At 38.1% G+C, this 144,179-nt stretch overlaps 1 protein-coding gene across 1 annotated transcript; it reads right to left on the bottom strand.

The window, feature by feature from the left end:
* Positions 1-41,685: 41,685 nt before the first annotated feature.
* LOC139722857 (uncharacterized) lies at positions 41,686-111,433 on the bottom strand. Its single transcript, XM_071634141.1, has 5 exons — positions 111,040-111,433; positions 48,150-48,237; positions 45,193-45,279; positions 42,395-42,618; positions 41,686-41,916 (listed from the first exon to the last, which is right to left on the bottom strand). Exons 2-4 carry the CDS (start codon positions 48,224-48,226, stop codon positions 42,438-42,440), a joined length of 345 nt encoding a protein of 114 aa, XP_071490242.1. The 5' UTR covers positions 48,227-48,237; positions 111,040-111,433; the 3' UTR covers positions 41,686-41,916; positions 42,395-42,437.
* Between the last annotated feature and the right edge of the window lie 32,746 nt (positions 111,434-144,179).

Raw genomic sequence — 144,179 nt, 5'->3', positions numbered from 1 at the left:
AAAAAGGTGCATCATAGTGAAATCAAGGTGCCTATTGTTTTTGGTGGTGATGCCCTCGCTTGTTCCGTCTTTATACATGAAAAGGTAAATTCAACAGGGTCTGCTTGTGTGTGTGATGCTGGCCTTGTTTCTCGACCGATTTTTTTTCAAATTTGGTATGTAAAGGTATCATAGTCAAATCTATACACCTATACCTACAGTGTATTGATAATGCTGCCCTCACTGTTCTAGCTTTTACAGGTTCAAAGGTCACCCTGACCATGTCAAAATTTGCAAAAATGCTTAAATATTTATGCAATGACTTGATCGTTACTCACTGGATTTTACTCAGACTTGCTATTTTAAAGGAGGTGCGGGTGGTCAATCTACATTGTACATGAAGGACACATAACAGTTTGTGGTGACAGCGCCTTCAGTGTTCCGACTTGGAGGCCATGTCACATATCTTGTATATGCTCTATTCATAAGCTATTTAGAAGCGACATTTCTTGTCAGATTTTATTCAGGCTTGCTATGGAGGTTTTGTGGGGGGTTATTCTAGGTACCGGTAACAAAAGTTTTCATTGACAGCGTCCTCATTGTTCCAACTTTTAAGGATATGTCATATTTCTTGTATGTGCTGTATGGTACTACATGTAACCTCAATTCTTATGGGATTTAATTATTCAGACTTGCTAAGGATCGGTAAACGAATGATCATTGTACATGTACATGTAGGACACAACAGCTTGTGGTGGTGGTGCCCTCAGTGCTCCAACTTAGATGCCAGTCACATTTCTTGTGCATGCTCTATCAGCCACATTTCTTGTTGAATTTTGTTCAAACTTGCTATTGAGGTTTATGGGGAGTTATTCTAGGTAACAAAAATGTTCATTGCCAGTGCTCTCATTGTTCAAACTTTTATAGGATGACATGTTACATTCCTTGTATGTGCTATATACCAGCCTCATTTCTCGTCAGATTTTATTGTATCCTGCGACAGTTGCCATATTATACAGCATTCTGGCCTAAAGTAATCCAGATGGGGAATGGGAGATTGGTTCAGGGGATACAATGTATGTGAAGAGTTGTTCGCAAAAACCGATAAGTCCATATTTACCAAATGGAGATATTTGCGATTAAAGGTCAAGAAAAATAAAGAGAATAATAAGGAAATTTTTGCTTCTTTTGACCGTAACTTCAAAAATGTACCTTTATATGTAAGGACCAATATATCATTTTAAGGGTATAATTTGTACTTTATAACAGAAACCGTACTTTAAAATCTTCAAAAATGGACTTGTCGGTTTTTGCGAACAAACTCTTCAAGTGCTCGAACGGGTCTCCTGTGCGAGCGCTCTATAGTAATCAAATTTCTTAATTTCTTTAAAAAACTAAGCTTGCAAAGGCTTGCGACAAGCTTAGCAGCAAGCATTCCGTGAACTGGTGGCATAGCACACAAGGTTGCAAACTCCCTGCAAGCTTGCAGGTCAGCTAGCCCTGCAAGGTTGCCAGAAGTCAATACACAAGGCTGCAAATTTGCAGGTCAGCTACCAGTAGCCCTGCAAGGTTGCGGCAAGCTAATATGCAAGGTTTCAAACTTTGTGCCAGCTTGCAGGTCAGCTAGCCCTGGAAGGTTGCAGCAAGCTAGCATGTTAGGTTGCGGCTGCTCATTTGAATATTTGGAACCCTGCAAGCTTGCCGCAAGCTTGCCACAGACTGGCCCGCAAGCTTGCAGCGAGCTAGCTAGCAAGCTTGCGGCGAGCTAGCTAGCAAGCTTGCGGCAAGCTAAAAACTTTGTGCAAGCTTGCAGGTATGTGAGCTAGCCCTGCAAGGTTGCAGCAAGCTAGTATGCAAATTTGCAGCAGCTCATTTAAATATTTGGAACCCTGCAAGCTTGCTGCAAGCTTGCTGCAAGCTTGCTGCAAGCTTGCCACAGGCTGGCCCGCAAGCTTGCAGTGAGCTGGCCGGCAAGCTTGCGGCAAGCTAAAAACTTTGTGCAAGCTTGCAGGTATGTGAGCTAGCCCTGCAAGGTTGCAGCAAGCTAGTATGCAAATTTTCGGCAGCTCATTTAAATATTTGGAACCCTGCAAGCTTGCTGCAAGCTTGCTGCAAGCTTGCCGCAAGCTTGCCAAGATCTGGCCCGCAAGCTTGTGGCAAGCTAATCCGCAAGCTTGCGGCAAGCTTGCGAGGCATGCTTTACAGATTTGTATAAGGGTAGCACAATGCTGCACGTCAATATTTGGCAATTCACAAAAATTTCATGCCATTAAAAAGTCTGTCCGCTCCAATTCACAAAGGTTTCATGCTGCGATTGTTTCTGGTTCTACAGTAATCAGTATTTCAAAGCATCTGTCACACTCATACCATTAATCTGGGGGAGATGAATTAATAATGAAAACAATACACGAAGGGCACTTTGTACCCCTGAAACACATCAAGACATCATCAGCTTGGTACTTTTTGAGACCACCAGCATTAATGGAGTGTACAGGTGAAGGATTTACGTTGAGGCACTAATGCCAAGTTTTCATGGTAATTCAGGCATGGCCTTTACCTCACCTACCATTAGCCCTTCAGTGACATCTATGTGGATTCCAACTGAGAGCAGTAACAATCCCACACTTGCTGTACTCTGGAGCTTCAGTATGTGACTATAATGTACATTTGCAAATAGTTAGGCTCTATTAACTTTCTAAGATGTTAAATCTCCTGAAAACTTTCTGCAAAACAGCTATTTCTCCATTACAGTACATGGGGAGCATAGATTTTAAACCATGGCTCTGTGCTATTCTCTCTCTCTCTTTTTTTTTTTTAACTAAGTAACACTATTCCATTAACTGTAAAGCAAGAAGTATTCTTAGCATGAAATTTTGCAAACTGGAGCCAATGTCAGCCTTTTTCACAGTGCCAATGAAATTTTCACGAATTGCCACTGGCATCCAATGCATTATAGTGTAAAGAACTTTTGTGTGCATTTTAATTTCAATACGCGGATCTTGGCTTTTGCAAAAGTTTTCCAAACCTAAAATGTATGCACACATTTCAGGGTTAACAGTACTTTTGCATTACATATTTGCTTTGAATTTAAAACCTACCCTTTAATGTGGCTCTTTTTTTTACTAGGTAATATCATTCCCTCTATGTTCACGTTCTTTAGATGACAACAACAACAACAATAAAAAAACTGTCATTAAAAAGAAAAAAAAAAACATGCCATAAAAAAATCTTCCTCTCAGCTTTATCTAAATTTCTATGATGTCTCCTGTGTTTTTGTGAATGTATCCATCTCTCTTTCTGTCTCTGTCTGTGTGTCTATTTGCTCGTCAGTCTGTCTGTCTGTCTCTCTCTCTCTCTCTCCATCTCTCTCTCTCTCTCTCTCTCTTGCTTCTCTTATCCTGTCGCTCATAAATATCTCTGTTGAAAATCACACCAGTAAAGTTAAAGTATTAGTCTAGTAGTAACACAGCACACAGGTTACAAAGTCAATCGGAACAGCAAACTGGTGAAGGAATCAATGAAAAAAGCTGATGCATTTTTAAGTGTTAGTCTATACCCAGACTAAACATAGCAAGTAATAAAGATGGAATGCATTATTAGTACTTGCTGTTTCTTTCTTATGATTCTATCATGTATTTTAGTGAGTGCACACAGTTCATGGTTCCACGATGAATTGATAGTGGCAAGGAAGCAAGAAGACTTTTCAGTTCATACATAACATGTGTACAAATGTACAGAACGTCAGCTTTTTCAACTCAACTTTAGATCAACTACACTGTACAAGTGTTTGTACATTGACCTCTCTTTCTACCAGAGATTTCTAAAATTAAACCCAAAGTAAATTGCAATGATCTATGTCAAAATTGAAGCATCATACTAGTCTTGCATTCTTTTTTTTTCTTTTCTTTTCCACACATTCAGATGAGATCAGTATTCAAAGGCAGGTAATACTGCAAATGAACACTACAGGTTTGAAACAGCTCGGCAAAATGCTTGATACACTGACAGAGTAAATTTTGCAGTGTGCACCACAAGAGGGCAGCATTCATTAACATGTTTCTGAGACAATTGAGAGATTGCAACTACATCTTTGTGTTATAGTCATCTCTCTCCACGCGCATCTTTTACAGGTCCAAAGTGTTTGGAGTTAACAACATTTCATGTCTGCAACTTGAGAGGGCAGCATACAATGTTTTCATTTTCCCTCTTAATTCTATGAAAATGAACCAGCCCCGAGCCCCATCATTTTGTCATGTACCAAAGATACACTGTGCAAAATAAATCAAGGAATACCTTATCAAAACGAAAGAGAAAGCCATACCAGCCTACAAAGAACTAATTAGTTGTGGATGCATCAATTTACAAAATACACCTCGTTTGGAGGCTTGAAACATTATGTTTACTTTTTATATGTTTCTGTTGTTGTTTTTTTTTTTTTAGGGGGGGGGGGTGGGGAGGGGGACTAGACTTTGAAATCCTAGGAGTAGAATTTGAGCAGAACAAAAACGACAAATATCAAGACTGAAGTTAAACATTATTGGTTTTAACCCGTTTAGGACCAGCTGATTTTGCTGATTTTGCGTCTACATTTTCCATAGACACCTGCCCGAGTATACCCGGGCTAGTCTCCAATGGGTTAATTCATAGATATGAAAAACAGAAAACTGGGAATCTTTTGTGTATGTTGTAAAATATTTTGATTCATGATTTTTAACTTATGCATCTAGAAATTTACAGGTATGAGAATCCCCTTCCAAGACCCCCTCCCCCACTTCACCCCCAACCTCTCCCTTTATCTGTTCCAGGGATAAATGAACCAATTGTCCCACATATTACTTTTTACCTGGGGAAAGAAAGTCTGTGATCTCTGGCTTGCTTCTCGAGCGAAACCTGTACAGTCCACTCTGTGGCATGAACAGTGCATATCCAAAGGATTTACAGGTGTAGGAAGTTTTACAAATGTGTCATTGTTGATTGAAAAGGTTTTAAATTGTCAAGATTTTTTGGGGAAATATTCCGGTTGTTGTTGGTTTTTTTTTTTTTTTTTAGTAATTGTTGATTTGCAGAAGTTGTTAGAAATCACATCAAAATTGAAGGAAATCAAAGTGATTTCATGTCAGTGTAATCAATCAAACAATACACAGGAAGACAACAGGAAAAGAAAATGCAAATCAGGCCCCAAGTGCGCACGTACGTAGGGGAAAAGACAATAATCCACACGATTGTACAGTGTGAATGAAAATTCCAACATTGCAGGTAAAAGAAAGAAGAAAAAAAAAAGGCAATAAATCCCCATCAAATTTTAGCCACAAAAGAGAAGCAACAATGCAGAGTGGCAATTTACACCATACGCATAATGGCACATCAAGGTCGGGAAGTAGAAGAGTCAATCAGGGTGATTATGTAAATTGTTGGCATCACATCAAAAATTCAGATGTGATCGTAGAGACAAAAGCACACATGTCGGAGATAAAACAGAAGCATAGGAATGAGAAAAAGTTTTCAATCACGGAAAATAGCACACAGTTAGTATCACACAGTTAATTGGGAGGGTTATTTTTGTTGTTGTTGTGTCGGAAGGGAAGAATGGAAGTATGCAGGCGTTATTTTCGAGGAAAGCGAGACAGTTCGCCGGGGCAAGCAACAGCGAGTTTTTAGTGGGTCCAGAGAGTGAGAATGCACGAGAGTTGATGTCAAGAACACGGCACACAATTAGGATAATTATATCAAATGTCCCCATACCAATTCACATCGTTATTTGGACGGAGGAAATTTAGAATTAGAGAGTTTACACAACAACGTCACACACAATGTCATTGTGAGAAAGTACAGGATGGGGTTGGTTTTATTTGGTTGGTTGGTTTAGAGACGTCAAAGAGTGACAGAACATTTCAAATTCACAGTGTATCATATACGCACCCAAAAAAATTTGTCATGCAAATTTTTTTTTAACATGAGGTGACGCATTCCGAATTTCAATCGAGGTGGAGTCGGGAACAACAGCAACGTACATGGGGTAAAGGTGGGTGGGAAAAATAAGAATTAAAGGATTATCATTTGGTACAATCGGGTGTTATGTACAAGTGTACATACGTACACACTGGGAATATATTAATGTATAATTAATACATAAATATCATATCAAAGGGCTTTTAAGACACTGTCATATTAGCATGTGTACAAATGTACACATACATGTATTGTAAACTGTACTCATTTGCTATAATACACTAATATCTAACAAACAAAATTCAAAATACCAATGATAAGATGTGTTGGTTAGTATTCATTTATACAATTTTTGTAATGCAACATTTGCAAACATCTAAATGGAATATGGCTTAATACATGTAATTCACATTGTAACTTTAATCTTGTACGGTATGAGAATTTGACTATTTTTATACACAATGTGCACAAGTACTTTGAGGAAGAAACTGTAAATTCAAACAATCGAACTGAATTGCTTTTCGAAAACAACAATAACAAGGACATTATACAAGGGGTATCAGAAAACTGGTCAGCTGGCATGAATCAGAAAAACAAAGTTGTGTCCAGACTGTCCAGTCTCATGGGCCTCTTGCCATACTGTCATTTTCAAGGGGCTTAAATTTCATCATGGGAAAAATGGCTGTCACATATCAAAACTTTTCCCCGGTACAATTGTATCTCTGTATAAAAAAACAACAACTGAAATTGTAGTAAATAGGTTATTGTCTCAAAACAACAGCAACACTGCATGCTAATTTAAAGAAAATTTCAGTTAATATCAAGATGCTACACTGTACAGTGTATATATAACACAAGCATTGGCTTTGATGCTCTTTCATGCAATCAATTCAGCAAAGGGAAATAAAAACAAAAACAACAAATCAGTAGTTGGTCTAATCGTATTAGAATGCAAACAACAGTAACATGCAACCGAGCATCAGGTATGAAAGGTGGATTGGACAAACTTAGTTTCTAAACAAGCACAATTCCACGGGGTGCTCAACTTGGCTTTTATGAATACTATATTTAAAGCCATTATTTTAGCAAGGATATAATTTTCGAAAATTTCACGAATCACAGTGCATTGCAAATTTAACGACACACAAAAATGCTGTCATGCACTAGGTTTAGTGCACTAACGACAGAGTCGATGTCAATTCGCGAAAAACAACATCTCGCGAAAAATGTCTGTGACCTCCTCATTTGCAAAAAATATCTGTATGTGAAAATAACAGCTTAAATACAGTAGGGTACATGTACAGTCGTATGTTCAACTGTATTCAGATACATGTACACAACAAAATGTCAGTAGTTTTCATCAAAATCATTATAAAAAAAAGATAAGAAAGTTTGAAGAAGTTTTACATGTTTTCACAGAATAAAAAACACCATTTTCTTTGTCTGATAAATTCATTTTACTGAAAGTCAACCAGAGCAACTTGCAGAATTAATAAAATCCTCAGAGACTCCAAACCAAAGCACGGTCTTCTAATCCGGAGATTCTCCCACCTGAAACGCTACAACCTGGAGACTCCAACGTGTGCACATCATGAGCGCTATTGAAAGCACAAAGTCCCTACTTGCAAGTTATAGCTGCTCTCTTGTGAGCCTATATTACCTCAGGCTTATTTTTCATCATACGCTGGCACTATTAGTATCTAGTAAGCCTAATAATTCAATGACTCAAATCATAGGTGTTTGGGCGGGAGAAAGATCATTTAAGCGGGAGATGCAGAGCCAGGGCGGGAGAAATTAAATCTCCAGCGGGAGAGTGGGAGATTTTGCGAAAATGGGCTTTCAGCGGGAGATCTCCCGTCGAAAGCGGGAGAGTTGGAGTCTCTGTGTACTTCAGGGCTTGACCGACTATTACGGGGACCAAACCATTAATATGGGAACAAACATGAATTTTTGATGAATGCCCTTCTAGGCAGAATTTTCATAACAATGTTGGGAAAAGAAAACATAACATCAGATCTCTCATGAAATCATCTGAAGATCAACTGATCTCCACTCAACCATAACTTAATTGAATAACATAACTTCAGTACATACAGGTATGTGTAGAACTCTATGGTAGTAGAGTTTGTTACAAAACCATCTCTCATGTACCATCACATCAGGTCAACAGTACAAAAAAAAAATAATATAATTCATTACATTTTATCAAATCAACAGTTAACAGACAAAGTACACCAAAAGAAAAAAATAAATAAAAAATAATAAAATGTACCTCCTGTGTACACTGTATGTTATGTACTGTATGCTACTTTTTAATTCAAATCCTTTTAGGGTGATAGAAATAATACAAAAAATACAAAAAGTAAGTTTCGATGTCTCTGCAAACAGAACATGTACAATCATACATACACACACACACACACACACACACATTCTCTCTCTTACTCCGGCACTCTCTTTTTTGCTCTCCTTCACCCACACACACACACACACACACACACACAGACACACACAAAGGAAAGCAAATAAGTTTACAAACAATACATTTTATCCTATTAAAGAGGTACAATGTATGTATGCACTACACTGCATGATCACAACTTTCTGTACAATCTGGGAAGCTTTTACTACAGTGTAGTTGTACATTCGTTGTAGGTCCATGTACACACTCAGTAAAAACTCCCATTTTGATTGATCTGTAACATAGCAATCTACAGTTGTTCAACCTCTTCCCAAGCAATATTCATCATACACCTGTACATTTGTAGCTATCATGATGTACAACTCGATCGCTTGTAAATGTATAAATAGAAGAGTACATTTTGTGCCAATACAAGTCAACAAATAAAAAATCTAATGAAGATGAAATTTGTGTTCCCATTTTAAAGAGAGTGGCCATATGAAGACTTCATGAATAGGTTAAAGTATTTTTCATAGTAATATCATTCCATATGTTTATTCTTTCAAAGGTTTGTTAATCTGAAAATGGAATTATTTTTGTTATTCCTCAGGCTAATTATGAAATAAGGTAGTCATTCCAAAGGTCCAGTAATCTAAACGAAATTAGGTTCATTATTCCAAAAGTATAATGTTTAAATTCCAAAACTGAAAAAATGGTTCGTTATCCTGAATGTTCTTTTCATAGAGCACACCTTCTCTTGATTTTTGCATTAGAATGAACATTATTTCAATGGTGGATTAATGAAGCTTCGGAATATAAACCATTTTACTTGGATTAAAAGACTTGACAAATAAGGGTCTTATTTCCTTTTTGGAATAATGCCACCATGTTTGGTTTAACAAACCCTTTTTCAAATTTGGATAATGAACCTCTAGGATATGGAATTTTGTGTAATCTATTAAAGAATAATGAACATACAGTTTAACCCATCCCCGTCAGCTCCCACAAAAAACGTGGTTTTTATTATTTGTGACCAAAAGAGGGCGTCCTAGGACCTCAGGCTTGGCCAGGAGCTGTAGAATAATTTTAGCCAATCACAGAGATCCTTACTGGGACTCAGAAAAATAATTTATGCAAAGAAACATATTTTAGAATGTCTCTTATTGGCCAAAACACCTGCCAGGGGTTCGAGCCTGCTGAGAAACTAATCAATATTCATGTTTACAGCGCGCATGTATCTTTGTTGCCCCAGCAACTGCAGTGATTTCTTACGCGCGGTATCGTGATATCGATCTCCTCATAGAGTGCTTGACGATATCTCCTTGTGTGTGTACGTGTACTGCTATGCTGGCTGGGGCACGGGGGTGTGTGTGTTGAATTCCATTTACGTTAGTGAGTGTGGGTAACTTCTCTAGGTTTCCCGTCCATTTCTCTCTCTCTTTTCTCTCTTTTGCTTTCGTATCATTCTATATCTTTCATTCTCAGAGTACAATCGTACTTCTGAGAGTGTTTTGTTCATTTTTTCTAAGTGATTATCTCGTTTGCAACAATTTAGAGGTGAGTTTTTGTCCTAGTGTTTGTTGAGTTTTTTGATTGAACACGATGTAGCTTATCTACGTATGTGCGAAAACATGGTAGTTTGTGTGGTACCCACTCGTTTGTTTTCCGTGTAAGCATTTCTGCCGTAGTGTCTTCATCGATCGTCTTCCAAGCATCGTGTTTTCACCCTAGTTTTTCTCATCGTAGTTTTTTACCTCGATTTTTTTTTGGGTGCAAGATGTTCTGTGTATTTTTTTCTACGGTAATATGCCATCGTTGATGATCTTCGTGTATTCATTACTAGTTTTTCACCTCCGTTTCATTTTTGTGTACAACTAATGTCTAACGTGGCGTAGTTACAACTATGTTTAGAGCTAGTTAGCTACTCTGCGATGTCTGTATCGTTTGCTGATATGTTTTGTGAGCTGAGAGTGACTATGATGGGAGTGATATTCAGGGTTTTGCTGTGGTTGAGGTGATGGCAAGATGTAATTTATTTTGTGTAACCATGTATGACATTGATGATGGCGAGTAAAACTACGACACGAGTAGCCTAGCCTAGGCCAATGACGAGAGTGACACTGAAGAAACGGGGGCTGATGCTCGCTCGTGCACGGGATCAGTGGTCTAGAGACTTGCATTACAGTTGTGTATTTATATTTTTTTTCCTTTTTCTTATTCACTCGGGTATTGTGCTACCAAAATTCGTGTCTCTGAAGAAACTCAACCAAAAGCTTGACAACAAGTTTGCATCAGGTCTATTCTGTAGTACTAGCACTAGGTTCTAGATCTAAATCATAATGGCGATGCTAATTTAGTTTTCATTTAGAACTCGATGAAATCCACTTTCTTTGCTCATTTTTCAACTGATAAATTATTTAGAACTGTACTTAAATTCTGATGTACTGCATTCACCATTGTAATAAAAAAGAGCCTGCTGATCAGGTGTTTCATTGTATCCTTTTCATTTCCTCCCTATCCTTTTGGTTTCCTTCCTGTCACTTTCTTCTTTGACCCTGGATGGAAAAAAAATCCCATCTTGCCATGTAAAGACAGAATACATAACCATCATGAAATATCATGACATTGAAATAATAATAAGAAATATTCAAGTGACCAAAATACTTGTTTGTGAAAATAAATAACAAATGAAAGGTGATTTCTTATGGAGCAGTTCTTTCAAATGTCAAACAGCTTCGGTAATGAAGCAAGTGAAATCTGAAAACTATCCTGGCAACAAGTTGAAATTGATAGGGAATTCTGACAAAAACTGTCACACCATTTGATGTTTGAATTTGTCTTTTTATTGGATGAGGTTATAAAACTAAGTGCCGCCGATAAAATAACAATCCTCTCAATTTGAACAAGAGCAGTAGGGTGGTACACTAGTACGACTCAGTAAACAGCTGATTATTTATGCATCGTATCCATGGGCAACTGCGGGGTAACTGCAAGAAGGCGCAAGAAATTAGACTTGAGTCAAGAACGACTATTTATTATTATTTTTTTTATTCAAACTATTTTTTTTTCTTGGACTGAAAAAAAAACCCAAAATATTTCATATTACGCTTCTAAAATATAAAATGAATATATGAAGTCTTTTTATCGTGATTTTATGAAGAATTAGAATTATTAAAAAAAATATAGATACTAGACGGGCTGAACAAGGAAGTCTAATTTCACCCCAAGAATTTGCAACACACCGCATCTCGGGTGCATTCCTAGCGTTCTTGCCGCACTCTCACGATCACCTAGCTAGGCCATGTGCACAAGCCAGTCACATGTTCACAGTACACACGTTGTTAGCCAGTTTACCGATCTCATTCCTGATCTCGTGCGTGTAGAAAATTCTCTCAAAACTAAGCCAGACATGATTTTGGAACATACATTACAATGTCAAGACCTTTTCAGTGGACTTTGAATTCGCTATTTGTCTGTTTTAGCTCTTGAATGTACGACTTCGAACGTCCGATTTGTTTTTTACTACACCACACCGTGTTTTTTCAGCCCCATGCTTATGCTTCTCCACACGTACGTCACACAAGCACTGTGTACCTGTACACACACAAGCCATCGCGATCGAAGTTTGAGCGATAGCGATAACATGTGCGGAGTAGACATGCGGATTTCAGCACAGGGTAAATGAGTAGTTGAACGTATCACGATTGTAAAACAAATCTTTTTCTATGTCTCTGCAAATTTGAATTAGGCTATCTCAGCATAGATAGATTATGATAGGGCCTACATTACAAAATAGATTAGCCATAGCAAGAACTTGCTTACATGAGAGTTATTAGACAACGTTGCAAAATAAAAACCCCGTCATTGAATGGAATGTTCCAGAGCTATCTCGGGGGCTCGAGGACATTATGGACACGTCGATTCGCAAGTGGGTAAGATGTGATTACAGATGGCTTGAAATGAAGAGGATTTATCAATGAAATACACAGAAACAATATTTTTTCATAATTCCTGCACAATTTATTATTTCTTTTCATAAAATTCACATAAACTAGTGCTGTATTGAGTCAACTAAGTGCATATTAGCACGAGTGTACACGCATCATCCCTCCTGCCTAGTGGGAATGACACAGGCAGTTTTTTCAATGACGTATGAATGCTCTTCGCGTGTAGATCGCGCCGTAGGGAAGATCGCGCCCAAGTTCATGGCCAACTTACTAGGCAGGCACGATATTACAGATTACACAGAGGCCCGTACGTGGATGGGTTAACAAACCTTTGAAAGAAGGAACCTCATTTGAGCGCAAAGGGACACTAGTAACACGTTGTATGCACCATGTGTTAAGTGAGCATAAGATCAGTTGATTTTTATTATGTGATCATTATTTCATTGTTGTCGTTTGTTATTTTTATCTATTTCCATTTCTGGATTAATGAGTCTATACGATGGAATAAGAAACAATACCTGAATAGATAATGGATGTCGAGAGCTACGACCAACTTGCACATGGTAGAGTTGTATCATGACTATCTAAATATGTAATTTCACTGTCTGAACGTGAAAACATGTATTAATTGTTACTTTTTTGATCAAGCATACAAATGTTCATGTAGTCCATGTTTTGGTGAAACCTCTTCTGGTATTCTACATTGTAGTTGTCTGATTCAAAATTCAAATTCATCAAAGCCAACTTGTATGCTACTTTGTGTGGAATTGCACCTTAAACACAGTGGCCTATTTAAACTAAAATGCATGCATGCATGCCAAAGACAAGCATTTTTCTTATCTTATTCTCTTTTTTTCCTCTCTCTCTCTCTCTCTCTCTCTAAGAGTTCTCTCTTTCTCTCTCTCTCTCTCTCTCTCTCTCTCTTTTGTCCAGACTACAGTACATGGACCATACATCATGCAAAAGGACACGTGCCCAGGCTGGTACTCATTAGTTTTTACCAGAATGTGAATCTGTGCTCATCTACAAAATTAGGAAGATAAATGAATGAATTATATGGTGCATTAATAAATAAATGAATGAATACATTCAGGAACAAATGAATTTGAATTTAGGAAAACATGAGGACCATACAATGAAAATGCATGAATTTGTAATGTATAGTATGCATGTATAATACAATGTGTGTTTTTCTTTTTTTTACATACTGTAGTTAAAATGAAGACAGAGGGCCCTGAATAATCATTGAAGATGCTTAAAAAGAAGAAAAAGATCTCTTTTTTTAAGTACGAAAAAGTCTTATCCCTAATCAACTCTCTTATAAATATTTACAACAAAAGACCAATGTTGTTGTGTTACTGTGTATAAATAATCTCTGTTTTTCACATGCCTGAATGGATATTCTACAGCACTTTGATACACTATGTACAGTACACATGTAGACTGTCTGTATGTCTGGTTCAATTTTGGTTCATATGTTTTGTAGATCTTTCATTTCACGGGACAGGTTTTTTTTCCCCCAATGTGGAGAAAGCTCTCATTTGATACAAACCTGTAAGCAGCTGCTAGTTATGCCAAATGTTACATTCACTATAGTACTCGTATTATTGATCAACATGAGAATAGAGGACACAGAGAAATAATAGCAAACTAAAACAAAAACAAATCATACAAATACCACTGTAGCTGTGGCGCACACAGATGGTATGGCTGTCATACACAAACAAATTAATCAACCCACAATTGTAAATGTCAGGGCGGATATCACAGAGCAAACGACTGGTAAAAGTACCGACATCCAGAGTAGACTGGACAGTAGGGTTGAGATGTGGGGGGGGGGATAATTTGCATTGTCAATCCCTGTCTAGATACGTATATGTACACAGCTAAATGTATAGTATTCTTCTTGATTTTTAATTGATTGACTTTTTGGTAATTTGATATCGTACTTCGTTCATCATGGAAACTTGTAAAAGATGCACTACTACTTGTACTGTACAACTGTACCTACTGTTTGTTGAAAACATGCAATGCAGCACAATTTGTACACATTTTGAGGGATTAACATGGTTACATTTCACTCTGCATGCCACATTGTACAAATTGTTTGTGAAAAAAAACACTGATCAATTTAAAATGTCAGCATATTGTTGTTTTTTTAACCATCTACATTGTACATACAGTTGTACTTGCATAAATAGGTATATCAAAATTACAATACATTGTATGTTCACTTGCATTGGGTATAAAAAAAATATCTAGCTTTATTTTGTTTCATATTGTTTTGTTTCTTTTGGTTTCTTCGTGTTGAATAGTTAAAATGTTCCACTTTAAATACTGAACACTTTGTTGACTCAAGGTGGACTCTATCAATCACTTTCATTCCAAGTACCTTACATGTACTGGACCTTCCTACTGGATAGAAAATTTGTTGCAATTCTGCACATACAGCTGTACATGTGTACAACCTTGTATATCAAAATTGAGAGTGTGTATATGGCGATGCATCTCCTTGCCCGCAGCGATCAAGTTCGATGGAATACATGATGTGTTCAATATGGGCCCCCTGTACGATCCTGTGTATCACAAAGCAATTATACATATTGCACACACGCACAGTATCAGAGATGCCAATATTCACACACAATGTGGTTACAAATGTACATGAAAATTAGGGAGGTTCCAAAGAGCTGCACGCCTAATGGAGATGTGTGTACAGTACATTACAGTTTATAATTGTATTGTGTGCTCTATGAAACTTAATAGTTTAAAAAATGAATATTTTCCAAATCAGGGATGTTAATATTTCTCAAATCAGGGATGCTGGTTTCTTTTCAGGACATTTGATACGAAGAGAGAGGAAATTTAGATATCAGGGAGCCTCCTGCTGAGTCTAGGAGATTTGGCAGCTCAAATGCAGTGACTGGAAAAGGAGACTACTTGTATTCTCAACAATTCCTATAGATACAGATCTATACAATATGTAGGAGCTTGTAAATGTGGCAAATATGTGTCAAGTACTGATAAAAAAATTGAAGTACTTGCACCATATGTCCCCCTTTAACACACACTAGACAGTGCCAGCGCAGCCAGTAATCAATCAATATTGATCACCATACGAGCAGGGTTCTCTCACATAATGGCTACACATGTCCTGTGCATTGTATCGTTTGACACTGGGCTGAATACAGCATGTCTTGTACACTGAGGTACAATGTATCTGTACCCTGACAGCCAATCATTCATGACAGGGAAATCTTCATTGAACTGTATTTTTGTCATTCGGTGACCATCCAGACAACCTGTACTCTATCAACGAATGTTTTTTAAATGTTCTTTACACATCACAAGCAAGTTTTAGAAAAATGGAAATATGGATTTAAATCAAAACTACTTCTGACTGAGAAATTATGCGGAAAACACCCTAATACAGTACTACTGTATACATGTAGGCTTTTTTTTTATAGGTACATTTGTACATGTGCACATGTCACGTTCATTTTGCTCCTTACTCACTATTACTCCTTCTTTCCCATTTCAAAATGTCTGCTGCTTTTTATTCTTAATTCAAACTTATTCCCATTCAAACTTATTCCCACAAAAATAAGGATGACTTTGATATTGTCATCATTAGCCATCACTGATGAAATCATTATATTTACCATTTGCAGATGAAACAAAAACCCAGCTTTTAGTGAGCACAAAATAGTTCTAGAATGTGAGTTAGGGATAGAAACAACCTTGAAGTTAAAATGTTAATTAGGACATTTGCATTATCAATGGATGCAAAGTACTGTTTTGGCAAACATACAAAACATAAACAACAAAATAATACAATTGTTTCTAGAATCTAACAAACCCTGATCTACAGAACTACATGTATGGTTTATTGAGAAAAATAGTGATCTCCTTATATTTTTAGGCTTCACTGCAATATATAGAAGCATGTTTTGTGATACTTACAACTGAACTACACTGTACACATTACTTTTGTATGCATTAGATGTGCTACTGTAACTCAAACATTCTTTAAAATCACTGCTCCCAAAGGTAAACAAAGAGCATGTTTCTACTGAGCGACGAAAATTCGAGGTGATGCCAGCCGATGTGTGGTGATACCGGCCGATGCCGGCCGATACCGGCCGATGCGTGGTGACACCTCGAATTTTTCCTCAGTAGAAACAGATCGGGTAGTGGCCGATGCCGGGTGATGCGAGGTGCTCCATCGTCCACCTATTGAGGTGGTCGATGCGTGGTGACGCGAAGGACGATTCTCAGTAGAAACACACGGACGGGTAGCGAAATTCGTGGTGTATCGGACGTCTAGAATTTCCACCCGCGCTTTTCAATCGGTTCATCGAACACACTCCTTCGACACATGTGTACAAAATACATGTGTACACACAGCGACGGATCATGCTTTGTTTGTACCAACTCGCTTGTGTACGTGTTATAGGCCCTATACATTACGTTACATGTGAATTGTGGCATTCATCGTCTATTGTTCGCGTGATTAACAGCCTAACTTATTGCATTACTAAGCCCTCTTCACTTACTTTGATTTTACACCGCGTTATTTCATTTTATATTGTCTCGAATCGCGAGAGTACCACATTAGTATGTCGCAGCCTTGAGAAAATCTCAACTGGACCCTCGATCTCCAAAGATTTCTCATCAGTCAGTGGCAGGATACCAGTATGCAGGGGCGGATCCAGGAATTCTGTAAAGAGTATGTTAGTTCGGGGTAAATTGGATAAATGGCTTATCAAAAAATAGCCGACGCAGTAGCAAAGCAGGCAGGGTTCGGATCGTATTAACAGGCAGTGCGCACGTAACCCAATCTGTGACTTGAAAATACTTGACTTCCGGAATCGCCGCATTTGCACGTCATCTTTGCATCACCGCATATTTTATCGCTCAGTAGAAACAGCCCGAGTAGTCGTAAAATACGAGGTGCTGCGTTGGACAAAATTTGTGGCGATGCCAGGGATGTGAGGTGCTCTCAGTAGAAACACGCTCAATGCCTTTAAAAATACTGATTGATAAATGTACATGTAACTTTGTGAGTGCTGCTTATCTTAAACAAACAAACAAGTCTACAAACAAATGTGTAATTTTTAAATATTTGTCTGAATGTTTTAATGTCATCCAGTCATTCACACTGGATGGTGCTTTACATTCTATTTAAATGTGTCCTGAAGACAATGTTCAAGAGGATCCGTATAGCAAATGATCTCTTTGTTAAAACTTTTGTGTGCTTTAATAGAGTGATGATTGACACAGAAAATCTTAATCATACACACTGTCCAAAGTCCCTGACACAGAAAGGGTTTTAATAATCGTTTTCTTCAAGAATCTATGAAATGCTTTATATCACTTTTGAAAGACATTTCCCAGACAAATTTAAATAATGGTGAGCACTCTTTAAAGGGGTCGTATAGTTTTGGTTGAGACCTTAATTTCAGGTTTCTAACATTTTTTGGTGAGATAATGAGAAACCTCTAATGAAATATGAAAGGGCATGTAATTCCATGAGGAATTCAACGTTTAATTGATGAAAATTGGTTTTGAAATGGCTGAGATATCCAAAACAGAGCGATACTAATAAGTGTGGGACCCACACTTTATTACAACCACAGCTTTGTTTTACTTTGTTTTTAGATGTTTCAGTCATTCCAAACCCGATTTTCATCAATTAAACTTTGAATTCCTCTTAAAATGATATGTTCTGTACTACTGGTATTTCATTTAAAGTGTTTTCTTGGTATCTCGCAAAAAGTTAAAAGCCCAATTCTCAACCCCACCAATACTGTACCATCCTTTTAACAACTTCCTTTGCTTCACATTACAGTCGACCCATCGGCAGAATTCAATTCTGTAAAGGAGGTATAGATTACTAATTTTTTCCCTCTCCATCAACTCACTTGTAATGAATCCGTGTGAATGAGGTGTACGCGTATACAGTATGCACATGCCACCGAATGAGTTCTGGGACATAATGGAATGCCCTCATTATCTCAGTGGCCATGGAAATAACATCAATTGATGTCATATTGGCGTTAGTATGAGGCTTCCTAAATATAGACATCATACTCTCAGAGATCAGCTGTAAAACAGTGTACATATTGACCATAAATTGCGATCCACAAACTTGTCAATGTCTGGCTTAATTTTTATATCAACTTGCTTTTCTCTGAACAGTCCTTCTGTGGTGCTATCAACAAGCCATAAAACATGCTACACATACAAAAAGTGTACTTTCCAAATTATAAAAGGAGAGATTGTTTTAGGAGCTGCTCACACATCAAGATCAACAATAAACAAAGGAGACACTTTAACAACAACAAAAAAACACCAAAAAAAGTGTAGCGTTCATCAACTGAAATTTAAATTAAATTCAAGCACTGAATATAAAATACAATATACTGTAAAAAGTCACCTTTTGAGAATTTTATGATGAATAAATTGACAGCATAAAGGCATACAGTAGTGTTGTGCTGATCCCATACATTGCACAAGCTTTATTTGTAACATACCTCAGAGTGAGCATGAGCTACAGTATTTATTGGATAGACAAGAGCTGCAATACAACCAGACCTGTAGTACAACTTGTACGTTGTATGGTACATGCATGATACATTAAAATACATTGTACACCAGTCCTGTATGTGCAGGCATAATGTGTACAAGTGTAATAATTTAGCAATTTCATACCCCACATAGGCCTACTACACTTATGTACATTGTACATACCGTATGTTGACATTACCCCCCATCCCTGGAATGAGATGCTTTCAACGGATACGTGTATGTAGGTTGACATTGAAATCCTTTGAAGCACACTGTAATCCCATAATGCCATGTGACATTGCTTCAACAAGAATTAATCTAATCTCTCTCTGTCTCTCTCTCCCCCTCGGACGGCTCTTTCCACAACAAGACAAACTACAAGAAAGGGGTGGGTTGAATTAATAATTCCACATTTCAGTTCAACATTGTAATTACAGCTCTACAATAGTAGTGCAGGTATACATAATGTATACGGTATTACTACAGCCTGTACAGGTTGTGCATTAAAATTGCACATACACATTTGTGCACAGGTATCTGGCCTCCAATATGGGAGGAAATTTTTTTTCAATTACATGCTTGTAGATATTATTCCATCATGTGTGTACAGAACTACATATAAATATGTATAGTGTGTTGCACATATATGCACATCATGTATATTCAGAGTAACGATCTAGTGATAGTACTGTATGTATGTTGTACGTTGTACATTAAATGTGTACAGTATTAATGTGCATACAATTTGTATTCAAAGTGAAAAGCACAGCACATGAATCCCATACATTTGTACAATTTTGGAACTTTAATATCCTCATGCCATTTTCATTATTTTAAGCACTAATTTGCTGCAACTCATAACATCGTTTATTTTTACATGTACCAGATGAAGTCAAAACTTTAGTATTTAAAAAGTACTTTTTTTCCCCCTTCTTCTTCTTATTTGAAATATTTGATAATTTGTGCTGGGTATGCCCTACACATTGTACAGTGTACCTGTGGGTAAAAACCAAAATGTTTAATGTAAACTATTGTACTGTACATCTGTACACTTTATCATAATGCTTTAAATATAATTATTTGTGTTACAAGCAGCTTGAATTCTGATAATTTGTGCAATGTGCTTTGACTATGACTACTGAAAAGCATTAATACTATTCAAAGACATGACGGGATGATTAGCATACAAATTTTGTAGGAATGTGTCTCTAATTAGAATTGGATAGTAACTACAATGTAGTCCTTCATTGTGCATCCTATAGTATCTTTAAAATCATTTTAAATATAAATCTACTCCCAACATACACTGTAAATGTACCATGATGTATAGTATGTAGTAACAACACATCAAGCCAGATGTGATACTCGCATTTTGCACCGGTCCGCATTGATCTTTTTTAATAATCCTTTTGGAAAAGCAATTTACAAACAAACAACATTTAATATTCACTAGGTCTTGTACTTGGACATTTAAAGTGTGAACACGCTTCCATTTTTAACCAGTTCTAAAATGGAGTGCTACACTCAAAAAGAACCAAGAAGAAACACACACACACACAAGTATACCAGGTACAACGTCTTTAGTGTTCAAATTACATTTTTTTTTTAAAACTGTAAAAATTGGCAAAAAATTGTAAAATTGGCCAAAAAAAAAATGAAGACAACATACAGTCCACAGATGATTTCTGATATGCCCCAGAAGCAAAGATTACCTGTAGTCTGCAAGTAGAAGTTTAACAACCACATCGATAATATGAAACAGACTTTCAGCAAAATGGTAGCATCTACTGTACAGCATGTACAGATGACTTCCTTTATCCATGCATGGTATGAGACACAAAGAACTTTATTTTAAAGCTACAAATTAATACACGATGTACAATGTACATACATGTACTTACATAACATTTTAAATACACAGGGTGCTCTCTCTACATAACATGGCATGCAGTTTACAAAAAAAAAAAAAAATAAATAAAAGATTTGCATGTAACACAATGCACTGACCTTTAAATTAAAACCTGTCCATGTAAGTATCCGAATTACACAATCTTTATAGGTTAGTCTGTAATTCTTGCTTTGTTGAACAAACCTTGGGCCATACAGTACTTGAAGGATATCAGGAACCGGTGAACCTGCGAGGAATACAACGCTGTACTTCATCAATTAAATACTAAATTGAATAAAAGGAATTTATAAACCTCCTTTAAAAAATAAATTCTCTCTAAAAAAAGGTGGTACAGTACTGTATGTACAATGCATTACATCGTCATACTGTACATGTACGCTGTATAAGGTGTAAAGTCACTGCTTTGTTTCTTACCACAATAGCTGCAACCTCTTGATCAGTAGCATCAAATTGTTCACCCATCGTCGGTTGTTGCAACAAGTCGGTCCAAGAAGAAGTAGAAGGATAAATAAGCCCAGCTGAAGCAGTTACACATAAGCTCTATGCGAATGGCTCCAACAACCTGGATCATAATAATCGAAAAGACAAAAAATCACCACACGGCTAGCACATACTAAGCTAAAACTGAGAGCTCTACAAAATATTTGCTTAAACACTTTCATTGCTTTGCAAGCCTGTAACAGAACAGTGGACTAGTATAAAGGTTTAGAATAAAAAAAGATAAAAAGGAAGGAGCAAAAGAGATTATTTGGTGTACATGTCACGCATGCTTGTTGGTATAAATACCGTGGCAGACAAAATGCCACTTTCTACATGATCAATGAAGTGGACATTGCTTCGAAAAGACAAAGGTCCTTTCTCAAAATCCTCTCTCTTCCTACAGTGTATTAAACACTTTGCAAGATATTGTACAATCCAGGCACTTTCTAAACAAAACAAAACGACATAGTTTTTGTCATTTCTGAAAAAAAAAAAAAAACAGGTACCGGTATAAGAGATATTGCAGGTCTACTCGGACTAGTACTCGACATGTCAGCAGGATAATGTAGAGGTGAATAATGCTGTACAAAAAAAAAAAAAAAAAAATCTGATTGACGTCATCTACAGTACAAGTATTGAGTGTACAATGTAGTTCTGGACAGTGCATAAAACTACATTACACTGTAAATGGGACACTGTTAAAAGCAAAATTGTACATTTTATAATGAAAAAAACAATTGTAACCACAAAATTAATTCTAAATTGCGATTTGGCCTTTCACATGAACTTCAGATAGATAAAGAGGTCCACATCATTCATCAGCACAGATTAAAATTAATTTTGATGAAAATAGTTTCCAAGGGAAGAACATCCCTCTAGACATGACGATACAACTGTACGTGCATACGTACATTACAGAAGGAAAGGGCTGGACATTAGAAGACAGTGTAACCTACAATAATACATGTTATAAACAATACCGTACAAATGAACGTACCATTGCGTGATCAGGTATGAGAATGGAATAAATTGCAACCAATTTCTATTTCAAAATAAAAATTTGCTGACCAGTGCAAAGATCCTGAAAGTACAGCCATACATTACGTGTCTAAATTTGTCTCGCTGAGAGGTTCGGCTCAAGTCCTCCATGAAATTTTCACGATAGTTTTTGACTGACTTGCTAGAATGCAGCCAGTTAATTTCTAGTGTTACCTTGCACTATAAAAAAAGTAGATGGAGTCACTCGACAGGTGTCTAGACATTATTGATCACAGGCAATGGAAAACATCCCTCAAGCTCATTCAACGTTGGATGCCACTCTCACCTACATGTACACCTTGGCCTGATACTGCTCTTTGGAGCACACACTGCCGTGTGTGCAATATGAGTGGTTTTTGTGTGTGAGAGATTTGTGTTCAGCGATGTAAATTTATTTTCCATCACCTCTGAAAGTACGCGGAACCTTTGATACATGGCGTACAGGAGTGCAGAAAGGCATTCTGGATGTGTGCAGCAGCTGGCTGCAGTACACTACAGTAAACTGTATGTGCACTCAATACGTCTACCATTCGCTGGGGTACTGCCCCAGATGTCTCCTAGATACAATGTTCCACAGACAGTGTCTTCAATGATGCCTGCATCAGTTGCATCCATCCCCACATGTTTTTCTCCTTTCAAATTACCGTACCACACTGGTTGGTTTGCAAATCTTCATGACATGAAAGCTTTGCAACCCGGGTTTAATAAGGATCACACCCATCTTGAAGATCAGAAGGTCAAAAGTGTGTCCCACTTTTTGCCACTTGCATGATGGAGTGTTAAAAATGTCAAACTTTCACCTTTCTCTGACTGGTATACTGTATCCTTTCTGCATTCATTACTAACTTACAATGTTACAGTGTACTTTATATCACAGAGTGAGTCCATACAATGTACAAAGTATGAAACAGTACAATTGTATTTCATAGGGGGGGGGGGGGGGGAATCTGACACCTTCAATAGCATAAAATATTGTACAAAAGATTGGACCAAGAACACACGTTCAGTTTGTGTTTGTTATACTTTCCCATGAAAACAGAAACTTTGGCTATTACTGTATAAACAATCAAGTATAAAATAAAGAAAATCAATTTTAAAGGGTGTGTACAGTTCTGGTTGAGGTGAGGATTTAGCTTTTAACATTTGCGAGATAATCAGAAACCACTCTATGAGATGTCAAAGAGCATGCAATTCTAAGGGGTATCAAAAGTTTATTTGATAAAAATCGGTTTTGAAATGGCTGAGATTATCCAAAAAACAAGGTGAAACAAAGAGATCTTTTAATAAAAGGCGTGGCCTGTTGCCTTTTATCAAATTATCACTTTTTTGGATATCTCAGCCATTTGAAAACCAATTTTCATCAAAAAAACGTTGAATCCTTCTTAAAATTACATGCGCTTTCATATTTCATAATCTGAGGTTTCTCCTTATCTCATAATGTTATAAACCTGAATCCCCACCTCAACCAGTACTGTACAGTCCCTTTAATATCTGCCCTTCTCAAAGCATTTTAAACACAGCAAAGATTCAACTGTAGAATCTTGAGTTATCATTATCATTAGACTCCATTCTTCTCTCAAACCAGTCCCCTTTTAAAATATAGGTACACTATGAATTTTCAACAAACTGATTATATACATAGGGCCTACTACATGTACACTGTATCAAGCTTTGCATTTTTTCTTTCTTTTTTAAATACAGAGCTGTGTCACTCTTCTGTTACATTCAATGTACTTATGTACATGTACCTGGTACTGTACAATGTGCAGTTAGTGATTATCTACAGTAATTTGTTTGATGTACATTTTGTACTATACATTGTTCTTGGAAACATCATATCAAAAGAAAATTGCAAGGCTTACACTGTACAATTTACTGTACGGACAGACAATGCATAATCTTGAAATTTGGCACACGTTGCATTCAATATTACGAAAACCAATGAAAACCGGTTGCTCTGCATACTGTTGTCTAAAAAATTCTATTCTGCTGTTGATTTGTTTATTCAAAGGTTACCCAGCATCAAAATCTAAGATTGCAATACTATAATTGCAAGGTGTACCACTTCCTGGCTAGTATGGTACCTGCTAGTTAACCCTATTAAGCCCAAGCTATTTTGACCCCTCGCAGGCCCAAGGGGGGGCACATTGTGCCCCCCCTATATAACTTTTTTATTATTTGATGTATCATCATCATATTTGGCACGTGGGTAGAGTAACTCATACTCTACCTGACCGTACAGTGTACATTTGAATTTTCACAAGGTCACCCATGGAGGGCGCTATTTACAAAAATATAAAGAAATACATAGGAAATATGCTAAAAACATGATTTTTCGGTATAATTTCTTTATCCCCATTATATATGTTTTATTATAGACCAATCATTTTCATATTTGCCACAAATGATAAGCAAGTGGAATTTTATTATTTGTTATGTTTGAAATTTCTCAAGCTCACCACATGGGGGCGCTATTCATATCAACATAGCGATACATTATGAGACCTGAGATTAAATGTTTGGAATGGGTACATGTATAGTTATGACATTTCATATTTGCATAATAGTGGAATTTTGAGATTGCAAATTGAAAATATTATAAAATAATGATATTAGAGGCATAACTTGGGTGAAGGAATCAAAATAACTCAAAATATAAGGGCAATCTGTAGAAAATATTATTGCTTTCAATTATTTCTATTATATCTATTGTTTTATGCCTTTGTCACATAAAAACAAAGGAAATAACAAGAAAAACTTTCCAGGACCATGATTACTTCAAATTTTGCTTCTTCAACAAATTTCAGCCAAGAAACACCCATTTCATACACTGTAATGCTGTAAAATGAAATGGGAACAGAAAAAAGATGCAAAATCTGACTGACATGGTTGTCAGTTTATGGTTGCCATGGAAACCAGCAACGTCAAATATAGCTAAATTATATATCAAAATGTTCGCAATAAGATTTTAGGAAAAGTCACCAAATTTGGTTGAAATCGGATTAAGGACGAAGGAGTGGCAAACGAAAATCTGGTAGGGGGGGGCACAATGTGCCCCCCCCCCCCCCTTGGGCTTTATAGGGTTACATAAGCCATGACTGTACTAATCTGCCAGCCAACAAATCCAATATCACACAGTCACCATGCAAACAGGAAGGTGTGTACCCTGGCATTACCCCCTCCCCATCCCATTGTTTACCCCCTTGAGATTGGTATTACATCATGACCTACAAAGGCACTATAAAAAACTAAACAACCAGTGCATTTCCTGTTATAGTGGATGCCCACACTCAATACAAATAATACAATACCGGGAGACAATGCATTTTACATACTGTACAGACTGGGAGGAGTTTTTTTTTCTCCTTTCAAGACAGTAGTTTTTAACTCTAGTTCAGAATAGTGTGTGCACCGCATGAGTTTTTGAATTATACACGTAATCTGATCTTAAAAAGCTAATAGATTATGGGGCAAATAATCACTCTGAAAGGAAAATATAATCAAGCCATTCACTTGTAGGTTGACTGATTTTAGTCTAATAAAGCCAGTCTAGGGTTGGGAACTAATAAGGATCATCCTTTTTTTTTTCATCCTAATCCCCCCCCCCCCCCTTCTCTAAAGACAAACAATATAAAAATATTTAAATGAATAAAGACAAATGAATGAATGAAATATAAATAAACCAACAATAACAAGAACAATTAACATTGAACACTTAATATTCAAGTACTGCAAAACGAGGAATGTCCGCATGCATTTTAATTTCGCGAATTTTGTGAGCGCCAAGATTCACGAAATTAAAATCCACGCGAAAGTTCTTGTCTACACTATATGCATTGAATGCCAGTGACATTTCGCCAAAATTTCATGCCGCAAAAAAGGCCATCGGCTCCATTTCGCAAAAATTTCATGCCGTGAATATATCGTGTTTTACGGTAAACCATTCACAAACAGTAGCTTTTTTTAAAGGTCTTAAAAGTATGTGTATAGCAAAACATGTGCTACATTCTATCATCCAGTATGTATTATATCCCTCTAGTGTTAATTCATCATTTTTTTTCTGTATGTAGAGCTTTCCTAATCATAATGATGCAGTTCTGTTCCTAGCAAATAGATTCAATGTTCCACATTGGAACCATAATCAAAAACTTCCTGCAACTAATATTAAACTCCTGACTGAATGATGGCATTTCTAAGGTTGCATTCTGTACAAGAAAGAAACATGGGATTTTGCAAGTTTGTACTTTCTTCCTAACCTTTCTATTTTAGACAGTTCACTCTCCTTTGTGTGTGTACATTGCTTTATAAACACAGAGCTCTTTCAAATTAAGTGCACTACTATGATTGAACGGCGGGTTTATGTAGCGATGGCAATGACTGATGAACGTTAGCCATGAATGACAGGCTCAGCTGCAAAGCGGAAAAATGTGCTGAATTATTGGCTCGGCTGCGGTTCCGTACGGGTCTGTGGCCGCTAGATCCTATATATAGACAGGTTAAAGTCTACCAAGGGAGGCAAAATTGGTGGCCACTGGCCGCGTTACTTTACAGGTGGCCACTATACAAAGGCTCTATATCATGGCTTTTCTTGAATTCTCTTGGGGGAAGTTTTCAGTGGCCGCTAAGGCAGGTTTGACTGTTGACCGAAAGATCGGTCTGTATCTGTCCGTCGGGGGATGTTCCGCGGAGACTGCGTCTGGCTTCACGGATCCCCTCCGTTATCGTTATCGTTGTCTACGGAGGACAGCGTTAATGGCAAAATACAAAAGAGTCCTCCGGACAGACGGATCTTTCTGTCTAGTTTGACTGTAGACAGAAAGATCCGTCTGTCTGGAGGAGTCTTTTATTTTTTTGACGTTATCGCTCTCCTCCGTATACATGGAGTGGATTCCGTGAAGCCAGGTGCAGTCTCCGGGGAACATATCCCGACAACCAGATACAGACCGATCTTTCACTATTTCAGTCAAGTTTGACTGTACAACTACAATGTAAATAAATTGATCATCTCAATGTCAATGAGTTAAAATCCAGCCACTCTCTGTACTGTACAGGTCAGAGAAGTCATGAAGTACAACTACAAATCACAACTGTCTGCACCTGTGTTACTGTTCATGCTGTTAGACTAGAAAACCTATGCGGATATTTGTACGTCAGTAGCAGTGATGCTCATTCATATATTTACGCCAGCTTCGTTTGTGATTCATGATTGCAGAGTCTACGTATGAAATAACGTTGTAATAGTAGTGAATCGGTGATGGTACCGGCGGTATGAAATTACGGCCTACCAAGCCCAAGCTAGCCGAGTGTATACAAATGCACTCGTAGGAGACACCGACCCCGCGCCCTGTGCTGGCCCCTGCAGGAGCGGCAAGCCGGCCGGGCTTGTGGGTACATACTACAGACAGTGATGAGTCGAGTGTAATTCGGCCGATGTCCGACGTGCAGGCTGAGAACTAGGAATCAGCATAGCTCACTCACCTGCGAATGTTTTCCCTATGTTATGCACCGACGTCGAACAACTTTCAGTAAGACTGCTGAATGAAGAATCCCTTTTTTCCAGCCGTGTAAAATCCCGTGAAAATTTGTCGTAGAATTTCTCCGATGTCGAAACATACGGGGAGGGGCAGGCAGAGTCCGCCGGTAAAAGGTGTACACAAACGGCCCGCATAAAAATATGCATTAGCCGCATCGTCGTATCGAAGGTACATGGACGTGTGGACGTACGGGCGGGCATGGATAAAAAAAAGGCATCGACAAAAACGTACAAGACCGGTCTCCTGAAAGTGAAAGACCGTTGAGGGCAGCAAACCTAACCCAAAGAAAGGGCTCTATAACACGACACTAGGCCCTGTGGGTGAGATGAGGATTCAGCTTTTAACTATATTTTGCGAGATACATTGTACTTAGAAACCACTTTATGAAAATGTTAAAGGGCATACAATGCTAAGAGGAATTCCAAGTCGTTGTTTTCTATCAAAATAGTCTTTGACAAGGCTGAGATATCCAAAAATAGAGCAACAACCCAATCCGGGGCAAAATAGGTGGTCACATCTTTTACCGTAGGCCTATTAGGATCGTTTGCTTTTGATATCTCAGCCATTTTGAACCCAATTTTCATCAATGATTATTACTTTGAATTGTAGGTGAATGGGTGATTTTGGTAACCCAAAAGGGTGGAATTTTATGACTTTTGGAAACACTTGGGGACAAAATTTCAGTCTTGTAACCATATCAATTTAATGATTTTTTGGTAGCTTTTTGGTGATATCAAGACCAATGAAAAATAATCACATTAATGAAAATGAAATTTTGTATGGTATGGTATGGAATGGTTTATTGATCAAACTTCGCAGCCGAACGGCTGAATTGTGTCTGATTTACATCGATAAAAATACAGTGAGACAAAATAACTTACATACATTTGTATACAACACACGAACAAAATACAACCATTACGACAACAACAAAACAAATCATCGGTACATCAGTAGTGGAAGTACATTCAGTATATAAATTACTTGTATATTGGAACAAAACAGAGTTGAGTGAAAAAAAACAAACAAACCCGTTTTACATACATGTATCTTATATCCTCCATTAGTGACGTATAACAACCCTTTAAGCTAATAAAAAGGGTATAGAATGATAAGGGAGGAGGCGTGAAATGAGGAATGTTGAGAGATAGAAGATGCTACATGTAGTGTGAGGCTGAGACAGGAACAGAGTGAGGGGGAGACAGGAGAACAAAGAAAACAAAGGCTAGGGGAGAAGAAAAGGGAGGCACAAAGAGAGAGCAGGAGGAATGTAAGGATAAAGGAGAAGAGGAAGAGGAGTGAGTAGAGGGGGAAAGGGAGGAAAGAAAGGGAAAGAAGCTGTATGCGTCTGGAAAAATATAAAAACAAGACAATTCAAACAAAATGGACATACAATGTAAGCACATATATTGCACTTCAGTTGAAGGACATTTTCCCCAAGAGATCTCCACTTAAACTAAATTGCAATTCCCTGTAAGAATACAACATGTGCGTTGTTTTTCTGTCACGTCACTCAACACATACATTATTATAGTGTGTGTGACTACGTGTTCTGCAATAATAATTTATCAATACTATTTTATTGCAGAACCCGTCATAGTCACACACACACACTGGTGTATGTGTTGAGTGATAGGAAAACACCAAGACTCGCGCAATGCAATCATGCAGATTGTTTGATAGAGGTTTAGTGACATGATCGGTCATTAGTCACTTCGTGTTGTCTTGAAATAAAAGCTTAAACTACATTTTTCCAAATTTGGTGATTTTTATGATTTTTGGTGATTGTTCTGCTAGGTTTTGTTGGGACCAGTCCTGGCAACGTTGAGATAGTTTTAGTCCTGCTGCTCCTGCAGCGGTATAATGAGGGCAATTACCCCCGACAAAATACTGGTTAGTGATAGGGGCCTATAGGGACTAAGGTTAGAGTAAAGATTAGGGTAAGGGTTAGGTTCGGGGTTAGAGTTCGGGTTAGGGTTAGGATTAGGTTCAGGATTAGAATTAGGGTTAGGGTCAAGGGAAGGGTTCGGGGTAACTGGCCAGGAGGTAATTGCCCAAGACCCCCTGCAGTAGAATTGTGAAGACAGTTTTGATTCATCAGCAGTGATAGAGGCCCGTAACTAGAATGTATGGGGGGAGCCCTTACGAAAAAGTCCTGTGGTACTCCTGTGGTAATTACCACAGGACGGTACCACAGGACAGTACCACAGGAAAGTACCACAGGACAGTACCACAGGACAGTACCACAGGAATTGTCCTGTGGTATTTTGGGACATACCACAGGACAGTACCACAGGAATTCCTGTGGTATTTTGGGACGTACCACAGGGCAGTACCACAGGAAAGTACCACAGGACCGGTACCACAGAACAGTACCACAGGACAGTACCACAGGAATTCCTGTGGTATTTTGGGACGTACCACAGGGCAGTACCACAGGACTAGTACCACAGAACAGTACCACAGGAACTGTCCTGTGGTATTTTGGGACAGTACCACAGGACAGTACCACAGGTCGATCATTACCACACAGCATTACCACAGGGCAGTACCACACAGCATTTCCATGGTACCACAGGAGAGTACCACACAGGATAGATCGAAAAAAAAAAAATCTGGGAGACTTTTAGCCACATTTCAAGGAATATTCCTGATAGGTGAGTGATGGATTTTAGGACAAACATGGCCCTACTTAATAACCTGTCCTACTCCTAACATATAACCTCAAACGAGAGTCTAATGGCCAAGTGCCAATCTAGTCCTATAATAGATCTATATAGTCATATTCTATTCCTAGGTAGCCATCGAGTCTATCAGTACATATATATATGGCCGTCTATCCGTAAAGCATTAAGGCATGGTTACTAACTCGATTATACTTTATTATCAAGATATGAAATTACACTTTCATAACAATATCTATGATATTGGGAATAACATAACATAATTAGACAATCTTTCATAAAGTTCAAAGTAAGTTCCATCATTAATACTTTGACTTTTTAAGTCATATACAATTTTGTATGTATTTTCTAAAATCTAGAGTGCTTTTTATGAATATTCATGAGCTATGTAAAAATTTGTACCACAGGAGTACCACAGGAGTACCACAGGAGTACCACAGAAGTCCTTATGAAATTTATCATGCTTTACATCAGCACTTTCACTGAATAGGTAATACTGTAGGAGTATAGGACAGGATAAGTAATGGCAAATCAATCGTTATAATTCACAGCATAACTCATCTATCAATTAATTGAGGAATATTAATATGTGCTTTTTTGTTTGTATTTTTGTTATAAATTTCAGTTGATTCTGCCTTACAATTTTCCTGTGTGGTACTCCTGTGTGGTACTGCTGTTTGATATTCTCCTGATGTGATAGTCCTCTGGTATAAAATGTTAAGAAAAAAAAGAATATCCTGTAGCATTTTTCTGTGGTACTTACGAATTTAATTTGCTGTGTGGTACTTCTGTGTGGAATAGCACCATATTATGATTTTCATGTGGGATTTTGGACAGTTCCTGTGGTACTCTCCTGTGGTATACATCGAAATTACCACAGGAATTCCTGTCGTACTGTCCTGTGGTACGTCCCAAAATTTCACAGGACAATTCGTGTGGTACTGTCCTGTGGTACGTCCCAAAATACCACAGGACAAGTCATGTGGTACTGTCCTGTGGTACTATCCTGTGGTACTTTCCTGTGGTATTGTCCTGTGGTACTGCCCTGTGGTACTGCCCTGTGGTACTGTCCTGTGGTACGTCCCAAAATACCACAGGACAAGTCGTGTGGTAAAGTCCTATGGTACTATCCTGTGGTACTGTCCTGTGGTATGTCCCAAAATACCACAGGACAAGTCGTGTGGTACTGTCCTGTGGTACTATCCTGTGGTACTGTCCTGTGGTACTGCCCTGTGGTACGTCCCAAAATACCACAGGACAAGTCGTGTGGTACTGTCCTGTGGTACTATCCTGTGGTACTTTCCTGTGGTACTGTCCTGTGGTACTGCCCTGTGGTATTGTCCTGTGGTACTGCCCTGTGGTACTGTCCTGTGGTACGTCCCAAAATACCACAGGACAAGTCGTGAGGTACTGTCCTGTGGTAATATCCTGTGATACTGTCCTGTGGTACTGTCCTGTGGTATGTCCCAAAATACCACAGGACAAGTCGTGTGGTACTGTCCTGTGGTACTTTCCTGTGGTACTGCCCTGTGGTACTTTCCTGTGGTACTGCCCTGTGGTACTGTCCTGTGGTACTATCCTGTGGTACTTTCCTGTGGTACTGTCCTGTGGTACTGCCCTGTGGTACGTCCCAAAATACCACAGGACAAGTCGTGTGGTACTGTCCTGTGGTACTATCCTGTGGTACTGTCCTGTGGTACTGTCCTGTGGTACTGCCCTCGTGGTACTGCCCCGTGGTACGTCCCAAAATACCACAGGAGAAGTCGTGAGGTACTGTCCTGTGGTACTATCCTGTGGTACTGTCCTGTGGTACGTCCCAAAATACCACAGGACAATTCCTGTGGTACTGTCCTGTGGTACTATCCTGTGGTACTTTCCTGTGGTACTGTCCTGTGGTACGTTCCTGTGGTACTGTCCTGTGGAACTGCCCTGTGGTACTGTCCTGTGGTACGTCCTAAAATACCACAGAACAATTCGTGTGGTACTGTCCTGTGGTACTATCCTGTGGTACTTTCCTGTTGTACTCTCCTGTGGTACGTCCCAAAATACCACCGGACAATTCATGTGGTACTGTCCTGTGGTACTGCTGTGTGGTATACGTCCCAAAATACCACAGGACAATTTGTGTGTATACTGTCTTGTGGTACTGTCCTGTGGAACTTTCCTGTGGCAATGTCCTGTGGTACATCCCAGAGTACCACACGAGCATGTGACACAGTACCACACAGTTCCTGTGTTAACATATATTTGTGTGGTACATTGTGTGGTACCAACCAGTACCACAGGGAGTACCACATGAGCCTGTAAAACAGTACCACACAGTTCCTGTGGTAACATTTATTTATGTGGTACATTGTGTGGTACTGACAAGTACTACAGGGAGTACCCTACAAGCCTGTGGTACAGTACCACACAGTTCCTGTGGTAACATTACAAGTGTGTGGTACATTGTGTGGTACCGACAAGTACCACAGGGAGTACCACAGGACTTTTTTGTTAGGGAGAGGTGGTCAGAATTAGAAAAAGTGGACCTTTTTACTTCAGGTTCAGTTCCGTTATTTTACACACTGGGCTGAAACATAATATTATACAGTATAGGTCCAAACATGTTGCGAATTCACGTATTGGCTCCAGTGTAACGAAGAATAAACCGGTAATGCAATATTTCGCCAATATAGAGTCTATTGAGCAACTCAAATTTTCGGTGGCTTCCATCCACCTTCTTCAGGAGTCTTGACGCGTCAAGACTCCAATATATATATATATATATATATATATATATATATATATATATATATATATTGGGACCAGTGATTTAAAAATTTTCATATTGTCACAGTTATTTTGATGCATAATTGCGTTGATCAGTTGTAATACAAAATATCTTGCCATTTAAGAAAATTCACAATAAAGCCTAAAATATAAAGAGATATCACTATTTTTCTCAATAAATCATTACAGTAGATGGTTAATGCTAGAAATTGCTTTTGCTCATATTTTCTATACATCTAACAATATTTCACATTGGTTATATTGATTAAAATTTTACATTGGTTGTTGCTATCACTATGGCCAGATTTTAGAACTATTTTGAAGCACTAAAGATGGGGTTTTGTTTCATCTGCAAATAGTAAATAATGCCTTTAAGTCATAGATTTAGTCCATTACTATAGTTGATACATAGCCACACTGAAAATATTATTTCTTTCTGCGTTCCTCTTCGATTGCCCCTCTCATTCTAAAACATCAAGACTGCATTAACGTATCTACAGTGCTCTGAACTTAGCCCTTTCCGGAAGGCATGGGGAATAATCGGGCATTATTTGCCTCTAAACGCTACGTCGAAGGGATGTATGAACTTTAAAAACGATGAAACTCTATCATATTCGTTCTTTATTATCATCGAATAATTATTCTGCCTTTGTAACCTTTTACTGGAGTAACTCACCAGAGTTCACGTCTTAATTGAAGTTTACCTACTTGTATACAGTACCGTACCTATAACTTGATGCAACGTGAATGTAGTACTGAGGGTAGCATGACCTTTCTCGCTGTTCTCCGAAAGTCCGAATTCACGATACCATTGAGTGCTTTCACTGCAAAAAGATCGGTGTTAGATTTAACACCATGGGTGTTACATCTAACAAGTGTAAATCAAGTGTCAATATATAGGACCACATCGACAGGTGTAGAAAATACTTTGTGATGGTCTTGAAATGTGCTCACCTGACACTTTGTGGTGTTAATTTGACACGGTAGCTAGTGATATTTTTGACACTGTGCTGGGGTTAATTCAACAATGATATACTACATGGTGTTGTTTTGATATTGCTGGTGTTAATGTCAATGGCATAACACACGTCCAGTGTCAATAGGTGAACACACCAACTGGTGCCACTGTGGTGTGAATATTTTCACTCTTTAAAAAAAAAAATCAAGTACGTTATCGGAAAGTTCTTGTTCGTCTTGTTGAAGTTTAAAATCAAGAAGAAAAGTAACTTATAATTACTATAATCATCTATTCGGAGAGGATACACATTGTGGCTGGAGAGTAAAAAACAGAATGTGAATATGGAGATGGTTCTTATGAAAGAAAATATCCTACTTTTTCTCAAATATGTATACTATCTTTAGACACTCATACATACCAACATGACAAGAACCATTCTCCGTGTTCTTCACTTGACACAAATACAATAAATTCAGTACTTGTGTCACCGTATAGCGCGAATCACCAATGCATAAGCAATGAAGTGTAATATTATCTTTCTTGTCATTTTTTTTCATACTTTGTTGTTGAAATACAGAACATTATACAAACAAGCGTAATTTCGTTTAATTTTGTTCTGTTGAATTGTGCGTGGTTTAACGACGAGCTGTGTGCATGGTATGGGGTGAGACTGAATGATGTTGTCGGGCATGCATGGCAGTCACAGTGTAAACCAAACCAATGATTTGAAAACTGACTGGGCCATGATTGAAGCGAGAACGATAAATATGAGATCTTGCATTATTTCTATGAATACATGAATGACTCTTCAGTAACTGTTATTCATGAAAGATGTCGCACACCCTTTGTGGTGGGACTGAAGAGAATTAGTGTATTTTATAGGCGTGGGTGACGATAAGCTTATTAGCAATAAGTTTATTTTTGGAGCTCATGCATCAGATATTAGTCCGCGGCAGGTATAAAAACCTCCTCAGCATGTATGTTGCATTCGGTTATTCATTTTTTTTTTTTGGCTTTGTTTTTGTCTGTTTGTTTGTTTGTTCGTTTGTTTGGTTTTCATTACCCTGATAGACCAAAGTCTTACATCTGTGTAATGTTTAACTTAACCCATAATTAATAATGCTAATTTGCCAGAGAGAGAGAGAGAGAGGGGGGGGAGACCTGGTTATGATATGCACCGAATGCACTGACTTATAAGACAAGATAGTTCAATTCAATTAAATAGATAATTTATTTCCATCATCAAGAAAAAAGGGAACATGATCCAAAGCGGTTCAAGTTTTCGATTTGTCTTTCATTCGTCTGATAAGGGCAATTTTTTTTTTCAAATACAATATAAAGTATATGCACAACTGATGTCATAAAAAAGGAACAATGCACTTTGTCATGGCAACAAAGATCAGACATAACTTTTTTTTGAAGTGTCCAATTTGAGATAGTTACATGCATTCGCTTTAATCGTCTAAGATATAAAGGTATAGTTTTAAAGATCAGTCATACACAAACGAAACGATTTAGAGGCTTTTGCTATTTTACTACGGAAATAAACAATAAATTATCACAAAACAATGGGCTCAAAAGAAAGAAGAATTTCACTCTACACCTTATATCAAAATGAATTAAGATGGTTAGGATAGAACATTGTACAATAAAAAGATAGACCACCAAAACCACTGAATTATATAGTTTCTATGAGACTTGACGAACCATTTTTGACTAGCCCTTGTGCTAGTTAAACAGGTTCTCCTTTTAACAACGATTTTCTAAGCAGTCAGGCTATAAATGCGTTTGTACTATGATTATGCATGCACTTATCTGTTCCTGTACATAATTTTTGTTTATTGTATTCATATTAGCATGCAAAGACATATTCATATCCTCGTGTAAGTGATTATGTTTTGTTGTTGATAAACTCAAACTCAAACTCAAACTGAAGGGGTAAAAGCGTAAACCTACATTTTGGACTGGAAAATGCATTAAAAATTATTATACACTACTCTCTAAAAAAAATCGAGTGAAAATATTCACTCTTAAAGGAGTGAATACAAAAAAAAGAGTGAATTTAGAGTGAAATTGGAGTGAATTTTGAGTGAAAATGCTCATTTTCACTCATTTTGGAGTGACCTCAGGAATCACTCGAAGATTTAGAAGTGATCCCTGACGTCACTCCAAAATGAGTGAAATTGAAAATTTTCACTCAAAATTCACTCCAATTTCACTCTAAATTCACTCTTTTTTGTATTCACTCTTTTAAGAGTGAATATTTTCACTCGATTTTTTTTTTAGAGAGTACAAATAAAGTGGATGTCAATTTTGGTTATGAATAGTTCGTTATTCCGCAGGTTCGTAATTCCGAAAATAAAAAACAACAACAACTGTTTGTTATTCTAAAGGTTTGTTATTCCGAAGTTTTGTTAATCCGAAGATGAAATAAGGTTCGTAATCACGAATGTTAGTATACGTATATACCGTCTTCTCATTCCACGATTAATCTATATTTAATTTTGGATTTAAAAACGAGGCTTTTGAATAACGAGCTAAACCTGTTTCGTGTTCGACTCTAAACGAACCTTCGGAATAGCGAGTCAAATGTTGGGATTAATGAACCGTATTTAATTTTCGGATTTACGAACATGATAGGGAGTTCTTAACAGGTATAGCAGTATAAGGGATTCGTGTCTCTGAATAACACCTTCGGAAAAGAGAACCTCATTTAATTTTCGGTAATATAAAGTCGCAGGAATAAGGAATACCAGCTTTCTGCTCGGTCCATATCTTATCTAATAGCAGTCTATTCATATCCATTCGCCAGTCTACACATTTTTAGTAATAAGTCGATCCAGCTTGTTCTTTACTCGTATTCAGCAGTCATTTTTCCACAAATCAGTCATTCATTCCTACCTTGATACATTCTTTTCTCATCTATCCATTTTCCTGCAGATTCATTTCAAGACACATGATCATAGATTATAATTGTGTATATCATGTATACATATATATATATATATCCTATATATAATATCATGGAAGAGGAATAATAGTCAATGTACCATCAATTTTCATCGCCCTTGATTATCAAGAAATATTAGTACTGTCACATCGATTGTGAGTAACATAAACTTCATCTGTGCCTTACATGCAAGCACCTGTAAGGATGGCCATTCAAACATGCGTATCGTTTTAATAAAATGTTATCAGATTGAATTCGCTGTCCAAAATGTCACCAGCAGCAGCAGCAGCAGCAACAAAAAATGACAAACCACGCACAAACACACAGACACACAAACATTCGTTCGTTGCTGTTTGTATCAGCAGGACTGCACAAAATATATTCATATATATATATATATATACACATATATACAATATATATATATATAGTACATATGTATATGTATATATATATATATATATATATATATATATATATATATATATATATATCCGTTGGGTATATCCGTGCGATATACAAACACACGCCACTGCCTTGTCGGCGGTTTCACAAGGTAGCGGACAAGGCGCCAAAGAACAGGTACGCCTATCTCTCTCTCTCTCTCTCTCTCTCTCTCTCTCTCTCTCTATATATATATATATATATATATATATATATATATATATATATATATATATCCGTTGGGTATATCCGTGCGATATACAAACACACGCCACAGCCTTGTGAAACCGCCGCGGCGGTTTCACAAGGTAGCGGACAAGGCGCCAAAGAACAAAAGAACAGGTACGCCTCTCTCTCTCTCTCTCTCTCTCTCTCTCTCTCTATATATATATATATATATATATATATATATATATATATATATATATATATATATATATATGTACGTATATAATGCTATATCGGAGCATTAAAAAAATGATAAATATGAGTAATTCATATATGTATATGCATCTCTCTCTCTCTTAGTTGAAAATCACAATCAACGATCAAAACTATTGTTTATGCCTAAATGTTCCTAAGAATTACAATCACTTCTGACGTTGCTTTTTTGGCTCAGGAAAGAGCACCACGGACTATCAGTCATGAGGTCGGCGATTCGAGCCCCCTGACAACAGCGGTTGTACCTCTAGTGGCTAAGTACTCTGTCCCCAGTATCTGGTCCTGGTGGCTTGAAGCCGTTGAAACCGATATTGCTTTCTTGTAGAAGCTGCTGCAGTCCTGTTTAATTACCGGCCACGTTACACACATCAAAATTTTACATCACAATCAATGATTCAAATTCAAGTGTTGAAAAGTCTAACGATCGTATGTATGATACAACAAACCCACTTTCTCTTTTTATATCGAACGATAAAACATCAATTATTGACATTATCCTACAAGCGCTGCTTTTTCTTTTAGCATTCCTCCCCATTTCTAGCATTTCTGTATACTTATTTTTGTAAACTTATCCTTTATTATGTATATGATGAAATTTATGTATTCAATTTCTGTAAAATATTTATATGTTTCTGTTGGAAATGGAAAAAATGAATGAATAAATGAATGAATGAATGAATGAATGTATGAATGAATGAATGAATGAATGAATGAATGAATGAATGAATGAATGAATGAATGAATGAATGGCACTGATGACTACAATCTATATATGCTGGCGTTATCGGGATTATCTCTCATTTGTTTTATTTCTGGGTGAGAGAGTAGACGTCTGTACTCATCAACATAATAACCTTCAAGTAATTTATAGGCAACGAGCAAAAAGGCGACGTAATACCAGAGGTCGCATCAAAGTTCACTGCACGGGTGACAGAATGAGACAGAGAGTGAAATTTGTCAGCTTAATATACTAAATGTGTTAGAATTGATATATTGCATCCGAAGATGATTGTCGGCAAGCATTATCTTAACAATCTCGTATATTAAATGAAAGAAAGAGTGGGGTGGTGTCGTTGCCCGGAAAGCAGTAGATGACAGGTTCGAGTCCCACTGGTTCCTTTTTTCCGACATGTTTGTTGATTTACAGATCAGCAGTTGCGATCTTAGCAAATTTAATTTGTAGAGGGAGACAAAGTGAAGAAACTCACACCTGAATCTTGTATATTGTTGGAATGTAGGCCGATCGGTAGTGAAATTTCTGCATAGCTGGCTCCAAAAAAGCTGGGAACACGAAGCGGTAAATCTGACCGGAATAGTAATAATCATGGATTCATGCTTTGTTTTATATACCATGAGTAGCAAGTCAATAATAGCATTGTTTCATTATGTTTGGGGAATAAAATCTATACTAGCGTTGTTTGTCTTTCAGCATTTCTCCCCATCTCCTTCCAGCTTATTTTACTTTCAAAATGTTTTTGTTGTTGTTGCTTTTCTTTTCACCTTCCTTGTAAATTGCATACTGAAAATTTCGTGTATTGTGCATTTTTATAATGTCAATATCATGTACTTATTTTCAGTTTAAAACAATAGTATTCACATAACTAATGTTTTTGTTGAAGATGGAAACACTCATGAATTAATGAATCAATTTGCTTGAGGTTGTTTTAATTGTTGTTGTTGTTGTTGTTGTTGTTGTTGTTGTTGTTGTTGTTGTTGTTGTTATTGTTGTTGTGTGTGACTGTGGTGTTGGTGGGGGTTGAAGCAAAGGGTGTACTGAAGCTTTGAGTTCTATTCAAGACAGAGTGATCACACATAGCATTTTCACCAATGGCATCCATAAAATCGCATGCGTAGGTTGACATCACGCAGACTCTGAAGAAAATCAGATGAGAGCAAATGAATCTGTTTATACGAGTCTTCTGGCTGTTTTGAGAAGTTTTATTGAGAAAGAAAAGACATTCGACAACAGTACTGAGTGACGTAAGAATGACGACATAATCCATAGACTTTGACCCCAATCTTACCGATTGCACGCTATTAATTTCAATCCTCAAAAACTTTCAAGGAGAATACAATAGTAGTTTGAAATCACAACAGGTTAGTTTGAGTGAGGGTAGATTTTATGCCATGGACATCAAAAACGTGGAGATTAATCCAGAGTCATAATTGTAATCAGACATTTCTTTGTATATGTAGATGTATATATTTTTGAGGGGATCTCTTCAACCCTTTTCGGTCAAGAGGTTTCCGGAATGATTGGAAGGACATGCCAATAGCTTGTCTTACTATTATAGGGAAGAAAAATTCCCGTTCAGAAACGAAGGAGACAGTAAAGCCTACCATCACCATAATTATCAGCATCACCTATACTATCTAGAAGACTCTAGCATGCGTCATGTAATATTTACATTCTCGAAATAAATTAGATTTATAATCAATATGTACATATACAGCATTTCGAGGAAAACGAGATATACACTGTGTTGGTTCGATGGGCAAGGAGAGGAGAGGTAAAGTGCACTGACTTTTTGCGAGCGAAAAATACTTTCTCAAAGATTGCACGTCGTTTTATACAAAGATAGATATCTATAATCTATAGCCCACATGTTTCTTTCATATAAAATGATGAAATTCAGCGCCTGCCATATTATCTTATTCTTTTTGGTGTATATGTAAATAATGGGCAAGTGAATAGATAATGTCCCTATAAAGGTCGGAGCCTGTTAACAACATAATTACAATTGCAACCTACCAGGTTTTCCGAGTTCATCCAGTGTGTGGAAAGTTCTGTGCATAAAGACATGAAACGAAACAAAACTAAACCCTCCCTCCCCCCCCCCCCCACACACACACAAGTAAAAAAATCTCCTCATTGAGATTTTTGTTTTCTTTCTGAGATATTTTGGTTTTTTACGAAGAAAAAAAGAAGAAACATCATGACACGTGTACAATTAGTAAGTCAATTTTGTTATTGTCTGTTATACGGACATTCACATAACAATACAGAGAATTATCTTTTCTTTCATGTAACACGTGATGAATGAAATACGAATTGTAATACTACGGGAGTAAAGGGGAAGGATCAACCTGCTCATGTATGCATTCATAAGTTGCAAAAAAGGTGCTGAAATCTTATCATTTCACGATATTTTAATGTTACTAAGTACAATTATCAAGTAAAAACTCCTGTACATACTCCATGGCTGGAGATGATTGTTTGGACGAAAAAGAAGAAGAAGAAAAAAGATGAGCGCTGCCACAGCTTCGATATTTGATACCTCAATGAATGGGTGTATCACTCGTCTGAGAGAATGGTAGGTCCCCTCTTGTTGCCCCGGGCAACGGGGATTAATGCGCAGAATGTGAATGAGACGAGTGATGGAGCAGTGTGTGTGAAGCAGTGTGTGTGTGTGCGTGTGCGTGTGAGTGTGTGTGTGTGTGTGTGTGTGCGTGTGAGTGTGTGTGTATGTGTGTGCGTGTGAGCGTGTGAGTGTGTGTGTGTGTGTGTCTGTGTGTGTGTGTGTGTGTGTGCGTGTGAGATAAAGGGAAATATGACAGAACCAAAAATATTCTACAAATGGGAGGACGGGGGGGGGGGGGGGGGGGCACACTCTCTTAGGATGCCCGCACTATAATAAAAACATTATCAGGTATAGTGTTGGAATGATAATCCAAGGATGAAGTGTCGGATGTATCTGGAGCAAAGGCCGAGACAGCTGTCAATGTTGCGGTGTGCAGTATCTGTTCCTCTTTCCGGTGGTTGCTAGGGGTTACAGGCTCTCGATGATGCTAGACGTTGTGGTATCAGTTGACGGGGAACCAGGAGGGTGAGAAAGATACAATGAGTAGAAGACGCGGAGCTGCAGAGATGGAGAATGAAGAGTAGAATGAACAGTGGCAAGAATCATTAGGATGATAGTGTTTTCGTATTTTCAAGGTGTACTGAGAATAAAGGAATAACGAGTGCAACGAAGCAACTGAGAGATGTTCAGCTTCCTGTATTCCATGTTTGTTTGTTTTTTTTTTAATCGACGATGACGGAGGGGAAGGGGTGGGTTCATGCACTAGATTGTTGTATGAAATATGCGTATGATTAATTTAGCTGGAAAGTAGGTATTTGAAATTAAATAAGATAAATATCCTATCACGATACTGCAATAATCATCAACAGATGATTTAAATTAGAGTGAAACGATTTAGTGCAAAACTCACAGGCGGACTGACAAAAACACGGACAAGGAAATGCCTATGTATGGAAATGGAATGGAGGAAACAACAATAACAAAATGAAACGAACGAATTGAACTGCGAAGCAGCTGCACAAATTAAAAACCTTACTAGAAACAAGGTGATGACGGACATCAGAGGGCGCTGTCTGCTTCTACTCCGTGTTGGCGTCATTCATGTCTGCAGCGGCATCGTCGACGGATCGCTTCCTCTTGCCGACCCCCTCGAGCCCGAAGAGGTGGGCGTTCCTGCTGCGGAGCATGGCCGCCACAGCCTCCTGTTCCAGTCGCAGACGCATGCAGCCGCTAAAACTCGAGCATCCCGAGCGCTTTGAGCTGCAGAAGATGTGAGAAAAAAAAAAAACAACTGTTAATGCTTTACAATACATAATACAGTATTCATCGCATAATCGGGACAGGTTGGGAGTAGCAAACACGGCCCCTTTAAAGCGGGTGCCCGATTTCGCGATGAGCATTCACCATACACTAAATTCATACGACATGTACATATAGTGCACACTCACACACTCACACACACACACACACACACACACACACACACACACACACACACATGCATACTGACGTACTGTACATATACATGAATACACAACCACGCTACCCCTCGGCGCGGCCCTCTAGCTCATTCATAACTGAGGAAGATTAAGTGACGTACACACAAATCATAGTGTATAGAAAGTTGAAACACTCAGAGACGAGGAATTTGGGCTTTGCCTTCAAAGTGTATGACTGAGATTAAACAACGTACACAGCCTGAGCTGTGTGAGCGAGGCTTGTTTTTTATTGGATGTGAGTAGGAATTGCAAGCGAGCACATGGCTTTGCTTATGTAGGGGAGAAGAATGTTCGCGAAAGCAGGTGTTTCGCAATGGCATGGATACTTATACACGGCGCTTTCGTGGCTATGCATACATCCATGTACATGTACTGGATGGACGGAGGTCAAAACACACCAGTCCGAAGCTTGCTTTCTAAGTTCGATGTAAACGACAACTGAGAGGGAATCTTTGAAATATTGTTGTGGTATTTTGGTAGATTTTTTGTGTAAAATATCAACAAAATCAAAGATCGAAGAAAAATTGTCCCGTTTATCAGAGGTCCCCGCCCGATTATCCAGTGAAAATAACACGCTTTGGACATGTTTCTGGGAGAAGCGAATGTCATTTAAACGAGGTTCCCGATTATCAGATGCCCATTATGCGATGAATACTGTACAAGGGATCCAAGATTTCGTTTTGACCCTACACTTTAGTCTAGGACATGCGTGTGAACTAGCACACGATTCTGTACTGAAGGTGGCGCAGAAAGACGGAAACCAAAGATAAATTACTACGTTTCGAAGTAGGCCTACAGCATTTCTTTCAACATTTATAAAACCAGTTATCATCGAAATCACTGTGTAATATACGTGTCTGCGTTCTTTTGTTGTTGTTGTTGTTGTTGCTACATGTATTGACAAAGTGCGAAATATTGTGCTCACATTATTTTCAATGGAATCCGGTGTGAGAGGTATGAAATAAATTGAATTGAATTGAAAAGTGAACTTCGACGGTACTAGTTTTATAACATGAATGATTTTTATCGCTTTGTTATTGATATAATTGTTATAACCACAATTTTTATTACCACCGCCATTATTATTACTCTCATTTTTATTGTTGTGACCACATTCATTGACACTCACTGTATAGGGAGAAATATAATGTTTTCATTTCAATATGAGACGACACCGGTTACGTGAAAGATTACGTATTGACCATGCAGTAATGAATTAGCTGCAGTGACTTTTTTTTTTAAATCAATGTCCTTCTTCAATAATCTGAATGCTCTGTATAAAACCGTTAGTATATCGTTGCTGATACGAATGCCAGGAACAACACTGCAGAGCTTTTCCTTGAAAATCCTTCAATATCATTGTAGTATTTTGTTTGCAACTGTAAACCTTGGTACTGTAGGTAGTGGGAAGTATCTGTAATCTGATTATCCCAGTATTTATATATCTATTTTTTTTAGGGGGGGGGGGGAGGGGGTTAAGGATTTCCTCATTTGTTACATCTTAAAAGAAGATGGGAACTGCAATTCACAAGTGTAGTTGTAGTGTAGTGTAGTGTAGATTGGTTCATGGATTATGCAAAATGTTCACAGCTTCAATCTACGTGACACATCGCAAAACAACAAGGCATCCCATAATGCCGGCGTAACACTGTCCCAAAATCGAGCAAAGATGCACACTTGGTTAAGGAAATGTTCAAATTCGCCTTTGATTGTATGACCTTCCTGTCATTGACGAGGGTATCTTCAGCCATTGTATAACCCCCGAGTACGGAGTTTCTCAGTAACTTCGCAAGCGGCGGCAAGATCTTAAAATCTTTGGCAACCACCCCTCCCCCTCCCCCCCCCTCCCCTCCCCCTCCCCTCCCCCTCCCCCTCCCCCTCCCCCCCCAAAAAAAAAATGCGATGGTTCATTCATGATAAAGATTCATATTTTCATGTATCCTTCTAGTGTGGTTCGGATGTCATCATGTAACCTTCTGAAGGCATCGTGTTTGGATTGCTTCCGCTGTTGATTGGCTTTTAACCAAGTTCGAGGCCAGCTTAAAGCAAAATTGAAAATTCTATATTCGTATGGCCGTCTTGTGCCCATTTCCAGACAGCGTGACGCCCCCCTAAGGGCGTCGTTACGCTGTCCCGAAATAAAATCCACGGTGACACGCGCATGTGCAAGGTATATGCCTGTACATTTCACACTCATGAAATAGATCAAAACTATGGAATTTAATTCATGCTTCTAGCCCAAAATTATAATTATTCTATAGCCCAGCGGGTGCCTGCAAAACAGTTCCGGTCTGCAAAATGTAACCCTATGAGTCGAGTTCAACGATCAACATACCCTTCCAAAGTGTCTAGCCTGGCCAGTTCGTCTGATGGGTACAAGTCTAGAAGCTCCCGTATTTGCGAGGAAGTCAGTCGGCCATCTCTGTGAATGAAGCAATAACGATAATGATATCATACAAAATGATGAAGGGATGACATTATTTTGAAAGGTAACCACTTAAAGGCATTGCTTACCATTGGGGGCATTGATATACAAAATGTTTGAGTTATCATATTTGATGCATTTATGTATATGTCAGTAGGCATCACAAAACATCCGACCATATAAAAATTTCACTACTTTTTCTCAATAAACCATAACTGTCAGTTGACTGTAGACGGTTTATTTTCGAAACGATCTTATTATAGTTCACATTTTGTATACCTAAATACACTCAACATTGATTATACTGATTAACATTTCTTTTTTTTTTTTACATTTGTTATTTCTACCCCCGACTCACATTTTAAAACTACATACTTTGAAGTACTAAAGCTGGTATTTTGTTTCATCTGCACGTGGAAAATATTGCCTTTAAATGTTAGTCTGATATAAAAGAGTAAAACTTATAAAATTAAGCACAATTGTTAAAATTCGATCAGAATAAGATGAAATTAAGCTATGAAATTTACCAAAATTTCCAATGGCAGTTCTTGAACAGTGAATGTTAATATGCGAATGTGGTATTGATTGAGTTGATGATGTCATTGCCTCACAACTTGCAATAATAATTTGTGAAACAAGGACACCTCAATTGTTGTTGTTGTTGTTGTTGTTGTTGTTGTTGTTGTTGTTCAAAAGCAATTGTGCCCCAGTTTTAAAATCTACTATATGTGACTGATAATCATAATTGTCCGGGTAAAAAAAAAAGATATTTGGTTAGTTTCTTGTTTATGGGAAATTGTGAAGTGATTATATCATCAGCTTACATTCCTTTGAATGTTGACATCAACTGTTCGAGAGCTGTCAGTTTCTCAAAATTTAGCACAACCCCACAATTTCACAACTTTAATTCCAATATTCATCACATTTTAACTGTTGTGGTCAAAAAATGTTATTCTTTCTTTTCAGACAAATAATAGCTTGTAACAGGTCTGGATTCCCTCCCTTTACAATGATTTAAGACAGAAAGACAAAATCAAAAGGAAAAATCTTCGCAGAGCGAAGAACTGCCTTGGCCACTCTGATAAGACCACAGTCATCCACGAGGCCTCGTGGTTGACCACAGACTGTTAACTGTGAAGCCTCATGGTTCGAGTCCCTGGCAGCAGCGGTTATTTCTCTACATAAGCTAGGGACTTTATCATATCCTCTTTATCTGTAGTCCTTCGGAGGAAACTGAAAGCCCCTAATTGGTCCGGACCCGTTGTACCACATGCAGTGCTTGTGAGCATTCAATGCTTCTTTGGGGCAACGTAAACTAAAGAACAAGCACAAACACAAATCATGCAAGACAAAGTGGTACTGACAAAAAGAAAATAATCCAGGCATGTTCGTCTGTATTGTTTATAGAATACCTCTATGATCCTGTTTTAACTCTCCTTATAATATATGGTCCGCTTTACACACACTATCTTACAGCCGACGAGGGACCCAGCACATTATGATTACAGCTCTCTTGCGCGTCACTGTATATATAAAAAGTCCAGCCATTCCTTGAAGCTTAATATGGCGACCATCTGCACTTTCTATGGCTGTTATTACTAATATCTATGTTCTCGCATAATGTAAAATCAACTCAAGTCTATTTCTGTATTTTTATTTCCAGTTACTATTTGTCATTTTTACATTACGTATTTTGTCTTCTCCTGCTGTTTACAAACTTTATGTTGGTAAAATGTTGTTAAATATCAAGTATCATTGAAGGTGCAGAAATAAATCCTTCCCGAAATAAGGAAGCAAACCAACCACCACTCCCCCCACTAGAACGATGATGGCGCCAAAAAGATATACCCGCTCTATCCTTCCCAGATATATATATACATACATATATAAAGATAAGTAACAAAGCTGCAACAAAGTTCATGCTGTATTCACCAACGGTTTATTTCTTCACACAAATTTTCGAGCGTCTCGCCGCCCTTTCTCAAGTGTTGAGAAAGGGCGGCGAGACGCTCGAAAATTTGTGTGAAGAAATAAACCGTTGGTGAATACAGCATGAACTTTGTTGCAGCTTTGTTACTTATCTTTTTATCTTGCCAACACGTGGACTACCTTATCTATATATATATATATATATATATATATATATATATATATATATATATATATATATATATATATAGAGTAGTTGTTCCGCGTATTGGCAGTACTAGAAATAGCAATAATAAAGTCACAACAGAGGAATGCAGGGAATGCATTAATATATAGCCAATTTTGATTTAATGAATAATCCGAATTTTCGAGGAACCTTCCTCTTCTTCAGGGATGACAGTGCGAATATTCACAATGATTATTAAGAATCATAATAATAATAGTCATAATAATAATAATCTTAATAATCATTGTGAATATTCGCACTGTCATTCCTGAAGAAGAGGAAGGTTCCTCGAAAATTCGGATTATTCATTAAATCAAGATTGGCTATTAATGCATTCCCTGCATTCCTCTGTTGTGACTTTATATATATATGTATATATATATATATATTATATATATATATATAATTATATTATATATATATATATATATATATATATATATATATATATATATATGAAATATACTGTGGATAAAACAAGAAAAAATAGAATATGTTGAACACATGATTTCATATCATGCGCCTATCTGCAAAGCCTAGCAACGTTACGTGCACCCGTAATTATTGTCCTGCCCGCCTCCGTCGGTTGACGTGCGTGCGGACGCAGCTGTTTTATTTGGCACGCACTCACAATTCACAGGCAGACCTCCAGAGAATCAGAAAAACTCCGGGGGAACAATGGCGGGAAGATGGGGAAACAGACGACACTCACCTGCTTATCGTCGCTGCTTTGATCGTCTGGTAAAAGAGACAGCAGAAGGTGAGCGTGACTAGGTAGGTGGTCTTCATATTGGATTTGTCTGCAGGTGAAAGATAAAAGTTGCATACAGAGTGTCATTAGAAACGTTCCTCTACGTCAGAAGTGACGATGTATACACGGCAGATCGAAAAGTGAAAAGGAAGACGGAAAACGGAAAGGGAGAATGATATATAGAGAAAGAAAGATAGTGAGAAAGGTAGAAAGATGGAAGAAAGAGAGGTAGATAGATAGATTGAGAGATAGATAGATAAATAGATAAAGAGAAGATTTCTCTCTCGCGAAGTAGGAATCGAGTCCGCTTTCAATCATTCTTAACAGCTGAAGTTCGGAATCCATCTCTTCTTTTTTTGTTTGTCAGCGATACAGACCCATGAATGATCTTCTCCTCATTAAGTTTACAACGTGACATTATGAAGGGAGATGTTACTTAAAGCCAGAACTATAAACAGCGATGCTTCAATTTACGATAAAGAGCCAACCTTTCTGTGAAATTTAAACTTGCCTTTTTACTTTTACTTTACGACAACTGTGAGTATATCAAAATCATTCAAAGATAAAGACGAGGAAAAGTCCACAACATAACCATTGCAACACTGCAAAAACATTGGTGTTAGATTTAACACCATAGATTTAACACCCATGGGTGTTAAATCTAACACCAATCAAGTGTCAATAGAGGACCACAACCACAGGTGTAGAAAGTATGTTCTGATGGTGTTGAAAAGTGTTCACCTGGCACTTCGTGGTGTTAATTTGACACTGTAGCTGGTGATATTTTTGACACTACGCTGGTGTTAATTCATCAATGACGCCGCATGAGTGTTGATTTGATATTGGTTTTAATGTCAATGGTATAACACCAGCCCAGCTTCAAAAGGAGACCACACGAACCGGTGTTACTGTGGAGTAAATGTGCTCACACCTTTTTCCAAAAATCAAGTACTTTATCGGAAAATTCTTGATCGTCCTGCTGAAGTTCAAAACCAAAATCAACTAAGAAACTATAAAAAAAAACAATTTTATATTTTGAAGTGACACCCGAAGGTGTTAATCCAACACCACAAATGAGCACCCGAAATTTAACACCAGCTCGGTGTTTCATGTTTAACACCGGACTTTTTGCAGTGCATCATTACTAGCTACTAAGGTGGCATTAAATGGGTGTAACGTTGACGATTGCTCACAGTCGATAGGTGACTCTGCATGAGAAGATCTGAATTTAATTTGATATTGCAATTTTGCATCACCCCTTTCAACTTTCAGAAAAAAAAAAATGTGTGTGGTATTAATACCATTTTAAACCCAAACGTGATTCGAATTACATCTTAAACCAGCTACAAATCTACATACGAAGAATGGAATTATGGTTCGCTAGATTTCTGCTCATCTAATTTGAACCCGACTTATGTCAAGTCTTGGGGTCACTTTGAGATTTGTGTCTAATAACTTTGTGGCACATTCGTAATAGAGGGAATGAATAAATTGTCTGTGGAAAGCAAAAACACATCGGCAGTTTTCACGTTGACGTAATGGGGACGTGTTCGAGAGCTAAGTTGTCATTTCGAAGCTCCTCAATTTTACTCAATAAGACTTGGTAAAATGGTCTTATATAAAGTTAAAGAATAGCAATGATATAGGGACCTAATGTATCTTAATTGACGTGTTTACGTAGTATTAAGAAAATAGTCTGCATTTGCCTTGAAAGATGGATATTGCGCAAAAAATACATTAATGGTGATTCCCTGTCGTACGCACATACTTGGCAATGATTCGTAGTTTGAGATATGATTATGATTTCTAGGAACGTCGTCATGTCTTATGACAGTGTTGAGTTATATGACGAGAATAAATCAACATGGATACAGCAAATAACATTTGGAAAGAGGTTCTTCTGAACACTCATCCTCCGTTTACGTTCTTCTAAATAGCTTTCTTAAGAATACTGATGGGCTATAACCGGTGCGGACCGTATGAAGACTGTCATCACTTGGGAGGAAGTATAATGGTTATGTTGTGAATGTTATGATGCACAGGCGCGTACGCGTCGTTTCGCCCCTGTCTATTGGTGATAACAAAATATCAGAACCCAGCTTGCAGTGGCAAGATATTTGGGAGAAGGCCTCCCAAATAGCCTGTGTTTACGAGTCAGAACAGAAGGAAACGGCGCCAGTATCACCAAAACAAATCTCTTTTAACGACACGGGGCCAACTCGTCTGTTCGGTATTACAGTATTCAAAACTTGACATCAAACAACTCCGAATCGGGTTTTCGCCAAACGAATGACCGGCCGGCTGCACGACGTACGCCAAATTAGCGCGGCAAATTGCGCCCTCAACCAACCGCATAGACGCATCAAAGTCGGTGGCTAACTGGTGAGTCAGCGTATTGCCGTTTGTCTCATTTAAATGTCGCCATTATCAAATGAATAAAAAAGAGAGGCAAATAGAAAAAAAAAAACATATATATACAAAATTATTGTCTTCTCCCAAGAAAGTTTGATACAGTGTGCTGCTTTGCTTTGATGCTATTCTTATTTATTTCTATGACTTTGCAATATGGGTTAATATTCAAGAACAAGTAATAAATCCCTGTTGGGTAATAACACCATAGTCAGGTAAATTATGCAAACTTGATGGGAAAACTCGGATTTTGTCCACGTCTAAAAGAGGTTATTGCTTAATGTACGTGTGTAGAACTACAATCTATCGTAAAAAAAAAAATGAGTTACATAGCTTGGAAGAATGCTTATTAAACCTTATCCAGTTTTGTATCACCAGCTATTTCCACCGCAGTTTATGATGGTATAACGCAACAACTTTATCATTGGAAGTAGGATCATTCAGTTCGATGAGAAAAAAAACCCTGCTTTAATATCCGGCTTAACACGTCAAACTTCAATGTTAATTAGACCCACAGGGAGACCAAGCACGTGAACTACTTTGAGCTTATTATTGTAGGTGACTTTGCACTTCGAGCTCATTCTGCACGTTATACAACATTGACATCCTCAATAAAGTATTCAGCACACTTCTGGTCTACGAGCAGCTCTGGTTTGAAAGACGTAAATGTATGAAGATTGTTATGAAATGATTGCTATGAAATTATGAATAACTGATGATCATCCAGTGAAATCTGTGGAATCCTACATGCGGATAGTCATATTATGTTCATACAATTATTGTCATTTTGTTAGTCTATACGTTAATCTGCAAAGAAATCCCTTCGTACAAACGTCAAATAACACTAGAGGTTCCGAGTGGTTTTCACACGACTGGTATGATATTACAATAACCTTTTGTGGATTTATATAGCTACCGACTGATGTGCTCTCAGACTTCCGGTAATGTAATGTAATGTAATTCAATTCAATTCAATTCAATTCAATTCAATTCAATTCAATTCAATTCAATTCAATTCAATTCAATTCAATTCAACTTAATTCAATTCATTTATTTTCATTATTTATTCTTTTTCCAACAAAACATAACACAAGATCAGGTATTACATCATAAACAAAAACATTTGCCTTTGCAATAAATGAGTGATATCGATAAACATAAGAGCGCATTATGGCAAAAAAGAAATAATACAAAGTCATGCTTCAGTTGGAAAAAAAAAAGAATAGAGAGGTCCACTAAAGACTTCCGGTAGTGTAATATACACTGTGTTATAGGTAGAACGCCATACTCACAAAAATAATTCAACGAGGAAAAGCTATCTCTGCCATCATAATATCATTATTGCCCCGAAAATATATAGAGAACACACACACACACACACACACACAAACACATAAACACAACGACAACTACAACAATACTCGGCATTATGTACAGTGGAGAGCAATCCGTGCTCTTTGAAGAGAAAGGCAACAGAGTTTCGCTCACCACCTTTATGCATAATATTCTTAATTTGGATAATATCAGGGGCTCCTCTAGTGAATCTGAATGGTAGACGTAGCACAGCTGCATTATGCGACACTCGCTAGACTTTCTACGGTGTGAAGTGTTTCATATCTACTCCTGATAGCATTAACAACGAGAGTAACCGCGAAAGGGGATACCGTGCAGTGTACAGGATCCCGGTTTTATCTATACGACACAGTAGGTGGAAAGTATGATGGGGGAGTACGAAAAAAAAACTTAACTACTGAACGCTCGACGTAGAGTCAGAGCCCTTTCTGTGTAGAGTAGAGACATAGCGCCCTCTGGCGTCTCATTCTACTTCTTTTTTTTTTTTACCTTTCTTTTCTCCTCCTCTTCATTCAAGCATGAATGGAGAGCCTCCTGTTTAAAACAAAAATGTGATATTCAATTGATGTCGATAAGTTTTCGATGGCATTTGCGATGTGCAAACTTATACTCATTCACAGCCCCTTACACAGACAGGATATACAACACCCATTATTTATTGTATACAACGTTATCGTAGCTTTTTCTCAGAAGCAACCTTGTGATAATCTAGACGAACTGCCATTTTTGGTGTCTTTTCCTCGTTTACTTTATACACCAGAATTGAGATCAAATCATATTCCTCTCTCTTCACTTTCCCCTCTGACAGCCAAACCGGATATTCTTCACGTTTTCAGGAAATACAAGGTATCAAGCAACTTCACGTTATTTCCATTTGTAGAGGCATGCATCGTATCGACCAAAACCGCCAGTTTGAAATTTCACAGACTATCTAATAGAGATGTCAATTGAGATCTCTATTTTACCCATTCACGACGGGTAGTGAATATACTGTTTCTCTTTTCTATCTCACTCTCTCTAAATTTGCGTTTCTCTCTCTGTATACATATATTTCTCTTATTTTTTTTCTATCTCATAGGAAACCGTGTGAGAAATGTATGATCCTGATATAGTAACTTCCAGCAACAGGTGTACATCAGTGAATGTTTCCATTATTGATGAGAAAAAAAAAAATGTACATGAGTATACAAGAAATTGTTTCCTCTTACTAATATTTCCTCTTCACTTTTCTCTCCCCCGCCCCTTCCATCTCTGTCTTGCTCAAGCATGGTAGATGTTTAAAGAAACGTAAGTATGGATTGCTTCGTGATCGCTACACAGTCTGCAATCTTTGCTAAAGGAAAGTGGTTTTCACAATGATGTAATACATACCTGCAGTATACACGAAAAAAAAGAGAGATGGAAAATATATGCATTTAATCTTGTATGATAAACATAAATAATGCATAGGCCTAAATATAGATATATATATACATATACACTAAAATATAAAGTTATTATGCATATAAATAATTATCTATTATGATTATGTAATATACATATATATGAATATATCATCTATATATATATATATATATATATATATATATATTTATATACAAAAAGACAGTGTCGTCATTATATCATCAGAGTTGTAGAGATATGAATCGATTCTCTTAGCTGATCGCAGAGCAAGTTTTCAAAATAGGAATTGTTTAGGTGGCATTACGTCCAAAACTTATAAGAATGACGTTTTTAACAACACGCCCTGTTTGCAACAACACTCTGTTTTTTTTTAACCTACCAAATAAACATTATGGTGCTAATGCCCTGAAGCATCATACCTAGTACGGCGGAGGAATGGCGTCTCGTTCGCTGCACGTTGATGGTATCACGAAAAAGCTGTCACGCCCGGCTAAGTTGAAAACGATCTGACATTATCACTCCACTTTTCCAAAAAGTACACCCGCTTGTTTGATGCCATCGCCGTTGTTAACGATGCTCCCCCTCCCCCTCCCCCTTTCATCCTCCACCTCAATCCACACGCACATACTAACTCTCTTGTCTTCCTTTTTGTAACAGACGTCACAATTACGTCAGATTAGGCGTCTCTCCCAGGCAATTTGACGGCGCCGGTTAAGGCTTGCCTGTCCGTCAAACGGATAACTAGTCGTCCAAATTGTGTAGCGCGATGCCATTTTATTGGATGCTTGATAAAGAGGACGCACTAATCCGGTACAGATGTTCGTTTACCGAAATAAGCTGGATTGCCTCGATTCTTTTTTTTTTTGTTTCGTTTTGTTGTTGTTAAGAAGGCTCGCTTACCGTTTCGATCCGGCCAGTGGACGGTGCAAAAGAAATGAGAGAGAGAGAAAAAAAAGCAGGCTTACAGAGGAGTGAGAAAGCACATTTGCAAACACTTGTTTCATGATACTCCAGAAAGAGGGTAGAGAGAAAAAAAAAATGAATGGTAGGTTGTTAGGACAAGTTCATTGGTATTAAATCCTTCACTTCAACCCGATCTCTCCGTTTATCCTCTATATCAAAAACTCCCTTTTCACTTTCAAAACTCTAAAAAAATGTAGACAACTTTGATTCAATTCTTAAAACTCACCTATTTAATAAATCTTTTTTTTTTGTTATGTATAATTGTGTATACAAATACATATATCACAATGTTGGTAATAAGTTATATTATGTATTTCAACTTAATTTCTTTGTCTCGCATTAATTCGCTAACAGACGCCAGTATCAAGCGATTTGTTAGTGTTATACCATTTTAATCATTTTCACAAATAATTACTATTTTTGTTATTATTATCATCATTATTATCATTATTATCAATATCACTATTTTTGCTTTTGTTATCGTTATTTTGATTATTATAATTATTATTATTGGAGAGAAAGAGAGAGAGAGAGAGAGAGAGAGAGAGAGAGAGGAGGCTTTCGTTGAAAATTGACCTATATAGTATTAGTAGTACAATGAAAGACCATTTCCCTTTTTGTGTCTTGAACTGAAAATAGAAAAGAGCCTAAAGCACAAAAATCACACATGAATAATCACATACAAAAGAGAATCATCATATTCCAAAACGGTTGTTGTCGTTTTCAGATTTCGCAGAATTTGAAAGTCTGATTAGAAAGATTTTTCAGTTTTCATTCAATATATACTATCACAAATTTAATTCCGTTAATTGGGAGAAAATTGTCATATATATCTTCTTTTCTCGCAAGGCATTTACTGTAAAGCCGAAGGATTTGTAGAAACTGTTCTATTTGCTACCTTTATTGCATGCAGTTTCTCGGGGTATCCATAACGTAAATGGTGCGATGCATAAGACGCCGAAGAGAATAATCTGAAAGAAAACTGTCGCACGAGTGTATCGGTCACAAAAGGGTGGCATGTCGCATAGTCTTCAACGGTGCAGTCCAATTGATTTCCAGGCCACGTAATCACAGAAGAAAGCTAATGCGTCAGGGCACACATCACCGCGCGCGTGAGGTGGAATTCTTTTCGGAACTGGCGTGACTGGACGTAGGGTGCATTATTATACCGCTGAGTGTATTTATTTTGGGATAGCTAAACACACATGAGCGATGATTAAGTCATTTTTCCTGTCTTCGCTAGCAAACGGCGAGCGAGCACGTACTTTAATGTGCGGTCGCTTGAATTTTGATACGTGTTATCAATCAATTTAGGCCACTCTTTTTTTCTTTCCCCCATTTTTTTTCTTCAAACGCGACTGTGTTGTAATGTCAATGACATTCCCTCTCCCCCTCTCTTTCATTCTTACTTTCCCTGTTTCTACATTGCTCCTTACTCCTAAAAATCCTTTCTAGATAACGGAAATTCGTTCTCCACACCAGCTCAGTGTCTTTATACACACGTGACCTGTTACCGTTACAGTCTCTGCACGCTGGCGAACACGATATGTCTCTGCGTACGTTACCAGCGCATGTGCCGAAAACGGATAGTACGAGCGATGGCAGCTATCTATATGGCCGGCCCGTTTTATCACATATCGTATTTTGGGGGAAAGAAATCCAATCAGTGGAGGGGATTAATATCACCCGCATGACATGTGTGCCTGGATGAAGTGAAGACAGTTATTGTGAGAGTAGCTGGCAGCGGATGTACCTGGTAAACATGATCGGTTGTAAGCTCGTTGGCTCTTTCGTGGGCTAACGACTTCGTCGAGGGGTGAGAAAGGGACAAACGAACATAAGGAGTCTTAACCGAGGGCTGAAGAGATATAATCGCGACTATGTAGTTAAGAAAAATCAAAGTCTTCACATGCAGGCAGTGTCATGTTCAAGAGGAAACAGGAAGCAAGAATGAAAGTTGAGGATAAGATGACACGCGCAATGCACACATCTCAACAGAGTAATGTCAAGAAATAGAAAGTGTAGAAGGTTATAGTTAAGGATTATCATCAGAGTAAGATTATTGAAATGTGAGTGATTGCATTATTGGTCTGAAATGATATAGGGATAAGATTATTAATGAGATGACATGGACAGCCAGAGAGAGAGAGAGAGAGAGAGAGAGAATCAGACACAGAAGAGAGAGAAAGAAAAGAATAAGAGAGATACTTACCTAGATATAGAGAGATAAGGAGAGATAGAGGGAGATATAAGGTGAGGCAGATAGATCTCAGAGAGAGAGATAAGGACAGATGGAGAGATAAGGTGCTAAGGTTAGATAGATAGATAGATAGATAGATAGATAGATAGATAGATAGATAGATAGATAGGTAGATAGAAAGAGATAAGGTGAGGTAGATAGATAAAGAGATAAGGAAAGAGAGATATAAGGAGAGATAGAGGGAGAGATGGAGTGAGGTAGATAAAAAGAGATAATGGTACGGAGAGAGAAAGATATAAGGAGAGATATAAAGAGAGACAAGGAACTAAAAAGAGATGGAAGAATAGCCAGAGAAAGGTAAAGAGCGATAGGTAGAGAGATATACTTAGAGGTAGATAGATAGATAGATAGATAGATAGATAGATGGATGGATGGATAAATAGACGGGGAGATAGATAGATAGATGGATAGATGGATAGATAGATAGATAGATAGATAGATATAGCGACAGATGAGATGAGATGAGATAAAGCGAGACTAACCAACAAGAATGTCTTGATGATTCAGGGAGTGCAATGAGACATCCAATCTTGTTTTAGATATTTCGATGATAAAACTGCGTCATGTGATCAAACTAACTCTTAACATTCTTACCACCTGTTTCCCCATGTTTCATAAAAGTCATGATGCCGCCCCCACGCACTTTTTTTCCAGCCATAGTCATCATCTCGCATGGAGAATTATTTCGCTCTTCTGCGTTCAACTCCGTCAGCACTTGTGGCAAAAGCATTAGCTATAATTTCAATGGTTCCTTAACGTAAGTGGTCCTAAAAGAATTAAATAGTCGTTAATATTTTCATCCCTCTGATGTCGCCAAGGATTCTTTTTAATTCATTCTTTCGTAAGTCATGTTGCGTGGCACACGCATGCATGATTTTGTGGAAACATTCTGCGAGCGGGTTAATGTGGAAGATTATAGTGAATGACAAGAAAAGTTCGTCGCGGAATTTATAGCGAAAAGATTTTCTTCACGATTACAGTTCCACCTTTCTTGATTCTCTTTCATTTAAAATACAGTGGCTCTAGGGTAGCATCATTACTTTATCAGTGCGCTATAAGTCACATTCTATCTTTATATGAATGTGTAGGGAATGACTTAGAAGTTTGTTTATATGTTCATCTCTTTTTGAGGAATACATTGTAACATGATATATGATAAAGTATAATATATTAGAGAGTTTGAAATGTTATGTACGCTATATTTCAATCCATGTATGTCATCGTGTATGCAAATACAGTCATAGTAAATGCATGAGCTGAAAATTGTTCTTTTGAAATTATTTTTTGAACAGCTTTACTCCATCTCAACACATCATAGGAAAATGTGAATTTTGATCTCACATCTAAGCCCCAGTCTTACATAGCGGAGCCTGCACTCGGCAAAACTGCATTATGTATGACGTACGAATGTCATTGCTATTCTAGGTTAGAAACCTAGCTGCGATACATAGTTCAAACCGTGCTACATACTTATAATCTGGCGATGTCTGGTTCGTATTTATTTCCCTCGGGATATTTCAGTCTAAACTGCATTGAAAACCAATAGAATCTTCATTCCGCCCTTCATACGCCATGATAGAGCTAGAACCCTGTTTTTGCAGGGTATAATTTCATTCCATTGATAGTACAAAATGAGGGCAATAAAGTCACGTGGACACTATTCTGTTTTGGGTGTTTATGTTCATCACAAAATGTTCAGCACCATACTACTAGAATTGTGTTAAAATGATGTAATCATTTCAGTTTCAATTTGGTCGAAAGCTGAATATACGAAATGTGTATACATGTGGGAGTAATTTAATAACCGATTCCCGAGCAGAAAGTGGCTTAGACATGTTAGCAACACGACATGATGATCGCCACATCTGCGGGCGCTGCGGCAGACACTCATCTAGAGAGAAAACGGTATTCGGCACGGCATGGGTGTGGCGATGGAAGGGGGTCATTCCATGCCCTCTTCCAACTCCACTCACTGCCGGTCTGTGTGGGCTTTTCATGTGAGTGGCACAGTGACATTAACATAAGCTATATCCCGCATATCTGGAACATAGTATTATAATAGGACAACAATACGAGGCAAGGGGTTTAGAATGACATGGGACGGAACAACCGTATATAAGGTAAAAGGGAGAATACACGTACGACTTGGATGGTGCGTGATAAACCATTTTACTAGGGAGTTGGGGCTTGGGAGAGGGGGTGGCGGGGCGGGGGGGGGGGGGGGTGGGGGGAGGTGTTTGATGCGCAAGGAGTTTAGTCCTCAAGCGCTGTACGTGCCAATTCAGTATGCCTTCACTGGTCCGGCTATTCGGAATGGCTTGCAGCCAGCGCGGAAGAGGAGAAAAGGATGCGATCCGGTAGAGGTAGGCACGATGGTATGTATTACATATGAGGAAGATGCACATGTAGAGGAGGTGGAGAACGTTGACTTTTAAAGTGACAATCGGAAGAGGGAAGGTTGAGACGGAGGAGTATTGACGGGAGGACGAGGATGAAAACGAAATGAAGATGAGGACGAAGATGAAAACGAAATGAGAAAAGAAGAATAGCGTCTGCGTATTGTGGAGCTGAAAGGAGACTAACTTTCTTTAAGGGTATCTCAATTAGAGACATTTTTTTTTTGTGGGGGGGGGGGGGGGAGGGAGGGAAGAGATAAAGATAAAGGATGGGGCAAGGAAAAAAAAACCCGGTTGTGACTTGAAATGAAACATCATCTTCCGAATAACCAAATAGCCCGATTTTCTGCTTGTATGCTTGATCGTGTTTGTGTGTTTGTATGTGTGTGTGACTAAGTCATGATTGTGTATGAATCTGTTTGTGTATGAGTGCCTAGATGTTGTGTGTAACACTGTGTGTTTGTATGGTTGCGAAAAAGCTGGTATACTAATCAATGACGCTAGAGAGGGGTTGAAGTCACAAGAACCAGATGCAACGTAGACAATGAGGAGGAGCAATATGAGGGGGTCGTATATTATAGGATAAGGATGAGGAGGAGGAAAAAGAGAAAGAGAAATAGGACAGGTTCACAGGAATTGGAGAAGAGAAGGCTGAAATAATTAGCTACATTCGAGGACAGACCTCGGTAACGAACATGAAGCTCAGTGCAGACGAGATCTCCTGACTTTTGATTTTCATTATCATCATTAATATTCTCACGCAGCAAATACGTCGGCATTCGATTCCGGACCGTCAATGATGCTTAAATAACATAATATTGCGCAAATGAGTAAACGGTGACGAGGTTTACTTTGCGACATATTGGCAATCCCTTTCCCTGGCCGGCGGCACTGGACGTGATTTCGCCCTTACCGTCCCGACGGCACATGCTAAACGGTAATTTTTGTCGCCATGTCGCGGGATCATTCATGGAATCCGGAATAGAGACGGGTTCTTTCGCTGGCTTAATCGTCCGTCCATCCAGGTCAAATCGATGGACTAGCCACGGCCCACGCTTCGACCCCGTCGATCACGACCATGGCGACAACAACGACCGGGCGGATAGGGACTCCCTTCACTACCTGCTGGAATACCCGCATCTGGACACGCGCATATAATCCCCCGGACAAAGTCAGGCTTTATCTGACAGAAGCTTGTGCCAGTGCCCCACGGGGGGCGGATTGCCACGGGGTGTACACCACACATCGTTGTAGGAAGAAGACAAGACCCATAAGTCGGTCGTGTATGCACAAACACGCACGCGCCGTTAGGAAAATCTATACTTGAGCGGCGAAGTATGAGGGGGGGGGGGATATTAAACTTTGAACGCGGGAAAGAATAGAACGAAAAAAGAAGAAGAAGAAGGAGAAGAAGTGCAGAGCAGCTAACACTGAATGGAGGAAATGTAATTCGAATCTGACGGGACAGCTAGGATTAAGGATATGAAAATACATCCCTGTTTGGAGTTAGACCACGTCAAATTCGCAAAGTGCAGTGATACGATTTCATATAATCATATTTATTTTATTGGACGGATACGCCCAAAATAGAGTCATAGATAAGAATGACACTCCCTTCCTTTCCTATATAGTTATTCGCAATAGAAGTTAGAAAAAGAGGAAACAAAATAGAATTACAAAAAGTTAGCATTGAATTGGATAAAACAAAAACACGACAAAAACAATAACAGCCGTTATCACCCTTCTTTTTTTTCTCATGTGATGGCATCTTATACACCGAATGATTTCAAAAGGAGATAACAATATTCATGATAGTGTTGTCAGGTCAATACAAACAAAGTTACGTGAAAGGAAATTACATAAATGACATCATTATAGTTCATCCTATATTGTGTCAAGAGCAAGCAGACCAGACATGACAGTACAGAGATTATCTCTGCTGTAACATTCTTGACAACACAGTCCTTCAAGTCCACTCAATGCTAGAAGCATGTCGGTAATCCGGCAATGCCTGGTACGCAGTTGTACCACTCTAACGTAAGCACGTACTTTACATTTTTTTTTTTTTAATGCATGCAATCCATCCTCAAACAAAAAGGAACAAAAACTGAACAAAACAAGTTCATGGGATCATCGTTCACATACAGTATGTAGATCAGTCATTAGAATATCTTCTGTCATAATATTGACTGAAAAAATGCAGGCGACAATTATTTCTGGTGATCTGTAGCACAATAACTGCTGACCTGAGTGTTTGCCCTTTTTTGAGTTCACCTTCATTAAGAAAATTTGCTCCTGTCAGCTTGTCGTAAGATATGATCGGGATTTGAAACTGCAGCTATTGGGAAAGGATTGAGGCGGCTCTTGGTGGCTGGGATTGGGCTTAACATACCAGAGGGATTCCTTCATGTACTAGTACGATGTACAGATAAATGAATTCGAGAAATTTAAAACTAACAGAAACCATATCATCATAAGCGTCGGTTCAACCACTAGAGAAGATAATAACACTACATCTATAAGAATATTTGCAATAAGCAGGAATCAGAATATTTTACTCAAATACGTTAAATCAACCATAATGAGAACATACGAAACTGCGTAGATACATAATGTTATAAACATAATATGCCTATGATAGTGTATTTGCGTTCATACACTGTATGGATTAAGGGCCCTCATTGAAAGCAGTTTTATAACTGACGAGGCTACCCTGGTTAAATAAAACTGGAAATAAAATAAATAAATATTGTATGTATGATATACAAAAGTGTAAATTGTTGTCTATTTTCATGCAAAATAACGTAAGAGATTTCTCAGGTTTCAGGAGACGTTTCACTTTACCTTCGCTCTCACGATCACTATCAGCTCTTGACCACTGATAGCACTTGTGGTCAACGGGTGAACTGTCCATATAGGGCAACCAGGGGTCACTCTTTTCATATCATATAGCCATCATCATTCTCATTATTCATTACTTGAGCGGGAGCAACGTTGGGTATTGTCATGGAATGGCGTCTCCCCCCCCCCCCCTCTCTCTCTCTCTCCCTTGATGTTGTGGGCACAGAGCGTTAGCCGCAGCGAGAGAGTCGAAAAGGAGAAAAATCTCTCACAACCGATGGTACAGGTTGTCTTTGTCAATTAACACGCTTTGATCGCTACGGTGTGTCCCTTTTGAGCAAAGAATCAATACATCACAAAATGACGCTGATCCGACTCATGGCCGACGAACAATTTGCATATGACTCTGTAATCGGCAACTATAGCTTTCCGAAGAGCCAAGACCAAAAAGGAAACAACATCAAGCAAAAAAGCTTGTCAATAGCACTCAAATGAGAAAATAATTACGTTCATACAGCAACGCGCGCCGCATCGCCACTACCCTCGATAGGGGGGCTAATTTGATTTATCAAGCAGTGGACCACGTGACGGGGAGAAAAAGCAATTTATCATAACCTCACTGAAACAAATTGTCGTCGCGAGTGTGTAGCGATGATAAGCTCGTCAAAGTGCCCTGGCATCCGATCTCCATTTCAGTATTGTTGGTCATCTACCCTGATCACCGCTAAGTACAGCCTTACGGTGTTTTTGTCTTTTTTTTTTTACTTTCCCGCCTTTCGCGGGTAAAGATACGAGCAGACGATACGTCTTATACTTCAGTCCATCTTAAGAGCTCCTGCGCTCGCACAAGAGTTGGACGCCACATTGATTGAAGCATTGATAAACTGTGATCAGTTGGGCACTCAGAGGACACCATCGACCCATTTGTCGCGAGTATTGAAACAGAATTTTTAACAGGACCGCCCAACAACCCTCACCACCTCGCTTTTTTTTCTCTTTTCTATTGCTACCTACCTAAAAGAGATGTTGACAAGTGTCTGGTGATAACGGTCTATTTTCATTTCGGTTGTCAAGATAGTATTGGCGAACCATAGATAGTGATGCATTTTCAGTCACACACTGCAACATTTCTTGTTATAAAGGACTTTAACATCGCCCCAAGACCATTATCAACTGGTGATAAGTCATATTATTCCGCCCTTGACAATTTTGTGGATGTGTGCGTGTGTGTGTGTGTGTGTGTGCCAGTGCGTGTGTGTGTTGAGTAACTTAATGTCCGCAGTCGTCATAATCAAATTTCCATTTTTATCATAAAAGTCATCAAGCATAGGTCGCACACGTCATCTTTTCGAGGTAGAAAGTAGGAAAAAGGAGAAATATTGAGATATATATAGTTAGAAATAATCCCATAGATAGATAGGAAGAAAGATAGGAAGATAGATAGATAGAAAGATAGATAGGTAGATAGATAGATGGATAGATTGGTAGATGGATATATAGTTAAACAGAGAATGAATGAGAGGAAAAAACACGTCAGTTACCATTACATTGTACTGTGACGCAAAGAAATATCAGAACATATACAGCTTAGGATAACTAAAACATTATCTGGATAGCGAAAACAAAAGAAAAGAAGAGCAACAATAAATCCTCAAGTTTATCCCGATGTTACTTCTTCAAGTGATGAAAACAGTTCGACTAAATTTCAAAGTCTTAGTAACGAAAAGAAAACTCTGACATACGAAATTGAGACTTCAACGAAACAACCATGAAACAACGAGTGTCCACAAACTACATCATAAGGAAACGATTGGCGACGCGAAATCAGAATTCTGTAGAGGATAATAGTGCTACACAAGAACTCACATAAAATCCCGGAGTCAATGTATGCACTGATACTTTACTCGCGAGGGTGGTGGCTAACGTGTATGAAAGGGGAAAGGGGAAGAAGGAAGAATTCTACAATGTATAATTACTATAAGGTTCTCAATTATTGTACAGTCTTTTCATTGCATCATGTTCTGTTTACCTTATTATTTGTTATCAAAAGAAGTGTATAACATATATGCTTTGTCGAAAAATGAAATAAACTTTGAATTGAAAAAAAGGAGGAGGAGGAGGAGGAGGGGAGAAGAAGAAGAAGAAGAAGAAGAAGAAGAAGAAGGAGAAGGAGAAGAAAAAGAAGAAAAAGAAAGAGAAGAAGCATAATAGGAATTTCAGGTTTGCATTTAGGCTAAGAAAAAAAAATTAACCATAAGATAATAAGCTACTAATGTAACATTGGAACATGCGGAGAAGGGTGGTTTCTTTGTTTGCTTGTTGTTTAATTTCTATCATATCTTCCTGTACTAAGTGGAATGAGTTTCAACTTTTATTTCGTGTTGGTTCTGTGTGACACCGGCCTTCTCCAAGTCGCTTCTCAGAAGTGAAGTTACTTTTTTTTGTCTTATGAGGCAAAGTCGTCTGAACTTCTGAAATTAGCCACTTCTGAAGAAAAAGGGAGAAGGAGAGATACTCAAACTTTCCATCATAAATGTTCTCATGGAATCCAAAGACAATAAATGTAGACATTGCATAAAGAAGACAACCCAAGGGTGATGAATGTTACCGCGCAATGTTCGTCTGCGTTAGATCTGCCATCTCTTACTACACCAGATGATAATTCAAAACACGTCTGCATAGCAGACGAGAGCACACGATCAAAGAGAAATATTCTTTCGTTACTTCGGAACCACTACGTAATACTCCCAAAGGGTTCGTGATTAAAGGGGAAAAAATGAAGTAAAGAAAAACAATTTCACCCGATTGGGCAATCTATCTCGAAGAAACCGATAGATCACTGAGAAATTTCTCCTATCAGATCTGAATATCAATATGTTATCGATTCAAAACGAGGGTGACTGCCCTTGTATTATGTTGAATCATGGGGCTACGGATAAGGATTTATTTGAAAAGGAACGACGCCACGTAATTCCTGAAGTTTCTGAATTGAGGTCACACGATCTAAGAAATTAGCCTCATAAGAAACTTTAAGAGACATCGGATGTATAGGCCTGGATGTATAGGCCTATATGTATGGAACGAATCTAAATCGCCTCCAAGTCACAGCGCCCTCAGTACTTCGAAGGCTGCGTGACTCAGTTTTGCACCGCACAAGCCAATGGCATTAAATCAGCAATGAACGAATCGTTAGCCGAAATAACTATTGCGTGTATTCAGGACTTAGCTTGGCGAATGAAAAATATAGGTATATAAACAGGCATATATCCAAGACAGCCGCTCTGACGTAAGACCAATTTACTTTTTCTTTCTTGAGATGACGTCCAATGAGCTCATCGTTATCTGTGTCTTAAAGGCAAAGAAGAAACTGATTAAGGGCTCGTTGAGTTGGTGACGCACGCTTTAATACATACTATCATGACTATGGAGACTCCCTTCTCCTTTTAGTTGGGCCGATTGTTGTTTTTTGTGTGTGATGATGTGTAAGTGTGAGCGTTTGTGCATATGTGTGTGCGTGTATATAAATGCCCATTCCTGTGCGTGCAGGCAAAATGACTTGAATGTACATTGGTAGTTTGAGCACTGTGCAAGCATTATCCAAACTGATGTGGATAAAAGAGAAAAAAAAATGACTTCAGGAGTTCAATGGGCTGATTGTTTTATAGTAAAGTAATCTGCGGTAGATCATTTCTGGGCTATCGTCTCCTAATAACGTCAGCCACTGAGCTATGATCCATAGTAATATCAGAGTGAATCCGATGACCAACCCTTGATCCACTGCGCAACCACCAACTAATCTCTGATTTCAGTTGAGGTCACTGACCCAAGCTTTATGCTTTCTTAGCGATGCCAGTAACCGATGAATCAATCATTGATGAAGTTAGATATATGACATAGAGAGATATAAATGGTCCTCTTTATTCGGGGCAGTCTTTTTGGTATTGCCACTGCTTTGCCAGAGGGCCCAAGTCAAACGTTATTGTCCTAGGATTGCCAAGTACCCATTGCCAAGTACTCCTGGCTGGAGAGGAACATGGTGTGTGGAAACATCTTGTCCAAGGGCGTATAGGCACTTGACGAGATTCGAATTCGGAACCTCCGATTGAAAGTTAAGAGTCTTATCCACAATGCCACATAGATTGCCCTGATATTTTCAAAATTTACAACGGTGTCATGGACCAATCCGTATAAGCCACGGACTTGATTCGGCCACTTTGATAAAGATATGTGTTCTAGGCACTTAGCATTGCTGTTTTCATGTGCATTAAAATGTATTACCAGAAATTTCACACTGATCACAACAAGTGACGCTTATAGCAAGAAACACCTCACTGAATGTTCTTGCTCTCCTCTCTCCATTGATGTAGATAGAGTCATATAACTAGCTGCAAAGACGTTGTTGACATTTACTTCAGCGAAATCAAAATAATGTCGTGCGTGCGAATGATTAGGAAATGTCATTGTCTTCTATGTCGTCGTGGCAAATATCCATCAATTCCTCAAACAGAATGCCGAAAGCTACAACTTTGAGTGAATCATCGAAGTCTTACTTTGAAATTTATCAAGTGCCAGTATGCGCGTGCGGTAGAGGACACGTATAACATTCCTGCCTCCCCCCCCCCCCCCCCGGAAAAAGAATGACATTCGCAAAAAAAGTGTTTAACGATATAAAAGAAAGAGGGAAATTGTAGACATGCACTCTACGCGGTTTACATCAATGAGTCGTCATATTTCCTTCTTCTCCTACTAACTCAGTGCAAGGTAAAGGGCATTCTCGCTATTCGTTCATCGTTTTCCGACCTTCTCTCCTTTCTTTAAATAGATATTGAGGAAACTGGAGGAATCCAATTCTAGAGAGAGAAGGATCGAGGAGGAGGACGAGGAGAGATAGAGAGAGAAAAAAAAAGAATATAGACAAGGAAACGGAGATACGATACTGTGAACACGCGCTCAAACACGCTCGAGATGAATCGGATATGTAAACAGGGATGCATTGGCATCGCTACAATGTGTTTCGCATAAACACACAGCAGTAAACATAATAATGCTCTCTGCGCCCATTGCATCCCTCAGTCTGTCTTTGGAGCTGGTCTGTAGGTAAGATGGGTACGAAACGTTACCCCCTTAATAGCAGAGAAATAACCACTGCAGTCGCTTCCGCACAAAGGCAGAATAAGAACCCTCTTGCCAACTTAACAGAAGTTAAAAGTTCTTAATTTCGAAGAAGCTGCACCCAGGTAACCCTTTGTCCTTTGCCTACGGGACTCTGGTCTGCCCAAAGGAAAGTCTACATGGATTTCAATATCGCGGAGGGAATGGGTTCATTCGCATGGGGAAATGACCCTGAGTGGTAATGCAAATTAGGGCATCATATCATACTCCGGTGTTTACCGAATCAAAAGACACCTGCAAGACTGTACAAGGATACAATACGTTTAATAGATCGGTTAAATACCAGTTAATCAGCATAGGAAGGATATTAGAGTTTATACATATCTATTTACCCCTCATCCTCTCTTTAAGATATCTAAAGTGTTGGTAAAAAACCCGCTCATTTTAACTTCAATCTCAGTGCATACTCGTGATAAGAATCAGGGGCGGTTCCAGGAATTCCGTAAAAAAAAAAGAAAAAAAAAAGGGGGGGGGGGGTAAAGTAGTTTACACGTTGGTATCCTGTAATTCGACCCAAAAAAAAAAATATTCACGATATCATATTTTTCGGGGGAGGGGGTTATGACACAAACATGAATTGGTAATTTTTCACTGAGCGCCTCTTTTGATTTTCTCGATTTGAACGTATTTTAGCAGAGCGTGGTGACGACTGTCGTGAAACATGTATCATACTTAGCACTCATGAGTGAGGCACTTTATTAAATTGATTCTGTATGCTTAATTTCCATAAAATGCGAAATGTGGATCAGAAAAGATATAGCTATATTCCTCCATTATATTCCTCCATTATATTCCTCCATATATTTCTCCATATATTCCTCCATATATTCTTTCATATATTCCTCCATATATTCCTCCATACATTCCTCCATATATTTCGCCGGTGCTCACACAATGGCGCGTTCTTTCATCACTTCCTATCATCTAATAGCTGATGGGCGCCAATAGAGGTGTGGGGGGGGGGGGGGACTGGGAAACTGGCACGATAAGTTAGAGAACGGATATCTTTTATTATCATTATCGTTCCTTTGTATTTATATATATCTCTCTCTCGTTTATTTCCATTTGCAGCTGGTTGAGACGAATGCAGCTTGCCGTCACATAAACGCCATTTGCTGCTCTCTTTCCTCCAACTCTTAGCTGGATGAAAAGGGATCGATGAACGCGTATCATCGTCAAATTACGCTGCAAATGAATGTTGGCATCTGATTTCGCTTAATATTCCGAAGGCAAAAAGAAGGAAAACGAGAAAGAGAAAGTGATAGATAGAGAGGGAGAGAGATAGAGAGAGAGAGAGAGATGGAGGAAGTTTTTTTTTCTTGTTGTTGGATTTCTGACTGAGTGTAGCAAAAATTCACTGAAATCTAAGGTAATAGTATATTCGGCCTAAATACCTGGAAACGAGGCGATTCTTTAAAAAAGGAACAAATTTTGGTTAGAATCAAATAACTCTAATGTCTACCCCCTCAATACTTGCCTCAAGGCGGGCGTTGGTATTCCGCATTAAAGGCCTGATGGGTGAAAAAAAAAAAACAGCACACCACCATACAAAACGAGAGTTCCTCACCAAACTTTGAGAGATGCCCCCCCCCCCCACGTGGTCTTCCCTCTGACGTCAATCCCCATTATACATATTTTTTTTTTAATCTTCAGTCGAACACGGTTCTCGTTGCTCATCGACAATTTCATGTCTGCTGATCGGCGTTTTTAACGAAGACTAATTTTTGACGTCATAATTTTACTGTAAGTAAATGAAATGCCGGTCAGCGATTGGATGCATATAATCACGTGCACTGTGGGCCATTTGTAATGTTGTACCATGCACCTGCCAACAAGACATTATGTTCTCTCAAGGGAGTATTGTCGCGTAAACATCTGACAAAGGCTGATAATGTACTCAAAGCACCCGAGATGGGGGGGGGGGGGGGGGGGAGGCAAAAAATAACCACCTTTCTACAAATGTTAAAAATGACCGACCATTTGCTTTCGACGCCTTCTACTGCCCCTGACGAGCACCGCCCCTTACCCAGACACACACACACACACACACACGCACACACACACACACACACACACACACACACACACACACACATATATATACGACAAAAAAAGCAACAACAACAACAACAACAACAAACGTTCTAAAGCGGTCCCTGATAATCGCTGACACCCCGACTTTTTATTGACGTGTGACTTTGGGGCAGATAGTGAGCATTCCTTCCGCAAAATATTTTTGTGACGTAAAAACTCGTATTGATCCTGAGCGATAACTGACGATTGATGCGTGTACTTGTCAGCACAACATGAGGTCTGACTCATACCACCCACTCTGAAGTCATGATTGTAATACTGATTCGCGTTTGGAATCCTCAAAAATCAAGCTGTAGAATTTTGTTATGCCAATATGACAGGTCAAGGGCTTGGCCTGTACGTAACTGTGTGACGCACTAAACTGAGATTTCATAAGGCTAAAATTATTAAGATAATGCTGACTCATAGTACGTTTACTCTTTCATCACGTATTTCGTATAACTATTCATCTGCGGCGTTAAAGTGTTGTTGGGGTTGTAATCCAGCAGTAAAGAAAACCCCATCACAACCGAGATTCTTATAAGTACTTGGGAAGCTGTACTATCATAGGGTAAATTGATTCAACGAAGTGACGCTAAAAATAGGACAAGCATCTATAAAGATATATTAACAACTAGATGATGATTTCAAGGCTGGAAATTATGGCACAGCCGACACTGTGTCGTTTGGGGTGATTAAAACTTCGTGGAGTGTTTGCATGCATCCAGAGTTTCTTGTCTTCGCTGGTGTGTATACATCGGACTAATATTCCGATATTCTATTTGGATGGAGATGACGTAGAATTTAAGATAACACACCCAGTAATAGAGTTAGTTCCTTAATTGCTCTATCCCTGAACACTGACTCGATTAAAGAGGCGAATCATTCACATTATCATCTTTTTCTAATGTCTCTGATACTCCACTGTGAACAGAAAGTCTATGTGTCGTTACGTAGGCCTGCTTCAATTGAAGGGAATTTTGTAATCCTCGTCTATTTTTTTTCATGTCATCATGGTTTTGTTACATCATATCTATTATCGATCTACTTCCGTCAACCATTAGATCTGCATTAGAAAGCGCAGCATTTCACTGCGTAAGACGATGGTTGTTAAAAGAAAAGAAAAAAATCAATGGATTTATGAAATTAACAATTTACACGGACTAGAAGTGCCCTGGATGCTTCTGTAGGTCCCTAATGCGCGTTTACGCTCACAGCTCACGACAACCGCGCGGTCCAAATCAAATTATGGACAGTGAACTTCAGAGGGTGGAAAGGGGTGAGAAATGGTGTGGGAAACGAAATTACGCGCTAGATTGCTGGTGTAATTGATCTCTGAGCGGATATTCGTCAGTGTCCCGAGGCCACGCACGAACTGCAGCACTTTTCCCCCATCAATGAGGTGGACATTTTGATAGTGATTATTTTGGAGTCCTCGACGTATTGAGCAAACGTGAAGAATGAACGATGACGTTCTCATGGTCTTACAATATAAACACACACACACACACACACACACACACACACACACACACACACACACACACACACTCAAATGATAGTTATAATACGCTAATTATAAAAATATATTAAGTACTGTATATGATATGATGTGCATATAGGTGTATACATTATGTGTACATAGTATACATGCATATGATATACTCTTTCCTCATATCTCAATATATTTATTTACCTACATATAGGTATAATTTTGATTATCAGCATTTACGCATTCATGATCAAGAGAAAAGCAGTTAATGTCCTTTTGCCAATAATTCATTTTTCTTGCCGATTTTTCGGGGCCTCCCCCTTCTTCAAGACTTTGATAAAGAATTCATGAAGGGTTTGTGCGCAAAAACGGATAAATGCCATTTTCAACGTTTCTAAAGTATTTAATTAGTTTCTAAAGTATTAGAGGTCGTCAATGCTATTGCACTCGTTGCATATTGAGAAATGATTATGTTAAAAGATGTTAAAGATATCAGATAATTTAATTAGTCCTACTTTTTTTTCAGCACCTTAAATTTCAAGTATCTCAATTTGATCAAAATGGAAATATCTGTTTTATTGATTTTAAATTCTTCAAACATAGAGATATAATCCACTCCCGTAATAACGAACACGGGTATGACAAAATTCCGGTTATACGAAGTAGAATTTCAGAGCCCAACGTTATCTACTCTGTGTTTTTTATTGTTTATTTCTTCGGTTATAACGAAATTTTGATGTAACGAAAGAAAACTGCCGGTCCCGAGGACTTCGTTATAATGGGAGTCCACTGCACAAACTTCCAACTCTCCCTCTTTGCTGAAGGGTATTATGCAGTTCAATTCAACCCGGTTTTTTCTTCAACGTAGAAATATTGTCTCTACATGATTATGAGTAATGAAGAAATGCTAAAGCATAAAAATGAAAAATATGATGGTGACCATGAGTACATAGACCCTGATGATAGAATGAGAACAAAAATGATAACAATTATAGTAGCAATTTTCATAATGATCATAAAGAGAAGAAGAAAATGAAATAAGAGGAAGGAGAAGAAGAAGAAGAAGCAGAGATAAGAAGAAGACGGAAAAGGAAGATAGAAGAATAAATTGATAGCGAGGATAATGAACCTCAATACTATCTCGCTGACTTAGGTTTCAGGAATAGAGAACGTGGCACCACTTTTTTTTCTTTTTCTTTTTTTTTGCCACTCATTCATACACACTACGACGCCGTTATACGCCTTAGCTTCGGATTTCCCAGTGTCATAATCATTGTGCCTCCGCTACTTTTGACACATTCATAAACAGTGTCACCGAAGCCGGAATCCGACATGAAGGCTCCAGTGCAGAAATCGATCTGTAAACTAAAGACGATAGGAAGTAAAGAAGAAATGTATATGAAAAATGTCTAAACGAACTGCATTTCTGCGTAATGGCAACCGTTAGCCATCTTGCATCATTCATTTATTTATCTACTCTTTTTTTTTGTGCAATCCAGAATTTTCGTGACTGTATTTGTAGATATCTTTCAACATACCTTATCTGAATGTGTCAGAATGTTGATTCTTTGTTTGTTTGTTTGTGTGTTTGTTTGTGCGTGTGCGCGCGTGTGCGTGTGTGTGGCTTATTTGGCTTCGTCCGTTAGAGTGTAGTGGTGAGGATAGTTTTCATAGGATATTGCAGGATATCTTTCATATTATCTTCTCTGTACTTACGAGTTTGTATTTTAGTGCCTGTGTATGTGTGTGTGTCTGAGTGTGTCTGTGTCGGTGTCTCTGCATGTGTACGTAATAACCACACACTCTGTTAAGATACACAATCCGTTCGTTTCTTACTCCCCCCCCCCCGCATGTGCCCAGTTGCCATCGACATATCGTACAAAATGCAAGGTTAATAAAAGGCAATTTGACCTCGTAGGAGTAGGGTTGCTTGTTCCTTCGTCATCATTTCCTTTCCTTTTTGTTTTTATCTAGTGTTTGGCTTGTTTTATTTTTTATTTTTTACACGCCGGTTCGATTTCAATTGAAACTTCGCTTCGAGGGACTTTTGCTCTTCACTCTTATGGAAACCAGCGATAGGAGGAGATTATACGCCCACCCTGCCACGAGCATGTATGTTCGTAATGTCAAGACAACGCGTTGCTTCCGTCTGTCATCCAAGCAAACTCAAAGGTTGCAAGACGGAATTCAGCTTCCACTCGCACCTGGGACCAGGTTATTATTTCCTCCTTTTCTCCTCCCTTTTGCTTTCGTTTTTGCTGTTTCTTTATTTGTTTGTTTGCGTCCTTGCGTTTCGTGTTCTTCGTATTTTTGTTTGTTTATTTGTTAATGTATGTTTTGCCCATAGTGCACGTTTTTTATACGCACCCTCCTTCTATCCCTTGTCTGAAATCAAGAGAAAAGAGGAGAAAGCCGACATTCCAAAGCACGATGTGCCAAGACTGCACACACGTGTATACATAGCGGAATATACTGATGTAAACACTGGAACCAAATCATGCACGTGGATTCGTATATTTTTATCATCTATACAGAATATGATATTCTTAGTCAGTTGGTAATGTCACATTGCTCCTCCAAAACTGAAGTCAAAGACGAGTAAATCGTGGGTCAATTCCGACTATTATTGAAAATGTAATTTCTGGGATTTTTTTAATATTTGCTTTCTGTTTTGCAGACAATGGCCCGAAGTCGAGCAATATAGTCAAGGAGAGCGGAAATATATATATATATATATATATATATATATATATATATATATATATATATATATATATATATATATATATATATATATATATATATATATATATATATAGGTAGGTAGATATATATTGATAGATGTTCTTTATCATCTGACTATACTGTAGGTGGGCCTCAGGAAACAGGATCTTTCCAATCCAACCCCGGATATCGTCCCGAAGACATTGCATTCACATTCGGAAGTAGGGTAACATCGAAAGGCGAACGATATAAATATATATAATATATATAAGAAAAAGAAGAATATATATATATATATATATATATATATATATATATGTATATATATATATTCTTTTTCATTTTAACCTGGGCGGATGGGTCACAGGAAACAAGATCTTCCCAATCTAACTCAAGATATTGTTCAGAAGATGTTGCATTACAGTCGGAAGTCAAGTAACATAGAAGAGGAAAACTATAAAAAAACAATTAAATACTTTCTTTAGTATCTTGCCAGCTGGTTATGAGAAAACAGGATCTGTCCACTCCTACCCCGGATATCGTTCATAAGATATTACATTCACCTTAAGAAAAAAATATTTAAAAAAATCCAAAACACAACAAACAATTAAGGGATGTGCCAATCCTGATGTTAATTACAGACAGATGGGGCATCAAAACTTGGAGGATGCTGAAGGTGCGGGTGCAATTAGCGTACAGCCTGAGCAGATTACCTTGCGCGGGAATCCTCGTGGCGCTGTCTGTTTGTCTGTGGGAGCTGGATGCAAACTAGTATTTCAATAATTCTCCCCCACCCCACCCCACCCCACCCCACCCCACCCACCCCACCCTACCCCCATCCCCTTAACAATTCTCTGAATGACAAAAGGTAATCAGAGATAACCTTTCCTGTTTGCGTCGTAGTATATGGCTTTTTTTAATTTTTTTTTCCGTCTACAATTCAAGTCTACAATTACGCGTGTTTGCACACACGCTAATAGCGGATGTCCACCTGTAGCCCTGGGCCGCCTTCTTTTTCTTTTTCTTCTTCTTCTTCTTCTTCTTCTTCTTCTTCTTCTTCTTCTCCTCCTCCTCCTCCTCCTCCTCCACCACCGCCTTCTTCTTCTCCTTCTCCTTCTCCTCCTCTTCCACCACCACCACCCCCTCCTCCTCCTCCTCCTTCTTCTTCTTCTTCTCCTTCTCCTCCTCTTCCTGTTCCTCATCTTTTACCTCCATCCTCTTTGTGATTTTTCAATTACCAGTTCTTATATACTTCTTCTTGTTCTTCGTGTTTTCTTCTCCTCCTCCCTTCTCCTTCTCCTCTCCCTTCTTCTTTCTTCTTTCTCCTTCGTCTCATTTTCCTCCTACTCCTACTCCTCCATCTCCTCGACCATCCGACCGAGGGGAACAGACAAATTACACCCTTTTAAGCCGGTGCATGAGCTCGCAGCCAGCCTGCTGCATTCAAACGAAATAATCCGAGACATGGGCCTTATAGTATTCTGTGTCTCCGTATATACATAGTTACATTGCTGTCACAAATTACACGACTCGTTCTTCCGGCTCATCTGCAGTTCGCAGGTGATCGCCTTTCGTAACTCCGAGCGACCAGTCGGTGGCGTTAAAAGGCGCTGTGTCCCCACGAGTCTTATCTGGTCAGCAAGAGATCCGTGAAAGAGGAAGTGATCCCAACGAACTCTAAAGCACTTATTCATTTACCCTGTAATTGAAAAGGGGGGAAATATCCCCTTGAGAACGCAAACACATCGCATCCTTTCCCGTCCAATATGAACAGAGAGAAAGCAAAAGAAATGGTCAGAGTATCATTGAATAGGTAGCTGTGAGTTATATACAATGAATAAAAGAGACGCATCTACCGTTTTGAATGTATAATCATATATATCACCGTATTTGTAACATTTTTTCTTTTAACAATGTTGATTTCAATTCAGTATAATCAGAGAGGCCACTATACTTAAAGTCATTTCAATGTATTTCTTTTTTGTTACAACATTGTACTGTGTTTTGTGTTACCATGCGTATGAAAATGTTTTGTGTTGTTGGAAATGAGCTAAAATTAGATGAAATACTTGTAAACCACTTTCGAAATACCATATCCTGACAGTGCAGTCTATGGCGAAAAATTGAGCATTGTATTCAAATGCGATCATTCAAAGATTTCCACTTCTTATTTATAGAGTCATAATATAACGATCATGTCTCCATAGCCTTGGTAATAGTTACACAACCCAGGAAAATAGTAGAACTTATATAGGGAACAGTCTGTTAAACTATTCTGCAAATCGGTTAGATTAGAGTTATTTCCCATAGTAGATCATGTTGGATCAGCAACATGGAAATGATTGAAAGCTTATAACATCATCTGTTTCATAATTCTATCTTGAAAGGGAAGTACAATCAAGAACGGCTGGTATGTTATCTTTGTTATTTTCTTTATTGTGATTGCCAAGAGGATGTAATTTCTCTAAAGGGCCTGTTGACCCTACTGTAGTACAACGTATATAGAAATAAGTAATGCTTTAATCCTGTTTCTCTCCTTTCTCGATCTCTCCTATTCATTGTCTGTCATCTCACGCACTCAGAACCAAGTGCTTGAGAGCCTTTCCACATACGTCAGGAAAAGAACAGATGATGAAATGATAAAAAAATATAGTAATTAAAAAAACTACATAGCAAGCACCAATGACAAAGTAATATCATCAATCCGTTCCCCGAGGAATCTCATTGATTTTTCATTTTTCAACTCCCTGATTAAAGAAAGACACAGTTGAACTCCACCAATAATTGCGAATCATCTGCAAAGAGGGTGATTCATGCATTAGTAATGAAGCGGCAGTATTGTCTTCTTCGTTATAGACTCCAGAATCAATTTTGGTCTGCAGTCGTATCGTATAATACAGAGAGGGAGATCCGCCGAAGGGAAAGCTAAAAGAAATAAACAGAAGGAATGGTTCCACAGAGATCCCCTTCATTACTCGATGAAGCTCTGATGTAAACCAGACGACATTTCCGATTTTCTTTGCTTTGGCAAGTGGCCTTGTCATTTGCGTGTATGCTTTTCTTTGCGGAATCGAGATACATCGCGAGAGACGCACACATGCTGTATGATAGCTTGCGTTCTCAATCTCACTAACAGTCATATCATTTTCACATTAACATCAGTATCCTCATCATCATCCCCTCCCCTGGTGAGACTTGTATCTTGCTATTCATTTTGCAGAGTTTTAAGAATGCACACACGATTAGAGCAAACTTAAGAGAGTGACAAACGCGCGTGCGCGCCAAAAAATAAAGTTTTACTTTTACACTCATGGACCGTGAAAACAGATGCAAATGCAGCACTGACTACCAGTATATAAAATGAATATCTGATTCTTTACCTCTTAAATCAATGCAATTTTAAAGATACTCTGAAACAAAATGCTCATGATATAAAACCTCGATGAAAACCCCTGATCATTTTTTTTGTTGTCCTGCACTGTAAAAAAAAAAGAAAAAGAAAAATTAGGTTCATCTTTGCACCTTTATGTGGGACACCGTTAAAGATGTGCCATCTCTTTTGCATTCCTTCCCAAATAGCACAGAACATGATATATTCCACCAGAATGACAAGACTATTGTAAAGCTATAACATGTCTGTGATATTTGAAGGTTGTTAGCCGTTAAAATTCAAATAATGCACCAAACGCTCACAGTAACGTATTCTGTGTACTAGGCACAGCGGCTTACATTAATCTTCCTGTGGTTGTAATATGATACTTATACTTTGAACAAAAGATATGCATGTTAAAGCTGTCAGAAAAGAAGAATTCACTAGCTTCTCTTACTTTGTCATCGATGGCAAATAACAACACACCACTTACATGAACAACATGTGCAACTAAGTGCATCACACAGGTCTGTAAAATTAGACTAGTAGTTTTGATTTGTAATTTTTTCGTAGTACGAAAAAATTATTCAAATCTGTACGGTCTATTTAACTAAACAAATAAAGACCCTCTTGTGTTCAAATTTACAGGAAGTTTCCAAATAGTGTTTTCTTCAATACCTATGTGTTCTCACCAATTTTTCAAAAACTTGCATGCAAAAGGGATTGGCTGTCTTAAAGCATCGTTAAGGGTGCAATTTTGCACCTTTCAGACCAGAAAGGTGCAAAGATGCACCTTTAAAGGTTCTTGGTGGTGTGAAAGGTGCAAGGTTGCATCCGTAATGGTACCAAGTTGAACCTATTTCTGTGCAATTGAAAATGATGCATCGTAACGTTTTGTAATAATGGTTACCTTGAATGAGACGAATTATGAATACGAGCTTGGGATTTTTAATCAAACATCAGGGATTGGACTTCGAAAGAAATAGCATCCAAAGGTGTTAAGATCTCTTACTAAAAGGCAAAATTAATCAACATTAAAAATTGTAGAAAAAAACAAACAAACAAACAAACAAAGAGGTAATAAAACATCTCCGTTTAGTTACGAAAGGTAGATGCAAATGAACAGTAAATTAGCATTGCGTTAGGCGATGTGAGAGGTTATTATAGTCATTAGAAGCCAAAAATAAAGGGGAAATAACATCATCTCATAAGATGGAATGCGATAAGAGGTTGCATTCTTGAGAACATATCGCTGCGGAGGTATGTTTTTTTCTTTCCTCAGAGAAAGAGAACCAAAGAGAGAGATGGAAATAGAAAGAGCGTAAGATGCATTTTCCTGGTATAGATTTTTTTTTTCCAGCCTCGGCACCTTACGTCACTGGAACAAGAATGTCTAATATCCTTGCAAACCGAGAAAGTTCGGTTTTCTCCCAGGGGGTATTAATGATATCGCAGAATGTGAATTAAGCGCGGAGAATGGTTTGGAACAGTATGAGTATTATATATATATATATATATATATATATATATATATATATATATATATATATACATATATATATATATAATATGTATAATATATATACATATACAGCGTATATATAGTACCTTTTCTTTTTAGGCGTGCAAAAGTTTTAAAATGGAAGGTGGTGACGATGCTCGGTTACTTCACACATAATCCGCTTTCATTCTGCGAGTTGCCATCCAGTTCTACAGCCCTGAATATAGCCACTACTCTTTGAACCCATTCTCGTCAGCTAAATACCTTTCTCTCAATTTTCGAGTTGACATAGCTCCTTGAGAACTCTTAACGGCATCTTGGACCTTTTGAACGTGCGCGCTCTGCAATAGCAACTTGTGCGTGCTTTCCTTTCTCTTTTCACTCGATTTCTTTGGGCTGTTTTTCATAGCATACAGCATAAAAACAACAGCAACAACAACTGGGGAGAGGATTCTCGTTATTCGCAAAGGGCTGCTTATTGTCCGGTAATGTCCATATTATATATTATTGGTTGAGTTCGTTGCTATAGTGACATGCATTAATGGGGGAAGATGGTGATGGAAATAGTTTTGTAAAGTTTTGAACACGTCGTTGTATAAAGTCTAACAGAGTTCTTAGAGAGGCACACTACAGAGTTTACGAAGGATCCCCCTCAGCGCCTAAAGTCGATGTCTATGGTACCACGACGGAATTGAAACTATCACGAAATGCAGAGAGGCGCACACGGAGATACATGTAGACACAAAGAAACTAAACCTTTCACAGCTGTAAGTTGATCATTAGCTCGACTTACCATTGAGATATAACAAATTGTGAAGACACAATGTTTTGCCATATTGAGAATGATGTGTATAGACTATGCATGTTGTTGTTGTTTTTTGATAGTGTGGTGCTTTTCATGTTTTGTACATTTTTATTTTTGTATTCATATCAATATTTTTGTATTTGTTGTGAAGACGAAAATGAATAAACGAAATGATTAAATCAATGAAGGTAAGTTTTCTCTAATTTGTCACTTGCTCATACCAAAAATAAGAATAAAAATCACAGGAAAGAAGAAAAATAAACAATTTCAAATGAAAAACCCGAGATTAAAAAACAGCCAGCGGTGGTCGTCATGGTGCAGCACCCTGCATGCAATAAAAAGAAAATGCACTCAAACACAAATCAGTAAATTCAGGCTAAAAAAAACCCAACAAAACAACCCCCCTCCCCCCCCAAAAAAAAAAACAAACAAACAAACAAACAAACAAACAGTGTAATTGAACAAGGAAATTTTCCATATTTTTTTTTTTTTTTTTTGGGGGGGGGGGCAGTTTCGTAACCAAGAAAACGTATACAACCAGGAGATAACGCTATGTTTATCATTAAACTTTAGTTTCCTGGATTGATATTGTCATGTCATATATAGGAATGTAGTTATTCTGGCATATCACGGTACGTGCCATGATAGCTGCATTAAAGGCGCCGTGGCGGAAAACATTTCGTTTTACAGGTGATCTGACGTGTAATTCCAACAGACAGGAGCATGTGTACGCTATCTGCCCCTTTTCACGTATCCATATTACATTGTATTCGGTGTAGCGCCACCCCCTGGAGTGCACTTTTATAATGGCTTCCAGTAAGATGGACACAGACTTTAAAGGCATAAGTTACCGTTTGCAGATTATACAAAAACCCAACTTTAGTGCTTAAAGTTAATTCTAAAATATGAGTTACGGATAGAAGCAACCAATGTAAAAATTTTAATCAGTATAATTAACGTTAAGTATCGTTAAATGTACAACATGTGAGCAATAGTAATGGTAAAATTGTTTCTACACTAAACCATACACAGTTATGGTTTATTGAGAAAAAAAAATAGTGATATCTCCTTATATTCTAAGCTTTGTTGCGAAATTTTATGGTAGGATGTATTGTGATACAACTGACCTATATCGAATGTGATAACTCGAACATTTTTAAAATCACTGCTCCCGATGGTATGAGCAATACCTTCCAAACTAAATTTCAGTGACTGTTGTCTTCTCCTGCGAGATCTGTCAGGAGTTGATCATGAAAGATCAAGAAGGTTGTATACACCCATCAACGTTTTTTTCTTATGATATTATGGTGGCGCGTTCCGGCAAACCAAATTCATAAAACTGACTTTTTCGTGGCTCAAAAATAGATTTTGATGGCCCGAAAAAAATGAATGTAGAAAAACGTACACAAGAAAATGATTTCACAAAGCATTAAAACAACACAACAAACCATAGAATATTGAAAAAATATCCTAAACCTTGATAATTGTATGAAATTGGCAAGTGTAATGAAGGCGTGCAAATGCCACTTACTACATCACAACTATAGGCTCACTACATAGTGTTATGTAATACTGGATTGAGGCATAAGCAATATATTTCATTGCACCTTGCACGAATTCATGAAATTATTTTTATTATCTAATAACATACAGGGGTAAACCCTACTTCTATAATTAGAAAGACCAAATTTCGATGAGCGATTTGAAAAAAAAAATGGTTTAACTGAGTTCGGCCATGAAGACTATAATATCTTGCAACCCCAGTCGCGACATCTGCTTAAAATGCTTGAAGTTATGAAGCACTGAGCCGCGAGATATTCTCTGTAAAACAACGCTGTTAACGAAAGCAGCTCTGAATAGGTTCATTCCTCCCTTGAACTATCCATTTTCATGCATCTTTTTGTTTGTATATCTTTTTTATGACGGAAAAACAATACAATACAATACAATACAATACAATATAATACAATTTTGTCCTTTTTGGGATGAGTAACAATTCAAAAAAATCTACACATAAAACAATTTTAAAGCATGTACGATCACAAATTTTCGGTGGGCAATCAGGCTACCTGATTGAGCAAGGATGGACACATAATAAAGGAAATCATTACTAAAATTCGGTTCTTATCGTATGAAATAACAGATACAATATCACTTATATATCTGCCACTGATGTCTTGTTTAAAGAAAACCGCATTGTTAAAATCACTGACTTCTATCGGCTTTAGCTTGGTTGTTTTATGTACAATGTAAAAACGAATGCTCCCCCTGTTGCTTTTAAGGAAATGTGCCAAAAAAATAAAGTTATACATGATTACTCAATAAGGCAAGCGAATGATTGTCATCTTCAACTAGTTTTGGCAACATAACTTTTATCTTTACTTGTCTTAAGCTTTGGAATTCCTTCAATCGTTCATTGAAACAAGCTCAAAGCTTTAATAGCTTAAGTGTAAGCTCAAAAATGTTTCTTGATAAGTATTAACAATCGATTTCATGTTAATAAAATGTCTGTATAATTATTCTAACTCATGTTTTCTTTAAGTATTTTCATTTCGTATCCTAGGATGATTATTTTCTGTTTCATTCTTATTCTCGGTAAACATTTTGTACATAAACCTGTACTATTATGTAACATTACATGTATATTCAAACCAAGGTTCTTAGTTGAGAACTTGTACATATGCATATTTAGTGTTTTCGTAATACACTTTGCCTTTTATTTGATATTATATTTGCCTGTATTTCGCAGGGGGTCTACATTTTACAAGCAGTGTTCTCAGTAGTACCCTCCACATTAATTTTAGTGATTATATATGTATTATATAAAAGAAGTCACGATATTTTGTTGATATTGTACTAATTCTGAATTATGACATAATGTCCACTGTGTGGAATATGACCAAATTTCATTTCATTTCATATTTCATTTCAATTCAATTATGAAAAAAGTCAAACAGATAAAATAAAACAGCAAAATATGACATTTTGTTTTAAAAAAATTGCTAATTGGTCTTTCAATACTGATCACTTCTTATGTCAAGGATGAAACTTCGTTACAAAAAAAAAAAAAAAACCAACAGCAACGATTCCTCAAATCATGGTTTCAATGTTTGCTATCGAAGTGTCCCCCGTTGAAAACTACCAAAGGAAGCAAGCATTGACGTCACTTTCAAATGTATTATGATAAAATCGAGTCCCTTAAAGTTGGGGTGGGGGGGGGGGGGATAGGGAAATAAGGATCCAGTACGCCGTAAAAACAACAACAGCAACAACAACAACCACAACCCACCAACAAACAAACATGAAGAAAGTCCGTCCTCATCCACAATGTATTGCGGGATTGCCTTGCGCTCGCGCTCCCGACCTCGTCGTGTCGCAGGTGCGGCGACGCGAAAGTCTGTCACGAGAGTAAATTGAAGCCGGCCGGCAAGGACGGCGAATACGCACTGACGAACGCGGGCCTGTGAAATCCCGTCCTTCCATCATTATCATTATTTCAGAGACGTCTAGAAGTCTAAAAATCGTACAATCGCCTACAGTCTGCACGCAACCTTTGTCCATGCACTGACCATGCTGAACATAATGTGAGTCAATCAGCATGATGGAGACCATTTTTTGGCAATATAGAGTCTGAACAAAATAGTCGAGGCAGCATGGATGTTTCTTGAAGACCAAAAGAGAAGAGGAAACTGTTATTTCCCATTTTTACCTCCATCTTTTGTTTTGTTTGCTATTTATTGTTATTTTTAGGTGTGTTTTCCGGAGAGGAGGTGGGGGGGGGGGGGGGGGGGGAGGGGGGCTCGATTGTCCTTGGCTTCGTTACTCCTATAACTCCTAATCGTGTGCATGAGTCAACAGATGAGAGTACCAAGTACGTATAATTGTGCCCATGATAACTTATTTGCGGAGCAGACGAAGTTAGGTTGTAAACAAACATTTAACAAAGTGTTCCTTCGTGGAACTTCACGAAACACAAACTCGATGTATATGAATCGTGTTGAATTGCGGCTAGCAGCTTATCATCTTTGTTGACGAATGCGTTGATTGCTGGAGTGCTGACGTCATCAACATAATGATTGCAAGAGAAGAACGTGCGTTGAACAAAATATGCACATCGCCGGTGTGACGGCTGATAGTGCCTGAGAAAAAAGACACTAAAAATAAGAAAAAACAAATGCGAAGAGAGCGAACTAAAAATCAATAGATTTGATAGTTATAGTGCAATTTCTGGAATATAAGGGATGACGAAGTCTGTCGCTGAGACACCTGTACGTCACGTTTGCTTATCACAATTTAGACACCATCCGTCGATTATTACCCGATCTGTACGTGACCATGAACGCAAATCAGTTTGAGGGCCTTCCGGCAATCAATAAATGCTTTGCATGCTTTGGGTCGCTATTTCACGCTTCGAGTAATTCGTGGCGCGTACCCACTTTACGCACTTGTCCGCCGCTTCTCCTGGAAAGGCGACGTGTTTAAGTGAGAGTTGGCCGCGCGTGTGTTCGTGCTTGATCGATTTGCTTAGCAAATACCTTCGTTTAGATTATTTATCAATGTAACAACGCTTCTTCGGCAGATATAAGGATACCTGCGGCTGGCATTAGAGAGACGCTATAAAATTCAGGAAATTGACACGCTCGCTATTCAACAACGATTTACAACTTGAGATGGTAATGTTTGTAACTCTAGCCCACTCTCTCAACAACCAAACCCCTACCCCCCGTTCTTTTGTTGTGTTTCTGTCCCTTACCTTTCTGCGAATGTCGTATTGGCAGCAATTTGGTGAGCCCTAATTCGAGCAACGTTGATTTGTTGCATGTGCCGTGAACAAAAGTGCAATACTTTATGCCATCGTCGGCATAATATATCTAAAAATTTCTGGAATTTTTCATAGAATTCATCAAATCAAATAGGATAACCATGCTTCTCCAAACTGGATTTCGAGCGAAGCTTATAACCGTCACTTCTTCCAGGCTGATCAAGATGAAAAATGATGCGTAATGATAACTCATTTACTGATTGGTCAAAACCGGTAGTTAATCTTTTATTTCTCTCTCAAATATGTGTATGAAGTGTACGATATGATACACGGCAGTATCATTTCCGAATGAAGAAATATTAATCACATATGAACAGTGAAATCTTACCATACATTATGAACACAACTTGGAAGATAAATGAGCATAATTAACTGCTTTTACGCAGCGATTCTGATTTAAATCAAGAACATAAATTTGTGGTAGAAATCATAGCCTCCCCAATGTGATGTCTTGCACGTAGGTATAGGCTATAATTATGTGATGTCGTGTATGCGTTTGTTCATATGTGTGATTGTCTGGATTGTGCCTTGGTTTATCACCAGCCGGAGTTTCTGCCTGACGAACGAGCAATCGAGCTCGGCAAACAATCGCGGTCAATCGTGTTGACCAATCAGTCGCGTAATTACGGGTCTCAAAACGCATATTAATCCCCTTCTATGCACGGTCCCGAGTGGCCCGCATTTATTGTCCAATGATAGATGAGGTGTGAATAGGGACGCTGACATTTTAGGTAGGATTTTCTCGAAATTTAATTGAAGACAAACGGTGACTGCACACGCAACTGAAGGAAGAATTTTCTCTATGTTGACAGTCCTGAAGAGTGTCATTTTATGACAGAGTGCTCCTATCATAAGAAACCACTGTTGGAATTGTAATAATCATTGCTATTAATATTGCATACATTACCAATATTGCCATTGCCATAATTGTTAGTATTATTATCAATTATGTCATTGCTGTTATTGTTGTTATTATTTTCATCATATGTATTATCATCATTATCGTCATTAACATGATTATCATTAACTACTTCAGAAATATGAAGCAAAAATCTGGACAAACTTTGGAAAGATTTACATAATGATGAAAATAACGATTACACAATTAATCATATTGAATCTAGTTGCGTCAATGAAGACTAGCCAAGCTAAAACAGTGCAAAATAACAAACGAACAAAAGTGAGTTGAAATTGTACCTATATAAAACAAACTTAGACGCATGATTTATTTTTCTTTGAAAACATATTGATTTGGCCATACTAATGACTGATACATGTATACATATCTATATATCTATGTATACATATATAAATGAATGTACAGTTTTCCATCTTTCGAAGATCTACTTGATCTTTATTTCTGTGGCGATGCAGTGACGTAAGTAGAGAAATCACATAGGTGGGTGTTTGGGCGAACTAGTGCTCGGCTGATGAGACGTAACATATTTTTTTCTTGGCAATTACCGGAATTGATGCATGCCAGGCTATCCAAACTGGCAAGATTTCGGGCTCGTTAATCTTCAGATATTAAGCACATTCTGCCAAGTCGTCCCGTGATACTCCGAGAGAAGGTAAAGATTAGGACAAGCGAGAACGCAGCCGTCTATTCTTTCAACCCCTTCATGCGGGTGGCAGGTGCCGGCGAAGATTAGGAACTGTTTAAAAACTTAAGCTTCTACCTCGGTATAAAAAAGGGGGAAAGGGAACCGAGTCTTTGGAAGAAGATCAGTCATAACAGTGGAAGACATTTTGTGTTCAAAAATAATGTGTATGGGTTTTTTTTTCAGCTATAACACTTTCAGCTTAAGGCACACTTATCCCACATAATCCTTCCATGTCAAACATGAAGCAGATTTTCACGCTGCCATATTACAATACAGGTATGAATGCCATTGGGGGAAAAGTAGAAATGTTACGACTGCTTTCTGGGGGAGGGAAGGAAAGATTATGAAGATAAAGAAAAGGACACACCTTGGAAAACCATTCGTAGATTCATTCGCATTAAAGGGATGGTACAGTATTGGTGGAGATGAGAATTGGGCTTTTAACTTTTTGTGAGATACCAAGAAAATGCTTATGAAATAGAACAAAGCATACCAGTTTAAGAGGAATTCAAAGTTTATTTGATGAAAATCTGGTTTGGAATTACTGAAACATCCAAAAACAAAGTAAAACAAAGCGATCGTAACAAAATGTGGGTCCCACACTTTATTAGAATTGCTCTGTTTTGGATATCTCAGCCATTTCAAAACCAATTTTCATCAAATAAATGTTGAATTCCTCATGGAATTACATGCTCTTTCATATTTCACAAGAGGTTTCTCATTATCTCACCAAAAAATGTTAGAAACCTGAAATTAAGTCTCAACCAAAACTATATGATTCCTTTAAAGACATTCACAGTAAAAACAAGGTTGGGGCTAAAATTCTGCTATTATAGGGGATTATTAGTAACCATGTACTTTTATAAGAAAGCTTATAAATAAGAACGACATATGAATTTACAACAATTTATTTCTATCTAATCATTAAGCACGCGTCATTACTTTCTTTATATCAATAATTGATGAAATATAGATTAAGATTTAACACTTATCTCGATGGTGAAGAAAATGAAAATTGTTCTTACAAAAAGTATTGCATTCATACAAAATATGAGAGGTCATTTCTTAGTAATATATAGAGGAGCTTAGACTTAATAAGCCACACCCTTTTCAATTTCGAATGGTTTATTATTCTTCAGTGGGTTGCGCGTAGCGGAATGTGCCTTTGTGTGCGTGAGTGTTTGCGAGCGAGTTTTCCAAAAGCTACTGGTGACATCGTGATTGCTAAAGTTAGTTTGATCTGTAATATCATGGTACAATCTCTAGCATAATACAGTATCGATAGTCGTTTACTCTCATCTTACATAGTTTTACGCACCTTATTTTCTGCTAACAAAAAAGTGATGTCTATATGAAGAGCTTGCTTCCAAAAGGCGCTAAATCCGTCATTTTTTCAATAGAAAAATGAAAATAAAAAGTTTAATTGAATTGAATTGAATATAGTTGAATTGAATTGAATATAATTGAATTGAATTGAATTGAAATGAATAGAGATATAGATAGAGAAAGGGAGATAAGGAGATACATAAATAAGCGAAGAATAGGATGAAAGGAGGGGACTGCAGGCTACAAGCTCAGCATTTTAGCACTCCCCTTCATTTCCAACATTTTTTTTTGTATCACTGTTCATAGTTTGTTTTTCATTACAATGTTGTGCCCCTTGTATTCAAATGTTGCAATCATATGTGTTGGAAAAAGAAATAAAAGGAAATGAAATGAAGTTACAGAAAAGGACGAAGTGCATGGGGATAGACATAATATAGAGGAAGGGAGATAGATGCAGCTAAGGAAATATAGATAGGAAAGGTGGGAAGATAGGTAGATATACAGGGAAATATATAGAGAGGGAGATATAGAGAGAAGAATTGATAGACAAATTGGAGTATATAGGGAGAGGGACATAAAGATCGATAGAAAAATGGAGATAAGGAAGAGAGAGAGAGATTGGTGTAGATAAAGATATAGGGAGAGAAAGAGAGAGAGAGAGAGATGGAGCGAGAGACAGAGATGAGGATTGGTTAGCGGGGATCGCTCTTGTAGAGACGGTAATGTTGTCCTTTCTGCTAGCGTGAAATGATGTGGCGTGGTGAAGAGATGTAATTGGTACTTACGCCTAACGTCACGTGGTGCAAATACTGCTGCATGGTATGATCTATCATCCCATTTTCATGCGGATATTTTCACACTTCAAAATATGAAAAGTGCACGATCATGTGGCAAATGGCACCTGATATGTCAAATAACACCTGTGTTCATTTTTTCGTCTTCTTCTTCCTCTTTCCCACGTAGGTAGCGATGCTTTTGAAAATTATAGGAAATTACCGAATAAAGCAGTTGTTACAAATTTCTACTTTGAAAAATGTTTGTTTGCAAATATGCACGTGTATGTACGTGTGTAAATACTTCGTTCGTAAGCGTGTACATTCACCAACAAATTAAATTGCCATCTGTTCAGTTATAGTTGCAGTTATTGTTGTTTTGTTTTGATTGTTATGCAGCATCTTCTGTAGGTGGTACAGACCTAAGAGGTATTCTTACATGTTTTAGACTATGAATGCGAATCGGCCTTTTTAAAAGCTTTGCGCTATCACTGTATTCGTGTAATTTCATTTCAATTTATTCGTGTATTTCGGCGTTCAGCGACAATCACACCTTTGAATCGACCAAAATTGTCGTACAAATAAAAAGATGTTGTCATGCGTGGATAATGTGACGACAAATGTGATGTTTGTTTGTTTTGTTTTTTTTTTTTGGGGGGGGGGGAATTCATGGTAACAGTCGTGTCTTTTATCAAGTCTTTACACCATCTGAGCTTAACGGCAGCCCACTGCAAATACAGCTGGTACCACAGAAGTACAAGTCAACACTTTTCGATAGAGAATCTTGAAATACGGCTATCCATCAAAGAAGTCCATATAGTCGACACATGCACAGAACACGCACACATACACAAGCACACACGCACACACGCACATACACACACACACACACACTTCTCACCTGAGACTTTATGTTTGCCATGACACTGTCAGTGTCCTCTTAAATGAATGCTTCTTTAGAAGCACCCAAGTTCACTTTGATCAACGTCGTAACCTAGCTGATTGAGGAAATGGCATAGCAGCGAACATCTAAGTGCTGGAGAGCATTATCGAGACTCCATTTTCTCCCACACTTTATGTTGTCCTTGGGTTAAAAAAGAAGATCAACTAACAGAAACAGCAGAAGAATACCCAACCTCACCAACAAAAGGAAACCACGATCAGATGTCGTTTTTCTCTATTACCTTGAAGAGTCTATTTTAGTGATAGACGTCCTAAAAATGCCAAAGTCATTGTCAAAGTACTTTGTCACTCACAAGATTGTAGACTGAAACATATCATGTAGATTGTATGGCAGAAACAAGAAACAAAACAAAATAAGAAGAAAAAACAACAAAAATGACGGTCCTTCCAGACTCACCCGTCTTCAGACAACTTTCAACCTCTAAATTCTGGTTGAGCGATCTCCCCGCCCCCCCCCCCCCTTTCTTTACGTCCCCTCGGGAACAAGTGTTACAGAGGGAATCTTGTGCGATTCCCGCGCAGCTGCCAAAGTGTTCTCTTGTAAAGAAATCGTCCGCGCCGGTTCCCGTTACACAGATCGCAGGTAAAAATATGCAAGGACATGCTGAGACACCGAAATTTAGAGTCGTGGGGTCCCCGTCTATGCCTCCTTGACACCCCGAAGGGACGAAGGAGGAACACTGCTCATCTCCTCCAAGACAAACTGCGGCTATTGCCTCCTTCTGTTCTTTTTTTTTTTCAACACTGGCGCCGTTTTGAGACTCACGAGGACCACGCTGCGTTTTCCACTTGTTGTCGGGTATCAACTTCAAAACTTGTTTTTGTTGGTTCGTCCAGTAGTTTGCTTGTTTGTTTTAGATTCAATTTGCATCTACCTACATTCTCTTTAAGTGAGTTATGTATTTTATTCATGACATTTTACATAAGAAGAATCGCTTCATTATCAGGGTGTATCAAACAAATATGTTTTCGAAGGGTTGATGTAACGTTGTTGTTATGCCCAAAGGCGCGCATGAATTTATTTGCACTCCACCTTAATACTCCTGTTAGCATTCAAGGTTTTCATTTCCGTAGGTCTGACAGATAAAATCACTGAAAATCTTCTTTGTCTATTTTGTTATTCGATGAAAAAGATACGGAGCTTTTGTAACCATTGATTATGCATATCTTCTTCGTCACAGTCTCTCTACTCTGTGCAGAAATATCCGAGTTGATTTTGTATAAACATTCTGGACTCAAAAAGTATGACACTCTGTATCTAAAATGCAACCAGTTGAGACCAATGCGATAAAGTCGTTAACACAGAGACGAACGCTGGACACAGGTTGTGAATTCAAATCGTGATAACACTTGTTCTTTGACCATCGTACTCAAAAGCTTTGTTCCCCAAGCACGGCAAATGATCTTACTGCCCGTATTTGTCTAGGTGTTATTTCAATTGTAATTAAAAAGATGTTCCGTGGCAAGGCAGCTGCTGCAGCAATGACAATGAGGATTAATGAAGGAAACCCAAACCTAAAGAGAAATTTGGATTGAGTGAAAGCAGCAACATAAGTGGAACACATAACTGAAAGTTTGAGGAAATTCGGACAATCGATGCAAAAGTTATGAATCTTTGAAGTTTGGTGTTGGAACCACTGGGGAAAATAACACATTCCATAAACTCGATACTGACCTATGTTATAAGGGTAGTAATTATTCACCCTGCTTTAATTCTGTAAGCGGTTAGTCAAGTGTTCTTTCATTATGCTAGAAAAGTAAACGCATGTTGAATTTCTTTATATTTTCTTCATAATTGTTGTCCACACATGATGTCATAAACTCAAGTAGTCTCCTAATCCAGCGGTTCCAACACCAAAACATTAAAAATTCATAATTTTTGCATTAATTGTCTGATTTTCCTCACACTTTTACTGATGCGTACTATACTAATGTTGCTGCTTTCGTTCAATCCACATTTCCCCTTGGGTTTTGGTTTCATTTAAGGATGAAGTACGTGCAATTACTCAGTTTGAACCATGGTGTATCTACAATGTACTTTCTTTCGTTATTTCTTCTTTTTTATATTTTTCCTTGTCTCGCTAGTCACAGGGTAATCCTTCACGTATGTAAATGTTTATCTTCCAGTCAGGCAGACACAGCTGATCCCAGACTCGAGGCCATATTGTTTGCACAAGCCAGTATCTGTTCTGGATGCAGCCAGCAACGAGCTTCATGATTTCAAACAAAATCAAAGCAGTCTCATCTTCCCGGGGGCGGCTTGTTATGCGAACATGATCACTGCATGACTGAAGAATTGCCGGTATTTAGCCCAGTGACAGAGATTTCTTCCCTCAATTTTGTTTTCTACATAGTCTGGTTACGTCCAGTCTCCTCCCCCCCCCCCCCCCTTCCCCGTTCCTGCAATCTTATTTGAGCAGACAACATGTGTCCTAAGATGATACTGCAGGAAAAAAAAAATCGGGAAGTCATTATTATTTTGTGAACAGTGAACTCCGGTAAGTACGTGAGGTACTCTTTCCATGTATTTTTTCCCCAGCCATTTCGTTCTGTCTGGCTTCTTATCATTTGAATTGAATTGAATTGAATTGAATTGAATTGAATTGAATTGAATTGAATTGAATTGAATTGAATTGAATTGAATTGAATTGAATTGAATTGAATTGAATTTAATTTGATTGAATCGAATTGAATCGAATTGAACTGAATTGAATTGAATTAAATTGAATTGAATTTATATCTTATAATCTTATCTATAATTGCCGTTGTATAGATATCGCTATCTATCTATCTATCTATCCATCTGCCTGTCTATCGAAATATCATTATACATATTATGTATCATTCTTTTTTATTTAGAAAACAGAATGAAACACCAACACGGGAAATGATAACAAAGGTGACAAAGTGCCCTCGAGTTGATTGCAGTAATGCATTTGTTTAAGTTCGCCGCAGTCGGTATTAAACATCAAGATCAAAATGATAAACAAAATGATAATAATATACAGGGTGCATACCTTCCAGAGCTGTCAAAAGACGGTAATACAGACGTAAGTTTTTAGAACAGATGTTGAAGCCGTATATTATGACAAGTGAATTGTTTGCGAACTTTTGTTACAATGTCGAGAAGGCGCGCAGTGAGTATTAAAGGTACCGTCGAATGGAAAACTATTATCATATTTTTAAGACCACATTAAACAAGCGGCCCTTCAGCCTCTGTACGCTATTTAATGTGTTGCAAGGGGCTGTACCTCAATCAATCAATACGCCCAGTGACTGCTGAAATGGTCTGGTAATCTTGTTAACACTCTACGAACCCTTTTTAGTGTCGGCTTGCTTGATGTCGAAAACATGGGGCCTCTTGTACCGTGTATTCTTTTTTTTTTTTTTCTTGCGGAAGACGCCATCCGTGCATGCAGCGGTTTAATACTCAAACGCACATAATACACATCAAAAACCCAGCATACACTCATACGCACCCACACAAACTCTCGCACAATCACTTTTTTAAAGGATTTATTTATTTTTTTTGGAATTCCGTTTGATGTCACCATCGTTTTCACAATGAAATGAATACAAACATTCAACTAAATCAATGTAATCATACTGAAAAAGTCTGCTTAATTGTACAAGATATAGAAATTAAAAAAAAAAACCAGCATGACATGCAAGCCTCCTTAATGGTACAAAATAGACAAATGAAAGCATAACATGGCATGAGAGCCCCAGTAAACTAAAATCTCATAAAGCATTCTTGAATTGATCAAACGAAATTCTTTTTTTTATTACATCGAAACACACACACACACACACACACACACACACACACACTCTCTCTCTCTCTGTCTCTCTCTCTCTCTCTCTCTATCTCCCGTACGGCTCATACTTTCAACAAAGAAGAAGTAGACGAAGATGATGATGATGAAGAATCAGATGACGAAGACGATGAAAAATGATACGAAGAATTTCAGCAGGACAGTGGTTTATGTCGTGAGTAAAACGTATCAAACCTGCAGCAAAACGGACACGCAGTATCTACTGCACTATTGTGTGTGAGAGCCAAATTCTCTCCCAACCGCACCGCGCGTGGCTTATTAATGGACAATTATCCGTTTTGAGTATAAAGCATTTTTGGAAAGGACACTCTCAGCGTTTCATAGACAGAGGCTGGATGGAGATTAAAGGAGTATATGAAGCGCGCACGATTAAAAATATAAAAAGGTTAGGGGGAGGAGACCTTGTATATGTAGTTTCTTTGTTTAACCACTCACCATCTGCTATATGGAATGACAGGTGCTGGATTATTGAAGGTTTCCCTGCCTGCTATCGTCACACTGCATCCCGCTAAAGTAATAAGCAGATTGCTACCTGCATGATCGGCTTGTATATTGTTTTGTGTTTTTGTCAGTATTTTTTCCCTTTTATTTTGTTTGTTTCGGGATCTTTATTTCGGTGTCATTACACTTTTATGATGGAGTGAGGTTCCAACAATGAACAAAAGTGCTTTATCTCTCTCTCTCTCTCTCTGTCACTGTAATCACGTAATGGAAGTAATGAATTATAAAGGAAGAACGGCGGGTATCCAATCGCAATATTTGTTTCATGGACGTATACAAACAAGGGAGAGAAAGGGAAAACGAAAATCGTTTGCCTTGAGATAAAAAACAACAACAAACAAACAGGAACGCAGCATATAGATGTGATATGACAATATGAAAGCAAACGTCACAATGGTTTATTATTCAGAAACTAACTACAATAAACCATAAGTGCCACCTGTTCACACTTTTTTTCTATACCCTTTGGAAAAAAAAAACAAGCAAATAAAGATAATCAGGAAAAGGGTTCATCGGGATTTGAGCGAGGGTTTTTTTATCCCATAGTAAAAACAAGCGAGTGAGGTCTTCTATAAAAGCCACTACTATAGTCCCGCGGCGGAGACCGGAGTTTGGTGACATAAGAGTTGCGTTGGTGAGTCAAAGGGGAAATCGAGTCCAAGCATAAATTAATCTGATTTAAAACGAGTAAATTCTTACGAGTTCAACGGTAAAAATTAGACTGAAATTGGATGAAAACTAAGGAAGTTATGACATTTTGAAGTTTTGCTAATTTCTGAAAATCAGTTCTTGTACAGTGGATATGAATATGCAAATGAGTTAGCTAACCATGTCATAACCTCACAATTTTCCAGTGATTGTGTACAAAATAATCACGAAAATTCAATGTTTCTGTCATTGATGTCTGAAACATGATATGAAGAGTTTGTTCGCAAAAACCGATAAGTCCATTTTTGAAGATTTTGAAGTACGGTCTCTGTCATAAAGTACAAAATAATACCTTTTAAATGATCTTATTATTGGTCACTACATATAAAGGTACATTTTTGAAGTTATGGTCAAAAGAAGCAAAAATTTTCTTATTATTCTCTTTATTTTTCTTGATCTTTATTCGCAAATATCTCCATTTGGCAAATATGGAGAATAGTGATCAGTAAGATATACGAGGATTCGAGCCTCGGGCATAATTACGTTTGAATAAAAAGCTGGAAATTTTATGTACACACTAAACGGCAAGTTGTAACGGGATGACATGCTCACTTTGTCATTCTCGTATTATATTGCCCGTTCAAGAATTGTTTCTTGAAAAAAAAAAGATAGCGAAACCTCAAAATGTTATAATTTCCTTATTTTCCATCCGACTTCGATCAAAATTTTACCGTTGAACTCGTAAGATTTTACTCTTTCTTTCCAGACTTACTTATATTTGGACTGGATTTCTCCTTTAAAAGCAAGCCCAGTTAAGGTCACAGAGCCTGTTCTGGCGCCACACGGCGGAAGCGAGGCGGTTCGTCGAGTTGATCCTTCGGTTACCGAACACTTTTTTGGATTTTGTGAGTTCATTGGATCGAGCCTCAGAGGACCCGGTGACGACAAATGTAGGCCTATTATTATTAGCGGGTCATGTCACCATTCTGTGTAATGGTTGCACGCCTTAAAGGGATCGTATAGTCTTGGTTGAGACCTAACGTCAGTTTTCTAACATTTTTGGTGAGATAATGAGAAACCTCTTATGAAATATGAAAGAGCATCTCATTTCAAGAGAAATTCAGCATATATTATATGAAAATTAGTTTTGTAGTGGCTGAGATATCCAAAACAGAGCGATTCTAATGAAAGGTGGGACCCACCTTTTATTACGATCGCTTTGTTTTACTTTGTTTTTGGATGTCTCAGCAATTCCAAAACCGATTTTCATCAAATAGACTTTGAATTCCTCGTGGTCATGGCACGCTCTATACTAATTACATAAGTGGTTTCTTTCTTGGTATCCCACAAAAAGTTAAAAGCATAATCCTCATGTCCACCAATACTTTACCATCCCTTTAAAATCCTTACCCGCAACACACCACTGGTCCATATTCAGTGTATGAAAAACTAAAACGCTTTCTGAAGATAAGGCTTTTAGTATATCAGATATCGATGATTGATCGGAAATAAAAATCTCATGCTGTTATGCCTTCATGCAAATCGTCAGGAGGGGAGGGGGGAGCCTGACTCTTTGAAACACACAGAGCAACTTTAAACACCCCAAAACAAACAAACAAATAAATAGACAAAACATAGAAAATAATTATGAACAATAGAGGAAGCAGCTGCATTTTTCATAAAATTTAAGTTGTTTTGTCGTTTTTTTTCTTTCAACTATGAAATATTTCTATCTCACTAGATGTGTCAAAACATTGTTCATGATGAGCCAAAAGTATTTTACGTACAGTCCAATGTTGTTCGTAAAATCTTATCGCATTTCCTTTTTCACAACCAACTGCATACCCTCCTCCTACACAATCATGACAATGAGCGGAAATGTTTGTCAAGTTCTGGTAATAACGAAAAAGAGAAGGAGAGAGAGAGAAAAAAAAACCCACAAATATATCTGCCCTAAGCTCAGTCTGTGGCACTGATTGATCTTGCCAATTATTTATGCCCTTACCGAGGGAAGAGGGTGCCTAATGGAGCGGCTGCCCATTCATGCTGTTTGCTGTCTATGATAGATACCAGTGCCAGTTGTCTGGATCGTGTAGGGTAATACTTCACAACATGGTGACTTTGTGAGCATATGTGGTTTCAAAGTTCTCTCTTTCTATCTATCTATCTATCTATCTATCTGCTTATCTATCTACCTATCTACCTATACTCTATCTATCTATCTATCTATCTATCTATCTATCTTTCTCGTCCTTTTCCTCTTCTTCATCGTCATCTTCTTCTAAAAAGAGTGCCTAAATGTTTTCGTTTTTCGGTAATCAGCAGACATAAAAGTAGACCTACATTGTACCGTGAACCCACAAGAAGATGGTAATCATCATGCGTTGGTATGTGGAGGTCTCCCTCACCAATATAGTTGGTGTTTCTTAACTCAAGACGCCGAACATTATTGTTTCGTCTGGTCGAGTTTGTGTAGCACAAGGCAGGGAACCAGTCATGAGGAATGTATGTGTCCTATTTCAATTCAATTCAATTCAATTAAATTCTATTTTATTCATATCAATTCAAATTTATTCTTATTTGTGTGTGTGTGTGTGTGTGTGTGTGTGTGTGTGTGTGTATGAACCAAAACATAAATTTCACTTTAAATCTTTTGTAACAGAAAAAAAGGAGAATTCAAACAAGATAATGTGAAATGAACAGAGTATACAAGAAGAGTGAAACCCTACAGCATTTATACATTGTAACGAATGCCGAAGTAATCAAAGTGAAGTGAATATGCAATGGGCGAAAATGATGGAGGGACCCCTTGAAAAGACAATGCTTGTAGTATGTGGGACCCTTGTGGGGAGGAAGCTCAACAGAAAAAAAAAATTGAAAAAAGAGAACATAATATGAGTGCAGATTGGTATATTGCATGCCGTGGAGCACATAGATTGTGAGGGGGGACTCGCATTCTTGCACCCAAAGTCTGTCGTGCACGCGCTGATTGCTCCCGCTTGTCAGCACGTTTCCGCCCCTTTCCCTCAATCTGCCGTCATCTGTACAAGACTCGGGGTCAGCAGTCATTATTGACTCAGTTAAGCACGAACGATTGTCATCGCAGGGATTTTGGAAATTTTGACTGAACAAAAAAAGAAAAGCAGAGTCAGGTATAACTTTCTCGAGGTGTAGAATGATAAAACATGTGGAATTATATATTAAAAACTACGTGTATATTACAAGGAATGAAAGGAGAGTGTTTGCGTGCAATATAATTGCTTTTGTAAGTTTTAGAATTGTTGTTGTTGCTTTTTACATTATTGTACAAAGTTCCAAGGTTCCAATATCCACGTGACTCCCTGTGCACGGATATGATTTGCTATCTACCAACGGACGTGATACATTAATGATCTACTGCTCGGATAAAACGACCTTGTTTTGCCTTGTTCTACAAAGACACACACACAAAAAAACACGCACACACACACCTACACACACGCACACACGCACACACACACATATATACACGCACGGATATGATTTGCTATCTACCAACGGACGTGATACATTAATGATCTACTGCTCGGATAAAACGACCTTGTTTGCCTTCTTCTACAAAGACACACACACAAAAAAAAAACACGCACACACACACATACACACACACACATACATACAAAAATGTACGTGATGACTTGGTCGAGATGGGTTATTGAGGTAGGTAGTATACGAGGCTGTGATATATTTTTTCATCGCTCAAAAAAAAGGGGGGATCCTACACAGAGATGATAAAGGGAAATATTTTATGACACCTGCACTAGCAGTAAAGGTGTTTTGCACTATTTTTTTTTTTACTGTTCGTGACATGCAACGCACTACCGTTTTTGTCGACTGTGACGTCAGCTAATGGACGGTCGACCGACAGAATGCTGGCGTAAGCTACTTTAATGTACGGATAACCTCATATTATGCATCGGAATGTTGCATTCCTTTGGTGCGATTGTCAATGACTTAATTCAAATTCTAATTGCAAGAGGAAAAGTAACGTTCCTTTTATACTCGAGTGTACCGAAATACTGATGTCTGCAGATTCGGCTACTTTCTCAGTCTTAACGTTTCAAACGTGATCATCATTATCAACATCCAAACAGCATCGCATTCACATACACGAATGCGCATACACACAGAATCATACATACACACGCCCACACAAACGATTACATAGAGCATTCCCTGATGCAAATTGTGTTGATGTTACCAGTGTTGATTTTGACACTAATGACGCCATGAAAACGCATGAAAACTGTAACTACTCCGCCTACGCTATATGGCGACATAGGAAAGTGTACCTGTACTTTCAACAGCAATAACCCCCCCACCCCCCCCCCCCCAAAAAAAAAAGGATGATCACAAGGGCGACTAAATAAGTAATTCTTGTGCCTCCCATAGATATCCCTGGCCTCTCGTGTTTGACTTTGTGGTAAAATCATCGTCAAGGATAATATTTCGGATCAATATTTGAGCAATCAACTCAAAATATTTTCACCTTTTCCCGCGCAATTAAGTGACAACGCCTATCATGGACATGGTAACATTGTCTATTAAAGTTTTTGTTTCTTTTCTTTCATCTACTATTATAAACTTGTCAATACATTGCTGACGGCTACGTAATGATACTGCTGTCGCTGTAGGAATTGTCTATTTTGACTCTTGTTTTGACTTCCTTACCTGGGAGTTAATTAAGCCTTGTGATTATAAGAATGCCTTTGAATAAAAGAGGTCAGTAACCAGAATATTTTACAAACGAGGCTGTGTCTATAAACGAATGCAAAAATCGACTTCATAACCAGACTGTGAGAAAGGGCGAGATAAGCTGCCTTATCGGGATTGGGAAAAAAATACATTGTAATGATTATATTTTTCCTTAGTTCTATATATTTTAGTAAAATTATGCAAAGAGGGTGCTTTGATCAGGTTGATTCATAATGCCATTTGACACCAAAATGAAGATTGTTTGTTATTGTTATTGTTGTTGTTTTCGTTTTGTATTCGTAAGGGAGGTATAGTCTATGCGGGATTACCTCAATTTTATGACCATTCTAATAGCTTTGCTCCTTTCTGGATAATCAAGGTATTTCTTCCAGCTTGCATAACTATATTTCCACCTGTTTGCACTTAAAGGACACCGCCGGATGATTTTCAGATTTTTACATACTGAACAACTATAAAATCATTTATACTGAGGACAGAGTTTCAGAATTTGTGATAATTGGGATGAAGATTAAGAATATTTTTCAAAATTTAGGACAAATAGCAACGAACAAGGATGATGACATGGCAGAGTCACCATAAGAATGCATGAGTTGGGACTCTTGGAAGCAGAACAAAAGAAGAAGGCATTCTAGATTATACACAGGTGAACTCGCAAGCAAGCGGTATTGTAATGAAATTACACTGCTACATTTCTGAAATATGTGAACCTCCTATGTCATCATCCTTGTCCAGTGTAATCTGCTTAACGTTTTTTTCAAAGTATTGTTTCTCTGCTCAAGGACTACAATCAATTCAACAAATCTATGTATATGGAGTTGTCGATTTATGTACTACATGATGTGAAATTATGAAAATCGTCTGGAATGTCCCTTTCAAGATCACGTGTTGTTATCCCCCATTCCTTTTTTCTCCACATTTACAGATCTATTTATAGTCTACTTTAACATGAGACCTGCCCAAATTTAACTGGTCATTTCAAACACCCTCTCACACATTACATGAAAACCCCTTTAATAAAGATTGCGTTACGATATTCTATTCTGAAAGTCTTTGCCGAGTGTGCGCTCATCTTCATACGTCTATCATTTTTTTTTTTGACCGCCTCTTCTGATTGAGGACTTGCGGCGGATTAATTGGTCTCGAGTGGACCCCACTTAAGTCTGTGTTGTGATGTCGCCACCCGCTAACACTGAACAAATATCGTGATATCGCAGCATGGTCAGCCTGAGATTGTGCGTTGGATAAAAAGCCGTTACCAAGCAGACTGCAGTCACCCCGTGCAGGACCCGGGAGACGTTGACCTGCCTTCTTGTCTTTGTTTCTTCTATCCATTTCTCTCTGTCTCTCTTCCTTTCTCTATATCTCTCTATCTTTCTCTTTTCTAACTGTATATACCCATCCAGAAGTCATGTGTGTGTGTGTGTTTGTGTGTGCCCACGCGCGCCAAGTTTTGCGTCACGCGTCAAGATCTGTAATAGCCCGATTCATCTAAGACCGATCCAAAGTCATGTTGGCATTCTGTCGCGCCCTCCTAGCTAGCGGAAATTTATTCATAATATGCTAAGAGTACACAACATACATACATACACACTCTTCTTTACGTACACACACACACACACACACACACACACACACACACACACACACACACATACCTAACCTGACTCGAGCTGATGACGTCTATCTTGTGTTCCTCTAAAGATTCTGCGGGTTTTTTTCGTTTGTTTTTTGTTTTTGTTTTCTTTTATGCACTCACGACAGGTCATGACGGTGCTGGGAAGAAAAGTGATGAAATTACTGTATCTATCACGAGCGGCTACCTTTATCTACAGCAATGAGAAAAACGAACCAGCTGAATTCTTTCACTCGTTTCTGGTTTTGATGTTGGTGTGCGTGTTTTGTTTGTTGTTGTTGTTGTTGTTGTTGTTGTTGTTTTGAAAGCTGACTGTCATTGAAAACTCTTTGCCATCGACCCTTACGTGAATTCATACAGTCTTCTCGTTTTTTTACGCGTTTGCAATGGGTGGCACGACACATGGAATTTACGGCATGTGAAGTTGGCGGGAATTCTCGTCGGACAAGCCATGAGGACACCGCGCCACTCAGATCGTATTTCCCTCCTCCGAGGTGCGCCCTATGACGATCTTCCCTTCGTTCCGTTAACGAATCCTTCATTTGATGATCACGCTGTTTCTGTCTATCGTGTAGATGATTACTTTACAGCCGTAAATAATCTTAGTAGTCTTGCGTCTAGACAATCTATCATTCATTCGTCAAATTCCGGGAAAGACGTAATAAAATTTCCTGTTTCGTATCAAGTATGGAATTAGTTTAAAAGTCCAGAATCTCTACTATCGCATACATATTTTATCGTTTATACATCTTCACCTTTGATAGACCCTCCAACGAATATCAAAGCAGTTGGATACTCAACATCAACATCATCTCAACCCCCATGGCAATGCATTTGACGTAGAAAGTAGTGAACGGAAAGGAAACTATAGAACTGAATGACCCCTCTCGCAAAATAATCTTGATAACAATGAAACCGAAAACAGGCCCCTAATACTATTTGAATAAAACTTGATGGTACATTCTAGCAGAATTTGCACGCCATCCTTTGAACAGATAATCTGCTCCTGCCTGAAGTAGATATAAGCTGGATTTAATTGAATGGAACGGTTGTATTTAGGATCAAACTTCTAATCAAATGACCCCATTGTTTCTGAATGACAATAATAAAAGTACAAAGAGAGAAAATACAGAACACAAAAATGATTAAGAATAAAAATCTAAAGATAATTGAAATATCAACACATCAATACAATAATTGTACATCTGACAAAAATAAAAATAGTCAGCATGTGTTAAGAAAAAGGAAGCCCCATGATTTATGCTAGGTTTATATACCTTATAAAGACGCTCATATAACATCAGATATTATGTAAAATATATGATATATTTTACATACATATAGATAAAAAGATAGATCAACAGATTTATAGATATGATAGTCATTCCGCATTTTTTTTTTTTTTTGGTTTACTATCTCTTTCTCATTAGATGAAATATCTCTTGCTCTCTAAAAGAAAAAAAAGTAAACAATCACTGGACCAAAGAATACTGATATGTCCAAAAGGAAAAGTACATGGTTTTTAACTTGTTTATCAACGTGGAGGTAATTACTTGACATCAACTCCATCTTGATAGAGGAGAGCGAGTTGGCGCATATACGTTCGAAATTTGTGTATACGGGTGTATTACGTTCTTTCATGCGCTTTGATGCCTCCATTTTCAAGATGCTGATACCAAATTCATGAATGCAGATGGACTAAAAATATTCCAAGTTGGGGTGACTCCGAGGGCTTTTGTCGGCAAGAACTACGTTTCACCTCATCACTGAAATTTCTTGCAGATAATAATCTCGAAACGTCTCGCATGGACGCGCAAATGGTTCTCGATGAATACTGAGATGACCGCAGCATCAGCGGGCACACACACACACACACACACACACACTCACACACACAGCAAAAACAAAAGCAAAACGTTGATAGAAACAAGCAAGCGACAAGATAGAACAAAAAAAATCATTTGAAACCGACTGTTTCCACAAGTACAATCCACTGGCGTTGCTCATATGAGATTGTTATTATTATTATTATTATCATTATTATTATTATTATTATTATTACTATTATTCATTATTATTATTATTATTATTATCATTATTATTATTACTTCTAATACTACTACTATTACCATTACTACTACTAATTTCAAAATTATTGTCATCCCAGTTGACTTTTGTGTAACCTGTGAGAGACAATTCTGTTCATATAGCTCTCATTTAGGAATAAATTAGATATATCTGTTAGTGATAATATAAAACAGGCTGTTCCATTCACCTCCTATTTCCAGATACAATCGTGGCCGTAATCATTTGATAGGCACGAAACATTCATAGAAACAACAACACCCACCCAAACACACACATACACACATACACAAGTTATTCGAATTTAAGGAAACAGATAACTTGATCATCCTGTCTTGTTGAGATGCATGCATGGGAGGGGGTGAACAAATGATATAAGAATCTCTCTCTCTCTCTCTCTCTCTCTCTCTCTCTCTCTCTCTCTGTTTTCTGCCAAAAATTAACCCATTATCTGATGCAAACTGCATATATGTCAGTTGTTAGGGGTATTGGTTCATTCTGTAATCCTACATAAGACCCTTTAAAAGTTCACAATTATCTTGACGATGAACTTTGCCTGCGAAGTATACTAGCAATGTAGAAAATCTAAATGTTTCATAAGTGTTGATTCATTTTTCGTTCCTATTTCCTTTTTCAGTCCCTGACTCTTCAGATCAATGGAATACACTGTATAGATCAGTCTGTCAGTCCGTGACGTAGAAGAAAATGGTAATCACGAGACATTGTTTCAGAAAAGAAAATTGTAGACTGAAAGCAAATAGATATATTGATAAATGAATGAATGAATGAATAAATAAATAGACATTTCAATACACAAATAAATGAATTAATGAATGAATAAATAAATAGATAAATAAGTGAATGAATAAATAAATAACTAAATGAATAAATAAATAAATACATGAATAAGCAGATACAGCAGCCAAAGTCTGAAGTTCTTGTACAGGGTTCTTAGCGACGAGTTTGCATTGACCATATAACTAACGGAGGCTAAGTTGAAGAACTACAATTTTTTTTTTTCCAGTTGCTTCTCATCTTTTTTCTTATCGGCATATCTGTACAGACATAATATAGAGCTTACATATATATACATACCGAATATATGCCAAGTAAAGATACCTGCAACGCGATGGGATCACATATTGTTTTAATATGTACGCAAGGTCTGCTTTTTGTTTCTCTTTTGGCCATTATCATAATCATATAGACATTATTCAAAGCCAATGTTGGCCAACCTAAATGCAAAACACGTGTTTGTGTGTGTCAGCGTGTGAGCGTTTGCGTGTGTGTGTGTGTGTGTGTGTGTGAGTGTTTTTTTTTTACCGTGATTTGAATGCACTAAATCCAATTGGATTGCGCAAAATCTGCTTCAATCAAAATAGTTGCCTTTTCATGGCGCCATTTTTCTTCTTTAGATATAGCTACTTTTCACATTAAACACTTAATAAAGTTTATCTGGTTCTCGTCTAGTCACACTGACAAAGATTAAGACGTCAATAATTTGCTTGATATTTTTAAACAGATGATATATTCACTATTTTCTATCCAGATTTCAAAATCCTAGAACGATTCGGAGTTTTAATCGTAAGCCTTGCTCTTTAATAAAGCGTGTCACAAGTTCTTGTCAGACATTGTCAGTGGTGATTTGAACGCTTTTTGATGCCTTGTCGCCTGCATTCTTGAGTGTATTTCATGTCAACGCCATTTTTTTAGTGGCAGTTTTGGTATCATTGCTGCGTTACGTTTTTGTATCTTATTATGACGTTATGGCTGAAAATCATAGAGATTGAGGCCGAATTAGATTACACCAAAAAATTTGCGCCATAAAATTAGAGTTTAAATGGACGCCTTCATCATGTTTATGAAGTTTTCGTGGTCGCAAGTCAAACACATGTAACGTTGCATGAAGTTATTTTCAACAAAAGACCAAAAACACATTAAGCTAGCTAACCGCTAAGAGGACCTCTGTTTGTGTTTCATGTCGAGAGTGTTTACAGGCGTGATTACAGCGTAATACATCGACAGAATCTGCCGCGGTTGTGACATCCTGGAAAGAAAAAAGAAAGTTTACTCGAACCTCTCTCTTAGTTGAGAACGTAGAAGAGAAAATGAAAGTAATCTGTTAAACACGGAATTTTCAACTGCAGAGGTGCATTCTCGCACCTCGACAACATCAAGGGCAAATGTTCCACTTAGAAAGAACGAGTACACCGCGCGCCCCCTCTGACAAGAATAATTAACGTTGGTGAACGCAGCATCCCTAACAACCGGGGCGAGATGTATTCCGCCACCCGCAGCTCTGGGGAGAAAAAGTACACCTCCCTAATTCTATTGGGGCGTAGCTCCCTACGTGACGGGTCGCAATGCACTTGTCAAAGAAAGCTTGGATTATGCCAGGTTTTTCCCCCTTCTTCTTCTCCCCTCCTCCTCCTCGTCTCTAAGACTTATCCACAATGTTAAACATCCCGTGGGAGGCTTCGATGGCAATTGGTATTGGCGGAGGGCTACAAAGTCATGTGTAGCAGCAAACGCAGACAAATTGTGACTCAATTTCATATCCCACAAGACTACAATATCCATACCCCTCCCAAAAGTGTGAGTATGATTCCTTATATCCACGTCGAAACAGACATGACGATCTAGACGAGCGAATATTAAAGCTCATTTTTTTTTTCTAAAAGAGAACATTCTAATATCGTTATGTGCGATGAATACAATGAAAACTTATTAAGGTGTGGGAAGCGCAAAAACATGCATAAAGTTATTTTTCTTTTTCTTTCATTTGAAGAGGAGTATCTTGAAACTGCTTCAGTAACGACAACGCATTCGATCACAGTTACTTTAGTTGACAGGGTTCATTAACAAGTGACAGAAAAATAAATTGGTTGCAGCGCTGAAGTGATGGGGTCTTTACTTCAAAATATTTCACTCATAGCTTTCAGATGCCGAAGAAATACGGTGACGAGAAATCGATGCACAGAGAAAGACAAAATATTATAAGAGAAGTTATAAAAGCCAATAGTCGTTTGATTGAATCACCTTGCTAAATCATATTTATGTGATAATGTATGTCTACTATATAAACACACACATACACACACACACACACACACACACACACACACACACACATATATATATATATATATATATATATATATATATATACATATACACGTTGTATGTATTTGAGAAGGTTGTCCACGTGTTGGCGTGATGCTGTAATAAGATTAAAAAGGGAAAAACTGGAACAAAGTTAATGCAGTATTCACCAACAGTTTATATCAGCACACAAATTTTCGAGCGATTCGCTCTTTCTCAAGTGTTGATACACTTTTTGATCGTATATCTATCTATCATTATATAGTGAGAACTTCTCTTTCTTGTATGTATACACACACACACACACACACACACATATATATATATATATATATATATATATATATACAATTTTGGTACGGTTTTGTATAGTTATAAAAGTCAATACATATATTGCTTGTCCACTCATCGTTTTCCTGCATCTTAAAGCTGCATCAATTCTGTATATTTATGTATAATCATGTATATGTGTAATACTGTAATCGTATTTTGTTGGAAATGAAATAAATGAACTGAAATATGTTAGATAAATAATTATAATATCCTTCGTCCAGAAGGCATGGAGGGTGTACAGACTATCATGAAATAATGACGTGTATACACGTTATTTTATCGCTATAGTTGAAGTTTATTGGTCTGACCTCTAGAAGCGAAAAAAGAGAGAGATAAATCCCTATACATTCCAGGGAGATCACCTGACATTGTTGGTGCCCGCTGATCAAAAAGACCCGTAGAGGTCATCATCATCAGTATTCAAAGCCGGGATTTACAAGAGTCCGTCAACATTTCAAATGAATTTGGCATTGTCGTCAATATATGTCGGCTGTCAATAGTAATTCATATCAGGGAAGAACGCTGCGTTCATTTTGAGGTCAAAAATAATCATGAGCAATATGCTTGTATGTATAGCTGTAACTCGATATCTACCTAAGATAGCACTTGCACACAATCATTCCGTTAAGTTTAGTTTTGTTTCCTATCCTTCTTTTTAACCAAAACGACGCACGCACAATATTCCCTTAATATCAATTATTGTTACTGATGGTTTAGATATTGAATATTGTCCTCTCCAGGCACACGTGCGTGCGCACACGCACACAACACGTACGCACGCGCGCACACGTACAGGCACGTGAGTTTTAGCCTTGCACTTGAACCAAAATCTACTTGGCAATTCGCCTTGTGAGGTACATAATAACGGATGATCATGCTAATAACGAACCAATGTAAGAAGGGGCCTCTGTTTAACAGAATTCAAATTTATCTTCACGAACCTCTAAGGCGAATCTTTCTTTCAACTGCACCCCTATACAGTTGAATCTGTACAGTTTGACTGAGTCACTGATTGTTTGCACTCTCTGCATATTACAGTATAGCCCCACGCGTTGGTATTCATGTTAACATCTCTTTGTGCTGCTGACAAGAGCGTTCGGCTCTTCATTATGAAATTTGACGGGAAAGCAGAGGGGTTCTGCAGCAGCTGATACGACTAAGGTTACAGCAGCGGGAGCGAGGATCGCGGGGACGCGTGTATGTTGTGGGGGCGGACGGATTAGCCCTGGGTCACTTCTACTTAATTAGAAAAATGTCTCCCTGCCTCTGTTTGTGCCGGACTTATCGCAAATGATAATGATAAAGACATGACTATGTATATCTATAGTCAGTGAGCTGACAGACGTGAAGGCTCCCTTGAATGGATAGGAATAAAAGTTGGAGATTATACGCCGAGAAGAAAGTGTTTGCTTGTGGTATAGTTCTTATTTGATTGATAAACGTGAGATACGATTCAGCCTAGCGACAGTACTACAATACAAGCGAAATACAAAGCGAAATTGATACACATGTTGACGGCTAATGTACAAGCATATATATGTATATATCGTGTCAAATGTACGTACCGAACATATTTTTGTTTTGCTTTGTTGTTTATTTCCTCTTTGACATTTCTATTTTTAGCATTTGCAACTAGCAACTAACAGAATGTAATGCACTTGACATGAAAGAATAAATGACAATGAAGACTTAATTTGACATCAGTGGTCTCAAACATACGATGTAGAAACCAATACACACAAATACACACACACACATATACACAAACAAAACAAACGCACACTGTCATGAATATACATACAATGTACTGGTAGTAATAGTGTATGGTTGGCTTTAAATGTGTGTATGCATACAGGTTGACCAGATTAGTAGAGACGTTTCTATTTGGTATAGCTACTGTACATGCATGTGAAAGGAAAAAGCTTGCACAAAATCTAGAATGTTCTTGGAAGTGCCTACATGTTTGCTGAGTGATGCAATACATACACTCTCCTTGTAGCCCAATGCGATTGGTAGTTATTCCAAGGTACAAGTAGGATATTATGCACATAACTAGACAGGAAGTCAGAGTATCTGGAAGGCTCTTGAACTTGCAAATATCGATCCCCAGATTGGAGAGAACTACAGAACCTTCAAGAAAGGGTGAAGGTACCTATATAAGCCACAGAAATTCTGAAGTACCCAACACCTCTGCTGTGGGAAGCTACGTCACTTCTAGCTCTGTAGCGACTTGTTATAGGCAGTCCTGTGTTACCTGCTGACCTGCTATATTTGTGAAGATAAGGCCTGGGTGGCATATGCCTGCGGAAACGTATTACCTATTAATAAACGGCCTGAACATTAGTTTATTGGTTCTTTTGTGCGATCATTCTCAGTGTGATTTTGGTCGTAACAACACACACACACACACACACAGATACAGACACACACCCACACCTAAATATACAGTAACAGTTCACTGATGTGTTAAGACTCTCCCAAAAGTTCTCTCTTCCTCTCTCTAACTCACCCATTTAATGTCTTCCTCACTCACTCTCTTCATGATATGCTATTCGTGAAGAAATGTGGGTCGTACATCATACTATTTTGTTAAAACGATTAAACTGGAAAGAAAACAGTACAGCATTGGTTACTCTGATTCGAAAATTGGGCATTTCTCTCAAGCGGCTTCTGAAAAAAAAAAGGAAGAAAGAGAAAAAGGAAATGGAGAGAAAAGCCCTTCAACAGCATATTTTATTTCAATCTGTTGGCCAAGCTGCTGCCTACTGCTTGCTGAAATCAAATTACGCTGGAAAATTTCACGCAAAATGAAAAGTGATGCAGAACTGGTCGTCGTTTTTCTTTTGAGATGAGTCAGTATTGCCTTCACTTTGTTCGAATTTCGCCAAAAAAAAAAAGAAGAAGAAGAACAAGAAGGAAAAACACCGTTGTACAGATTTTCCTATATATTGCAGTGTGGATAGGAAAAAAAGTACAAAGCAGGTAGGGTTCATATTCAGTTCATAAGAAAGAAGTTTTCTGAGCCCGTCATGATTACTGTAACATCTAAGGGGAGGGAAAGAAATAATCTACGGCCTTGGAAGACGATTTTTTTTTTCTCTGGCAATAGATAATTCAATCGTGCTTTTCGGATCCCAAAGCCTTTGGGCATGGTGGTCAAACTACTTTGTTCTCGCTGGGAGTTGCATAATTTGGTTTGTTTTTGCCTTTCCCGAGTTGTGACGTATGGTTTTATGCTGACGACAGAGAGTCAATTTCAATTCTTGCCTCCGATCTATCACTTCCCTTTGAACCATCAGTCCTTCTTCCTTTCCTATTCTTTAATTGTTGTTTCACTCTATCTCCCCCTCTCTCACCTCTCTCTCCCTCTCCCTATCTCTTGCTCTAAGTTTTCCAGTGTCTCGACAATGTCATACTAGCGTTGACTTACGAAACGAGTTTACGAAATAAGGCTTATTTATCTCTAATTGACCTCTGTCTTCCTTAGCTATTAAACTCCTCTCTCTCTCTCCCTCCACTGTTTTATTTTCTTCTTTCTATCTTCTCTCTTCCCCTTTCACTCTTTCATTTCGTCCATCTTCTTTTTTATTTCTTTTACCTTTTCCTCGTGTTCTTCTTTTTATTTCACACGGTCTTTCTCAGCAGCCTTTCCTTTTTAGTGTCTGTGCTTCTGTCTCTTTCTAATTCTCTTGAACGTCGTCCTACATTCGGGTCCAAGCATCAATCAACGGGCAGGTAGCAGGCTGAATCTGGGTTAGGGGTGTTCACTGCCTTCAAACGCCCGTCCACTTATGTACCCGAGTGGCGCTAGACGTGGAAATCCCGACAACTCTTGGGAGGTACGTGGTACGTTTTTTCCTCAAAGGCTTAATCGATTCCCCACCTATGTCATACTTTGTTAAGTTGTTTTTGCACCCGACATCACTGGTCCTCCGATCAGACTACGGGGACCGTATCATGAGGGAGTCCATGGAGAACATCTTTCACGTTCGATAAATATCACTTTTGACATCTGGACGTCATCTGGACGTATATGTGGAAAGATATGCCTCAACTTCTTTTCCCATTTCTACCTGGATTCTGATAATGATGATGATCTATATAGCTGGCAAGCAGTCTTAAAACACGACGGTAATTCATCATTGCACAGGTTCATGTTGGTTGCGAGCGAACACAAAAGTCAAGTATAGGGAAATGAAAAACATGTCTTTATAAATGTGGTGACTATGAAAGACTTGTCAACTCCCGATACTTTATGAAACACCTTATTTTGCAGTTTCATATTTAAGGCGAAAGGGAAAACAACAACATAAAGCGAAAGGTTGACGGCATACAATATTCGTGATATCCAGCTGAATCATGATACGCACTGACATCTGTCGTTAACAAACTCTCCCTCTCTTCCCCCTCGTATTGAAGTTTCACATTATCATTTTATTCATTAACCACTTAGGATATCTGATCATTTTCTTTGCTATAGCAACAATCCAGTTCCAAACATACCAGTATATTTCTGTAATCCTCTCCCTAAACGCAACTTACAGACGAATTATTGATTCCCAATTACAATTTCAAAATGGAAGGCACATACTTTAAAGTAATGCTAAAATAGCCTCATCACAGGAACGTTAAAATGGATTGGAATCAATTTGTTTCTGGTTGACCTCCCCGTATAGTTGACTGCAACATGGATTCTTAGCAAAAATACATTATAGGCCAAGTATATGTCATGTTATGCTACCAACACAACAGGCATTGCATCGACCAGATTTGAGGCTCGTCACGACATCAAAGAAGAACCCCGTTAAAATGGTTTGGATTCATCTCGCGACGAGACACTACCATTTCTAATCTTCCCTCTTGGGCAAGATTTATTCCCACTAGTCATTGCCAAGGCAAAGTGAATTCAGTATCCCCTAACAGGTCTTGGAAACCAAGATGTGTAATTGACTTCGCTCCGTCTTCTTCGGGAAACAGCAGGTTGAAATCAGCAATCTATATTATAATCTTTAATTTCTAAAGTGATCCTTGCACAATCACCGGGGAATCATAACTTGATTCAACTCTGCTTTCGCTAGAGTCTGAACAATCGCACCAAAAATGTGTTAATAACGTCCTCTAGCATTAACTGTAAATAATGTGAATGTCGTGGTCAAAATTAATTTTAAAAAAAATCAGCAAAAAAGTATACCCGATTTATTCAGAAATCATCAACAACAACGAAGAAAGAAAAGACAATCAATGGCAAGAAAGAAGCGAAAACAAAAACAAAACACTGGTGCTACATGTTCCAGTTTACCATCTGACAGACTATAAGCCATGAAACAAGGAGTTGGTGCAACGGAGACATCGTACTGCTGAGTTGCCGTTGTCTTACAAGGAGCTGGTTGAAAATTGATAATGTGACATGATGCTCTTTTAGAATGAGGACAAATTGTTATACGGGTGATATTCTTGCAGTCAAAGAGAAAGCAGAGATATCTGAACCACGTACTACTAAGGCCGCGTTACTCTTGTTCTTTGTATCGTTTGTGTGTGTGCGTGTGTGTGTGTGTTTTTTTTTCTTTGTACAAACGGAAACCAAAAGTTCAGCGATATTCGCATCGGATAAACCGGAAAGACACTATCTTCTGAATAACAGCAAGAGCAATCGTAATAAGTGCAAGTGAGACCATTCAAATATGAAACATTGTCTGATTATTCTTACCTGACACTGTTGAATGTCTGGGACTTCTTGATGGCACACGGTAATCAAGTTATGGTCGCGTTAGGTATCTTCTCTTTTTCTCGTTAACCAGAACCGCACGCCTTCTCTGTTCAACCAACTGCTACTCTTTCTTTTCTTTGCCCGCGGCGTCTTTGCCAAGTTGCCGCTTCGACACTTATATCCGGCACCTGAAGATTGCTCTGGAAACTCTTCTCTCAAAGTGATTCGTCTCTCGCTGTCTGTTTCTCTGCTGTCTTTTTTTTCTCTCTCTTCTGTTCTTGCCCTCAGCCGATGCAGCGTTCCCACAAAATTGACTTAATGTTCACTGCAGTTGATGGTCAGTCGGTGCTTGGACGGGAGATAAATACGCCGCTCGCCTACTTGACTTATTCGTCGGTCGATCACGCATTGGATGCCTCGCGCCATCCCCGCCAGACTTTATTGCCGCCGCATCAAGGGGTTTTGCGAGCACTGGCAGATTGGAGCGATCTGATTGGTCGGTCTTCCGTCAAGTGACTAGCTACGTCATCAAACACTACCCACTATACTTCTTTTTTGGAGCACAATGTCAAATGTTTCATCAATGGACTATGTTTGGCGTAGTGAAAATGCGCGTGAAATGAAGGAGTCTGCAGGGTTGTAAAAAACATCAACCACCCTCTCTCTTCCGACTAAAAATTCCACCTCTTCTCTCTCTCTCCCTCTCTCTTTCCTTGTATCTCTCTCACTCTATTTTGAGTCATATTCCTTTTCCAATATCCTTGAGGTGCGTTATGGACAAATTTTCACTCCTACATCATTAATATTTTTTCTAAAACCTTTTCTGTGCCAGGGACTTTAGACGGTTTGTACAATGCTATGGGTTTTTTTTACTCTCATCGGCACTCAAAGCATACGAAGGATTTACGGACTGTTGCATACAGTAACTGCAAACCAGTACACTTTCAGATAAACTATAGGGGTGTGGAACAGAGGTGGTTTAACATTGGGAAAACGGCATCTATTGTAAAAGTTAAAGGACAAGTTCACCTTCATAAACATGTGGGTTTAGTGAATGCAGTAATATTAGTAGAACACATCAGTGAGAGTTTGAGCAAAATCGGACAATCCGTTAAAGAGTTATGAATTTTTGAAGTTTCTGCTCAGTTACGGCTGGATGAAAAGACTACTATAGCTTGTGATGTCACATGAGTACAACGATATAAAGAAAGAATAAAGAAAATTCAACATATTTCCATTTTCTCGCATAACAAGAGAACATTCGACTTCTCTTTTTCAGAAGACAAGGGGAATAATATTACCCTTAACATACGTCAGTAGCGAGTCGAAGAAATGTGCACTTTATTCAAAAAGTAAAGTTTTGTGAAATTCTCTTTTTATTTTCCTTATATCGTTGTACGCATGTGACATCATACACTGTAGTAGTCTTCTCTTCCAGCAGTGACTGCGCAGGTACTTAAAATATTCGTAACTTTTGAACGGATTGTCCAATTTTCCTCAAACTTTCACTGATGTGTTCTACTAATATTGCTGCATTCACTCAATCCACATGTCTATGAAGGTGGACTTGTCCTTTAAAGACGAAAACAGAAGGAGAAAAAATGAGGAGGAGGAGGAGGAGGAGGAGGAGAAGGAGAGGTGGAGGTCGGAGGGGAGGAGGAAGAGGAGGAGGAGGAGAGGAAGAAGAGGGGAATGAATTGAAACGCAAAGGAAGAGGGAAACTGTAGAAAGTGTGCTTGGTTGGTGACAACTGCGTAACGATGCTTTTGTGGATATCTAAATATCAAGTTGGTTATGATTTATCCAGTTTGGAAACACACAAGCTGGGAATGATTTATCCAGTTTGGAATAAAATGCTCTAAGCTTTCCAAGAAAGGTTTTTTTTTTTTCGATCTTCCTCGACTACGATTCATTCCTTTACTCAATCAAAATAATTGTGCTGTTTTCTATTTCGATTTACTGCTGGCTTCGTTCAGGTTTTTCTATTTCTCGTTCATAAACAAAAAGCGGTCATCACATTGCTTATTTCTTCAGGTGGGGGGGGGGGGGGAGGGGAGATGTAAGTCCATAGTAACGTCAATTCAAGCAAATTCTTGCGTTTTCGAGCTGAAGGAATAGCGAGACATGGTGGATATCGTTAATTTTTTGCGGAAGGCGAACAAATTGTATTATGATACCACAACGCGCAGTCACGTGTGCCACCCACATTGCACAACTCGGCTCCCGTATCCCTAGCATGACATAGAAACAAAGTTATTGCTATATCGATACTGTAGAGAGAATGAGAGTAATCAGAGAAACCACAACAACAACTGTAAATGTGGATCGAATAAAATCAGCAATATTTGTAGAACGCGTATGCTTGAAGGAAATCGGAAAATCGATTGGAAGTTTTTGAATCTTGAACGTTTCGGTGCAGTTATTTCTTGATGAGAAAGTTACTACACAGTTCATGTTAGTATGGACAACAATATAAGGCAAATATAAGGGGAATTCCACAGAATTTCATCTTTCTTGATAAGTGCACATTAAATCCACTTGTTTATTTCAAATGTTAATGATAGTATGAGTCCGTCTGCTATTTGAAAGAGGTAAATCAAGTGCTCCATCATTATGCTAAAAGAGTGAAAATGTGTTGGATTTTACTGTTATTTTCTTTATCATGACTGCACAGAAATTTGAAAAAGCTCATAAATATTGTTGTTAATTGCGTTTTCGCTTTCCTCCAGACTACCAATGATGTGTTTATATATTGCTGTTTGAAGTCAATCCACATTTATATCTGGGCTTTGATTTCCTTGAAATTTAGCATGTTTGTTCCGCGGAGTACGGATGAAATCTGAGCTCTTGACTTACAATTTGTGAGTGTGCTTGAAATCCATTTAGGTAGTAAAAATTTGTAGCAGGTTGATGATTAATCAATGCCTGAAATACTGCACTGTACTTTTTAACTATATCAACACATACATATACAAAGATCTGAAAAAAAGAGGGGGTGGGGGAGGTTCGAAGTAATATAAACGCAAGTGGCTGAAAGTGTCAAAAATAGCTACACACAAGGTTATTCCTACAGACAGCGGCGGTCTGTTGCAATGACGTGTCAACTGAACTTTCGTCAGATCAGGAGAAAGCCAAGAAGTACTGTGTACTTCGAAAACGCATCAAGTGCCAATATCGCAAGTGGTCGATGAGCTCACTGAGGGAGTGGTATTCCCAAGTCAATCGCTAACACCTTTACATGTTTTGCATATCACTCTGACAATAATGATTTTTTTGAAGACGCACTCTTTAACCTATCCCCTCCTGTAAAAGGCATTTCTATGGTGTTGGTGTGGTAGCTTGAAATTAGTCAAAATATTTTATCACTCATTGCTTTTATAATGGTAAGGTAGAATAAATATTTCTTTTCCACATTGATTGCGAGTCCTATTCTTGGTCACATACCATTGCTTTGGTAAGTTGCATATTCATCAAAATTCTTTAAACTGTTAAATTCTTGACTGACCCTTACATTAAGAATACATTTGTAGGCGATAAGTAAAAGTTTCTCTCCTGACTTTGAATTCTGATGATTTTGCGCATTATCAATAAATGTAATTATTGAATTTCTCCTGATTTTGTGCTGAATTAGTAAACTCATAGCATGTTCAGTCTTACATATTTTTTCAAATATGAGATACACAGTAAACGTGGTAAACTTATCAGTTGTCAATTTATGATATGATGATTCCTATTGCCCCCCCCCCCCCCAAAAAAAAAAATCCATTACTTGCTGGATTAATTGGATGATGTTCGTTATTCCGAGGTTCATTATTCCAAAACACACAAATTCCCTATAGGCCCTACCTACATGTTCGTTAATCTGTAAAGACTAGTCCCGAGTATACACGGGTGTCTATGAGTAATATATTTTGTGACGTTCTTCCAAAGATTCGTTAGTCCGGAGATTCATTAATCCGAAAACAAAATAAGGTTCGTTATTTCGAAGGTCCGTTAATCCCAAAACGGAAAGAAAATGCGCACAAAGGAAAATTCTTGATTACATTTCGAACCATACATGTTATTTTCGGATTAAAGAACCTTCGTTCTAACAAACCTTTGTAATATCGCAAGAGATGTATCGATTAACAAACCCAATTTCTTGTTTTCGGAAGAAAGAAATGTAACATACTTGTAATCAGAGACCATAGTGGCTCAATTGCTCTTTAATATGATCTTCAAGAGATGTTCAGTTCTTTTGAAAGCAACTGGCCCACGTAGCTCATAATTATGTCTTAACCTATATAGGAACATTTTTTTTTTTCAGTTCAGTTCAATTCAGTTCCATTCATTTCAATTCTTCCATTATTTCCATTATCAAACTAGAAATGTCGCTATGGCGACTGGTATGCCTCCGCCATAATGCATGATTCTCCTAATAGGTCTAGATAGTACATGTGGACAATGTGTGATTACATTTTCACAAAACTGGCAAAATAATGAAATGACAAGTTTGTCACAAATGTGTTGAATGTTCACCTTCCTTGACCTTGGTTTAATTGGATGAATAGGAGAGCATGTATTTGGGGATTTAAGGACTTTAACCCATTCATACATTTATGCATTCAGTAATTTTCATGGTACAGGTATGGAGAAAAAGTGCAATTTCTGTACTGAATAGTAAATTGTTACCATGTTCATCTGGCCTTTGACCCTAAAATTCATAAGATAATCACGTTCAGGTAGAACATGCATAAATATGCAGTAAGTTCCACGATAAATTGAGCCACTTCTGAGATATGGAGGATAAAGTTAGTTCAGCACTTTCACTTGATCTTTGACCTTTTGACCTTTGAGGCAAAAAAAAAAGAAAAGAAAAGAAAAACTCTCCAGAGAATTTCTGTTAGGTTACACATGCATACACCAAGTGTAAAAAAAAAATAATAATCCTGCTGGCATTGCATGAACATGAGGGAAATAGGAAAATTTTGAAGTGTTGCACTTGACCTTTGACCCCTGACCTTTGACCCCATGAACCCTACATTCTCTAGATAATCACTGCCAGTCAGTACATGTATATACTATGTTCCATGAAGATACCTTGAACAATTTTCCAATTTACAGAGAAAAAAAGAAGTTTTAATACTTTTACTTGACCTTTTGACCTTTGACCTTTGACCTCATGACTCAAACTTTCACCAGAGAATTTAAATTGGGTAATACATGTATACACTAAGTTTCAAGAAAATATCTTCAGGCATTGCATAGATATGGTGGAAATAGTGAAATTTTATGTATTTGACCTTGACCTTTTGACCTTTGACCTTGAGCGTGTGCACCCAAAAGTTGATAGGCACAACTTCACCCCCTAATACACATACATGCCAAGTTTCATTAGGATACCTCAACAGGTTTTGATAGTTACCTTGTCCACAAAATTCATTACGGACGGACGGAAAGACGGACGGACGGACGGACGGACGGACGGACGGACGGACGGACGGACGGACGGACAACCCGAAAACATAATGCCTCCGGCACCACTTCGTGGCGGAGGCATAAAAATGAAAAGCGATCAAAGTACAAAGAATACAGGCAAAAGTAAAGTAAACACTGTAAAGAATAGTACTTATGTTTGTGCAAATGAATATAGTGGTATAAAAAGTATGTATACTTTGCAGAAATGACATCAACAGGTAAATAGAATGATGGAAATGAGTAGTCCACTAAAAAGCACAGCTTGTAAATGTGGATCCCTCTGTAAACAATATGCATATCTGTCAAGTGATATCTAAGTTGAATAGAACATTTGTTTTATCAAATTTGCCTTTTAACAGACTGGATTGTTGTTGGTAAGGGAATGACTAAAAATATCCACAGAAAAAAAAAAAACCAAGAACAGGAACAACAACAACAGACTGATTTCGAAATCACTTCTTTGTCATTGTTTGTAGAACCCACTCGGACAAACTTTGATGTGATGACATAATTCCCTAGTCTAGTTGGCATAACTAAAGATTATAGTAAAATTTAAACTACACATTGATTCCGTAATATATATACATTTTTTTTTTGTAGTAACCATTGGGGCAGAATTTGACGCAATAATATAATTCCCTAGTCTGGTTGGCATGATTAAAGCTTATGGAAATACTTAAAATCGAGTTGTCCGTCTGATTTCAACAAATTCTGCGCTACTCCTAGTTCGGCTCTATGCCTGACTCCTATTATATTATCAATGTTACTACCTGTGAATAGATAATGGTTTTGCTTTTTATATCGGAGAATCATACTCAAATATGTATAGGTGAATGAAGTGAATGCACCGAACGCATCAGTAGCGCTTGAAAAACATCGGATGATCAATTTAAGAAAGGTTATGAATTTTCTTTTTTTTTTTTGTGCCAGCATCGCTGTAAGAGTAATAGCATCACTGCACCACTACGGTATAAAGAGAATAAAAAAGAGAACTCAACAAATTTACTTCGTTTCTAACACAATGAAAAACGACTTGACTTACTTCTTTCAGAAAGCACTGGGCATAATCTTGACCTTTACTTACCTCTTACGCAGCAGGAGAAATTGCATACTCTTAACATATCCATCGACCATAAGTGATAAGCTAAGGAAATGTGTAGGCCTACTTCTAATGAAATATGAAAGTTTGTGGAATCCTCTTTATACATGCATGACTGATTGTACATTTTGCTATGAACGTCTTGAATTCATGTAAGGATCGCAGAGCATTTACGTTGGCGAAGTGTAAGCACTACTCATATCACCCGTTGTTTTCCTATAGGACCTAGAGAACCCAGTGCTTTTGTGAACCAGAAACACACTATTTGAACAGTGACATGAATAGTCACCATTGCAAAGTATACACTGTTGCCTCATTGTTTATGATAATCATTCGCACATATATTTTGTATTATATTTTATGATTTTTAATTCTTACAAACTGTTAAACTGTATCATCTGTCACAAATGAATTAAATGAATTGTCACAATTGAGTATATGAATATAAGAACGACCCAAGTCCATTAGAGAAAATTTAGGAAAAATGGAAATTGATAAAAAATTTCCTACTCCCTTAAGCGTTTTCGGTTATTGGGGTGTTATTAATTCAAATTTGAATATAACACAGTCACTTGAATGATTATCTGTATTTGCATGACTACGTAAATGTCTTTCAAACGCGATAGCCAAATTTGGACTTGGGTCGTTCTTATATTCAGGTACTCAATTGAATTAAATGAATTGATTTGGAATAAATTGAATCAGGTTAAATAAACTTGAATTGAACGCATTTATATCTACAACTTAGCTTTCTCTACCCTGATTTCTCTCTTGGATCCTTAGTTTCAAGGAACACCTATCATGAAAAAGCTTAGCGTGTTCTTGCAATCTGATTGGTTGATTATCATGTAATCAATTCTCACTGACTGCATGCATATATCATGTTCTTTCAGCAATGCCTATTTTCCATAATTACCCCACGCAGGGTTATGGATAATAATGGTAAAGTTTACCGGATGTATGGAAAAATCATTTCCACGAATCCGGCAAGCTACAGTTAGCACACAATGTGTAGCTATAATTTCAATCATTTTTTTTACCCATTTTATAAAACAGTTAGCTCACTTTTTTTCCGTGGGTTGCTGGGAAATGCATACGGGCAGTCCCTCTGTATCATGCGAACCCACGAGGCGTACGATAAACGTCAGAAGTACTTTGTGTACACAATTGCGATCAAACATCAATCATACTATATAGTGCCTGCTTTGATACACATATACCGATCCGCTCCTGCCCTACAATTAACTCTCATCGGTATCAATGGGGTAGAAGCGCCGGTATATATTGTCTGCTGTACTTGTTTTAGTTTGTTTGTCTATTTTGCACTTTTGTCGTTCATAACACTAAGAATTAACGTTTCATGACTGCTATACCCGACTAACTTCCGTTTATTATTATCCTCCACGGTGCTTTAGATTATTTTGTGTCCTTGAGCAGATATTGTTTCGTGGAGGATATTTTATGTATTCAATCTAGCTGTCATTAGGCTCATATTCACTATAGGGTCAACGCTGCAGTGAAGTGACGTTAGTACTGCTCTGTCTTTTGTACGCAACCACGTAGAAGAAGTGGTTTGAGAGCAAGAATTGTTTCCCACGTCACGCCAGTATTGTTCCAGCCAATTCTCTTGTTCTTTTCTTTGTGTGCAGCCTAGGTTTCAAGTCTGCTTTATTTTAGTGCATAGCCCGCTTTGCGCATAAACGTAAACATATATTGCTTTTTGTGTGTGTGTGTGTGTGCCATAAATAGTCAGTGATATATAAATATAGATAGTGTGTACGCATCTTTGCAAAGAAAGCATGTAACGATGGAGAAAATAAAGCGCATCCGCGAAAACGTGAGCAGGTCTCTTCAAGAAAATGAAAAGAGATTAAATTTAATTTTAGTAACCGATCCACAAGTTTGGTTTTTGCGTGTTTTGTTTTATTGTTTGTTGTTGCCTTGGGGGGGGGGGGGGATGTCTGTGTCATTTTATCACGTAACAATTTCGTGCACGCACGTAGTACAGGGGAGCAATCGCTCTTACCAGAGGAAATTTATGATTGTGCCATTGCACACTCTCAAAAACCCATGCTCATGTCCAAACAAACTTAGGTTAGATACACTTATTGAAAACGTATGATTTTTATTTTAAAGCCATATCAGTAATAACTAATTACCCAAATCTACAGAAAACCCCTTTCGATTTGCTTCAATGGTCATAGAGGAATGAGGAATTTTGTAGAGGATGTCAGGTATCTCTTCCCTCCTAGTTTTGTCTATTGTATTCACACACAAGCGCATCGAAGTGGTGAACTTGGAAGACTCAGACTCATGACATGCTTTACAACAATCCACATTCTCTGTGACCGCTTAACCAAATTGTACGGGGTTTTCGGCAAAATAGAGCCAAGATGTTTTATTGTAAGACCTTCAAGTAGCATTTAGACAGTTTAATCATATTGGGTGTTATCAATGCGAAAATCTGACTTGGGACATACTGTATAGTTGATGACACCTTTTTTTTTCCGTAGAAATATGTAGGATAATGTAATATTATGAATATGATAAGGAATGGATTTTTTTAAACTTTTGACTTAATTCAAATATTTCATTTTATCCGATGATAACAAATGAATCATTTGCAGGATTTTGTATATTGCACCCCCAAGGCAGAGAAATATACCACCCACCCATATCAGTTCGTTGTATTCACAGTTTATATAAATCATATATATTCATAAGATTATGTTGAATGCTTGAACATTGATGTTGATATAAGATAATGATTTTTGCGAGGTACATTTCTTTATCCCATCATGGGGTACTACTTTGGGCCAAAAAAAAAAGAGAATAAATCATAGCATATAAATACTTGGAAGCATGTGAAATAAAAGTCCAAGTTTTTCTTCTTTAATAAAATCAAGAATGAATCAAGCACCTTTTGCAAAACTGCTCGGTGAAAGACCTTGTCGGAATAGGGCGCAATGTTTCTAATTTTAAGTTTTGCGCGCATGTGCTTGAAAAGGATGTTCCATTCATCTGTACAATGGTTCTCATTACGACATGGACGTCGCGAATCAGACACACCTGAATGTCACCATTTCATGACAATCACTTACATCTTAGGCAATAAAATCGCCTAAGGGATGACATGTTTGTTACATTTTACACATTAAACGCGAGAATATGAAACAAGTTTGTCCTCAGTGATGTAAGGTGTAGTAACCTCACGCGTATTTCGAAACCATTATTCAATTCATCTTTTCCTCTGCATTACAGAGGTGCAGTGCAGAAGAATGTAACAAACATGTTAAGTGATATAATGCTTGTATGGGGGGGGGGGGGGGGGTAGGGGTAGTCCGGACAGACATGTTTATATGGCCGATATTTAACCGATATTGAAGCAATGTTTGTGTGTGTTGTGTCAGTTGGGTGATAGTTGTGTTTCCAAAAACCTCTGCAAATCTCACTTTCTTTTATTAGAAATGTTTACTTTGTGTTTTTAAAAACATGCTTACCAAAAGCTGATATGCATGTGAGCATGTTCAAATCATATTGTTGGATTTTCTGACTTGTTGCTCTGGAAATCTGGACATTACTTTAGCTTCTCAGCAGCACTACTCACACAGTGTCAGCTCAGTTTAGTGTATTAAGGAATGGATACATCAGCCCCAGGGGTTGCCTTGTGTGTTGGTACAAACTGACACCCACCTGCACCAGTGAGCTTCTTCAGTTCAAGCTTCCTCCCTTGCTTCTATGATGTTCATAAATGTGACGGCAAGTCTGAGTACAAATCAATCTTGACTCGAAGTAAGAAGATGTTATGACAAGTGTTATTGTGGTTGACTTGCTGATTTATTCTTGACTGGTTTTCAGACTGGACTTCAGGTCTGAATACATGTTCATGTAGCCCAGTCAATGTAGGTGTGCAGTGTAAATGTACAGTACTAGGCCTATATACAGTACTGTATATGCTGCACTACTACATACAGTACACTACCAGGTACTATTTGTACCTTACTCACTATTTCTGCCACATAAAAGTACTACAGTTTGTTGTTTGATAGTACCACTTTATAGTAATTGAGTCTGGTACATCACTTTTTACATGCTGCATGGTACTTCCCACAGCATGGGTAGACATCCTCCCTCAGTCATGACCTCATGGTCCCATCCTGTCATCATGGCCTCCTTCCTTATTTTTACCACAAGCCTACTGCTTCTAAAGCCAGTCTACCAGCAAGTACATGTGCTAGGATTTCCTTCGCCCGATGCCTCAAACATTTCTCTTTGCCCACGAGCAGATGTGCTACTTACATGCAGCAAGTACGTCGCTTCTTTTTCAAGCATACCATAAGAGCAGAAATTCAATTGGAGTGCTTAACTTACATTCTACAAGTGGTAGTCATCTGGCTGTCCTTCTACTCCTGAGTGGCCAAGTTGAGCCAAATCCAGGACCTACAGAGACTTTCCCATGTGCTATTTGTACAGTGAATGTCATAGACAGTGACCACGCACTTCATGGTGACAATTGCAACACATGGTGCCATATAGCATGCACTGGCGTTTCTGAGCAATCATATGAAGTCCTCTCCAGACTCAACAGCTTTTCGTGGGTCCGTGTCAAATGTCATATTATCAACGTGGAATCATCAGATTCCTTCAGCAAATCAAACCTCTCTACAAGCAATCGATTTGAATCACTAAGCATTAGTGACCCGACCAGTGATGTTCAAAACCATCAGACATCCACACCAACTTCCAGGTCACATGGTCATGCAACAAGGCTACCATCACGCTTCTCACCATATAAAAACCGCAGGAACATCCTAAAGGGCATCATTATCAACTGCAATGGTCTTAAAAGCCGCGTGAAGTACTCCCAATACCAAGCGACAATTGTCCACCACAAACCAGATGTGATTCTTGGATGTGAGTCAAAGCTTGATGAAGAAACTCCTGCGTACAGTGTCTTCCCTTGTAACTACACAGTATTCCGGAAGGATCGCAGTGAACATGGGGGTGGAGTCTTTGTGGCGGTGCACGAGTCTCTCATATCATCCACCTGTCCTGAGTTTGAATCAAACAGTGAAATCATCTGGTGTAATCTGCAGTTCACAAATGCAAAGCCGCTATTCATAGCGAGCTTTTATCGTCCTCCAGCGAAAACAAGATCTAGAGGAACTCCGTCTCTCCATATCAGAGGTTGTCTCTAAACACAGAAGAAGCCACCCCAATATCATAATTGGAGGAGATTTCAATCTTCCAGATATTGATTGGGAATCCTGCACTTTGACTGGCACAAGCTGTGCAAATAGCATTCATCAACTTCTGATTGATACCATACTGGAATTCTCCCTGACTCGACTTGTTAGGGATGTAACTCGTCCTGCATCTGGTAACATCCTAGATCTACTTTTGACATCCAACACAGGTCTCGTCATAGACGTATGCATTCATCCAGGGTTATATCCGACCACAATATTGTATCCTTCATCTTCCCAGGCAATCCAAAAACTGGCCGTGCACTTCCCAGAAAAAAAAAAAAAATTCCAGTTCCATCGAGCAGACCACCAGGTCATAAAAGATGCAGCTGCAAAGTTCTCTGCTAACTTCCTCCTTTCTTCTCCAGAACTCCAAACCGTTGACGAAAATTGGAAGAGGATATCTGGTTTCCTCAAGAAATGCTTGGCGGATCTGATACCATCCAAGATCAGCAAGACACGGCGTCATCTCCCGTGGGTCATTCCTGACCTGAAAAGAAAATGAGGAAACGTGAAAGATTGTTCAGGCAAGCCCGTAGTCACCCAAAAGCATCAAATTGGGAGATCTACAGACGGCACCGAAACATGGTTGCCAAACTGGTTCACCAAGCTCATCATGATTAGGAGAATAATGTCATAGGGAACAGCTTGCAGGAAAATCCCAAGGCATTTTGGTCTTATGTCAAGCACAGCAGGTCCGAAAATATGGAAATCCCTTCATTGAGATCCAAAAAGGGCATCCACATGACTAACACAGAGAAGGCAGAGTGCCTCAACTCTTTCTTCCACTCAACATTTACAAACAACCAAGCTTGTCACGTGCATATGGAAGGCTCCATGCACTATCCCGACATAGGTCACCTGCACATTCATCGCCCTGGTGTGGCCAAGCAACTGTCAAACCTCAACCCATCCAAAGCCTCTGGACCAGATGAACTACCATCTAAGTTTCTCAAGATTGTAGCTGATGAAATTTCCCCTGCCCTTGCTTTCTTGTTTCAACAAAGCTACAACTCTGGCAATGTTCCAGTGGAATGGAGGTATGCCTTAAGTAGTGGCACCCCTTCACATGTCCGGTGATAAGTGCAATCCAGGCAATTACAGGCCAATTTCCTTGACTTATATCTGCAGAAAGGTGATGGAGCACATAGTGCTCAGCCATATCTCAAAACATGTAACTGCCAACAACATCCTGGTAGATGAACAACATGGGTTTAGGCAGAAATTGTCCACCACCACCCAACTCATCTCTGCCACCCATCACTGGGCACACACCTTGCAATGCAGAGGCCAAACAGATGTCATCTTCCTCGATCTTCAGAAAGCCTTTGACCGGGTACCTCATCATCATCTACTGACCAAACTGGAATATTATGGCATAAAAGGAGACACACTGCATTGGACCACGTCCCTGCTTTCCAACAGGCAGCAAGCTGTTGTTGTCAAGGGCTCCCGATCGTCTTGGGTGCCTGTGACATCTGGGGTACCTGAAGGATTGGTTATCGGCCCAGCCCGCTTTCTGCTGTATATAAATGACATCACCACAACTATTAAGTCCAAGATGTGCCTCTTCGCAGATGACAGTGTGATCTACAGAGAAATCCAAACCATGAATGACGTCGCCATCCTTCAGCAAAACGTTCAAACCCTGTCAGACTGGTCAACAAAATGGCTTATGGCATTTAGTGTTGAAAAGTGTGCTTCCCTCATCATCACAAGGAAGAGAAGCCCCATTGAGCACAACTACAACCTTTGTAATGAGTCTGTACCCAGGGTCGACACATACAAGTACCTCGGAGTCACCATATCTAAGGACCTCCGATGGAACACACACTGTCAACTCGTACAAGGCAAGGCTAGCAAAACCCTTGGGCTGATAAGGAGAACCCTGTCATCGTGTTCCAAATCTGTAAAACCCAAAGCATACATGAGCCTTGTTTGACCACAGCTGGAGTACGCTTCTGAAGCCTGGAATCCCTACACTTCCAGTACTGCCGAAGGCTTAGAAAGAGTGCAGAAAGCAGCTGCTCGCTTTGTCACCTGCGACTGCAAAAGATCCACATCAGCTTCAGGGCTTGTCTCCAATCTGGGATGGGATCAACTGCACATACGTCGTCTCCATGCACAGAGCACCATGTTTTATAGAAAACATCGCCAGCTAGTCAACATCCATCTTCCTCACTTCATAACCCAAGCTCCGTATGTCAGCAGAAGAGATCATGTACTCAAGCTCACCGTCCCCATAGCATCAATTGATTCTTATAAATTCTCATTTTATCCCCGAATCACTCGCATCTGGAACCAGTTGCCAACCATGGCCGTTACTGCCCCAACAGTTGCTGCCTTCGAGGAGGCTGCCCTTCCTGTCATCAGAGGGCTGAAACCTCCGGTGGGTTCCATGTTGCTGTAAATCTTACACTTACAGAATTTTAGTGTGTACATCACTATTTTTATTGTAAATATACTACAACTGCACCATCACCTACTGTCACAGCACATCCCATCCCAGTTTAGTTCGGAAAGAGCTGCTTCAGGGATTATCTCATCAAGGTCGAGGTCAAGGGATTCATATAATGTTATGCAAATATTCAATATTTAGAAGTGTGACGGTTCCGGATATTACAAGAGCGAGAAAGTTTAATCGTTCTATTCAACGACGCGAAGCGGAGTTGAAAAGAACGGTTTAACTTGCACCGATCTGGCAAGGATCTATACATGCGTTGTGTAACATATTTTATGTACGTATGTTTTTGTATGTGTTATTATATCTAGCACACATACACACACAAACACAAACTTATAGTATATAGAACAATTCAAGAATTACATCTGTACTTTGAGAATAGATTGTTCTTGTTGACACATCCTTGCTGGTGGCAAAATCGGTTATGCTGGGGTTGGTTTGCTTGTGGATTAGTGGAGCAAATGACGTAGGCCCCTAAAATTCGTATAGGTGATCCTGCTCATTAGACCACAACCACGACAACAGCGATAATTTATATGGCAATATATCGTGCAATGTCCCCATCTTACTCAGCACTCCCTGAGGTTGTAACACACATACACACAACATTGTGATGTTGCTCATAAAAACGGCGTATTTTCAGTCGATAATTCGGGAATCACCAGTCAAACCTGAGAAAATTATAAGTCATCCTGTTTCCACAGGTTGTTCACAAAAAAAAAATAGCGGTAATTTCATGAGAAGGATGATCTAGGATGTTTTCGTTATGTTGAGGGCGGTAATCTGGCTCAGTTGGTAGCACGTCTGTCTACCAATCCCTATTATGACCCGGGTTCGATTCCCGAGTCTCTGCTAAGCAATCTCGCTAGAGGCAAAATTGCTCTGTCCCTCGGATAGGATAAACGAATGGAGGTCCCGTGAGTGAGAAAGTCACAACTCATGCACGTAAAAAATCCCGCTACATTCATTCATCGCAAAGTGCAGGGTGCATAACCCAGTGAAGTGGACCGCCTTATAATACACCCAGCTGAACCCACTTGAAAACCAGCTAGTGCAGCTGAATACGGACTATCCTGCCATCTTCTCAGATGGAAATATAATAAACATGAATCATGTTCATATCTTCAGATTCATGAAATTCTTGGATGAGGATTGACTAGATTGAGGATTTGAACCAACACTTGCTGTCGGGCGAAAGCTCGGTGGTCTAGAGGAAATGACGCCTGTCCGGAGATCAGGAGGTCGTAGGTTCAAATCCACCTGAGTATACGCCCATGATTTTTTTTATCATGGCTCCTACAAAAACACTGATCAATTCAGTGCTTATTTACGTCGATGTAGGGCAATTTGTCAATCAATTGCAATGTTCATATCTTGAAAGGAAATGTAAAGATTGTTGATGTGTGATGGTCAGTGGAAGACTTCTAAGGTGTTAGCATCTCAACCACATAGTCCTCATATTATATAGACTGAATATCTCCATTTATGTAGTTGTGATAAATCTACTGTTGGGTGAAAAATATGCCAAAAAATGAGTGTCGCATATCGTTCACTGTACAACGTGCAATTTCGACCATTCCGCTGGTCTGAGTTGTGTGTGTGTGTGGGAGGGGGGGGGGGGGGGGGAGGGAGGGGTGTGAGTGCGTGTATGTGTGTTTGTATATGATAGTTGTTGTTTTTTGCAGTTGATGGCACTGCACTTTGAGAGTCATTTGTCGTCTCAAAAGCTTAGAAGGTTATAATTATTATAGTATAACCGACAAATCACTGAGAATTAAAATAAAATAATTACTTCTACCAGTGACAGTGAGATATAACTTTCTCAAGTACGACCTTTAAAAGCGTTATCCTTTTCTCTCTTTTTTTTCATTCATTCTCGCTTTATTATTTGTCCCCTCTTTCTCAAAGGCTCTATTATTGGACTCTTCTGCAACATATTTCCTTTATTCCAGTTTTGATTAATTAAGTTTTATAACGTTGATTGTAGGGCTTTTTTCCAATAGTACAGTCATTGTCTCTGAGTTAATCTATTTTCACTCTTTCATTCTTTAATACAAGAAGACGAAAAAGCGAACTGCATACAGACGGACAGAGAGGGATAGAGAAGCGGGGGGGGGGAGGGTGAGAGGAGGGGAGATAGAGACTTGAGTGCTACACGCAGTGTGTATTACTTTTATGGTGCAGTGAGTAAAACATTTGATTGAGGCATTTTTAAGTCGGCATCACCCAAAGAAGAAAACGTTGACGTCAATGAACAATATCAAGGGGGGGGGGGACGGGAGAGCAACTTGAATTAAAAAAAAGGGCGTACGTCTATTCTTGGGGGAATTAATGGCTTCAGTGCGAGAAGGTCCTTCAAATCGGAATGGTCTTGTTCGGGGATAAATTGATCTTCTTGAAAAAAGGGCCGAGGTTTGTGTTCTCGTCAAGGGTGACTTGCCGTCACTTCAGCTCAAGGGGACGCAGCCGAACCCACCCGTACACCCTACATCCGACCATGGGGCTCGTGGCAACGTGCCCACTCTGCCTTATCAGGAAAAATGCGGTTGCTCATGGGCATGATTTGACTTTCATTCTCTGTCATTGCTTCTAGTTATTGCCGATGATTTTAAAATGTTACAGCGCTGTGGTAGAGTGACTACTGTATAAGCTGTTATTTTCGCGAGGGTTTAATTTTCGTGAATTTTGCGAATCATAGTTGGATCGCGAATTTAACAATACGCGAAAATGTCTCAGTGCGCTTGGGTGATAGTGCATTAATGTTAGTGTCGATGTCAATTCGCGAAAACAACATCTCGCGAAACCATCTGTACGCGAAAATAACAGCGCACACAGAATACGGCTCTGGATAAGTTAACAGGAGATGCTAGGTTCGAACTGTGCCTGGTGCGACGATTCGAACAGATTTTCTTTTCTTTTATCAAGGTTAACGGTCGTATTAAGCGGTCCTATTATAGATAAGAGATTCATCAAATTCACAGAGCAAAATTATTAACGTTTACTGGGTACGAATTCACTTGATGACAGGGAGATATAGTGCAACTATGAGATACTAACAGCGTCTCGCGTATTGTACCAATTAGTGCATGTCCAACGATGATACAGAAAACCAATAAAACATACATACAAACAAACAAACAAAACCGATCTTGTGCCGTACCTTCAAGGGATGGTATAGTTTGGTTAAGATGGGCGGTTCTGATTATATCTCTCTTTTTTGCGAGATGATTAGGAACCACTCATGAAATATTAAAGAGCATAATAACGATTGAGAAAGGAATTCAATTCAATTCAATTCAATTCAACTCTATTTCCACATAATCATTAAAAGGATACAAAGGATACATAAAATGTGATATAATGAACATCAATTGGAAAATACAAACTAAAAGAACAATACACATAAGATACCATGTTCACCACAAAAGTGTTTCAACAAACACAAAGTGAATTACAAAGAAAGGATATAACAAAATGATGGATGATTTGTGGAGGGATCATGAGAAGTTTTTATGGAGATTCAATAAAACTTATAAGCAAGATCCCCAAAGAGTAAAGAAATGAAAGAGAGTATTACAGTATGTGTGTTAGTGGGGGGGGGGGGGATTATCTAGATGTCATTTAATCGGATACACAAAAAAATCAAAAAAATCAACATATCATTACAGATACAGAGAGCTCTACAGATTCTATGAAATTTTTGTCAAGAGATTCTTTTTCACTATTCTTTTAAATGAATTCAATGATAAAAAATCTTTTAGACTACTTGGTAAATAATTCCACAGCTTTGGTCCTTGATAAGTTATAAATAAATGTGAATATTTAGTTCGTCCATACGGAACTCGAATATGAAATTTTGATCTTGTATTATAATTATGAATATCAATATTCTTTACAAATAATGAACTAAATAACTCTGGTAATAATTCTTTACTATATAAAAACATAAATATGGCAAGATTGTACTCATAGAGTTGCTAAATTGGTAAAATATTCAATCTAATAAACAATGGTCTAGAATGAGACAGAAATGATGACTTTGTTATTACTCTAACGGATCTTTTTTGCAGCTTATGTAATCGCTCTAGAAGATACTTATTGCACTTACCCCAAAGAATAATACAGTAATTAAGATGAGGGAGTACCAATGTGTTATACAGTAACAATAATATATTTTGAGGTAGACAATCTCTCAACTTGCCCATGATACCAACATTTCTTGAAACCTTGCTAAGAATTTGAGCAACATGGCTTTTCCATTTCATTTCTTCATCAAGAAAAATTCCCAAGAACTTTACAGACTTCACGTGTTCTGAGTATCATTAATAATATATAAATCTGTGTCAACATTAACTGAATTACTATTATCAAATTTCATAAAATGTGTTTTAGCAACATTCAAAACCAATTTATTTGCAGAAAACCAATCATTAACTTTAGCCAATTCATTATTCATCAAATCTTCAGCTTGATTGATATCTTTATGCTTCAAAAATATGTTGGTATCATCAGCAAACATCAAAAATTGCAATACAGATGAGGCAGCAGGCAAATCATTCATACAAATCAGAAATAAAATAGGGCCCAATATTGAACCCTGCGGAACACCGCAAATTATAGTTTGCATTTGTGAAGAATATGAATTATAGCTAGTGAATTGTTGTCTGTTTTAAAAATGATTTTTAATCAGCTGTAATGGTGTCCCCCTTATACCATGGAAATTAAACTTACACAACAAAATTTCATGATCAATACTGCAAAATGCCTTTTTAAGGTCTAACAATACCCCCAATAAAGTTTCTTTCTGTTCTAAGGCAAGATTTAAATTACATAAAAAATTACAAGCTGCTAAAAGAGTAGAGTGTTTTTCTCTAAAACCAAATTGCTTCTTAAACAGAACATCATTTTTATCTAAAAATTGCAATAACGCACACTTATACATTTTCAAAACTTTTAGCAAAAAACGTTAACAATAAAATTGGATGATAGTTGGTAAAATCATCTTTTGCACCACTTTTATATCCAGGAGTAACTTTTGATATCTTGCCTGCATCAGGAAAGACCCCTTTTTCAAAACAATAATTAATCAAAATACTCAAAGGTTTACATAAAACATGAATTGCTCTTTTCATAATTTTGATATCTATAGAATCATAACCATGAGATTTACCGTTTTTAAAACTTAGTACAATATCAATAATCTCCTTTTCTGTTACTGGCTTCAGAAAAAGTGACCTAATATATGAACCTTTGAGGTAAGAATGAACAGATAAATTGGTATTTGCAAAACTAAGTGATGAATTTTTACCTATATCCACAAAATATTGATTAAATTTTTCAGCAATTTCTCTTGACTATAAATCATACCAGAGTCATCTTTGAATTCAACATCTTCAGATACCGTAGCATTTTTCTTAGCAAGTATGTTGTTAATTAATTTCCATGTTCCAGTACTATTTCCTTTCACATTCAAAACTTTTTGAGTATAAAATCTTTTCTTAGTATTTCTAACAGCATTTGTAATTCATGTTTATTTAATGAAATCGGTTTTGAAATGGTTGTGACATGAATACAAAAAACATAATATGACAAAGTGATCCTGATAACAGGTGGGTCCCACCTTTTATCAGGACACTTTCTTTTTTGATATCTTAGCCAATTCTAAACCAGTCTCACCAAATAAACTTAGAAATCATCTAGAATTGTATTCCTTTTCGTGATTTCATAAGAGGTTTCTCATTATCATAAAAAAGTTGGAAAGCTGAAGCACATCTCAACCAAAACTTTGCCATCCCTTTATAAAGACGTTGCAAGGACCTGATGTTTAATTGTTTCTAACACGCACACATTGTTTTCAAATGACAATAACCCTACTGGAAAGAGCACAGTGTCCCACAGTGTGTTCACAGTGTGGTCACATTGTCGACTATGTGGAAACGCTCGAATTTGATAGTCTGGAGATGATTTCACACTGTGGTTTGGTTTTCAATGTTCTGTGTCACACTGTGAATTGGTGATTCACAATGTGTTCACACTCTTAAAACGCTCGAATCTAAAAGGGTGAAGAGATTTCGCACTGTGTTCATACTGTGTTCACATGGTGTTCACACTGTGTTCTCACATTGTGGATACTGTGTTCTTTCCAACAGGGAACACGCATTTTCAAACACACACACACACACACACACACACAGAAAGATGTAATCGCATCTACTTCTCATTTTCATGTGTACCTTGTCAAATTATGTTCTGTGAGTATTACAATTATTCTGTACATATGCAATGTGTATAATTTCTTTGTTTATTTGATGGAAGTGGAAATAAAGTTGAATCTTGATCTTGAATCTAATGTCAAAAGGCATAATTCTGCAACGAAAAAAATATAGAATAGCAATCCCTTCCAGGATTAGATAACAATTATCGTGTAAAAACGGAACCCAAGTATGATAATGCTCTGAGACTAGAAGAAGGAGAAGAAGACGAAGAAGAAAAAGAAGAAGAACAAAATCTTCCAGATCGATGAAATTATTTAGTCGAGTTGTTTTTATTGCAACTGATTGCCTTTCTCGACCTAATAATGGCTTAAAGCACTGATCTATTCCGTGGTTATTTACGTCTGAAGTTTAGGACAATTTTTCAATCAGTGGAAAAAAAAATGTTCTTGTAACCGATGACTTTACTATCTAATGGGGTAACAAAAATCCAGAGTCCTGAAAATTTCATCGAGATTTTATGTAAACAATAATCTTTCCGGCGAAAACCCACAGACACATCGCCCTCATAGAATATCAAACACACATACAAATACCAAGTATCAGAAAAACAATCACTTGATTCTTACTGTAATTCCATTTTATAATTTATGTCTTTATATAATCGAACGTGAATATGAACTAAAAACAATGTATTGTGGGTTTTTATTTTGTATTCAATGTTTACTGATAATCTCCACCCATGATTGTGTGTATTTGTGTGTTTACGCGTGTGTGTTTGGGTGTGCACATATCCTTTATAACTCATAACCTTTCCTCGTGCCAACAGCAGAACTCAGCCGAAAACATCGATTCTAGGAAATGGATTATGCTTGCATTTGGTTCATTGAAAACTTCCACTCACATGCCTTGCAGTGACGGGGAAGCCACGTAAAAATTTAGGCGACAATCTGCAATAATAGAAATAATCAATATCAGGAAGAAAAGACCAGAAAACAAGATAAGAATGTCACTAAAGTCGTTCCATTTTCATCACTATATTTTTCCTCCCTCCCCCATCTATCTTTCCTCCTTTTTACCAATCTCTCTCTCTCATTCTCTCCCTATCTTTCTATCTTTCTGCACACCCCTCTCTAACTTCCTCTGTATGTTCTTCTCTCTTACCTTTATCTCTAATCCTCCCTCTGTTTTTCCCTCCCTCCTCTCCAATCGGATGAACGCGTATCGCGCCCGGGTTCTTGAACGAAATGCTTGGACGGCACTCGGGCAGGACTAGCGGTCTAGCGGCTCTAATGCAAAACCACTTGTCGCGGCAAGTGGGGGCCGACAGCCGGTTACTTATTACCGTGGGTGAACACGCCCCGGATCGTGCGCGCGAATTGAAAAGCGATCGGTAATACTTTTGAGAGTTCTTAAAGGAGTCAATCTCATCCCCACCAAAACAAGGGGTATTCTTTTCCCCTGTGATAGCCAGGCGAAGGGATTGCATGATTTTCATTATCAGCCCTCAGAAGGAGTCACATTAATTTTCTCTGCGGCGATAGCGTGTGAACCTATTTTTATTTGCATGACTCCCACACACTCCCATTGGCAATACAGGTATATAGGGACAGCTGAACTGTCAATGAATTAATTGTCATATTCAACGTTAACTGAGCATAAAATTGTCAAATATATCTGATTTTGAATGCGAGCTAGGTACAAATTCCAGGATATTATACATTCATAACAGTGTGTAACAACGGCTGCAATCTCGAATAAAAGAAGAACTTTGTCAGTGCAGTTAAGGATCAAGTCATGATTTGTATTCATTTTTGTAATCCAACTTTGTCTCTTTTTGTTCTTTTAACCTTTACTATTTTCTTGCATTAATTTCACTAATTTCATTTGTAACATAATACCATTATCCTCAGTTGCTATCAACGTGATCATTATGTAGAGCCAGTAAAAATGCTTTTTACACCTGACCACGTAGGCCTACTCTACTTCAAAGCAAACCGAGATTAAAGAATATAAATAGCAAAAATGCTCAATCATAAATGATAAGGAAATAACACAGAAGCCAGTACACTCTGAACACAATCAAAAGAGACCGTAATTATGATAATCTACCCTTGTTCGAGTTTGGACAAATTTGAACTTTAGTATAGTTTTAATTCCTTGTTGTTGTTGTTCATTTTCCATCTGTCAAGATGGCTGGATAGCCCATATTCAGCTACACTAAGCTGGTCTTCCATGGGGTCCAGTTGGATGTGGGGTGGGACCACTTCACCGGGTTAGACACCCTGCTCTTTGCGATGAATGAATGAAGCGGGATCTTTTACGTGCATGAGCTGCGACTCTCTCACACACGGGACCTCCATTTCATGTCCTATCCGAGGGACAGAGTGTTTTGCCTCTTGCTAGAGGGGACGGTATGTTTACACACAACATTGCTCCGTTCAGACTAGGGTTCGAGCCCGGGCCGCGTGATCGTGAGGCAGACGCGCTACCGACTGAGCCAACTCACCGCCCTGTCAAGATACACACCCAGATGCGAGGACGTATTGCTAAGAGTTTGTTAGAAACATAGAGAACATCAAATGGGTTACAGTAACAGTATTGGCAGGGGTGGGTACCAAGTCTCTATGAAACTTTACTGACGTTGATGTAAGTGTGAGCGTTCATAAGAATGACCAGGGAGATGGGAATTCACACCTCCATGGCATGACAGGGAAGAACCGCACATGGCTCAATCGGTTACTAACATGTAGCGCAGCTGCATGCCTTATATAATTATGATACTATGGTACAAATCAGTAGGCTAGAAGGATTGTTGTCGTTTTGCTTTTTGTTATCTATTTTTATATATTCCTTTCTAGAACATTTGTATTATCACACGGCGGAAAGACTATTAAGGACAATGTGACAATGTCTAGAGTAATTCACAAATTTTACAAGCTATGCTTTTCTTGTGAATTCATCTTTTCCCTGTAAAGTTATAAATTAAGATTGTATTGCTTACTTGTTTATTCATCCAAATCAGAGTTATCATTATGATTATTATATTCATGTTCTGTTGAAAATTACGTGATTGAAAGTTCCTTTTGATGTTATGTACTCATGTAAGCGTTATGTATATTATTTTGTATTACTTTATATGGAAATAAAATCATATGAATTTGAATTTGAATGTGTTAATAACATTTTTCTATTGGATTGTCTTTACTCTCTGATGTGTTATATCATTTTGATTTGAAATTTATTCATAAATTAGTCCTGGTTTAATATCTGAAATTTTCTGAAGGGTCTCATGTCTAATAAAACCAATGTGGGGACACAGTTTCTGCTTGCCAAGATATACTTTATTCTTTCTACCACAATGTTTACATGACTCGTGTCCATACATGATATGCATACATAAACATTATGTATGTCATTTTTATATGAAAATTAATTTACACGTTTTTTTATAGCATTAACAATGATAAAACAACGAAACTACAAATATGCACTGGCAAACTAACTCACTTCATCACTAATGCATTTTGTAGCTACCATACTCGGTTATACAATTTAATATATGTATCAAATGATTCGTAAAGAAGTACAAGCCATATGCTTTTCCAGGGCCGCCATCAGACTCAAGCTTCAGCTTAAGATGATGGTCTCCTGCCTTTTGTATGTATTAATTTAATTGAAGAGGCAATGATTATGATTCACCTATACAATATTTCATTATTGATACATCAAATATGATTAAATCTATATTCATTTTGTGTTGGATATAATGTGATTAGTATTGGAAAATTGTTTGTTACGTTGTATATACCTTGTGAAAAATGCAGAAAGAAATCAAATCAAATCAAATCAATATGTCGTACTGACTTTTTCATACCCACGATAAGGGAGAATCTGTTTGCAATCTCAATTATTTCGCACAAATACAAATAAGGTAGAGTGAAAAAAAGTTACCCTTTCAATTGACATTAAGATGTATATCCATATTAGTCAGAAAAGGAGAAGGAGACAGAGAGAGTGATAGAGAGAGAAAGAGAGAGGGAGGGAAACGGGGGGGGGGGTGGGAATAAGGAGCAGTAAAGGAATGATAGCTATCTGTCTCCCATGGAGTAAAATACGCCATCCCACTTTACTCGCCGGATGACTGCATCAGTTAATTCTGGACCCCATTTGTCACAGCCTGATGAGAGGGGATGTATTGCTACAATAAGTGGTTAACTAATCGACAGGAAGGAGGTGCCTGTCCCTTTGACCCCGCTCGTCCTGGGAGCATTTTCGCAGCAGAAGCGATCACCTCGTCATCATTAAATCGGCAACTCTAGATTTCATCGCATATCTTATACGTGGGAGAGATCAGACTGACCACGTTACGCTCATTAAATCTATGCACAATCAAAGAAAATAAGATACAAATAATGTGTCCGTTTGAGATAGGGACGCAACTATGATCTTTCATTTCATTTTATTTCATTTCCGACGAAAGTATGTGAAAGTAACATTGTACTTTATTTTGTTTATATGCAATTGTCATATTGTATACTTTCGTCGGAAATGAAATAAAATGAAATAAAATGAATGAATCGTCTTTCATGATGTGTTGCCAATCTTAAGAATCTGTCAATATTCTACATACTGCAATTGAGAGGCTTTAAAAATTGTTCAACGAAAAAAAAAAACAATTCTATTATATTTTTGAATATAAAACAAAAATGCTGAAATGAAAATAATAATTTCACTCTACATGAAATACAAACAATGAAACTAAAAGTACAATTAGATAAGATAGAATGTAGTGTCGATGAGCTTAGACAACAATACATTATTATTGTATAGTGAATTGCTGGACATTATCAGTTCTGTGGGACCAGTCCACGTTGCTCAGCGTCTGAAGAGCCAATCAAAAGGCTATACATAAAATTGCTTTAGAACAGACACAATTTTACCGCTTCCATTGCTTTAATTGCCAAGAGCTAAAACTAATGATTATCTGAAGACTGATTATCAGTAGGCCAGTCAAGGAGTAGCTTGATGTCAGAAGAATATTATCATAAAAATAAATGATTCATAATAATCATTACAGGTTTTCCCGGCCAATTTCTTGCATCTTTCAGTCCAATTTCTTTTTGTTGTATTAAACTTAGCAAAATTTAGCCTTGATGACATGTCCCATACTTCCATGTTATGATATCTTCATTCAAAATCATTTTGGAGCATTCTGATCACCTTTAACCTCACTCTAATCAATACTTTTTCAACAGAAATTCGTAAGACATGCACCATTCATTTGATATTTGTTCGCTCAATTTAGAATGATATATTCACGTGATCACGTATATGCTGCGCTCGTTCATCCAAATTCATTTTTGACATCCAATTTAGCACGCATTGCAGTCAATTTAGAAGGCATGTTTTTGTTTTTTATTCTATAAAACTTTCTATCATTATAGTTGTTGTTTTGTAAGCATCATAACAATTCATATTTTCGTATTCATTCTTTATTCTGATATAATCTTGGCAACAGTTCTTTCAATGTGCTTGATTGCGTCTCCGGTCCGAGTTATGTGGCCGTTGAGCGCTTTATTCCGAGTGTGTTGGCAAGTTCGAGGTACTGAAGGTTATGACCCTCAATAAAATGCTTCTATAATTCTGTCTCTGTCTTCTTGACATATACGCCTGTGCTGCCATGACTATAAGAAGATGAAGTGGATCCCTGGTACTGCGCACATGCAGAACTTAACCTGTTTCATTTGGGAACCCGGTGGCCTGTGTATTAAGTCTATGGGGAATCCAGAATTCACTATGGAACGGGTTAATATGACTATTGTAAGAAAGAAGAGGGAATTTTATAGAACAACAAACTCGAGTTATTTATGGTCAACCATGTGATACTTTTATTGCATTAGTGTGTGGATGAAACAAGAAGTCACATTTAAATGCAGATAATGAAATGTTCTCACCATTTCAAAATATAAATAACATGACATAGATTTGAAAATGTTTTAGAATTGGACTGCCCATCCTCGAAATTGAATGACGAAAATACTCTATTCGACCAGTGCTGGCGAATTCAAATGAATCTAGAGCACGTGCCAATTTGAATACCCTTTTTTTTTACGAATTCGAAAGGCACGCATGCTAAAATTTCATTGCTCGAAATGCTAAATCGAACGTACATGTTACAATTTAGAAAGACGCGGGATGAGCGATAAAGAGGATTTCTGCTAAATTGAATGAGCCCTCTATCAAATGTACTGACAAAAGTGCGTATTTGGCCGGAAAACCTATATTATTGCTGTCGCTACCATGGCACTGTAATTTAGTTTTACGAAAAAAAAGAAGAAAGAATCAAATTGACACCTGGGGCAGTAATTTATCTTAAACAACTCACCTGTAACTTGCTCATTTTTTTTTTCACTTATACGATCCATATTTGTTTTTATCCTACAATCGACTCATTATTCAAGCAACGAACAGAGGAATATTAATTGGCACATTTTTGTGAAATGGTCTTAAAGAAAGCGGCAATTATCCCGCTGTTCGCCTTTCTTTACCTGCGAATTTCATGCCATATCCCAAATCAACTATACAGTCAGCATCAATGACGTATATTGACGTTTAACAGATTGGAAACTAGAGCACCTTTAAGCGAGTGCATTTACATTGCCACTCCCCCAACTCCTTGCGCGGAGTGCCGGGGAGGCTACCCGGTCAAGAGTCTGTTGAATACTGGTCGAATCACCAGATATTCCTTGCTGGATCGGTTTCCACTGCGAGAGTCTTACGAGGAACGAGAGTCCGACAATCTCCACACGAGCCTTGGGCAGCAGCTGCCCCTCGCCATTACAGTATTATAAAAACTCCTCACACCTGAAATACCATATTGTCCCCCCCCCCCCCCTTTCCCGCTGCCTGGACATTTAACAGCGGCCTTTAAACTTATTAGCAGTCCCCTCAATCTCCAATAAAGTTAACGCCTATAAAGTTAACCATTCAGGGGCGGATCCAGGAATTGTGTAAAGGAGGGGGGGGGGGGCGCAACTTATATTTCTGGTGCCACTTCCGGGTTTTATTCCATTTTTTGAATATTTGAAATACATTGTGTCAATACAATTACGCTGTATTTGTGATTATATGAATTTGTTTCTTGGAAATGGAAATAAATGAGATGAGATGTAACAACTGAATTAAGAAGACTAGCTTTCATAATCGGAAACGGTTCGATGGCATAATATTTTTCTTCTAACTAAAGGAATTTTAAATGCTCTCAGATACGCAGGGGTCAGAGAACGTTTTCTAAGGTGATCCAACCCCCCGCAGAAGTGTGGATGTCGTCCTGTAGGATTTTTTTTTTTAAATTTTATTATTGTAAGCGATCTTTTCCCATCTTTTTGCAGTCACCCCCTCCCCCTTTTCCGGTTCCGCGTTCCTTAAACACATACATTCTAAATGTGTTGTCTCGGACAGCAAGTTTTGCTCTGATAGTCACATGAAAATGCCACAGTCACAGTGAACAAAGTGTCTTTTGAAACTTATCGACCAGGGCATAGCTGGGTTACCAAAGAAAGATAACCCATACCAAATTCGTTCACCAGACACAATCGATGATTACCTGCGGAGAAAATAAATTGATAAGAATGAAGAGGGTTGCCATCGACTTCGTCAAGAGCAAAACAATAGCGAACAAAACAAGGCAAAACAAACATAACAAAACAAAACAAAGCGAAGCAAAGCGAAACAAAGCAAAACAAAATAAAACAAAACGAGAGACTTAACTGGAAGTGTTGTTTCAAAGACCTACTACCAGCAGTCTGTAACAAGTATTAGAAATACGACCAATGTCCATGCTACAAAAGCATACAATGTAGGCCTACATGGTTGCGTTGACGTCACACACAGACACACACACAAAATTTGCACACACACACACACACACACACAAATGAAATAAAAATAAACACACAAAGGTGAACCGGATCTCTTGTTTATGTCCATGAGTTTTAATGACGGGCAAGCTTTCATCGTGCGTAGGTGTATAAAAAATGCGTCATACTTAAATTAGAACCCAGCAATGAAGCCTCCATACGTCACTTACATGAACCTACATGATAAGAGCTCTGGAGGTGCTGACTATGTACACGATTATTGTTTGTAAACGTAACGACATGTGTGAATAAATATAAACGAATGATATATTGAATAGATTTGGAAGTAAATACGTAAATATTTCGAAAAATATATGAAAACACATAAGTATGAATAGAAACATTAATATCTAATGACAAAAGCTGGATTACCGTAAGATTTTCCCAAATTTAGAAAAAAAAGATATACCGCTGAATTTCTATTACATCAATGTGATTCCTATGAATAAGCAGAAAATATAAAGTAACAAGGATTTATTGAATGAAGCAAAGCACAACAAATTAGCTCAATAATAATAGATATACTGCTATAAACGGTGCAATTATCTAAATTTGTGACGGTTATTTTCCGGTGCAGTTGCTCTGACGTGGCGAAGGAGTACCCTCAGCTATTGTTTTTTTCTTCATTGTTTCCCATCGATGACGACTGTTGGTTTGGAATAAATACAAAGTTGTTTCAACACAAGTTATGAAGGCTTCCAACAAGGACCAAAGGTGAAAGGAGAGACGGCTGGTGGCGAAGTTGCGTGAAGGGAAAAGGAATTGATTACTGTATTATCTTTATTGAAAATTTTGTAATATTCATTTCGTCCTCGTCAAATTGGCAATTCATAATGCTATTGCATAAATCACATTATCTCTCTCTCTATTATGTATATCAATACAATGTATATATATATATATATATATATATATATGTATATATATATGTATAAAACGAAGAATAAAAAAAAAAACTAGTAATGCATTATTTCGCCAATAAGAATGAGTTTATTGTACTCAAATTTTCGATGGTCTCCACCTTCTTCAGGGGTCTCGACGGAGAGTGTATAATCTGCCCCCCAACGGAAGAAAGCAGTAACTACTGAGCTGAGATGCTGAGCTGAGATAAATGCTATTTTGTGTTTTCTGCAGATTCTTTAAGAACACAGAAACATTCAAAAATAATTTTTTGGTATGATTATGCACCATACCTAGTTGTCTAACAATACCTAGGAAAACATTATGTTTCCGTTATTTTGAAATGTTATTTAGGAAAATGTAGTTACTGCGGTGACTTACCCTTGATTTTGGGTAGTTTCACCATGGAAAAAAGCAGTAACTACAGATGGCCAGGAGTCTGCCGTTTTCCCCATGGAAAAAAAAAACAGTAACTGCACATGTCACATCACCGTGTATGACCATAGTGAGGAGAATTGTTACCACCAGCAGCTGCTTACAAAGTTCTTCTACTTTCTAGTTAGTCTAGATCTATAAGATCTAGGACCTAGACCTAGACTAGGAATGAATGGCATTCTGTGTAACAGTAAGGTAATTGAAGTGCCTGGCCTGGTCCCTGGACTAGACTATAAAGTATAAAGTCTCTTCGTCAAACGAGATCCTAGTCGAACTCTGACGTTACACTTCGACTATAACAGATCTATGCCCAATGTTAGTGCTAGACCTAGATCTAGATTACTGACATTTTGTCTAACACTAAACAGTTAACTCTGACTCTGTAACGTTAGATCTGTTATGCGGTAGATCTAGATCTAGACTATTTGTGTGTTGATACTAGTGCTCATCTCCCTTCAAAGCCGCCATTCTGTCATTTTTTCTGATTTCCAGTCAAGCTGCAGCCCAGGTCCAGGAAAGGATAGATCTAGTCTAACAGATCTAGACTAGGGTCTAGATCTAGATAGCTTACCATGGCATAGCCCACATCTAGTAGGCCTAGTATTTTTGCAATAGACCTAACTTTACCACTTTTTTGTGCCATACAATTCCTCAAATTTTGAAGGGCGCAGTTCAAATACCAGAATCTCATTTGCCATTCTGTCATTTTTTCTGATTTCCAGTCAAGCTGCAGCCCAGGTCCAGGAAAGGATAGATCTAGTCTAACAGATCTAGACTAGGGTCTAGATCTAGATAGCTTACCAATTTGTATTACTCACTAGTTTTACCCCACATAGATTATTGTTCCACCACCTGGGGTTCATGTTCCAAATCACACATTAAGAAATTACAAATAATGCAAAATAAATATATTCGTATGATTTTTGATATAAAGCAACATGAATCTGTATCACTGTATATACCAACACTACATTGGCAAAATATTGCAGACAGGATAAAATACCAGCATTGTCTCATGGTCTTTAAGATTTTGAACAGGCTTGCACCGCCTTATATGAATCGCCTGATCACACAGCGACCCGTTTATTATGTAACACGGTATGCTACCAACAGTCCACTGTTTGTTCCTCAGGTTAACACCGAGTACAAAAAACGTAGCTTTTCTTATTATGGTCCAATGCTCTTTAATAAGTTACCCCTTCCCGTCCAGACGCTGAGTTCATTGCCTCTTTTCAAGAAACACTGCCGACCATTGCTACATACTATATGATCTTAGGTTGTGAAGCATGGTAGAAAATAATGTTTGTTTGTTTTTTGCTCATTTGATTATACATTGAGTTGAGTTGATATAATCCTGTATCACATGTTACCACATGTTATTGTAATACACTGGTACCCCTCTAGTACCATTTGTGAATGTACTTGTAAATACTGTATATAATTCGTTTGTTTGTTTGTTTGTTTTTGTGTAGGTCACATACTGTTTGTTTTTACCTGAAAGTTTATGTATGCATTGTATTATCGTATACAGGGCTTCCTTGAAAAGCAGGTCTGCTGGCTGTCAGCAGAACTGAACGGAATGTCCCTGTTAAAAGATGTTGTGAATAAATAAATAAATAAATAAATGGCATAGCCCACATCTAGTAGGCCTAGTATTTTTGCAATAGACCTAACTTTACCACTTTTTTGTGCCATACAATTCCTCAAATTTTGAAGGGCGCAGTTCAAATACCAGAATCTCATTTGCCATTCTGTCATTTTTTCTGATTTCCAGTCAAGCTGCAGCCCAGGTCCAGGAAAGGATAGATCTAGTCTAACAGATCTAGACTAGGGTCTAGATCTAGATAGCTTACCATGGCATAGCCCACATCTAGTAGGCCTAGTATTTTTGCAATAGACCTAACTTTACCACTTTTTTGTGCCATACAATTCCTCAAATTTTGAAGGGCGCAGTTCAAATACCAGAATCTCATTTGGATGATTTTTAATTTATTTTCTACTGAAGACTTCAGTCTGAGAATTTAATTCTTTTAAGTTTAGATGGATCTAGAGATCTAGATCTGGAGGGGGTCTAAATTTTGATAAATATAGTCTAGATCTAGATTCTAGGCCTATCTAGATCTAGACCTTGGACTGGGGTAGACTCTAAATTCTGTTACCGGTATATTCTGTTAGAACACTAGTAAGAGTTAACACTACTTAGATCTGGTTCTAGCTGTTACTATCATCAAATTGTACTCATCATCAGTCATCATCATCATCATCAACAACAACATTATTTTGTTGTCTAAAACTAGGGTCTAGATCTAGATCTAGATCTAGTTCAAGTTTAAAGTTTAACAAGGTTTAAAAAGGATGTTGATTGTAAACTTCTTCAAATTGCTGTTAAATGACATTTCTGGTCATTAAGTTCAATCTACTGTAGATCTGGACTTAGTCTCAAAAAGTAAAATACTAGGTTAACGTTAGTAGATCCTAGTTACAAGTTAGACTTTCTCAGAGAATCCAGATCTACAGTAGATTATAGTAACGTTAGACCTAACGTTAGATTGACCTTAACATGTCAAGTCTAACTCTATAATTTCGGGTTAACTCTCAGACCCTCCTTACTAAATTTCTACTCATATTTTCAGCTCACCTTGATTTTCTGGTTCTGGCCAAAGCCATGGCCACCATGACTTTTCCTCTGCAATTCATGATAGATTTGCAGGCATGCCTGGACCACAGAAATTTTCCAGTCATTGTGTGACTGCATGGTTAGCACTGTCACTCAGAATATACTGTGATGACTGTGATGTGATGAATTCTGCAGTGCAGTTGTAAGCATGCTGCAAAATATTATGCTCATGCAGCATTCTGCACTCTGAGCGTGCTCAGTCTGCCAGCTTTGCTAGTCTCCAGAAAGAAACTTTTCTACAACTTGTCATATATGATTCCCTGCTGGCAGAGTCAAGTTACTGGTGAAACAATCTTTTTATATCTACTCCCCTAAATTATACAAGAAACTGCTGTTTCTATTGTTCAAAAAATTTATGGAATTCTTTTTTAAAAAGGTATTAGGGAAAAATATATACAGGAAGGACTGCAGAGTCTGAATGAGTAGACTAAATTGATAGTTACTGCTTTCTTCCGTAGGTTTTGTAGTTACTGCTTTCTTCCGTGGGGAAACTTGCAAAGGTGAATCAACTGGATGCAGTTACTGTTTTTTGCAAAAGTGAAAAATTGCATTTTTGGTCACTTTCACTTTTTTTTTTTTGCAAAACAGACCTATTCACATTAAAGAGCATTGGGTAAACTATTCATTTTTGCAAAAAAGGTACAAATTCATAAAAATTTCAGTTACTGCTTTTCTGCGTGGGGAGGGGAGGGGGCAGACATATATGAAGAGCTTGCTTCCAAAAGGTG

Source organism: Diadema antillarum, unplaced genomic scaffold (assembly GCF_040938485.1).
Source record: "Diadema antillarum isolate AM-2024a unplaced genomic scaffold, OU_Dant_1.0 scf00000174, whole genome shotgun sequence".
Taxonomy (NCBI): domain Eukaryota; kingdom Metazoa; phylum Echinodermata; class Echinoidea; order Diadematoida; family Diadematidae; genus Diadema; species Diadema antillarum.
This window is presented reverse-complemented; position numbering and strand designations above follow the sequence as displayed.

Excerpts from the sequence above, each read along its gene's own strand:
- LOC139722857 (XM_071634141.1), bottom strand. The coding sequence starts at position 48,226 with ATGAAGACCACCTACCTAGTCACGCTCACCTTCTGCTGTCTCTTTTAC. Across the intron at positions 45,280-48,149 it reads AAAGCAGCGACGATAAGCAG|AGATGGCCGACTGACTTCCT; the intron begins GTGAGTGTCGTC and ends CTTCATTCACAG. Across the intron at positions 42,619-45,192 it reads AGGCTAGACACTTTGGAAGG|CTCAAAGCGCTCGGGATGCT; the intron begins GTATGTTGATCG and ends CATCTTCTGCAG.